The following is a 130600-nucleotide window of genomic DNA, read 5'->3' as shown; positions in this document are numbered from 1 at the left end:
AACTTAGCTGTTGCAATTGTCTGGATGAAATAAAGTGGTCATTACTTAATTGGGAAGTGCTCTCAGATATTACTCAAGCAAAAACTCCTGGAGAGAAGACAATAATTATCCTTTCATTCTCTTTCTACACAAAGGGTGTGTTACATTGGATTAGCCAAATCCAGAAAACAAAGGTGTTTTGTACTTTTTAAAAGGCCATTTTTAAACTAATCCAAAATTTCTTGGACCTCACTGACAAATGCTGAATCATGTAGTTTTGTTTTATTATTGTAGTTTTTTGTAAATCCTTCTATAAAGATGTCTTCAAACAAACAGAATTCCTTTGTTCCTGGAATGATCAGGGGTTATAGAGCAATTAACTTTGCTGTCTCTGTGCGTCATTCTGTGTTATACATAATAAAGCCCCTTTCCAGTTTCAAGTAATGAATAAAATGAATGGAAGTGTCTGCTGGTTAATGGGCTCGTTTAGAGTGCTGCTGTAAATATGATAAACACTGGGATTGTCCCTAGGGCAGATCTCAAGTGAGGTGGACCCTTTTGAATAGTCAGACAAAGCTGTCGCTAATAGGTGGTGGTTTCTGGATAGGAGCAACGGCGGTTGGCCGAGCTGGGCCATGTGAGCGCTAATTGGTCCAAGAAGAGTAGAGGAGCATGCAGCCAACAAATACCATTCTCACAGAACCTCCTCAACATCCCCGCATCCCTGCAGCAGCATTGTGCGTTGGCTGGGGTGGGGGTGGGTTTTACGCGGCTGTACCCTGAGACTCTGCAGGAGTAAACAACGCCTCTTGCCTGCCAACGGGTCCTCCATGCAGTCAGGATACGTGAGGACACTGCTCTCCCCCTTGGGGAGGGCCAGCGGGACCCTGTGACACGCCTGGCACACTAGCTGGAGCACCACGCGTTGGCCCAAACACAAGACAAGACCTTCTTTTCCAACCCCCTTTGGGCTTAGATCACAATCAATTTATTCCTGAGGGAGGGGAGGAGAGAGAAGGGGAGGGGAGAGGAAAAAAGCAAGAAAACTTTTGGCTGACAAACAGCAGGGATGCTCTTTTTTTCTTTTTTTTTGATCTGGGTTTGAGGTGCATGTTGTCCCTGAGGGGATTGTGGGAATACCAGCTCAGAAAGAGGGAGAAGCACATTCTGTTCTCCGAAGGGCAGCAGGCTTCTCAAAAATAGCATTAACCGAGATTGTCACGCATTTGATTCCTTTGACCGTGCCCGGGGTAAAAGAACCTTTTTCAGCGCTTGGAAAATCCACTTAATTGTTTTTTCCAGCTGGGTGGGGAACAACCCTCATTCACTTTTGTGAGGAGGAGAAGCAGGGAGTGATGAAGAACATCTCCTTATTCATATTTGTCCATACCCCCCGCCATACGGTTAAGTCTCCACTGACTGTCACAGTAGGTGGCTACTATTTCAGTCCAGCCCTCCCTATTTGTGGGAACCTTGCCACTAAGAAAACAAAGATCTGATTTTGTCTTGGAGCCCAAATTGTGTGAATGAAAAGAAGTCAAAGCTGACAAGATGTGAGCAGCTGCCTACAGATGAGCGATGGAAAGATAGAAGAGGTATAAAGAAGCTTATTTGTTCCTGGAACGGTGGAGCCAGACGTGCTATAATCCAGCCTCCCTCGCATACCCGCTCACCTTCTCACTGGCTTCTCATCCATTATTTCACAGGAAGAGCCAGGCCCAGACCCCAGCAACATTAATGTCATCAAATTTTTAACCAATTAGCCTTACATCTCATAGAATGAATCAGTTGTTGATGTGACCTAGTTTCCATTTGCTCCCTATCTTGTAAGGGCTCTCAAAGTACTTTGGATTTCTTTTTTTTTTGCAGAAGGGTAGTGTCTGGGCTCTGTGAGGAAATAGGGGAATAAAAGGACAGGCCTTGCCTTCATTACACCACCTTCCCTTGCACACACAGCTGTGACAAAGCACCACATTCATTGTACCAAAAAAAACAGGACTACAATTTTCTCTTGAAACAGTATGAAAGTGAAAAAAATTGTATACACATAATATGAAACCAGTAACTAATTCATTAGGAACCTAGTAGGAATAAGTAGATGAGACCTGCAGTTTTTTGTTAGACACAATTTCAGCAGAGCCTTCCTTAGAGGATTACAGAGTAGGATTCATCTTAATGCAAGTGGCGCCCGAGCCGGCTTATTATAGATACAGTGGAACGCTGCCAAAGGTATTTTCAACCACTTGCACACGGAGGAACTGTGGAACAAAAATCTCAAGACCAGCTGCCAAAAGTACAGCTGCTTTTTTGAACTGCCTCCACGCTGCATCCTTGGAGATACAGGGGTCTCCCCAGGAGGCCTGGTGCAGCGAGATCCACAGTGACGGGCAGAAACTCCTGGCTAGCTGTTTCTACGAGAGCATTAGTCAAGGGCTAAGCTGAAAGATTCCTTCAATCCCACCCTGAATGGATTTCGAGGAAAGAGAGGCATGGCTGAAGTACATGGAGAAGAAAACGCGGGGAAGCCTTCTTCAAAGGCCAAGAATGGGTAAATAAAGTTGTAATGAGGCATTAAATTGTTGGAGCCCTCATGCGCTATCCATGACTCCTTGATTTAAACTAATCACAGCCTTTACTCTGGGGAGCAGTATTTTGATTGGTTCTTGACTTGACACCTAACAACAATCTCCAACCATTGTGATATTCATGAGGACTCACTTTTCCAATAATAAAATTAACAGCAAAAAACCTGCTAGAAAGGATGCTGAACTTACTGTTTAATTTTGCAAGGTACTTCTTCGTAAACCAAGAACTACGGTAGAAGGGCAGCAACAGATACTGATAGGGTAAGTCGATTCTGAATAAGAAATATTCTAATGGAACTGATAGGGTAACTCGGTTTTGAATAAGAAAATTTCAAATGCACATGACACCAGGCTACACGTTGTCAGATAATGGTGTCAACAAAGCATTATGGAAAATGGAGTTTAATCTCGTAAATCCTTGAGTGTCCTGTAAATAGGGATTTGATGACTACAACATGCCATGCCAAGCTCAGAAATCTAATTGCAATTTTTTTCACATAAATCGCAAGGGCGCATATTCACTTTGAGCCTCACGTGGATTGTTCAAGGGGATTTTCTTTCTCCTTTGCCGGAAGGCAAAGCTACTGAGAGTAGGATGTCCACTGAGTGGTAAAAAACTGTAAAACTAAATCAATACATTTCCAGGCTCAGTAACTCTCTTCCCTCCCTCTCTTTGTCTCACAGACTATTCTTTCCAACGGGCTTTCCCCTAATATGAACTAACCATTACATCTTTCTGCAGTGGACAGTGGTCTTGTTTTGCAATGGCCTTGTGTAGATCTATTCTCAGGAACTTGCATCCTGTCATTGTTAAACTAATATCTTTAAAAGCTTAGGCTAATAACACACAGCTCCAAATGGTGCTGGAGGGGATATTGTCCTGCACTGAGCCCTAAGAAACAGAACACCCCCTGAAATGTGGGAGCAACTCCAGGCACAAGTGGGTGGGTTTCATGCTTGTTGAAGAGGCCCAACTGTTCAGGATGCACAGAGCCAGCCTTGCAGCAGCCACATCTGGCATTTGAGTTGTAGCCTATTACGCTCTGATGTATCACTTGCAAAAGGAGGTGTGAGAAATTTGCTTAGTTTTGCATCTTAAATCTTTAATCTAAAAAATCTAATGTAGATGTTTTGCTTCTTTAGAAATGCGTGACGGTACGTGCTGTTGCTTCATTATTTAATGATTATAATGCTCTGGGTATCTGTGCATGCCCTGCAGAGGTCCCGGGGTTCACTGAGGACAGAGAGCAGCAGGCTGAAGAGATGCCCAGAATGTGCCTCTCCCTAACAGGGAGGGAAAGACTGTCACTACTCAGTAGTGCGACCCAACAATGAGCCAAAAGAAAGGCCTTTGGCAGCCGGAATTTAACTGTTCAGTGCCCCTGCATCACCATCTTTTCAGACTGATGAGACCTCAGGGGCTGAGGCAGTTTTGTCAGTATCAGTGGGCTAATTACCCAAGCCACCTTGGACCCCTCAATGATTTGGAAAAGCCCCAACAGTGAAGGGGGAAGCATCCAACTTGGAGGCTGCAGCTGGATCCTCCACAGGGTAATACGTACATTGAGCCCCAACCCCCCCAGCTCCAGAAGGACTCCAGACCCTCTGGATGACAGCGTGGTACTCAAAACAGCAGTCCCCCAGAGGGGCGGCCTCGGCCCTCCACGGTCTCATCCTATTGTCGGTGAAGCCAGAAGAACGAATACCTCTGCTTCACAACACAGGCACTCTATTTGTTCACCCGGCCCGTTCCCTGGGGCGCACCGAGGTCACACTCTCTGTCAGTACACAGGCGGCCTTGTTTCGTCTGGTTTACCAAAAAGGTCAGCTGCCCGAGGACGGCTGACAGAGGAACAGCAAAGGAGAAAGAGAAACACATTTACAAAAAAAATCCCTGGATGCACTTTATCACTCTGCCAGGGCTGCTGTACTACGTGGCGTGAAAATATGGCAGATGCTCTCAGGTGCCTGCAGGAGGCGTTGTTGTTCCACTGGGATTGCGGCGGTGAGTGTGTGTGTGTGTGTCTGTGTGTGTGCGTGTGGCAGTGGGGGGTGCACAAAGGATGGCGAGCGAGACGAGGTGAGGAGAAAAGAGTGCAGGCGAGGTGAGTGGCTGGGTGGCTGCAAAGCTCCCAGCATCCTGGGCTCAGTAATCTAATCAGCTGTTGCCACATACAGAGAGGCTCGGCTCCAGACGTCTGTGTTACGGCCGCTGGCAGGCAGGGGGACTGCGCTTCATTAGCTGAAGTATGTCGTGCTGCTCCCGCTGCCTGCCCTGCGCAGCGCCACGTCTGATCTCCCCGCAGAAGAGAGACTTGCGACTGTCTTTGCATTCTTAATGCAACGCCAAGGTGTGAATTCTTATCCCAGTGTTGTCATGAGCGATACACACAAATGCCATTCAATGTCAATGCGCTTGGCTAGTGCGAGGCATGGCAAAGTATCCTCCTACGCAGGTGAGGCTACAACACCATCTCCCGGTTTCTCCTGTCTGCACGTAATAACAGACCCCCTGCCTGTAGCCAAGCTGTGTAATATACTGTGTCCTGGTCACTAAGCTAATTTGCGTCTGTGAATTTGAATGCAAGTCAATTTTAGAAGTGCCCTAACAGTAGCCACATACGTCATTAGTGTGTCACCCGTACTAATTGATGAACTTCACGCCAGAGATGAGGAGCACCTGGCATTCGAATGAAAAAAAATCCCCCTCAGAGGAAAGTAGCTTTCTTCAAGTTCTTTCACCACAAGCTCAGGCTGATGTTCACATATGGCACAGAATTTGTAGACACGAGAGTAATCACTTTAGAATGCCTTGGGGTTCTAGGTGAACATCTAAACATACATTTAGAGGTGAAACAAACAGCAGAAAGTACCCCCACCCCTTCAGATGGGCAGTTGATGTTGGCAGTTATGTATGTGGGTACTGACAGTGCTTTTACCCAAATGTCACTGTAATGCACCATAAAAGAGCAGAACAGAGTACAGCGCTGTTTCTAAGGAGATATTTATCTGGTTATCTGGTCTGATTTTTAAGTTTTTGCTTAAACTGCACTATTTTTTTATTTTTCCATTAAAACCATTCCTATTAGTAAATGTAATGCAGAATGAGCTGAAATGACATCACACACAATTTCCATGATCTATGTCAGTAAAATATTTGAGAACAGCACATAAAATCATATTTTGAGTTGTTCTGTTCCCCTGCTTGCTGTGACTGGAGTGATGGAGTTTCTGGAGGTGCTCAGCAGTGGATGACATTTCCATGAACAATTCAAATCAAAAAACTAAAAAATCTGAATCTATGAACCTTGGGAAACTGTGCAAGATACACTTTTTTTCCCAACTTATGCATCAAGCCCATCATGAATACAGAATATGTAATACTGAAAATGATTAATCACATGTCTTTTCAAATTAGATTTAATCAAATACTATTATTATTGTGGTTTTTGAGGTTATTATTAATATTATTAATAGTAGCAGTAGTGACACTAATAATAGTGGTAGTATTGGTGGTTATGGTAGTAGCAGGTGTACTACTAGTAGTAGCAGCAGTAATGATAGTAGTAGTAGTAGCAGTGATAGTGGTATCAGTAGTAGTAACAGCACTGTTTTAATTATTTTTCACAAATGAAAGTATGTAGTAAGTATTAATCACCTAGGCAACAATATAACCTATGGCAATAAGGCTATAAACAGAATCTCTCCTGTTGTTCTTGTGCTCTTCTACTGTTTGTTTTAACTAATTTATTCACATTCAGGGACTTGAAATTGCATATTTGCTTTGTGAACAAATCAAAGGGTTTCTTTTTTATCGGAGAAAACTAAAACAATGATGATAATTCTTTTATAACACCATGCTTCAATAAGGATTCGTACTATTGTTAATGGTCTTATTTCCAGGCTCTCATCTCCCATTGTAAACCACTACTTAGTGTATTCATACTGTACATGACAATAATAATACTGAGTAAATTATTTCTCATTGCCATACACATACACTGTAAGAATCCAGTATCACATTAATCAACACCAACAGCACCACATTTCCAAAACCTTGGGCATTGAACTCCATCACTCTCAACAGGGAACAGTTTCTTTGATGCTCCTAGAAAATGATTGTTTATTAATTCACTGCTGTCTGTGAAGCTTGGCCACCCAAGCCTGGCTGCACTGCTAATTCTCATTAAAGAGCTACGTAATGGGAATTGATGTATTTAGCACACTGAACTGACTTTGCTTGGCTGACACTGTGGTTGACAGCCTCTAACTCACAGCTGCCTGTGCAAGCCACATACTGAAACATGCATTCATTTAATGGTTACTGAGAAATGCTAACCATGAATGCAGGGCATCCAGACACTCCCGCATGGCATTTAGCTAAACAGACAGATATATAAAATGTTGTCCTCTAGGAAATCAAGGATTATCCGCTCAGATCAGAGTGGAGGCATACATAGTATGTATATGTATGTATGTATATATACATTCCATAATGAGTCACAATGCACAAGACAACAGGGTCATTGGAAACATAAGCTGATTTTCTCTGTGCATTATACTGTATCATACAATGTTTTAAGGTCTGTTTTCCACTTGTTGGCCATTTAGTGAATCGCACTCTATGACTTGAACATTCTCCTTGTGGTCCTGAAGTCATTAAAGGGCAGCAAATATATTATCAAAGGCTGGGTCCTGCGTCATCATCTACATTACTTAACGGTGCAATGTCAGCTTTTCAGGTGTCAGAGAATCTTCCAGATGCCTGCGCCTATGCCACTGAGATGGCATGGCTGTGGAATGCCATTCCTGGAGTTCTTTGATGATAGCATGGCTTTTTTTTTCAGGAGTGGTCCCAACCCCCATCCATACTTTGCAGTTTGGCCCAGTGGTTTGGGTGGGGGGGGGTGTGGGGGGTAGAGGAAGGTTGAGGACACTCAGATAGATGGCAGCCACACTTGTTTTTCACATGCCACAGTCAAGGGCACTGTGTCAACCGGAAGCTGATGACAGACCCCTTATACACCATTCTCACTGCTACGAATATTTCACTGGGAGTGACATAGAGAGTGTCGGTGCTTTCCAGGATTTCCCCTGTCAGAGACTGGTGTTTCAACATGTGATAGTGCAAAAACTAATAAGTGCTCCTAAGAACTAACATAACGTGCAGATTTGCAGGTGCGGTCCTTAGGGGTATGAGTGGCACTGAACTCATGCCTTTCCCATTGTTTGGGGATCTCAAAGCGTTTTAAAATGGGGCAACTCATCTCTTTCATTACCAATGTGTAGCACCCACTTGGGTGATGCATGGCAGCTATTTTGGGCCAGAATGTTCACCACACAAAACTAAAGTGTAGGGAAAACATACAAGCCAATTGAATCAGGCAATAATTATATGGACATATTGACATACTGAATCAGGATTGTAATTTAACAACTTCCTATAGCACAATGTCCTTGTCACTGTACTGTTTCACTGGTTCTGTGTTTTGCCCAGAGGGTATCGTGCTCCCTACCAACCTATGAACACCACTTACAACAGCAAGCTAGTTTTTTCCAGAAAGTTACCAAGGTCATCCTTGCAGATGGATACAGACTAAAGGCTCATGTTTTGAAATCTATTTGACTAGTAGCTTATGTCTGAAAACTGGCAGTCCTAATGGTTCTCTCAGGTGGTGCTCTCCCATTACCCTAAATGGTACAATGTAATAAATACAAGTTTATTCATCCCAAAGGGAGGTCAGTGTCAACAAGTTTTAGAAATTTTTGTCATGCAAAAGTAGTGAAATAACTGTGCTGTAATGCATTACAGAACATTTCTTTAACATAGTCACACTTTGGATATTTTTTGCTTATGTTCTATATAGAATTCACAGAATGTAGACTTCGGTAAGAGGATGTGAGAATGGGGGCCACATTGGACTGTGATGCTTTGGGACCTCTTGGTCTAGACTGTCAGATATTAATATTAAGATATTCCTTATTGTTGATGTAATTGTATACCTGCATAAATGTTTAAATGTATTGATGTTTTTAAATGTTTTGATTTGAAATATATGTGTTGCTCTTCACCACACCAATAGGGGGAATCAACACCAAAGAACAATTTTTAATTAAGCAATAAAACAAGGCACTTGAAATTCTTCGCTGATGCTGTAACAAACTTCGTGGCAATCTCATACAACACTCTTGTACAAAACAAATTCTGAATCTCTTTCTCTGGACTGCAGCTGACCACCCTGAAGGATGTCTAGGGTATGGTTGTGGGGTGTGGGGGTAGCCTCTGTTTCTGTTCAAACCACAGTCTCTGCCTGGCCATAAGCCACAGTACTGGAATATACAGCCATATCGCTCAGCCTAAAAAGTGAGCCAGGAACAGTCACATTTCACAGGTAAAAAACTGACAACAAAACCCTTCTCTTGTTTGAATGTTTAAGGTGGCAAATTATGGCAAAGGGTTTGAACTACACTACTGTGCATGGTGGGGACTGCGGGTGGAAATAAGAGGGAGAAATTACTGTCCATTTCATCAGACATTTTACCAAATAAATGCATATGAAAGCTATTAACAGCTCGGCAGTCGACAGTCACTAGCTATTGCAACTTTATCAGTCTGATGACAGAGCAAGTTAAAAACTGAAAAAGGAAAGGGAGAGGTCTCTTGTCCCATAGGTGCTGGAACTACATAGCAGCTTTCAAGGGTTTTTGTTTCCCTGGGGTATAAAAGGAGGAGTATGAAGGATGAAGTATAAAATGACTTTGCTGCATAAGTACTGCATCACCTTATTTGGAAAAGAGGTGGTTCAATATGTTGAACAACAAATCTGTTGTCAATCAGAAAAGGAATAAATGAAGCTCTCCTTATAAAGACGCCTTCATGCCACTGATGCATTGGAGGCTGTTTAGGGTGTAACCCAACATGGCTAATGATGATATTAAAAACAACCAGTGATAGACCATCATCTGCAAATCCATGCATCTCACAGCACCTTGGTAAAATCGAGTCATTCTCAATGCTCCATCTTTTTTACCTTCATGATTGCTTTCATACTGCCAGTTTCACTGCATTATAAACAGATATGTATTGAACTTGAACAAGCTTTTCGACCTGAAGCTTGTATAACACTGAATTACATCCCTGCTCCTCTCCATCCGTATAATGGTGTGCTTGGCTGTATACTTGGATCAAGTTCACTGACAACAATAACAAAATATGACCTCACAGAATTAGTTTTCCTATTTGGAGGGGTTGCCATGGTGACAGAGATGCAGACACTGGAGTCTGATGTAGAGAGAAGAAACTGAGACACAGGTCTATCTGATTTCAGCCCAATTAAAAGGCTAGGTGGTACAACATTCAAAGTAACACATGATAAAAACAAAACCTTCTGTTGATGATTGGCTGTGACTACTCAGTATAAGTGTACTCAGTGATAGCATTAGTACAGATGATAAAACAATCAAGCAATGACAGTTTGCAGAATGGCTGTATTAACCATTTGACCCATTGCTTGGGATTGATGCATTCACTATAAAAAAGTATGTGTTGGACATTAGGCTGTCAGTTAGCTGGACCGGATCACTGGCCCAGGGTCACAGCAGAGTATTACCACAAAAAGCACAGTCTTGTTTCAAAATAATTTTTACAGTTATTTCAGTATTGGTGTTGTAGTGATTGTAATGTCTGAGCTTCACCATTCAGCTCTCTGTGCGCCAAATGAGGGGACAGGACTGCAGCTCCTTAGCCGCGTTTGTTTTTGTTTTTGTTTTTGTTTTCCCCGTCCATGTGCTTTTGTTTTTCCCTGTGTTCCAGCCCTGCCCTGCTCTCCGCCCTGTCTCCGCCCACCTGGTCACCTGACTGGCTCCACCCGCCTACCTGCACACCTGAACCCCATCTTGTCATCAGCCTTGCTCTATATATTCCCCGTTGTCTCGTTGCTAGTTTGTCTCAGTTCATCTGTGTCGCTACAAGCTGTTTTTCCTATTCTGCCTGCTGTTTTACTGTTTTCTTGACCACGTTTTTGGATCCGGTTTTTTGGTATTGTTAGCTGTGCTTTCCTGGTTTTCTGACTTCGCCTGTTTTGACTACGTTTTTTGGATCCCCGTGTTGGCTTAAATAAACCGCTTTGTGCACCCTATTCCGCTGTCTGCGCCTGAGTCCCTGCCTGAGCCCCGACAGAGAGAGACAGAGGAATTCTCCCTCCATTTTCTAAGTGCGCTCAAGGAAAGGGTCATAAAACTAAAATTCTCCCTTTACATGTCTCACTTTCTGAGGTATGAAATCTGGAGTTTGTAAACGATATACTATCCTTTCACAGCTGCTGTTACTAGGTTGTTGTCTAGCAAGCAAATTGCTTGCTAATCTGTGTTCAATATAAAAGTAATGTCTTTGTTTTCTGTTTCAAAGCTAACTTCAAAGAAATCTTCAAATGTGGCAGGCTTTACTTGGTACAGTAAATCTAGGGATAGACACATTTGATTGTAAAAAACCACATGGTGTGTACCATGCATAGTTTGTAGTCAACCATTGTTTGTCTGTGCTTCCTGTTTCAACAAGTTGGTGAGTATTTCAACTCTGAGCCAATCAGAGTGTGGCATCCCCATTTAAGCATGGAAATGAGCAACAATGAGAAAAAGGCAGAGGGTTCACTTTCCTGTTCACTCTAGAGGAAAAATAAGACATTCTTTAAATTCAATTATGACTGTATGAGGACAAATTGATCAGCACTGTAAAATAAAGCAAAGAAACTATACAGCAACAAACTCATGAAATCCAATCTCTAATGGAACACTTTAATAATGCCAGCTATATGGCACAGTCTCTCACATTAGCTAGTTTAATTATGTTAATTAGACAATAAATGGACAGAATATGTTGCTGACAGAAAAGGAAGCTACTGTTGGCTGTTCACTAGCTAGAAGAGGAGATGTTAGCTACAACTGCAGACACTGCAGCATTCCTGGTCTGAAGAGTTTGTAATTTTATTTATGATGGCAGTGGGAGAGATACTGATACATTAACATAACAAGCAGCGCTCTGACGAGACTTCTCTGACTACTGTCAATAGTGGATTTCCAAACTTACTCCAAATAAATCATCTATGAATGGACAGATAACTTTAGCTAGAAAGCCCAGTCTCAACCAATGCATCCCCCCTGCTTAACAGCCCAGTGCAAAAACCTATTTCTGGTTTCTTTCATCATCAGTAAACATCATAGGGTACAGTTTTCTTACTAGCTTGTTCATATATAGCTAGCATTTAATCAATTGGTGGTTAAAAATTTATTCTATGTGCACAGACATAAAACGTTTTTTTTTTTTTTTACATAATCGTAAGGTCACCTTTAACAGCAGCCTTTGTTGCAAAGAAACATTGTATGGGTAGGTGGCGGGATATTATTGGCAGGGAACAATCAGTGAGAGGACTTGATTGCTAGCAAGCTAATATTTTTTTTTCATTTATAAAATACTGAACACTTTTGTCACCAGCTGATGGTCAGTCTCTAGCTCCAACCATTCTGACAATCTTGTTCTCACACAACAAGTCATCGCCATCTGTCTACTAACTATCTACCAGATGATTGTGAAGACTCTGCCACAAAGGCCACTCAAACCCCCAAAGCTTCTGCTTTTACTGCTAGGACACTATACCCAGCTAGTCACCCCACAGAAAAGCAAATTACTGAAATGTTAGAGGAGATGATTACTAGCAACCTGTTGAACAGTAGAAAACACAGGGATTACGAACTACTTGATGTGGTTGCACCTTGTTACAAAGTGCCTTCACCTTTGTGCTCAGATATTTTTGTACCACAGTTTTATGAAAATGTGAAAGCAAAAGTGAGAAGTTTGTCATGACTATCAAAGGAGATGTTGTGTTGTGCACACCTGATATTCTCATATCATTTATGCCAAGTACATGCCATTCACAGGACACTGGATAACGGATAAAGTCAAGCTGATTTGGGGTCACATCAGCTCTGCTTAACACAGAGGTCATCAGTATTACTTACTGAAGGTAATATTCTAGAGGACCTTCAGGGGATTTTGGGAAATTGGAAAAATAAGGTTGGAGGCAAGTTCTGAGGGGAGCACTGTTAGAAACAGTGTAGATATTGTGAGGGTAATATTTGTTGAGGGTTATGTACTTATTAAGTTCATAGCTTACATGGTTACTCAAGCCAGTGCGATAAATTTAGCAATGTGATGACAGTGGGCTAAAAGGTGACAGCACTTGTATATTGCTCAGAAAAAGTGAAAATAAGCACCAGGAACCAGAGCAGCTTGGTCTCCCATGCAATATTTCAGTGAATAAGATACCTGCAAGGTATTCTGGAGCAGAAAATGGCATTATCAGTCATGTAAAAGGGAAATTGATCTTGAGAGGTCATCCACATTATACCCTCTGGGGACATGTAGCTGCTGCTATCAGTACACCCACACTTTAAGGAAAAGTTCCATATGAAATGTGAGGGCTTAGCATCGCTGTCCTCAGTGATCCCTTGTGTACAGCCTCTGCACTCAGGACTGGGGCAAAGTAAAAAGGAGGGAGGCGTCGCAGTACCAGCTTTGCCTGGAGCTCGGAAGCATATGTGTACATTGTAGATGTTCTTGAAAAGGGGCACTGACTGTACTGAGTGTCACTAATCCCTACGTGCCACTTCCAGTTTGAACTGAAGTAAATTCAGAATATTTCTTTTCAAATTAGAAATTCGAAATCATAACATCTTTTTGCTACTAGTTAGCCTGGTCATGCAACTACAATTCTTGCTCAGGTTGTTTGGAATTTATTATGAAAATTTCCAGAAAGCTTACCCCAGACCTCTAACCCTTTGTATACATGTTTCAGTCATTTTTTACCTATCCTTTGGGTCCCATTGTCATGGTCTTCAAACAACCACAGTGTTTTTTAGCTTTGCTAAAATCCAATCACTGAGATATGAAAGTGCAAAATTGTATTGCTGATAAACAATGAGGTGTGACAGGTATGACTATCAACTGGCCAATCTAGTTATATCCCAACTTTGCCTTTAAGATTTAAGACCTCAGCCAACCTACTCACTCCTTTCCCCAAAGGAATTAAGCCTGTCTGTTCCATTGCTCTGAGTTCCAAGTCAGTGAAGTGCCGTTCCTCTCTGAGCTATGTAGAAGCCCAAGAGCTCTGTTCCTTTTCTCCTGGCATACAATGAACACTCTGCTCTAATAGGTCTAGACACTCCTTATTATAATTCTGAGCCAATCACAGTCAAGCTTGTGTGGTGTGCAAAGGGACAATCCACACACCCCTCAGAATAAGGTTTTTCACAGTCTTTCAATGTTTTGTCCAAAACGATACTGGATAGCAATACCATGACACCTCTAAGTAATGTCCTGGCAAATAAAATAGTTAAAGTGGCATAGTTATTACATCCACATGTAATAACAATGCCATATGACTGCCACAACCACATCAACATAAACAACAATAATAACTAGTACATTCCAATAATCATAAGGAAATAAAAAAGTGAGTTGAGTTTTAGATTTTGATTGATTTAGATTTGCTAAATCTAAGTATCATTACTAAAATCCAGCAAATAACCATTTAAATACAGTAGGCAGCTCCATGGGTCTACTTATTGCAGTGTTGGTTTGGCACCAATGAATAGATACATCACAGTCTCTTTAATCCCTATTTAACTAATCATGAGTATGCATACTGTGGTAAATGGAAAGTGCAGAGAAACTGGTTGCTTATTTTTTCTTGGTTACTAGTTTTTTTTTCCAAATGAAATATAAAAGGTAGATAACTCCTCTGCTCAGTGTTGTGTTTTTACTGAATAATACAGCTAACATCTTACCTGCACTTTTTCATTCACAGATTTTGCCCTGACCAACTGCAATAATTGCATCTTTCATGATGACCACGAAAATCAAGCCAACTGTATTTTACATAAACTTTAATTCACTCTTTCTGTAAAGGTCTTGTCTGGGTGTAGTGAGTTGATGAAGTCTAGCTGTCTTATTAGATTTGAATTGTTGCTGTTCCTTACTGAGCATATTAGTCTGTGTGATTCTTGGATCAGTAAGGGGAGAACTGTCGAATGTCTGAGCCAGGTATTAACAGAACTGTGCCCCGTAGGAGTCACTGTCATCCAGCCAGCCATATTGGTCCACTCCCCTTCTCCCACCCACATGCTCACTCCTGAGAATTACACACAGCTCAGAAACCTGGCCTCCTTCCACCACCTTTAAAGTCACAATATGGTTTCCAGAATAGATCCCTGTTATGCAATTTTGCCGGACCCCTTCCACTGAAAGTGCAACTCTTTCAGTTGCAGTTTCAGTGGACTGATCAATGATTAAGGAGGGGAAACTGGAGCTGATATTTAGTAATGAATCTGACCTTTAGCTAAATAATGCTGCTCTCTCCTGGGAAGTAAAGAGTCGAAAATATAAAGACTGTCATTGCTGCATTTGTGGTTCTGTGAAAGGACCAAGGTGACACCTCCATCATGGCAGTTACACAGCACTGAGAACAAACAGTGCAGCTGAGCAACAGGCAACAAAGTGACTTGCAGTGTCAGAAGCATCTGAACAGTTCAACACTCACAAAATGATACATTTCATACCCACCCCAGAGAGTGCAGTCACACCTTGACAAATGATGTAGCACTGTTGGACTTTAATGAAAAAGGGTGCTATGAGGAAAATATTCTGAAATCATGAACAAACTTTTCTGTGATGACATTGGATACCAACAACAATTTTTGTACTCCACTGTACTGCAAATCATTGCAGCTTTCTTGTCAACACTAATGTCCAGACATAATTTTATAACCTCACTCTACCAGTAAATACATGATGACTTACAAACAATGTGGTGTCATTTTTTTGTTTTAAATCCAAATGAATTCATCCCATTCTAAGAACAAGCTTTCTTAGAAACTGCTGTTCATACAGAAAGGGGTGTCCCAAGCCTGGCTTCAAAGAACACACCAAGCTTTGGAAATATCCCCTTTCCTCCCAGTTTAATTTCTCGGGAGGCCGACCTGTCTGTTTTTCCCCCTCTCAGAACACACGGGAGGGGTGGAATCCAGCTGGTGGGATGAGTGAGAGAAGAATGAAACCAATGCCCTCCCTCTTCACCGAGTGTAACCCAGCAGCCTGGAGACAGTACTCACTTTACAAAGATCCAAGTCATGAATACAGAAATGCTGCCCTTTTACCAGTTAAAATTCAAAATGCTTGTTCATGGACCTCATAAACAATTTTGTCCACCTCCTTATCGAACACAAACTTGGGTGTACAATGACGGCTTCTGACAACTCTGAGATCGTTTCAATTAAATACAAATGAGCAAAGAGCAGCAAACCCAAATTTGTACATTCCTGTGCCATTAAGCATCCTCATGTTACCTTGCCTGAATGTACAAGCCTGTTTAAGTATTCAGGATATGTGATAAAAAAAATTGCATGGAAAAGTGGTATCAGAAAATGAAAAATTCACCCCCCCAATGAACAGAATCACAAAATTAAAATGGCTGAATGCTATTGTTGATAAGATATTGGTTACCAAAAATCATGCACAACATTAAGAAGTTTAAGCTGGGGAATTCCTTGTCTTCTGTTTGATACGTGACAACCGACCTGCATATGAAGCACTGCTCGGGATGTGAATGGCCTATGTAAGGCTGCGCTCATAATTGCGAACCAAGCTAACAGGTCAATAGGAATTGAAAAGAGAGGGTCCTTTACATTCAGAGCCGATGTCACGGTTGAAAATAGAAGCCTCCAGAGCTGCCAGCACTTCCCTTTGTCAGACCGAAAGTGAGGGCAATCAGTGCAAGCTTGATGATGTTATTAATATGCCAGCTGCTATCAAAGCAGGGTGAGTGGGGGTATGCACGTGGAGTCAGCAAACCGAGAAGTCTGGGAAAAAACGTGTGACAAATTCTCTGAAAAAGGATGGCATGAATAGAGGCCATGGAGTCCTGATTGGCAAAAGCTAAGAAAAATAATTACTTTAACCAAAGGCAGAGATGCTGGTGATGAGTGAGGAGGGTTTTCTTTCCTGAAGTTCAAAGCCTCATTTCCGAGTGTCAACATGACCTAAATCGAACCCCTCTAAATTGTTCCCTCAATTACTGAATGGAATGACAAATCATTGACAGGCTCAAATGGGCTTTTCCCCCTCTTCAAACTCTCAGGAATGGCCCAAGTGCCTTGTCCTGGAGCGGTCATTTACATTGCTGTTAATGAGACTGCAGTCAGTGTATACTAGGAAAATCAGTACTGTGAATTCCATTGAAATAAACTAATGAGTGTGCGAATGGCTTTGCCAAACAGTGAAAATGGCCCCCGAAGAGTCAGTGGCAAAACAAGGATGCGCCTCTTGAAATGTCACTGCATTTTGAACACTATTTGCAGTGGGCTTAATTACTGTCAGATCTGATAAATGTTGCTGTGAAAAAGGGTACTCAGCAGTAAAAAACAAACCTTATTGGTTTATAAGTTCTTTTTAAAAGATAGCCCAGCATTAACTGGTGCCTTTAAGGCTGATGCCATGAGTCGTATCATCTCCTTGGATGTAAAAAGGTCGGGACCAGATCAGGACCAGCAAATACTAATTTGCACTGAAATAAACAATGTAGCTTTGTGATCTCTGGTAATAGTTCTTAGCCAACCATGATGATGAGACATTGTAATTAAACTAGCATAATGCTAGTGAAATTTAAGTTTCAAATTTACAGATCAATCAGGCAGATTGATGCAACTGAATGTCAACTGTTATTAGAAGTAATATTAACTGAAACTGTATACTCTTAACTCTGCCATTGCCGGTTCCAAGCCCAGACGAGAAAGGAGGAGGGTTGCGCGAGGGGCTAGCGTCCCCTCCCCGTAAAAACCTATTGCTAAGAACATTTCGGCCCTGGGAGAGAATTCCAGCAGGAGAACTTATGACATCTGGTAGCGAAAGCCATATTCACATGGAAGTGGCCAGGCCGACGACCATCATCTCCACCAGGTCCACCATCACCATCGGAACATGGAACGTCAGAACCATGTAAGAGGCTGGAAAGACAGTGCAAGTGGCTGCTGAGATGGAGAGATACAACCTCGCCATTCTAGGAATCAGCGAGTCAAGATGGACTGGTTCCAGTCAGAGGAGGCTCGTGATGGGAGAGTTGCTGCTGTTCTCAGGTCATGAGGAAGACGATGTGCTCTATATGCACGCAGTGGCCCTGATGTTGTCCAAGACAGCCCAGAGAGCACTCATCAGATGGGAGGCACATGGCCCACGGATCCTCACAGCCTGTTTCCGAGCAAAGAAGAGGAGGCTCGATATGGACGTCATACAGTGCTACACCCCAACTAACGACAGGAACAAGAAGGACAAAGAGGAGTTCTACAGCAGATTGCTGCCCTGGACGGAACATTGCCGTCGTTACGGGAGACTTCAATGCCAAGATCGGCAGTGACAACAGGGGCTACGAGGAGGTCATGGGGAAGCAGAGCCTGGGCGAGATGAACGACAATGGGGAAAGATTCGCTGACCTCTGCACCACAAGCAACCTGATTATCAGTGGGAGTTTCTTCCATCACAGAAGGGTACACAAGGCTACCCTGTTGACCACGTGTGCATCGGGAAGAGGTTCAGGAGATCGCTTCAAGATATGCGCGTCAAGCGAGGAGCCGATGCTGCTTCATACCATCATCTCCTGGTTGCCCGGTTGAAGCTCAAGCTGAGGAGGAATTGGACAGGGCAAACCTGTCAATGCCAGCGATATAACACCACGCTCCTGAAAGAGACAACCAAGCGGGGAGCGTTTAAGGTCATGCTCTCCAACAAGTTCCAGATCCTGCAAGAGTTAGAGGAAGGGACAATCAACAAGGAGTGGCAGGGATTGAAGGAGGCTATAACATCAACATGCCAGAAGGTACTGGGCCCCAAGAAGTACAGCCATAAGGAGTGGATCTCAGTGGAGACTTTAAAGAAGATAGAGGAGAGGAAGAGGAAGAAGGTGGCAGTTAACAACAGCCGCACACAAGCTGGAAAAGTCAAGGCCCAGGAGGAGTATGTGGAAGCAAACAGGAGCGTCAAGAGAAACATCAGGGCAGACAAGAGGAACTACATACAAGAGGAAATTATACACCACCGCTCTGGGCTCAATTATCCGCTCACATGGTTTCTCATACCATTGCTATGCTGACGATACCCAACTATACTTATCGTTCCCGCCAGATGACTCCACAGTCTCGACTCGGATCACTGCTTGCCCCGCTGATATCTCCTCTTGGATGAATGAACGCCACCTTCAGCTAAACCTCTCTAAGACTGAACTCTTGGTCATCCCAGCTAACCAGTCTGTCCATCATGATCTTAAAATCAATATTGACTCTTCATCTCTCACCCCAAATAGGGTGGTGAGGAACTTGGGTGTCATGATTGATGACCAGCTATCCTTCAGCGACCATATTGCTGCGATCTCTCGCTCATGCCGCTTTGTGCTCTACAACATACGAAAAATCAGGCCTTACCTAACTCAGTATGCCACCCAACTCTTTGGTACAGGCCATGGTTATTTCTCGCCTCGACTACTGCAACACTCTCCTCTCTGGCCTACCAGCATGTGTCGTGAAACCCTTACAGATGATCCAGAACGCGGCGGCGCATCTGGTTTTTAACGAACCCAAAAAGGGTCACGTCACACCGCTATTTATCGAGCTCCATTAGCTACCAGCAGCCGGCCCGTATATAGTTCAAGTCACTAATGCTCTCTTATAGAGTGTTTGCCGGCTCCGCTCTCATCTACTTGAACTCCATCTTAATGGCTTATACTCCCAATCGATCACTGTGTTCCTCGCATGAACATCGCCTGGCATTGCCTTCCCTATGCACAAGGCAAGCCCAGTCCAGGCAGTTCTCGCAGGCAGTTCCCCATTGGTGTAACGAGCTATCAAAGGTTATAAGAGCAGGGGCATCCCTCTCTATCTTCAAGAATCTCTTGAAGACTCACCTCTTCCGAACTCACCTTCTCGCCTAACATACTAACATTTCTAACCCTCACCTTATTCTGTTGCACTTTATCTTATAGCACTTATCGGTTCACCTTTCTGTCTGCATTGTCTTGATTTATCCCTTACAGCTCCCTTAGCACTTTGCACCTACTACAAGGCCTCCTTTCATACTGTAGCTTGAATGTATTCCTCGTATTGTGAGTCACTTTGGATAAAAGTGTCTGCTAAATGAGTAAATGTAAATGTAAAATGTAAATGTACATGGAGACACTGGCAGCAGAAGCAGAGGTAGCAGCCCACCATGGAAACATGTGGGACCTGTACACCACCACCAAGAAGCTCTCTGGAAAGTACAGCAAGCCAGAGAGACCAGTGAAGGACAAGGAAGGGAAAACAATACCTGACGAGGAGAGACAGAAGAACAGATGGGTGGAGCACTTCGAAGAGTTGCTGAACAGAACAGCCCCACAGGACCCACTGGACATCCAGCTAGCCGACAGTGACCTGCTAATTGACTACAGCGTGACTACAAAGGAGGAGATCTGCGAGGCCATCAAGCAGCTGAAGAATGACAAGGCTGCAGAACCTGATAGCATCCCGGCAGAAGCGCTAAAGGCTGACGACGAGACCAGTGCTGAGATGCTCTACCCCCTCTTCAGCAAGATATGGGAAGAGGAGCATGTCCCTTCAGAGTGTAAAGAGGGCTACCGCATCAAGCTCCCGAAGAAAGGCGATCTCAGCTCCTGTTCCAACTACAGAGGGCTAACACTTCTGTCCATCCTGGGTAAGGTCTTCAACCGAGTCCTCCTGAACAGGATGAAAGACGCTGTTGACCCCCATCTCCAAGACCAGCAGGCTGGTTTCCGGAAGGATAGATTCTGCATTGACCAGATTGCAACGCTGCGCATCATCCTGAAGCAGTCGCTGGAGTGGAACTCACCCTTCAACTTCATTGACTACAAGAAGGCATTCAACAGCATGGACAGACTCTCTGGAGTTTGCTGAGAAACTATGGGGTTCCTGAAAAGATCACCAAAATCATCAGGAACACTTACGAAGGGATGACCTGCAGAGTGGTCCATGGCTGACAACCCACTGATGCCTTCACCACCGAAATGCAGACAGGAGTGAGGCAAGGATACTTGCTGTCACCTTTCCTGTTCCTGCTGGCCATTGACTGGATTATGGAGATGTCCACAGTCCAGAAGTGAAACGGCATCCAGTGGACCCTCTGGACACAACCGGATGACCTCGACTTCGCTGATGACCTGGCTGTTCTCTCCCACTCCCAGAAACAGATGCAGGAAAAGACTTGCACCGTCGCGGAAAACTCAGCACGCCTGGGCCTCAACATCCATAGAGGTAGTAAGGTCCTAAAGGTCAACACAGCCAATGCAACTCCCATCATGCTGGAAGGTGAAGCACTAGAAGAGGTGAAGTGCTTTACCTACCTTGACAGCATCGTTGACAAGCAGGGTGGGACAGACATCGATGTAAGAGTCTGGATAGGCAAAGCGAGGTCAGCTTTCCATCAACTGAAGAATGTCTGTGGCACCATGAACCTGATCACCAACATCAAGATAAGGATCTTTAACACCATTATGAAGCTTGTGCTACTCTATGGAGCTGAGACCTGGAGAACCACCGTGACAATCATGAGGAGAATCCAGAAATTCATTAACACCTGCCTCAGAAGGATCCTTTGGATCCGCTGGCCTGGCGCTGGGGATGGATTGGCCACACCCTCCGCAAATCCACATCCAGCACAGCAAGGCAAGCTCTCACCTGGAACCCACAGGGGAAAAGGAAAAAAGGCTGGCCAAGGAACACCTGGTACCGTGAACTGAAGGCAGACACCAAGAAAATGGGACTCACCTGGGAGCAGCTGGATCGACGGACCCAGGATTGAGATGCCTGGAGAACTCTCGCAGGCGGCCTATGCCCCGCTAGGGGCCAGTGAAAAAAGTGAAAGTATACTCTTAATTTCAACATTTGAAATAATTCTTTTTGTAATTAAAAGGATTGAAAGGAATATATATATTAAAGTAACACACCACGTTTCTGTTGAAAACACCTGTGCTGCAGCACAACTCACTTTATGCATAAATACCTGGGTAATTATTGATGCTTAGTGAAAAGGATAGTACACTACAGTTGGAGAAAATGTTTGCTGGGCCAGCATCTTTCACCTATGTAGTGGCGAATCGTTAAAAAACTTTATTTGTAATTAAGCCACTTCTGCAGGGAATACGGATCAACTGTAATTTACACATGTCAAATTCTTCCTTATGCAGCATTCAATATACAGCAGATTACTCACATCATGACACTGAAGATTTGCTTGCAATTGGCAACTTTACTTGAAAAAGAAAAAGACTTACAGATTCCATTTACACAAACAAAACGTGAGTATCACAGATAACTGCATATCTTATGACAGAATGAAGCATAAGAGGAGATTTACGGTACATGGTAAAAACACTGTGTTGCTCTGCCTTTTCGCTATCTCTGCATCTCACTAATTACTATTCTCCTTCTCTACCCTTTTTTTAGGGACTACGGAGACTGCCAGGGACCGAAACACATTAACTCAACATAAGTACATTCACTAAATAGGAAATTAAAACAATCTTTCATTTAACTGCAAGCATACAACACATAACATGACACAACAATTCCTAAACATAAAGAAATGGCGCTTATATTCCGGCCCCTAATTATTCATGCAGGAGCACAACAACTATAACTAAATTACTATTAAAGCGTCCATTTAATGGAACCAAAATATTTCAAAGTAAAACATTCTTAGTTCAATTCAAGTTTCATCAAGTTTCAGATGAAAGATTCTTACAACTTAAAAGTACTCACATGCGATTCTGTTTTGTTTACTCATCCATTTCAAGGAGTAAACACAGTTTGTCTATGGGTCTCTATGGGTGCTTGTCTTTATCTTGCCTGTTACTCATCGAACAAGCCCCTTTAAATCTGGCATTGTCCTTTCAACCTTTCCCATCAACCAGGAGTTTCTGGGTGTGCTGTCATCAATGATCAGAACAATGTCTCCTATCTTGAGATTCCACTTAATTCTTGACCATTTTTGCCTTTCTTGTAAGAGTGGCAAGTACTCTCTTGCCCATCCTTTCCAAAAGACATCTGAAATATACTGAACTTGTTTCCACCTTCTTTTAGAAAATTTTGAAAAACATCTGGGGGAAGTATTGGCTGTTTCTTAAGCAGAAGCAAATGATTTGGAGTCAAAGCCTCAAGGTCATTTGGATCATCAGATCATTCATTATGGCCTCCACCTTGCATAATAAAGTTTGGAGACATTCATCATCCAGTGGTTGGAGCATCAGCACGGAGGTAAGTATTTTTTCTCCCTGTTTGTATCTGCCTTTCCCAGGTGCCGCCGCGATGCGATCCAGCTGACTGATTCCATTCTTGCATTGGTTCATGCATTTCTCATTCTTCTTTCTCAGTGCATTTATACACAAATCTGTGTTTAGTGATTGAGCTACTTCTATGTGAACTGCTCTCACAGTGAGGCATGTAAACAACACACCATACCTTTTCACAAGACAACGTCCATGCTTAGCTTCAAAAAGCCCAAAGTAATAAACACCTACGTTAGTGAACAGGGGTTTGTCTGGCAGTAAGTGATCTTGTGAAGTGAAGCAGCTGCCGAGGGGACGCCGACCTCCTCCTCCTGGGCTGGGAACAGGGGGGGCTGGTAACCTAGACAGCACTGGAAAGGGGACAGTCCTGACGATGATGAGGGCAGGGAGTTAATAGCATATTCTACCCAGGGCAGTTGCTGGCTCCATGCTGACGGCTCCTGGGAGGTGAGACACCGCAGTACGGTCTCCAGTTGCTGGTTCACCCACTCGGACTGGCCGTTGGACTGGGGGTGGAACCCAGACGACAAACTGACCGTGGCGCCCAGCAGCCTGCAAAAAGCCCTCCAGAAGTGAGAGGTGAACTGGGGGCCCTGGTCGGACACCACGTCTGTGGGCAGCTCATGTAGCCGGAACACATGGTGTATAAGCAGTTGGGCTGTTTCTCTGGCAGAGGGGAGTTTGGGGAGTGGGACGAAGTGGACTTGGAAAACCGATCTACGATGGTGAGGATGGTGGTGTTACCGTCAGATGAGGGCAGACCGGTGACGAAATCCAGAGCGATGTGGGACCAGGGTCGTCGGGGAACCGGCAGGGGTTGCAGCAGGCCAGCGGGTGGCTGGTTAGATGTCTTGTTCCGGGCGCAGACCGAGCAGGCAGAAACGAAGCTGCGGATGTCCTCTTTAATGGTGGGCCACCAGAACCGCCGACTGATGAATGCCGCCGTATGTCGGGCACCGGGATGGCAGGCGAGTCTGGATGAGTGCCCCCATTGCAGGACCTGAGAGCGGACAGAACGAGGAACAAAGAGGCGATTAGGGGGGCAGGAACTAGGGCCCGGTTCGGTCCGGAGAGCGGCGTAGACGATGTTCTCGATGTCCCATTGTGCCGCTGCAACCACGCATCGGGCAGGTAATATGGTGCTGGGTTCCGGGGTCTCGTCTGCTGGCGTGAACTGGCGAGACAGGGTGTTGGGTTTCCCATTCTTGGTTCCCGGTCGGTAGGACAGAGTAAAGTCGAACCGGGAAAAAAGCAGAGACCAGCGGGCCTATCGGGGGTTCAGACGCTTAGCCGACCTGATAAACTCCAAGTTTTTATGATTGGTCCACACCAGGAACGGCGTCTTTGCCCCCTCCAGCCAATGCCTCCACTCCTCCAGCGCCAGTTTAACTGCTAGTAGCTCCCAATCGCCGATATCGTAATTGCGCTCCGTGGGCGAGAGGCGATGGGAGAAGTAAGCGCAGGGGTGGAGTTTGCTGTCGGTGGCCGAGCGCTGTGACAGGACGGCCCCCACTCCCACGTCCGAGGCGTCCACCTCCACGATGAACTGCCGGGCAGGATCGGGCTGGGTCAGAATGGGTGCTGAAGTGAAGCGGCCCTTCAGGTTGCAGAACGCCTCCTCCGCTCCCGGGGACCAGGTAAATGCCCTATTGACAGATGTCAAAGCAGTGAGGGGAGCCGCTATCGTACTGTAATTCCAAATGAAGCGGCGGTAAAAATTAAGCAAAGCCGAGGAAGCGCTGCAGCTCTCGACGGGAAGTGGGGCGAGGCCACTCCTCTACAGCTCGCACCTTCTGCTGGTCCATTTGGATGTTACCCGCTGTGATCACGAAACCCAGGAAAGAGACAGTGTCACGATGAAATTCGCATTTCTCTGCTTTGACATACAGGTGATTCTCCAGCAGGCGCTGGAGAACCCAACGGACATGCTGAACGGGTTCGGGCAAGGAACGGGAGAAGACGAGTATGTCGTCCAGGTAAACGAACACATACTGGTTCAGCATGTCCTGGAGGACATCGTTTACCAGTGAATGGAATACAGCTGGGGCATTAGTTAACCCGAACGGCATGACCAAATATTCATAGTGCCCGGAAGGAGTGTTGAAGGCAGTCTTCCACTCATCTCCCTCACGGATACGGATCAGGTGGTAGGCGTTGCGGAGGTCGAGCTTAGTAAAGATAGTGGCCCCTTGCAGCGACTCGAAAGCAGTGGACAGGAGCGGTAGGGGGTAGCGATTCTTGACGGTGATGGCGTTGAGACCACGGTAATCAATGCAGGGACGGAGGGAGCTGTCCTTCTTCCCTAAGAAGAAAAATCCAGCCCCGGCAGGCGAGGAGGACGGGCAGATGATCCCGGCAGCTAAAGACTCCCGGATGTAGCGATCCATGGCTTCCCTCTCTGGCGGGGACAGGGAGTACAGGCCCCCCCTTGGGGGTGAGGAGCCGGGCAGGAGGTCGATCGCACAGTCGTAGGGGCGATGCGGAGGAAGCGAGGTGGCGCGGGACTTACTGAAAACCGGCTGCAAGTCCAGGTACTCCGGCGGCACTGCCGACAGATCCGGGAATTCCTCGGGCGAGGGGGCGTCCAGCGACACAGGAGCCAGAGCATCGCAAAGACAGTGGGAGTGGCAGAATGGGCTCCAGCCCAGAATCTTGTTGCCCTGCCAGTCAACATGGGGGTTGTGCCGGGCTAGCCAGGGATGGCCCAGGACCACGGAAGCTTGTGGGGTGTCTAATATGTGTAAAACAATCTCCTCGCGATGGTTGCCGGAAATGAGGAAGCTCACAGGAGGGGTGGCGTGAGTAATGTGGACCAGCGGGGCCCCGGTGATGGCGTGGGCTTCTAGCGGCGAGGGGCTGACCCCCGATGAGCAGAGTGGCCAAAAAAAGAGGGTGGACTTCAGGGGACTGGCTTAAGGGGGTCACGCTCACCTGTACTCCCCTTGCTACGGGTGAGCGCTGGCCCTTTACCAGGCAGGTCGCCACGAAATGCCCTGACTGCCCGCAGTACAGGCAGGCCCCGGCGCTGATCCTCCTCTGTCACTCGGCAGGGGACAGGCGAGTCAGGCGAGTGCGGTCGACCTGCATCGGCTCCGGGGAAGCAGGCGGCGGAATAGCCGGGCTATGCACAACTGGCGTGGGCAGTTGTTCTCGAGAGGGGCTCGGCAGTTCACTGGCTCCTCTCTCCCGGCGCCGCTGCAACAGGCGCTGGTCAACCCGGATAGCCAGGTTCACCAGGGCATCAAAGCTGGCCGGCAGTTCCCGGGTGGCCAGCTCATCCTTGATGGACTCTGTAAGGCCGTGGAGAAAAGCGTCGTATTGAGCCTCCGTATTCCAGCCGCTGGAGGCAGCGAGAGTGCGGAAGTCAATAGCAAAGTCCGACACTGACCGACGCCCCTGGCGAATCAAGAGCATCTCCCTCGCAGCCTCGCGACCATGTCTGGATCGATCGAAGACCCTCTTCATCTCCTCCGCAAAGGCCGCGAAGGAACGGCAGACAGGGACGCTGGCGTCCCAGACCGCAGTGCCCCACTCCCTGGCACGTCCCGTCAGCAGGGTAATGACATAGCTGATCTTCGCCCGGTCCGCGGAAACGTGGAAGGCTGCAGTTCAAAAACCAGGGAGCACTGGGAGAGGAACGACCGACAGGTTCCCGGATTCCCCGTGTATGACTCGGGAGGTGGCAGACGGGGCTCCCGGTTCGGGGGTACAGGTGGAGCAGATGGGGGAGCTGCCGCGGGCGGCGAGGGGCGGTTATCCTGGCTCAGCTGCAACTGCTGCAGCTGAGACGTGATGCTGGCAAGGCTGGCTGCGAATCCCTCCAGGGACTGGCCGATGGTTTCCAGCTGGGTTTGGTGCCCCCCCAACAACGCGCCCTGCAGCTCCAGTGCAGCCTGCAGCTGGGGTAGGTCCGCTGAGTCCATGATGGCTAGTTCGTACTGTCAAGGCTCAGGCAGGGACTCAGGCGCGGACCACGGGAGCTTCGGGTTCCAAGCGTCTTTAATGGAATCGTCAGGCAGATCGCTAATCAGAAACGGGCAGGGTCGAAAACCGGAAGGCAGTCCGTGGACAGAACGAGGATCGGGAAACCGGAGCAGGCAAGGTCGGGAACCGGACAGGCAGGCAGGCAGTCAGGCGAACGAGGCAAGAACGAGGTCAGGGTACGAGCAGGGTCGAAAAACGAGAAACACGCAGACAGAAGCAAAAAGCAAACGGTGGGGACAAAACAGGAGAAAAACACTGTGACGAACTAGCAACAGGACAGAAAAGCAGGGAAGATATAGGGCAGGGCTGACGAGGGGATGGGAAGCAGGTGTGCAGGCAATCAGGTGGGCGGAGACCGGGCAGGGAGCGGGGCAGGACTAAAACACAAGGAAAACAAAAGCACATGGGCAAGGAAAACAAAAACACAACAGCTAAGGAGGCGGAGCACTGACAGTTTCTTCCCGAATGACCAGTTTCTTTATGGACATGTCTAAGAATCAAATCAGTGACATGACAACCTGCAGGAATGATAGCTGGATGCTTTGCTTCTTCAGGTAAAGCTGATTGATGTAATATGCCGCCAACTCTCAACACTCCATCTTGAATAACTGGGTCCAATTTGAAGATGTGACTGCTCCCCTTGAGCCTGTCACCTTTCTGCAATGTTGTGATCTCCTCCTTGAAGGTTTGGTTTTGACAAAAGTGAATCTCAGTTTCAGCTTCTGTAACCTCCCTAACGGCAAGAGGTTTTCCCTTCAGTGTTTCTTTGAAGCCTTGCATTTGTTTTGTGACAAGTGCAGCTCTCTTGTCAGGGCTCACTGGAGACTGATGAGGCTGCGACAAGAAATATTTCCGTTTCATGCTTAGCTCTCAAAGCAGGTATTTAAACCTTAACACCCACACAATGGCCTTTTTTAAACCGTGCCATTCTGAATAATCATGAATGAGCTTTCTCATTGAATCTTTGTAGTTGCTGTATCAATGAAATTTGCACAAACAGTTTATTTGACCTCAGCATCATTGTCCCTGATCTTTCTGGACAGACTAGGTAAGTCAGGCCAGTGTGATTCAGATTTTGTCAAGAACGCAGGACCCTCAATCCAACTTTGACACTTCATGAAGGCATCTACCTTCATTCCTCTGGATGCACAGTCTGCTGGGTTCAGACTGGAGTTGACATACTGAGTCGGCTTTGTGTACCCTCTGATAACAGATACTCTGTTTACTACGAATGCTTTGAAGCGAGTACTCGTTATCAATGTATCTCAGTACCATGGTACTATCTGTCCAAAACACTGATTCTTGTAGCTGCATTTGCATCTCCCTTTGCATCAGTTTGTCCATTTTGTCTGCAACAACAGCTGCTGTCAATTCCAACCTTGGAATGGTGATTTGCTTAAGTGGTGTGACTCTGGATTTTCCGATGATGAATGAACAATGTACCTGACTCTTTTCATTGATTGCACGAAGGTAAATGACTACTCCATAGCCACTTTCGCTAGCGTCAGAAAAGTGGTAGTTGTGATGACACAATGGATCCAAAGTTTGAAGGCTTAACACATCTGCTAACAGCAAATTCTTCAAGCTCCTCAAGATCTGACATCCATGTAAGCCACCTGCGAGCGATGTCTTCGGGAATGTTTTCATCCCAGGTAAGTTTTCCTTCTACACAACTGCTGAAGAATGACCTTTACGGGAAGAATAACTGGAGACAAGAAGCCCAGCAGATCGTAAATGGAACTCACTACTGACAGAATTCCGCGTCTGGTAAGTGGCATGTCTTTCACATTGATTCTGAATTTAAATGAATCTGAGTCAATGCACCAGTTGACTCCAAGAGCTCTCTCGGCTGGTAACGTCACGGTTGAGATCTAAGATTTTGATTTTCTTTGCTCTCTCATTTTCAGGTAGGGAAGCTAAAACTGCATGGCTGTTGCTTATCCTTTTTGTTAGCCGGAATCCTCCTCTAGCACACAATGCTGTGAGTTCTTTGGTTGTTGCAACTGCCTGGCTCTCGTCAGACACTGCCGCAAGACAATCATCTACATAAACATTGTTAAGAACTATATTCACCACATCAGGTGATGTTGCATCTGAGTTATCCTCAACTGTCTTTCTAAGTGCAAAATTTGCACAGCTGAGAGATGATGTTGCCCAGATGAACTACTATTTTGTACACCTGTATGGTCTCAGTAAGATCACCTAGCGGCCACCAAAGGAAGCACAACAGCTCAGTATGTCTCTTGGGTACTTTCACTTGGTGGTACATTGCCTCGATGTCTGCCATTAGAGCGATGTTATCCTTTCTAAATCTTTGATTCCATGAACTGAATGTCTTCTCGTGACAGTTCTGGTCTTTCTGCTCCGGTAAATCATGGTTGTACTATTGCAGTAGCATGTTTTCAACACTTGTGATTGAAATGTGATTAGCTAAAACTCTTTTCTCATTTCTGTTTGAACCAGTGCCATTCAATCTTCTGAGAGGACCGTTAATGGCCCAATCAAGAGTTGTTTTAACTGCATAGGGTCCATCTTCTTTACTGTGGATTACCTCCCATGGTTCCATGGCCTTGTGAACATTGTTGCCAATCAGCAGATCCAAATCTGCTTCAATGCGTGGGAGCTGAACTTTATGTAAATATGACCACTTTTCAAGATCCTGCTGAACAGGGACATTTTCTGTTGACACAGGAATGTCTTTGTGAGTGAGCACTTCTGGTAGATCAATGTAGCTGTTCTCGGTTATACCACATATTTCTAAACCGGACAGCACTACACACAGGTTTCTCTTGCCCCATAGTATGCAATAAAATCTGAGTCTTCTTGCCTAAAACACCAAGTTGCTTCATCAACCTCTCAAAGCAAAATGTGGCTAAACATGAACGCATAGGTTTCTATACTTTTGTTGCCCTTTTTTGATTTTATTCACACAGGCACAATGGACAAAATGCATTCGCTGTCTCTGGCCCCAATGACACCACAGGTTTCACTCTTCAGGGACACAGGTTCCCCTAAGGTTGAATTTTCATCAGTGTTGCCTTGACTTTTCTCAACAGGCTTGGTACTCTCTTCTTTTGTGAAGTGAAGCATACTAGGATGTCTCTTAGAACAGAACTGACAAGTGGCTCGTTTTTTACAATCCTTGCTTAAATGTCCATGTGTCAGGCATCCAAAACAAAGCCCTTTTCCTTCGAGAAATTCAACTCTCTCCTTATATGGCTGCTTTCTTATTTTGCTACAGGCATCTAATGCATGGTTGTTATCGCAATACAAACATGGTTTCTGAAAGGCACTGTTTGTTAGCTGAGATTTGGTCTCATTGGTAGATTCTAAAGAATGGTCATTTGCAGGTGGTGCTACAATAGTAGCAAAATTACTTCCCTTTGGTCTAATTCCCAATGAGGCTTTCATGCTTGTTCTAAGTTTAACTTTATCATCAGGTGTCTCTCTGATATACCCAAAGAGAGGATCTGAAGCGATTCTGGCTTATCTGACAATGAACTTTACAAGGTCTGAAAATTTAGCTCTCCTTCCACTTCTAGAATATCATATGCTGTATCCATCCACTTCTCTTTCAATTTGTAAGGTAACTTGGAGATTAGCACCTTCATGTTAGTAGAGTTATCCATTTCATCAAGATATTCAATGTCTTGCAAACATTTACGCAAACAAAACGTGAGTATCGCAGATATATACCGTATCTTATATAAGATATAAACTGTACATCTTAGTGGCTGTATTCGAAGCCGCCTACTGCATTCTGTGTACTGTGTACTACACTGTGTACTGCATGATATTTTTCAGTGTAGTACCCAGTATGCAACCATTAATGATTACATTTGTGGTATGTTATATTGTCGCGTGAAATCATTGCTAGTTTAGAAATGTCCAGATTTCCTTGTGGTATTTTCCAGTTAGACGCCACTAGCATTCTCAGGAGTGAAGAGTATTGATGAGCTCACGAAAAGTATTCTTGATGTACAAAAGGGCCACATGTCTGTGTCTTTGTTTGTGCACCACCCCCACCTCTCACAGGCACTTGTTTACAACTCAGTTGAAACCTGCCCAAACTGGTCCTGCTGCTCCCCTTATCAGCAGGACCCCCACAGGTAACCCGAGGCACAGGTGCACCCCCAAGGACGGCCCCCAGATCACCATTTGCCCTCTGACCTGTCCGTATCCTTTGACCACCAATAAGAAGCTCAATAGGGCCAAGGACACGGGACAATATAAAGGTGGTGGTGACCTCCCCATCCTCAGTACCACACCAATACCCGCAGAGTGAAGAACTGGGGAGACCAAGGGTGCTTTCACACTAGAGCTTTTGGTGTGGACCCGAGTCCGCTTGAGCCATTAGTTCGGTTCGTTTTGTTGATGTGAAAGCTGTTTTCCGAACTCGGGTGCGCACACAGGACCGTACCCGAGTCCTCCAGAAAACGGGGGTCTGGGGTACAGTTCACTTGAACCCCAGTGCGGTTTGCATTTGGTGTGAAAGCTATCCGATCTAAAACCAGGAATTAAACGCCATTTTGCCTCCCTTTTGCGTTGTTGTATAGCGACATTGGTAAATAAAAGCTGCATGTTCCTTACGTGTTGATGATGTAAACGGACCGGGGTTCACAACCAAAAAATGTGATGTGAAAGGAGACCAGTGGGGTCAGGGGGAGGGGGGAATAATGGCACTCGAGTTCGGACCAACAAAATGGACCAAGTGTGAAAACAGCCCAAGCCCTTGGGGACCAAGCATTGTGTTGTTGTGTGCGTCTGTGTCTGAGGAAGTACTACGCCTAAGGGTGTACTCACACTAGGCCATCTGTACCGTGCCCGAGCACGTTTGACCCCCAAAGTCCATTTCGTTTAACTTAGTGTGATTGCTGAACTGTACCCGGGCCCGCTTGAAGAGGTGGGCTCGGGCATGGTTCAGCTGGACTCGGGCACTATGCGCATCAGTGTGATCGCTAACTGTGCCCGAGCACGGAACTCGAACAAGACGTCAATGATGCGACTGTCCCATTTAACTAATATATCCGTTACAGCAACCGTTAGCTGGATATCTGTTAGTTACACGCCCAGTCATAATAATTCCTTTAAACCATCATTTGCTTACTCAGCTGACTTCCTTAAATATAACAGGCTGGCTACCTCCAAAATTCGATTGGTTAGTTCTGTAGATCTGTACCTAAAAATAACGCTGTGGATCCCCACATTAGCTTGATTACTAGCAAGCGAAATAAAACTAACCATACTTTACGTGGCGATGTAAGCATTGCTGTTGTCAGGGGCTTAGTCAGAGTATCACAAAGGAAGCAGCCAACCGTTTTAAGTAGCTAGCTAACGTTAGCTCCCCAGCCAGTTAGCATCGATTACAATGCAGCGATTTTCAGTTAATCGTGCTGCAAGTATAAGAAGATTTTTACAAAGGCAGCTGACGTTGAGGGAGGAATTTGGAGCTGCTTTATCCACAGACTACAATTCACGTTCATCAGTAAGGTGAGAACCAAACCCGTTATTAACCCAAATATTCTCGAATGAATTGAAAAGTGTACTATCCAAGCAGTAACAGAAGATGCTTGTTGTTGTAATGATGACAGTAAGGCACACACAAGTAGTAGCCCTAACTGGTTAACATTATTGTGATTAGGCTACTGTAATCTGACACAATATTGGTCTGTCCCTTAGCATAATGACTGAAATGTCAGCTGCCTCCGTAAAAATCTTACGTGCAGCACGATTAAATGAAAATCGCTGCATTGCATAATCGATAAATCTATAAGGCATGTGAGAGGGCCGTGTCTCACTCCAAATAAACCACAAAGTAAGTACAATCATGAACGCAACTGTGCTGAGCGAGACCGCTTTTCTTTAACACAAAAGGTTGCATCGTGATGACGTAAACATAATCGGGCCCGGAACGTTAAGCGCAGTGTGAGCACAGGCCAGTGGGGGAGTGGGAAGGGGGGACAATTGTGCTCGGGCACAGTACAAGGCAATCGGGCCTAGTGTTCAACTGGTTGTAATACAATTGTTTGTAGAGAGAGAAGGGTGATATGCATTCTTGTCCAATGTATATTATGTGCGCATGTTAGTAAGATCGTATTTATCTGTTATGCGTATATGTTTTTATTGCAAAACCATCAGCCCTATCTTTCTGCATTGAGTTTGCCGTTGATAATGGCCATCGATAACAGAATGTTTGATTTAATTTCATTATTAATTTCATTTATATTTAGACAGACAAAGGTTAAGAACCCAGCAAACATGCCTCTTTGGGGCCCATGAGGGCAGAAACTTAGGGCCCATTGCAGCATGCCATCCCACTCTGACACCATTTGTAGCAAAGGACGAGAGCAGTCGCCCCACCCGGCCTTGAACCCGGGATCTACAGGGTACCAAACAGGCGACTTTGACCGCGACGCCAAAGAGCCAAGCTCATTGGTATGGCAGTCAGAGCGCATACTCTAATGGGCAGAGATGAAAATATTACAGGTCTTGCAGCAGGTTAGAAAGTGAGAGACAGAAAGACACACAGACAGCCCTTCGCTACAAATGGTGTCTGAAGTGGGATGGCTTGCCGCGAGGCCATCGGAGGCGTGCCCTGTGTGTGAGCCGTATGAGGGACCCCCAGGTTCAGTTGACCCCGGTGTGTGAGGGACCCCAGAGATGGGTGAAGCACTGGTGAGTGGGGCACCCTGGGATGGGAGAAGTACGGCAGGAGAATGCGTGAGGGACGCCATGGTGCGTGAAGCACATGGGCGCGCTTCCCGAAGGGGAGGGCAGTGTGACAGAGTTCCGTCACTACGGTTGAGTATGCGCTCTGACTACCATACCAATGAGCCTGGCTCTTTGGCGTCGCGGTCAAAGTCGCATGTTTGGTACCCTATAGACCCGGGTTCAAGGCCGGGCGGGGCAACTGCTCTTGCCCTTCGCTACAATATTATATGAAAAAATTACATATTGAAAATTGGAAACAATTGGAATTTAAAACAAAACGATATACTGAACAAATTGCTTTTAGAAAACAGAACAACAAACATAGAAACACATTCGAACACAATAAACATAAAATCTAAAAAAACAAACATTAAATTGGTTCTGCTATTTATCTATTTGCTCCTTCTGCTCCTTCCTCCATCTCTGTCTCTGGCATTGCATAGCCATGTTTTGATGGCAGCTTCCACCTCGGGATGGACCAGTCATGCCTTGGACAACTTGATTACATTTTACTGTCACTGTTGCAGACCTCTGATTATATGCAACATTTGGCATGTGGGTGGTAAATAAAAAGTTTGAGTACCCCCTGCCCTAGAGCATTTGTAATCTTAAAACGTATTAACTATCCTGTACTGTCAACACAAGGGGTTGGCAAAACTGCTGTGGGCCCCGCTGGCTTACTGTGAGCAAGACCACAGGTGGGCATGCCCACAGTAAGCCTACACAGGGGCCTCAAAGGGAAAATCTACTGTGGGCCCCACATGGGCTAACCCACAGGGGGCCCATGTGGGCTTACTGTGGGCAAGACCACAGTTGGGCTTGCCCACATAAACCCCACATAGGGGCCCCAAAGGGCAAAACTGCTGTGGGCCCTGCGAGGGCTAACCCACATGGGGCCCATGTGGGATTAGTGTGGGTTTGCTCTGCACACGTTGCCCCACAGTAAACCCACACCTACCCACAGTGGGCCCGCACGGGCATGTTTGCTGGAAAGCGTGTGCTCAATTGTAAAAAATAATAAAAAATAAAAATAAATAAATAAGAAAATATACAGCAATCCTTCTTCACTTGGCCTGACTTAGTTTAAAAGCCATTTCTGTTCTACAGGTTTCCAGAGGTGGGCTTATTGAGAAGTATCGCGTGACCTTAATTTAGGTACATTACAGGCGCCAAACCAAATGTAAAACTGTATAAGCAGATGTTCTTGGTTCAGTCTCTGTTGAATCAGAAATGCTGTGCGTTTGTCTTGCCACTATATCTTGCTTAAAGTTCGACATTTTTTCCCTTTACAAAAGGGAAAGTAGGCTCCTCTGTTATTTAATTGAAAAATATTTTGTAAAACTGCATGTTGATCATGAAGACAATAGACTGCCTAATACAACTTGTTACTATGTATTTATTTTCTTCTTTTTTATATGAAATGTTACTTTAGATAGTTTTTTATTAGGCTGCCTGTCTAATCGCATTTCGTAAATAATATTAACGTGGTTAATTAATTTTTTCGTTGGTTTTTAGTGCGAGTTATAAGGAAAGCCATCGCGCTTTATTTTTTGCTCCGAATACCCCCTTTGTCAGGGTTCGAATTACGGGTGGAATTGTGGAACACCCCCCCCCCCCCAAACTGCGGTGGCGGAGGATGAGCTGGAAACAAGGGAAAGCCTGACTACTACCTTTAAATCTGTCATTACTTTCAACCTGTTCCCCTTTATCCTCCTTGATTAACAATAAAACAAATAATTCACAGAATAATCGACACCAATGGCGTAATTAGAAGAAATGCTTATGCTCGCGAAACACCGCAGATTGCCTGAAATTTGTGTACTATTGAGAAAGCTACAGCATGAGATTGTTTAATTAACAAGGATGGCAATTTGAATAATTAAGTGGCAAGTAAGCCCAAAGCTTCTCTTAAATGCTTCACATTATAGCTTTCTTGTGTTACAAAATTCAGATTACAAAACGGAGCTAAATGTAGTGAAATCGATTTAAATGATTGAGAATAAACTTTTAGATTAGGCTGAGTGCAATGAACAATAACGTTTAGAACACAGACCTCACAAAAGCTGTGATGTGTCATGAGCATTTAACGTAGTTTAAATCGATAAACGCCATCCTTGTTAATAGGTGAAGCAAACTGGTCTGATGCATACTGGCGATATTTTTCCAAATCAGCACGTCATCCGGGTATCTTTGTTATACTGGACATTTAGTTTCGTTCGCACACTGTATACTACGTACTACATTTGGTCAAAATCAGTATACTCAAGTATAGTATGCCGTTTCGAATACAGCCACTGTGTTGCGCCGTCTTTTCGCTATCTCGGCATCTCACGAACATGCTCCTTCTCTACCCCTTTTTTAGTGACTACGGAGGCTGCGAGGGACCGAAACACATTAACTCAAGGTAAGTAGGCTACATTCGCTAAATAGGAAACTAAAACAGACTTTCATTCAGCTGCAAGCATACACCACATAACATGACACAATTCCTAAACATAAAGAAATGGCGCTTACACCTATCACAACCAGTTCTTGTGTAAAGGGATGAGAAATGAACTGAAAATGAGAAATCTTATCTGGTTCTTAAATTTGAAAACTTGGTGTTACTGTGAGGTTTAACATCTTAACTTCATGTAATTCAGTCAAGAGAACTCTGGAAGCAACTCAGTGAGTCAGTGGTTTCCCTCCAATTTTAGGAGATGGATTTTAAAAACAGCAAGCCATTAAACTCGTCCTCACCAAACACATCATTTCCGCATGATGCTCATCCTAGAAGTATTCAAGTCACATCACCTCCCTCCCTTCAGCAGGTGGCACCTTGGTGTACAGTGCAGTGTGACGTACAATTCACTGTTACGTCTGCAAAGGCAGATAAACGACCTTGAGGCATAGTGACTCTTTACTTAACTCAGAGATCCCTGATTACATCCATAATTCAGCATTCTCTTTTCTCTGCATAACGGGTTGCCAGACAACCAAGAGAGGTAGGTATATGAGCCAGGACAACTGAGCACAACTGAGTAGGGTCACACACACAAAGTTTCTGACATTCAGTCATCTGTGGTCCAGGAATGGACAGGGAACCATCCACAATAGAGCAACACAATCAGCTCATTATGGGACCAAATGGGGCCAATGACACCAACAGAGGGAATAAACAATCTCAGATACAGAGCATAAAACCCACTTAGCCAGTAATGGATAATGAACTACATCACATTTTACACCAGGAAGGCATGAGCAGAGGGATGTGACATCACAGCAAAATATTTTGCATAAGCACCTCATCCATGTCATGTGGTGAGAAACAATTCCCCCTGTCAAGTTGCCTGGTGATCCATTACAGAATGAAAGTGAAGTCTAGCTAGCTTGCAAGCTATTTTCTTTCACCAGATACGCTCAGCATTGAACTTCAATTTCAGAAATAATGTACATGATATTTTTAGAAGTAAATGTAAGGGGTGTAGTGGTATGTTAGTTAACCGGCTAGGTTTTTAGTAATTAGATCAAGCTACATTGCAAGGGACTGCATATGGATAACATAACTCAGGAGATCATGTATCATGTCATTTAATGTCAGTATTTTAACAACTCTTCTGCTGTCCTGTGCCTCATGTTGCATTTGTTTCATGAACAGGGCATCCAACTGCCTTCATAGGGCAGGTTTTATGTCTGTATATCACAGACGGTAGGTACAAAAAGATGAAACCTGCTGCCCCCCCCCCCCCCCCCCCTTCTGGTTGCTACAGAGTTAGACTAGTCACAAAAGGCACAGGCTAGTATCAGTCATGATCTTCAGTGCAGCATAATGCTAACAGAAAAAGCATATTGGTTTTCATATCATCATCCCAGTCTGTGAAAACAAGGATGAGGGATGACCATCTCATCTTCCCTAGTTACACATTTTGATACGTTTTCTCACCAACATATAAATTTAATCATAATTGTGTGTGACACTGTTAGGGAAAAGCTTTTCCGTTACCTAGCATCTGAGGCCAGCGAAGTGGAAGCAATAACCCTTGTGCATGCTAAGTGTTTTGGTAAGGGCTTGGAATATTATGGACATGATGCATGATTTTAAGGTATTCAGAATTTATATTTATACATATATAATTTATTTTATAATAATTTTACATTTATACTCACTACTTAGCTACAATGTCCTACAAGCAAATAAGAATATGTTGCAGACATAGCTCACAGTTGTCTTGCTCTTTAAGTTGCCCATGCATGGATACCCATATTCCCACTGGTGAGAACAATGGCATATGTCCCATTTGATTCATAATACAGATGAACCCAGCTGAAAATCTCAGCTTTCCCTCTTAATGTCACTCTTCCCTCTTAAAACCACTTTCAAAGCCAGACACTAATAATTTAGGCCTAACTTGACCCTTAATGTCACTGGGAAACCCTTTTGTCACATTCAGAGAAGCCAGATATAGATGTTTTCTCCTTTAAAGTCTAGCTTTAAAATAACTGAATTAACCAATAATTGCTTGTTCTACATTGTGTATAACCAAATTTGTAAAGGAATAGCATCAGCCAAACTAAAGTGTTGAAATTTCATGACCAATCATCTTTAAGCAGTTGACAATGCACACCTTTTTAGAATAAAGTGAAACTTAATCTAATGTTCAGCTTTGACTTTGAAGATTGTCCAGACATATCAGTTACTTCTTTGCTTAGACTACTACCATTCACTGGCTAGGTTTCAGTGCTTCAGGAGTCAAGGCGTTAAGAGTGTTAAACACACATTTGCTTACCAAGCTGTTTGTTTCAGCTATCTTTAAAAAATGTGCATGAAATTCATTTAGCCAGCTAAAAACATGAGAAAGTGTCTTGCTACCTTCTTGTTATTTGTTGCTTGTGTCTTTTTTAATAAACAGCATATCTAGCATTTCCAAAATAGTACCTCTGTGCTTCTAAAGGTTTCTATGGTTTAATTTTTCTTAGCCACCTTTGCAGTGAACATATACTAGTCTATTTTATTAGTGTTTTTTGAGAAATGATGGTGGAATTTTGAAAAAGTCTGCATAACCCGAATAAGCAATTAACATGCTCTTAAAATACAAAGCATGATTATTGAAAACATTGAACTTAAGCTATATATTGCCAGATTGTAGAACAGCATGGCTATAACACATGTTCAACATGCAATTTAATATGTTTTCATTAACTATATAATGCCTTAGTAAGCATGTTTAAAATACTGTTCTTTGTCCTCCTGCCTGGTAGCAGCATTGGATAATATTGGAGTTGTGTTAAAAATCATACCATGATTAATAAGACATATCTGTCAGCAGTGCAGAGGTTACACTGTATATTGATATGAGGTTTCAATCAGTCAGTCATCAGTGTTTATAATATCACATGTGGACCTTTACGTAAACCTTGCTAAGAGAAGGTTTGACTCACGACATCAGGTTATTCTCTCAATTGTGGCAAATCTATTTGTTTAAATCCCCCAAGCAGGTTCATAACAGAACAATTCTAATCTTTTGATACTGAACTTTAGAGTGCAGGTTACCATGCGAGCTAACAGAGACCCCCTGGGCTGCAGTCAGGGCTGCTGCCTCTTTGATCTCCTGAATCTTACAGATTATGTCCTGCTGGTTTCTTTGACTATTAACTCACAGGATAAGAAAGGCTGCCCTCAACATACAGCTTTTTCCAAAACACTGGAAGAAGCTTTCTTATACTGTTGATGGACTGAGACTACAGTGAGCTTGTGTCACCAGAAATTGTGATGACACCAGCAAGAATATTTGTTATCATGCTTACTGTAGACATTTTGGCCAAATATAAACTAATCTGTGGAGAATTCATTTTTCAGGAATTTGGTTTTTGAAATAATGCTTGCAACATTGAAACTATAAGAAACACTAACTGCATTTACAGGATATTCAGAATCATGCCTGATGGTGATTTATGATTTACTCTTTTCTCTATTTGCACAGGGTGGTGTGTGGTATAGTGGTTAATAAGCAGGACTTGTAACTGAAAGGTTGCAAGTTTGATTCCCCATGGGGGCACTGCTGCTGTATCCTTGGGCAGGGTACTTAACCCACAATTTCCCCAGTAAATATCCAGCTGTATGAATGGATAACATTGTAAAAACCTGTAAACCTGTAGTCTGCTAAATGTCAATAATGTAATGTACTCTGTCATTACATGATTTGGACATTGATTTATTATGTAAAATGTGCCTTCAGCTTTTTTATTTATCATGTAAAATGTGCCTCAGTGACAAGAAATATACAACTACCATTTTGAATTGTTTACACAACGCTTGTAATAGAGACCTTGGCAAAGTTCATTTCATATTTCACTTTAAAATATCAACAAGTAAAATGATTCCTCAGTCATTTAGTGTTTCAAATGGCAACTAATCAGTCTGATCAATCTCAGTCTCATATTATTAAGTATTAGTAACTATTAGTTACTGTTACTATTATCTATTACTATCATTACTCTTATTATCTGTTACTATTACTTATCATACAACCATGTCTAGAGTTGGGTTCAAAAGTTGGGAACCAAGCTTTAGAAAAAGCTAAAGGGGACAGCTGCAGGTAATGCTCTTTGGTCTGGCTGGTATTTCTGCCTCACTGTCACACAGCATCTCTGAAAGACTTTCAGGTCCTTCAGTGTCCCTAAAAAAACTTAAAATGTAGCAAGACATAAAAGTCTAATTTCTGTGCTTTGCAGCAGAAACAATCCTCTGTTTATGCTGTGAAATTCTAGAACATACAGTGATGAATTTTGTTGAAAACAAAGAAAGAAAAACAGAAACTTTTGGGGACACTCAATACTCAATACATTTGCACATTCACCCTGATATTCACAATTTGTCCTTGGACAGCATTCCAGAAAACATATCACGCTGAATACTTGAAAGTTGATAATGCTGGGTTTGATAAAATGGAAGCTACATAGTGGCAGCTAGATACTATAACATACTAACAGCAGAGTCATCAGATGAAAACTCTGGTTTATAGGTAGCTAGCCAACTGTGTTGTTGTTTTCTTTTGCTTTGCTTTGCTGTATCACATAAAGCAAACATACAGCAGAAAATAAATAGCAAATTATAGTGCGCTAGCTTTTTATTTGTTGTAAAGATTTCAGTTATGAATAACGTGATAGTTACTATGAGTGACAAGTTGTCCAGGTAGAGGACATCTACTTTGCTCCAGTGTGCGAAATCCCCCCCTACCCATATCTGCCTGCCAACATTTAGCTTCCAAAATACGTCAGACAAACATACAAAACTTATGGATCTGTGTATGATAATTATTCATAATAAAGTTTGCCATGCAAATTACGGGAGTTTCCTGGGAGAAACACCTGCACACATCTTTTGACCACAACTTTTGAATCATTACCAGATCAAATGGATTACTCGACAACACTTTGTCGCACAGAGAAGCATCTAGTATCATAGGAAAGGGTAAGTTCTGCTGTTTATTTTGATATGCGGTACATTGTGAAGCGATAGGGACTTTGTGACTTATTTAACCGAGAAGCAGGAGTATGAAAATGGGTGAAGAAATTAGTAAAGATAATACTTTGCAGAAGTTTTATCTGTCTTCATAACGTGATTACTTTGGTATGTACTAATATGTGACTAGCGTCATTACAAAGCTCTGGTTCCGCTCTTGTGAGATGTGTTCCATATTTATGCAATGCAAGTTCATGAGTAATTCAAACAAGAGTAATGGGTGTGGAGATGGACACAGAGCTGTATGCAGATTGTAACTATGATTAAATTTGATGTAAATTCAAAATTATTTTTCCGCCAACACTTCGTAGCATAGACAAGCAACTAGCATCGTTAGCAATGAATACATCCCTAGAAGAAGGGATGTGAATTTGGTCTCAGGCTGTGTCTGTCGGGCTTTAAGGGTTAAAAGACATTTTTAGTGACAATTGCAAGTGACAAATAATTTTTTTAAGATTTTTCCAGAGACCCCCTCAAAATTTTACTGTTGAGGCTTTCAGGGGGTCTCAAGTGTCAATCAAGGGGTCTTGGACCCCCCGAGACCCCCCATATTTCGCACCCTGCTTTGCTCATATAGTGTTTTTGTCATATAGCTAACTATGCTATAATAAGGAACTTTTTTCTTTTAGCGTTTTTCTGGTAGCTTTGTCAGACTACACTTTCAGCATTCATATAGGTAGTTATACATGTAGTTACTCAACATTTGTAGTTCATTATTGAGATAAGTGATGATTCAATAATAGGCTTTGCCAGACCCAGTTACATTAGTTAAGAAGGTATTGTGGTTTCACTGAGTTACAAAGTAAAGAAAAACATAAGCTTCATGGTGTAATTCATCATTAATATTGGCTTAATAGCTACATGTGTATAATGATTATAGTAAGAGGTAGCTAATACAAAGCTAATGTTTGTATTAAGGTGGTCACGTGCTAGAATGATGGAAATGTGACTGATACTCAGATCTGGTATGGCATATTTATTGCAATAAATCTGTTTTTCTGTGTTGCAGTACTTATGTTGTGTGCAATTTAGTGATTTATTTTGTGTCTGATTCTGTCTCTACACCAAATTGCCCAAAATGTGTTTAACAGTATAGCTTACATGCTGAATCAAATCACTCATACATTTAAGTGCATGTCTCACACACTCAATATGTGTTACATGTAACGTAAATATATACCAATCTACTTAATGTTTATGTGATATTTTCATTAAAATGATAGAAGTTCACTTTTGGGGAGCTGCAGGAGGCCAATTTAATCAAGTTTACAATAACTTACTGGTGTAGCGTACTTGAAACAACAACCCTAGATCACCTGAGAACTCTGCTCTGTGTGCTGAGAGTATCCCATGCTGTTTTTACTACTGACTCATTTGAAGCCTCAGATTATTGGAGTGGGATTCACAAACCTTGCATTGATGAGATTAACTAAGACCCTTTTTTCTTTTCTTCTAATTACCATTTATTCTCCAGAATAAAATCTGTCATTTTGTAAAACAAAAGATGGTTAGTTCCATTTAATTCAATAGTTCACTAGTTAAATTTTCTGACAAATGCTGACTACTAATTTAAAGTGTGTTGAGAGATTATACATTTTGAAATGTATAATCTTTCAATAATAAGCAGGAATAAATAAGTAAATGATGCAATACATTGAGTTTTTGTGAATGGATGGGTGTGACCCCAGCTATATATTTTAACATAATATTTTCCCCACAGCTTCCAGTTATTGACAAATACACAAAAATGTGATTTTTGCCATAACATTTTTGAGAAAGCATTCTATTTTGAATGCTTGTATATCTTTTTTTAAATAGTAAAGTATGCATCATTTACTATCTAAGATGCAAATGTTGAAAAGTTGTTTTTTAATAGCAAATACAAGTCCAACAGAAAGAAATGACAGATGTCAGTGTACCACAGGTATTCCTGGAAACCTGAGGAAATGTCTGAAGCATTTCTGCAAACACACCTACTCCTCAATTTGTGTAAGTCCTCCTTTAATTATTCTTCACCTCCTGTGCAACCACTTATTTCTGTAATGCAACAAAACGGAACATTCCTTGATCATTATCAGAGAGGCAATTTTATTTGATGTGTTTTGGCCTTCAAATAAAAAGGAGGGGAAATTATGTCAGACAGCATTCAGAATCAATTTGTGAACAAAACAAGCAATGAATTCTTAAATGCTTTTGTAGAAAAATGCAAAACTCTGAAATGTAGCTCAGATGGGTTCCCTTGCTTTCAAAATCTGATTCATTGGGACTGTCCCTTTTCCTTTGCGCGAGACTTGGCTTGGATGTCCTGACTCATCTGTCCCATTGGGAGGTAAGATTAAAAACACACCCATTCAGAGTAGATCTTGGGGAACACCTCTTAAGATCATGTGTGCAGGCATCATGTAATAAATTGGGTATTGTTACATTATGGAAATAGACGTCACCTCTAGCCATCAGAAATGGAGGAAAGTAGGATGGGACTACATATTGAAAGCATCCAACAACCTAAATTGTCAACTCATCAATTTGAAGTTTGTGCCACTGGTCATATCAGAATATGAGTTCTCTATTATATGGCATGTAAACAGGAGGTGTGTTTAATGCCTTGGTTGGAATGGTGTGGAAAACGTCTTCGTTAATTACATTGAACAAAGATATCTTCCCCCATTTTATACCTCAACTGAAGTGTCCATGCCATCATGGAAACACTGTGTGCCATATACTTACAGTGGAAGACAGAGTGGGAGCCCCACTGACTGAGCAGAATTCCTGCAGCACAGGCTAGAATCCCCCTGCTGCTTGGCTGTTTATTGTGCCTCTGTTTCAAGTTCATGTATACTGTTGTATGGTGTTTTTCCAATGAAAACAGTTATTATATAAAAGTTAGTCTGCACATGTAACAGCTACCTGCAAAAATTCTCAAATGTTACTGTTACCTACACCTCAAAGAATAGACTGTGGTTTCTCTTTGTCTGCAGACAAACAACTCTTAACCAGCAAATCCGTTTTCCTTTTCATTGTATGAAAAATGCAATAGTGAAAAATATCATCTGATAAGGAGTAGGAAACATCGCACAAAAATGTCTTGTTACTGTTGCCTGATGGAGAAACTGATGATTATACTGACGTTCGCTATTCATGGAGCGGAGTGCCGAAACCATGACTACGTGGTTTGTGTAATGTGAGAATGTACCAGTCAAAATTTGCGTCAGTACCACACGACCAATAAAACGACCAAACCGTCTTGACAGCAGCACTTAGAAACAGCATTCATGTCGGACCTTCAACTCTTAAAACACTGAACAACGAAATATAATGTCTTGTTGATTCACAGATAGCAAGTCCAGGTGTGGGTTTGTATGACGCTGTTGTCAGTGTCCTTAACAGTTTCCCAGTTGCTCGCGTGAGATTTAAGCAGATCTCAGGGGACACAAGTGGAAAAGAAGACTTCGAGGTCACAATTCATGAGAATATTGACTGTATTTGATTCCTCCAAAATATAGATGGCGGTACAATCACAAAAATATAAGGTTTGGTATAAATTAATTTCATAATAATGTCATATTTTTACTTTTATCGCTATATTCAATGTGAAAATACGTAATATGCAAAGAAACATACCAAATAATCCACTGTATTCCCCTTCCCCGACTTTTACTCAGAAAACGTACATATATTTCGATTTGATAAATGAAAGATTTAAGGTATTATGTAGTATTTAATCTAATATTTGGCAATGAACGTCCTGCTGAAAGCTAAATTAAATCAAAACAAAGCAAAGCAAAATTCGGAAACACGAAAAAAAAAAACCAGACCAAAAAAAAAAAAAAAAAACATTCTTCCATTTCCGGTAAAACGTAATAGTAATTTTATGTCTGTTACATCTACCATGTGACGTGTAGACCGAGTTAATTATCAAATGGGCTTTACACAATGCAATGTCCATATCATAAAATAATCCCAATAATTTAAAATTCTTACAATTTATTGTGCATCTTTTTATGGTCAGTGAGTCACAATGTCAAATAATGCCAGTTGAAATGACCCCCCCCCCCCCCCCTCCCCCCGAAACTAATGTCCGCAAAAACTGTGTTAATTCCGTACACAATTTTAAACTGGCAAAATTTCAGGTCGAAAAGTGGCCACCTGAAAACGATGTGTACATGCATACAAGTATTTAACATAACATGATTAGCAGCTTTACTTAAAACGGCTAATTTAAATTCACCGCAGGGGATTTGTGTAGATTATGCCTGTTTTTGATGTTGGACTGACCGTTACTTCGGACTATCACAATTTAATATGTGCCGAAAGAGAAGAATGTAGCACACTCCAATTGGAGTGTAACATATACTCTTTTCAATTTAACCGCAGTGTGCTTTGTACTTTGAAATCGAAGTTAATTGCAGTATTTTATTAGTACGTTTTACTTGTTAATACCAGTAGTTCGGGATGTTGTAGAAATTTGTAGAAACATTGAAAACACCGTAATATTTGCTTTAATGCATTGTCGAAAGTCAAGCATATTGCGGTTAGTTTGATTAGGGTCCTTAATCTGGGTATTGAAATCAAGCCAAAAGGGGTAATTTATTTTCAGACTTAAACGAGCGGCTCAGGGGAAGCCTATTTAAGAATTCCATGTAGAAGCTTAATCACTTCTGATAAATAAGGCTAATACCATCGGGACTCAGTAATATTTCGAATTGTTCAGGTGTGTTAAGAGTAGCTAATATTATTTCATATTCAAATGTATGACGCTCTTGTTTAAAACCTAAAGGTGGGACACAGAGTATTGTTATTTTAAAAATAAATGGTGTGTAAATTAGATTCAAAAATTCTTTTTATCAGCGCACATGTCTTTCTAAATTTTAGATTTCCACCAAGTGCGTAACCAATTTAAATTTTAAATGACATTGATCTCCTTGTATATCTTCTGCAATGACTAAAATGTTCGTTTTAACGGTGTATACAGAGGATATTGATCTTCCTCACAAGGAATTCCATTCTAAATGAGCGCTTACATCTTTCGTCACATTTCAGAGAACCTATTTAAAGAGATTGTGAGCGAATCAACACATTCATTGAAGAAGGCAGTATGCAGACATTTTTAAACTTTGTAGTCTCGTGGATCAGGATGTTGCGCAAGAAGTGGCTAATCCATTCTTAGACGTGATGAGCGCAGGCTACAGTGCTGAAGGCACTCAAACAACATCTGCACAGCTGACGCACAGCCAGATGGTGAACAACTGAGCAACGAAAGTCTCTTAACCAATGGGACAGTAGACGGTTCTGAAGGACATCTAGTTTAAAATGACTCAATCACAACGGCGTGCAACATTTTAGATCACTAGGAAGCGTGATGGAATATCTTTACTTCCTCGACCTGTAAAGGTCCATGTTAACATGTCCTACGTGAGAAATCAGTACCCGGCACGAGGGGAAAACATGTCACATTGACACAAAATCCATGAAAACTACCAGGACTCATCAGAAAAATGAAATCGAACCATGCCATATCCATAGATCCAGTGATTGTAAATACAGCAGTAGCCTATTTATTCTGATATGCTGATCATTCAGCAACCCCAAGGCAAAAGCCCAATGCAACCCAGAAGGTCGGATTCTAATATCTCCTGGATTTATATTTACAGTAATAGTAAGACCAATGGAAGAGGTTCTGAAGTAGCGCTGAAATGGATAGCATACGATTTAGTTATGGCAATCATTGTATCTTATTTCAAACCAGCACTTGATATTGTTACGGACGAACTGATTACATGTACAACGTGGATTTAGTCACAAACAGATTTTACCATAAATCTCTTTGCGAAGGTGGAGTTTTGGTGATTTGGTACCTGTGCACCGTCAAGGCGTACAACCCAACTTAATACAGAGTTACAGAAAAAAAATCACACTATAACAGGTAGAGCAGGTGCGTAAAAGCGCGCTCCTTAGAAAGAAGGACATGATCTGGAAACAGCAAAGTCTCATACAAAAGAATGAAATCAATTGGTAAGTATAATCTTTTATTACAAAATTATTTTTAATAAAAAGTATGCATAATTTACAAAACAAAACCTTTTCTAAGTTGATCCTTGAGGAAATTGCTCATCGCCGAGTGCTCTAGTATCAAATTACATCAGTATCGGTTTTCTGGTTGTGAACCTTTTAAAAACCGAACTTCACAACGAAACTAGAGTAAACGGTAATGGCCATACGGATATTAAACACTCTCTCTCACTTTCATACATGCAGTCACACTTTCGGAAACTTGACAGAACAATAACTACAACAACGGCATAGTTCTTCAACACTTATTTACAAATGTACAGTTGATAACTAACGGGTATCACGAGTTAGTTATGGTGACTAAGGCGAAAACAGACAAACACGAACAGAACAAGCTATCCTGCGATCATCGTGCGTTTAACATCACGAACACAATAAACTACATATTACAAAAATGTTTAACAGTTCTATGAATAATAATACTTAAAGCCACAACCGACAAGGAGTTGCAGCATGTTAACATTGTTATAGCAGCTTTTGAACATTTGTTTCTTTTTTCTGTGGAATTTTTGTAAATACCAGGTGAGTTTTGTATCATTATTAAACATGAATCACCACAGTTCTGGAATTCTCAACACTGTTCCTGTATTGATCAAGCCAATTCCTCAGCTCAGAGATTCGGTATCCCTCCGGTCCTCTACCTCCCTGATAGACAACCTTTCCATCCTGGAGTATATAAAGTCTATCGAAATATGCTCCATAAGCGGCGTTCGACGAATTCTCCATGCTATCAGCAACTACAAGGCATCCAGGGACCTCCAGGTTCATCAGCTGTGCCGCTTTCAGTCGATCCTCGAGACATCGGTGCTTAGGGATTTGGTAAGGTGCGTCGGAGCTCACCCAACCGTCTGACGGATGCGCTTCCTCAATATATACCAGAAGAGAGTCTGCTATATCAGCGTACTGACTGACAAGCCGCTGGAACGCCTTCAGGCGTGTCATAAACGGCGGTCAGGTACAACTACCAAAGTTTAGGATGAGCGGTCTCTTCCCTTTTGCGTGGTCAAGAATCCGGCTTTTCCTCCGATCCCTGAGCTCCACAACTTCAGTGTTCGGCGCTGCATATCCAAGATGTGCCGATTTAAAGAAGTCCAATTTATGACCGTGCCAGACCGCTTTCAGCGACTCCCAGCTGAACATTCTGTTCGAATCTGAGACGCACAGTGGGGGATCGTCGGGACTCCCTTCTTGCTCTCTCATCTTAAGTAACACCTTCTTCCGTATGCACAAAAAATCAAGCAGCCACAGCATGAGCGCTGCCATGAGAAAGCGAGGCAGCAGGATGAGGCAGACAACTGCATTTTTCAGCGCCTTGACAGTTTGCACGCCGACAGATTGTTGCATCTCTGTCACTGTCTTTTGGTCCGACTAGGCTGAAACTTAATTCGGTCACTCCTTCTAAACTGCTATGCTCCACCGTGCTTAAGTTCCCTTTTTATAGGACTAGCCAAGGATTTGAATGAAAAAATACCCCGCCTCCAAAGCCGGGCCGCCTCCTCCCATGGTGGGGATTACCTTCTATCAACTCCTGTTTGTGTGATATGACAGAGAGGGGGAGAGTGCGAGAGGGAGAAATCGAGCGAGGGCGAAGGGAAAACTCCAAACTTTTCACGTCTGTAATGTACAGCTGGATTGGGGGTGGGGTGGGGGGGGGTTTGTGTTGCAACATCGTTTCTTTCATTAACAAAACGGATATGCAGACTGCGCTTTGCTTCCATTGCTACGTGCGCTCCTAAACCAACGCATGATATCGACACTGAAAACTCATAAAATTACCTGCTACCAGTAATAATGCTAATAATTAAATTACAGTTAACAAATAACACGTTTTCAAGGTAAACTGGTATTTTGTCGAGTGTTGTCATATACGCAAAGGAGATGCATATTGCCGAATAGATACTAAAAAAGGTTATAGTTCCAACATCCTACTATACTGAATGAATCTAAATGTTCTGAACGAGTGAAAACTAATTACGCAGGTAAGTTTTTACACAGATTGCGTACTCCAGCGTGCTATTTTTGCACGATGCCGACATGATGTAGCATCGACATAAACGACAGGCATTTTCACAGATTCCGTGGTTCTAACTATAAGAAGTTCCATGTAGTCGTCCCTTTTCTTAAAGCAAACACTGTTTGCTTAAATTGCATTACGACTGTCATAGGTACTGTGCTATAAGGCTACTTGCACAATATACATATACAAATACATTCTGCTTTTTATCGTACTCGTAACCGTTATCATTTAAATCGCTTTGGATACGAATAGCTGTCTAATGCATAGTCTACATGATAATCAAAAACCTATAAAATTACATTTAAATCGTCAGAGGGCCGGTTGTCATATATTGTCTTTTATGCAAGACCTTTTTTTTTTAGATTTGATACAATATAATCGTGCAGTATGTTGGGTTTCCCAAGTCACGCATAACATGAATTACCACATTGCGCTCATTGCACTAAAATAATTCCCACTAGAAGGCGCTCGAGCCTGCAAGGACTGTGTTATTCTGCGTTGGCTTGCAGCGTCTGTTCAAAGGTGCATCACGTCCTGCATATGCCTGTACTAGCAGGTCCCGCGCTGAAATTGTCATTGCTCATTCCATGCATTTACACAAGTCAGTGGCAATTCATGGTATGTCAGAGTAGTTTCAGGGGGGTATATGATTTCAGTGTCCTCAAAGTTTGCAAATTATTCTGTCAATTAATATGAGCTATATGACTACGACTCATGACTCAGTACTTTCTTTATAAATCGAACTACATTTCTGGTACTGACATGTCTCGTAAAGCCTTCATATAGCTATTTTTCACATGTTGCAAAGTGTGAATTAAGCGTCATTAAACTCCTACAACAATTACCACGTTATCACGAATTCACATACTTCACAGGAATGTGCATGCCCACATGCAAGTGGATGACATATCAAGGTTTAACTAATAAATGACCTGCATTAACATATACAATGCGGAATATTTCAAGTGAAGTAAACGTACGAACCCGCTCATCATTTATTTACTGAGCTTAGTCATTCTTTAATGTTTGCCGCAAAATCATGAAACCGACCTTTTATAAGCATTTATTAAAACCATTGCGTCTTTTTTGACTATTGCTTGTTTCATGGCGTTTTAAGAAATTTGATTGTATATGGCAATACGCACATGCAAGAACTTGCAACATTTAAAAAGAGGAAAAAAATCGTTAATGTAGATTTATTTAACCACAGCCGGAACTTTAGAACCAGAAGTAATTCTTGGGCAGCTACAACCATTCACCAATCAAAATATCCAGTGGGAAATACAGAACGCCAATTCCATCACTTACTGACACAAACCGAATTACAAAATAATATTTTCACGCTGTAGCCTGTTCGAATTTATTCCTCATACAACGGAGTTTGTAACAAGTACTTATGGTAGGATGTGTCCATCCAGATCTGCCGCTATGGGCTTAAATTGTATCCTGTAGAAACAAATACACTGTGTTTACACATTTATACTTCGCTAGGTCAAGATCGTTCATTTTAATCCAATATGTACGGTGTATTAAAATATGAACAAGAAATACATTATAAATAAATCTTCAGTCATTGCGGATGAGGGATTTTAGCATAAAAATAAGTTGCTCAATGGTCCCTGTAATCAGAAGATTTTACTGATATGTCCGATGTCGTCTGGAAAACGACAAAAATGCCTTTACGCTTATACGTTGAAAAGGCATATATTTCGATTAGAAATAGATTCAGAATGACTTGGTTTTTTGGAAAGTGAAAATATGCATAAATAGAATCAGACACATCTAGGTACGTTAATGAAACCTCCTAAATGAACTACCTTATACTTTAAATGACCTCCCCCTTGATATATCATCACATACCAATGTGGAATGGAAATGGCGTTTCACGGCCTGGACGTTAATATGAATAGTCCTAGGATTTACATCTAGGATATACTGCAATGGCATTCTATTTGAATATTATGAACGGTTTATTGTGTGATACCCCAAACGCAGGTGATATAATATTTCGGTTATGAATATTTTTGTTTAAAGTGGAGGAAATGTTTCAAGCTATGGCTTATCTGGACGACTGACCAGCCCACGTTCAGACAACAACCAGTTGATCCATTGGCCCATATATCTAAAGTCACTAGCACACTTCATCACCCACAAAACACAATAATATTTACATTAGGTTACTTACTAATAATACAACTTCGCTAAAATAAATGAGCTGTGCTGTTAGCAAAATGGCATCACCAAGAGTCTGGAAACATTTATTGCACAATTAGGTGACATTCTTCTGCAGATAGTCAAGTAAAATAAATAGGCTAGTTCCTATATGGTTCTGGCTGTCTAAACCTCTGGGCTGAAATGTTCAGGAGTCTAATCCTTGTGCTACTGAGACTCTGCTACTTACCGTAACCTTCACGCGGCACCCACTACTCGGCAGTTTTATATTTCACTAACGTGCAACTTACAGTTTGGTTCAAACCTTATACTAAGTATTTGTACATACAACTGAGTACAGTGTTTCATGAAAATACGGACACATAAAACACAAGACGGGCCATGGAAAGTTGCCATTTCATAAAAATACTGTACTACGATACGTATTAACTTTGAAATATATGTTTAAGAATGGGTAGATGTCATGTTTTAAATTACAATTCCAAGGCAATTCCGCCGTTTCTCTTGGAAGAAGCACACACACATTGGACAATTCTGTCTTATTAGTTGCACTCAAACACCCACTGTTTACTTTAGTGCAAAGAAATATTGTGACTGGTACCAATTTACTTTGCATCTCTCTCTACTATAACATTAATTAAAACTACAATTACAAATATACTGTTTGTATAGTTGGGCATATTTGTGTGTAATCTATCTATCTGCAAACAAATGTGTCAATACATGGTTGTATTCCAAATCTTTTGTCTGTGGTTTATATTAGTTGCATTTACGAAGGCATAAAATAAAACCAGCAAGTTTATTTACACCCTTGAATTTGAATCTGGTTTATATCAGTTAATAAATCAAGCTTTTATTTCAGCCTACATCCAATTCACAAAGTCGTAGTAAGACATTAGCTGTGAAGTTTGCTCACACATGTGAGTTTCGGCTACGTTACCTATATTGCACTACATACCTATGAGCGTAAATGTAAAGTGTGGAGATGTTCTACTATTTTCATAAATATTTTCCCGTTGATGTTAGATACTGTTACCCCCTAGACAAGCCAAGTCTTTGTTTGGACTCATGAGGCGATGTCACAAGTAGTCTAGTGAAAACCACTGGCCAAGTTTGACATCAAACGAAGTACTGACCTATATTTATAAACAGAAAACGTTTTCTGAAACAGATACTGTTAATCTGGACTTGTAACAATTATACAACCAACAGAAAGTAAGCGTGTTAAAGCCTAAACCCTTAAACTATTGCAATCGTACAAGACGGTTCGATTCAGCAAGGCCTCCGGTTCATTGAACAGTACTGTTGCAAGTTTTTAGGACACACTCTTTACCTGTTATGCACCATTCCTTTAAATCGGGTTAGGACACCGTTCTTCTTAAACTTGCTTAGTCATTCGAAACAATTTTGCCAGCGTCGCTATAGGTTTGGAGACAATATTTTTCATAAACAGCAATAGGATTTTTCCCACTGTGTCATGCAAATTGCTCCCCTGCCGATCTTCTATAACCTTCGACCTGTAACTGGCGATCTATTTTAGCGCGAGAGGGGGACTTTGCATCATATGAATTAGATGAGGCACTCTAATTTCTCTCGAATCACCTGTCTGCCAAACTGGAGGAGCGCAAGCAAGGTAACAAAACTGACTTAAATTTGGGGTTAATAGATCAAACATCTGAAAATGTAGGTAACCGTATAGTTAACATATAAATGGATATTCTTAGACGTCGTAGTAATTGCTCCTTTTATTGGCTAGCGCTGCAGATATGTTGGTCTCAGTGACACAGCCTGCTTGGAACTTTATTTTGTTTTAAACGACAAGGCAGCAATGCTTATTTAATTACTTTCCCTTAACCTCATCGATGGCCGGGTGGTTACACAGCTAGTCTAGCAAATATAAACTGTCTACCTATCTTAGCTTTCTATCTAGTTGTCAACCTAGAGAGGAGAGGTTGCGTTACATTTATTTATTTCTCCAGGTCAATATGAAATGATATGATAAGCCATAAGCAACATTTTACCTTGCACACGAAGATAGATGTGGCCAAATATTATATTTACTAGCTGGATGTGTATTGTATTATTAGCTTCCTAGGTAGTGACAGTAGAAGGAAAACGAAACTGAAGCCTTAAGATGGACGTTTTATTTAACCTCATTTAGTTTATTTTAAATTCATGAAATATTCTGTTTTGGCGGCAGTGTTAACCTTTATGCTGTATTGGCAGCATTAACCTTTATAGTGTATCCACAAAAATATATAGTTTTATCACCTGAGAGCTCAAAAAGTAAGATCAAACAGATCTGCATTCAGAAAAGGCTGTAGGGCGGTAATGCATCAAGAGTACTGTCTTCTTCAGGCACACAATGTCAATATTCACTGAGGACTTCATTTTTCAAGAAAAGTTACGTATTAGAAACAAAGTTTGTGAAAAGTCTGTTGACTAAATGGCAGAACAGGGGTATCACTTAAACCTGGAATATTGCCATTTGGAAGAAAAAGAATGTGGTCACAATCAATCGACTACTTGATGCTAATTTGTCTGTACAAAGTAAGTGTGATTAAACTGAGGAAGGCTAACAATGGTGATTTCATTATGATTGAGAAATGAGGTAAATGCCTTTAGTGAGTAATCTGAGCAAGAATAAGTATAACACATTTCAAATCTTTGAATGAAGATGTGATGGGAAACTCAATTTATTGAAGAAAGCATGATGAATTCAGATGGTGAGACTGCTGCCCTAATGGTACTATTGCTAAAAATGAAAAAGGCCTCAGTACTTAGTCAACAGTAATAGGTGCAGTGTCAAAAATAGAGTACTAGAAAGCTTATAGCTCTTGCTCCTTACATACTGTGCAGCAAGAGATGTTTAGCATGACCTTGCACTCCACAGAGATTTATGAGAAGAATAACACTACTCCAACTCATTCTTTCATAGGTTTTGTAATAATTAAATTAGTAGGTTATTTCATTTTATTTATGACAATATGTGAACTGAGTGGGTACATCTGCACTCCTGTAACTTGTCTATTGCAGCTAAATTAGTGGGGGTTTCAGTCAAAATACTACAAGATTTTATGATTTGCAATTATCTGCAATGATTTGAAGAATCTACATGCATTTATGACAGTTTTAATCATAGTGAAATAGACTTACGTGTTGTAATAGAGTCATATTTGTCAGGAGATAGACACTGCTTAATCAGTGAAAACGGTAAACATTACGCAGAGATTACTTCCATTTTTAGTACATAATGAACTGTGATGAGGGCCTCTATTCAATGTAACCACAGTGTACTTCCTCCTAAAAGGGGGGTGCTCTGAAAATCTATAATTTGACATGCAGTACTCTATGCACAAAAATACCTTCATGACAAATAATGTGATTATCGTGATTATCCCAGATACAAACACATTTCCCTACTAATGATCACATAACTGGAAATAAGACAGCTCTGAGCTGTGGCCATAAGTCAGTGGGAGAGACCAGGAAGTTATTGGCAAAAACATGCTGGCTTAATTCATAGGTCTCTGATTGCTGAAAGACACAAAACAGTTAGTAGATATGCTTTGTCAAAGTATATAAACTGATGCTTTGTGAATGCTGAACATTATGTTGCTCCAAAAATATGTCTGTCAATGATTTCCTGATTTGTCCCATTGACATACTGCAACAGATTTACAGATTGGTCTGCATCTCTATACAAACATATTGAATTATAGTGAATTGACCTGAATAGCTAGTGGAGTTTTTCTCAAACGGTTTTGAAATGGCTTGCCCTATATTCACAGACAAGTAATACCTTTTAAAGCTAAGAGGGGAAGGCTGATTCCATTGTCTGAAATGAGTTGCCAGAAGGGTTGCCAGTGGGGACTATTTCACTTTCATTTTTCACTTCTACCTTCATGCCATCATGCAGTGAGGTGCTGAAGTGAAGAATGTGCCAATACAAATCCTCAGATACACTTGTCTGCAGCCAATGTCTATTTCACATGCACATCTCAATGGGGAAGAAATAATCATTCTCTTGCTCAGCACTGGTGTCAGCAATTTGGTGGTGTTTGTATTTGTAGTTCATTAACTACATTTTGAAATTTGAAATGCAGTATACCAAAAAAAATATATTTGGGTACTTGACAAATGAAGGTGAAACAGTTTTTTTTACAAAGTACTCATTTTCATAAGGATTATATGAAATTCTAATGTTCAAAGTCCGACTTTTCCTTAACTGCAAGTGTTCGCCAGATATTTTTTATTTTTCCACCATTTTACAAGCTTTTCTCACAGCCCCAGACATAAATGGTCCTGCGGTGTGACATCATATTACAGTAAAATTAAAAAAACAAATAATAATAATTTTAAGTATAGATCAGTTGTATTCAAAGTTTAAGGATCCCTTTCTGCAAACCATCATTAATATTCTGTATATGTATATTATTCATAGGTGTTTTTCAATTCCATTCTTTATTTGTAGCCTCTTTTATCGCTCACACTAGTGGAACTATCTTATAAAACATTCTGATGAAAATGCTCTGTTTTCTTTTTATAGTTAAATTATGCAGTGTTTTTAAAAACACACAAGGATTGGATTAACTGAACCTTCATAAAAGCCATTTAATTTTATTTGAAGTAATGTCACACCACATGACATGACATCACACCACAGGACATGTCTTTAATGAAATTCATTTGCATAAATTATCTGATTCTGGGACAAAATATTAAAATCTCATTATAATCTTGGTTCTCAGTAAATGAATTTGAACAACAAACCTTCATGTTTGTGAACAAGACATATTGATTAAAAGTTAACATTTTGGAGACATCACTTTTATCACATCAGATCCATGGCCATAAACAAGACACACTGTAATTCATGACATTCAGAAGCCTCCAGTCCAAGACCTGCAGGTTCAGGAACAGCTTTTTCCCCACAGCTATCTCCTTATTGAATTCTGCTCCCCGCTGACTTCCCTACACTATTGTGCACATCTCATTGCCCCTCACATCCTTATCCCCCTGGCCGGGACTGATTGTAATACATTTACCACCTGCACTACTAGAAGGTTATCTGCACTTCCAGTAATGCTGTAACTTGACACAGTTGCTTACTGTATCTTATACTGCACTATTCTTTGACCCATTCAGAGCTCCTGCACATACCATCAGTCTGTTATTTGTAATCTGTAATCCAGAACCATTTTATATATTATATATTAACTGTAAATATCATAGCATATATTATATACACTGTATATATCACTGTATAGATATATCTGTAAATTTGTCCATAACTACTGACATAATGTACATATCACATTGGATATATCCATCTGTACAAAAAATGTCATCTTATACTATACATACATATAACTGTAATATATCCTCTGCACTTACTGCTTACTGCACTTCTGGTTAGATGCTAACTGCATTTCGTTGCCTTGTACTTGTTACATGTGTAATGACAATAAAGTTGAATCTAATCTAATCTAACAATGTTTTCAACAGATCTAGGATTGTCATGAACAAGACATTTTAAACAACATTTTAAGGACGTTTTTAAAACAACTGATCTTTAATCAGCTTGGACACATGTTTGGACATGTAACAATGGTTTTAAAACTACGAGCTGAACATGAGCCAATCCAGGTTTGTCAATTTACCCTCATCTCCCTTCAAATCACCTACTGGTCCCACCTCCAGCATCTCTGTCCAGTGCAGGAACCAAGCTTGCCTCTTGATCTGGAGCCTTAAGCTTCTTGTTTTCTCTTTCCAGCCTCTTTATTTTAGCTCTTAACTTGGTTTGGTGAGTTTCCTGTGATCAGTATTGCTTTGTAGATGGACTACGAGAGGGTTAGTAACTGGCAAACTTTGAGCTGGAGGACTAGTAGCTGACAGAATAGCAGCTTGAGGACTTAGAATTGGAGAATGAGTAGATGGGGAACCATGAGCAGGAGGACCACGAGCTGGACTAAAGGCACCATCATATTCGTGAGGCATATCTAGGCCTTCAGGTGATGGGGGAGTTACATATAAAATGGCTGCCAGATTCTTGCTGCTTCTTGCCTTTGTCTTTCTCCATTGCTCACGAAGTTTCTCTCTCTTTTTTCTTGGCAGACAATTTATATTTCATGGTTGAATTTCCCCTTTTGCCTTCTTTTCATGATATCTGTTGATAAATCAAAGGAGACAGTTCTTACATGTATTCTAAATAAAATTTATTATTATTTTAAGAATTAAAGAAGGCCTCACTAACTGCCTCTCCCTATAACAGCTTATTTACTTTCATCTTCTTTCCCTAAGAATCTCCTCACGCCTGACTTCATTCTGGTTTAACTTTTCCTGATACCTCCTTGTCCTTTCTTTGCTCATTCCTAAAAACTGACAAAAACACTTTCAAAACAATTCTCAGTGACTGTTGACATTTCATACACAACAAACAATGATGAAACAGGTGGGCAAACGCCTTATGCAGCCTACATTTTAAAAACTACAGGCATGTAACTAGTAACACAACTGACTTATGTATGTCACCCAGCAGGACAGTACTGTCACACAACAGGACATTTACACAATTGTGGCCATTTTGAATCCTTGCCATACATAACTGGCCTTGAGTGTTTTTGCTAACTGACTAAATATACTGTTTCTAACCTTATTAAGTAATTTTAAAAAATAAATATTTTAATTTTCTCAAAGTAGAGCCGTCACACCACAGGACTAACAAAAATGGACATGTTAATCGTTTGACAGAAAGTATGAAATTTGTTAAATTAATAAGAGATTAACACTCACCTTCCAACCTTCACATCACAGTCAAATATCTGGGGGATTTCCTGGTTCTTGCTTGACAAAAGGACCCCTATAGTTGTCAATGAAACTCCTGTTTAAAAAACCTGATCTTCCATGTCACGCCGCAGGACAGCATTTTCATTACAAAATTTTATTTACTGTGATTATTATTGTAAGAGTCTTGTGCATTTTAAAACCTTATATCTGTCAGTACTTCAGCCCCCTAGCTGATGTTTTTGTGCTCTCCCTGTCTGTCTGTGTGGTCCATGTGCTTTTGTTTACTGTTCCCATGTGTTCCAGCCCTGCCCCGCTCTCCGCCCTGTCCCTGCCCACCTGATTTCCTGATCTCCTCCACCTGCCTGCCTGCTCACCTGCATCCCACCGCCTCATCAGCCCAGCCCTATATCTACCCTGCTTGTCTCTGTCTTGTTGCCAGTTTGTTGCACTGTTTTTTTTTTTTTTGCCTGTCTCATTTCTGCCTGTATATTCTGTTTTGGAGTTTCCTGTGCTGACCTTGCCTGTTCCTCAACTTCGTGTCTGCCTGCCGTTTTACCCTGATTGCCTGATCCGCCTGCCTGCCTGGTCCCGACCCTCGCCTGCCTTGTTTACGACCCTGGCCCCTCATCTGCCCTGCTTCGGACTGCTTCCTTGGTTTTGACCCTGCCAGTTCTGACATTTCGTACCTGCCATGCAACTTCAGTAAAACCACTTAGAACCTGAGTACGTCTGGTCTGTATTTGAGTCCGTGCCTGTGCCCTGACAGTATGAACTGGCCAAGATGGACTCAGCAGACCTCCCCCAGCTGAAAGCAGCATTGGAACTACAAGGCATGCTGCTGGGGAGTCATCAGAACCAGCTGGAGGCTGTTAGCAGGTCCCTGGAGAACTTTGCTGCTAGCATGGCTGGCATCACTGCTCAGCTTCAGCAGCTCCAGCAAAGCCATGAGAGCTACCCATCACCACCTGCCGCAGTCTCTCCTCCTGCCCCATCAGTGCCTCCGAGTTGGGAGCCGCGTCTGCCACCTCCTGAGCCATATGCGGGTGACCCGAGTACCTGCAGATCATTCCTTTCCCAGTGCTCCCTGGTCTTCAGGCTCCAACCCTCCACGTTCCCCACGGACCGGGTGAGGATAGCATATGTTATCGCTCTGCTGATGGGCCGTGCCAGGGAGTGGGGCACCACAGTCTGGGACACTGGTTCTCTGTTCTGCCACTCCTATGGAGCCATCGCCGAGGAGATGAAGAGGGTCTTCGACCGCTCCAGGCACGGTCATGAGGCTGCACGGGAGATGCTGTTGACCCACCAGGGCACCAACTGGTGTCAAACTTTGCCATCGATTTCCACACCCTGGCCGCTACCAGGGGGTGGAACGTGGAGGTGCAGTATGACGCTTTCCTCAACGGTCTCTCGGAACCCATCAAGGATGAGCTTGCCACCCGTGAGCTACCTGCCACCTGACGCCTTGGTGGACCTGGCCATCCGCGTGGACCAGCACCTGATGCAACATCGAAGGGAGAGAGGTTCACATAGCCCTTCCCGGAAACAGCCCCCCCCCCCCCCCCCCCCCGAACTCCTGTTCTGGCTACTCGGAACTCTGCATCTCCGCCACCTGTCAGAGGACAATCAGTACCTGGTCCTGCATGTACTGAGGGCAGCCTGGCCACTTTGTGGCAACCTGCCTGGCAAAGGCCAGTGGATTACAGGTGAGCGTCACCCCCCTATACCAGTTCCCGGAAGTCCACCCTCTGTTCTCAGCCACTTGGTCATTGAGGGTCAGCCCCACACGGTCTTGGTCCTGATAGAGTCAGGAGCCGATGGGAGCTTCATTGACGCCGACCTGGTGGCCCAGCTGCACCTGTCCCGTATCCCACTGCGCTCTCCACTGGAGGCCCACACCATCACCGGGGCCCTGCTCGTCCGCATCACCCACGCCACTCCCCCGGTGAGTCTCCATATCTCTGGCAACCACTGCGAGGAAATAGTCTTACACCTTATCAACACCCCTCAGGCTTCTGTGGTCCTGGGTCATCCCTGGCTTACTCGGCACAACCCACACATCAATTGATGCTGGGCTGGAGCCTGTTCTGTCATTCCTACTGTCTCTGTGACACCTTGGTCCTTGCGTCTCCAGTCGCCCCTGCTCCAGAGGACTTTCTGGACCTGTTGGCGGTTCCGCCTGAGTACCTGGACCTCAAGCCGGTGTTCAGCAAGTCCCGTGCCGCCTCGCTGCCCCACGCATTGTCCTTACAACTGCTCCATTGAACTCCTGCCCGGCTCGTCACCACCTAGGGGATGCCTATTCTCCCTGTCTCCACCGGAGACCGAGGCCATGAATCGATACATTCGGGAGTCCCTGGCAGCAGGCATCATCATCCGTCCGTTCGGTCTGACAAACTCCCCGGCTGTGTTCCAGTCTCTTTTGAATGACGTCCTCCGGGACATGCTCAGTTGGTTTGTGTTCATTTATCTGGACGACATCCTCATCTTTTCTCGCTCCCTGCCTGAACACGTCTAGCATGTCCATCGCGTTCTCCAGCACCTACTGGAGAACCAGCTGTACATCAAGGCTGAGAAGTCCCAAGTTCCATCAGAGCACCATCGCTTTCCTGGGTTTTTGTCATCACCGCTGAGAGTATCCAGATGGACAGGCAGAAGGTCCAGGCGGTAGAGGAGTGGCCTCGACCCACCTCCCGCTGGGAGCTACAACGCTTCCTGGGATTTGCCGACTTCTACCACTGCTTTGTCCGCAACTACGGCACTGTGGCTGCTCCTCTCACCTCTCTGACTTCTGTTAATAGGGTTTTCTCCTGGTCCCAGGCAGCCGAAGAGGCGTTCCATGACCTGAAGACCCGCTTCACCTCAGTGCCTGTCCTGAAACCAACCTGATCCTGCCTGGCAGTTCATCATGGAGGTAGATGCTTCGGTTGTGGGAGTAGGGGCCGTCCTGTCACAACACTCGCCAACAGACAAAGCCCCTGCGCTTATTTCTCCCTTATTTCGGGAATTACTGGCTGTCAAACTGGTGCTGGAGGAGTGGAGGCGCTGGCTGGAAGGGGCGAACATCCCATTCCATCCCATTGGTGTGGACCGACCACAAGAACCTGGAATATATCAAATTAGCCACATGTCTGAACCCCAGACAGGCCCGCTGGTCCCTGTTCTTCTCCAGGTTCAATTTCACCCTCTCCTACCACCCAGGAACCAAGAATGGTAAGCCAGATTCCCTCTGTCACCAAATAGCGCCCACAGAGGACCCCCAGGAGCCCAGCACCATCCTGCCCGCTCAATGTGTGGTCGCGGTGGCGCATTGGGACGTCAAGACCATCACTCTGGGCCGAACCAGGCCCAAGCTCCTGCCCCCCTAACCATCTTTGTTCCCCAGTCTGCTTGCTGCTCCACTCCTCGGCCCGGGTTAAGCGACGAGAGTCGGGTTAAGCGCTGACTGTCACTGCTCCAAGGCCCCCCGCTATTGCCAGGGTGTTTTTTTTTTTTTGCCTGTCTTGTTCCTGCCTGTATTTTTGGTTTTGGAGTTTCCTTTGCTGACCTTGCCTGTTCCTCAACTTCGTGTCTGCCTGCTGTTTTGCCCTGATTGCCTGATCCGCCTGCCTGCCTGGTCCCGACCCTCGCCTGCCTTGTTTACGACCCCGGCCCCTCATCTGCCCCGCTTCGGACTGCTTCCTTGGTTTTGACCCTGCCCGTTCTGACATTCCGTACCTGCCCTGCGACTTCAGTAAAACCACTTAGAACCTGAGTATGTCTGGTCTGCATTTGAGTCTGCGCCTGTGCCCTGACAATATTGGTAAAGTAAATATGTATAAAACAATGACAAAAGCCTTCATAAACAGTTCCAGGTGTTACTGATTTATTTTATAAATGTTTATATTTCATACTTTGTTTATATTACCGTCACACCACAGGACTTTCTGCATGTTTACCTTAAAATAAAAACAAAACAAAACACATCTTTCATCTAAAAGTAAAACAGTTATTTAAAACATTCTATTTTGCATTACTGACATAAGTTTTGTGGAGGAAAAACACATCTTAATAAATATTTTTATTTGATTGCGGTAAAATCAGGCGTCATGTCACCCACCCATTTACAAAAAATAAATAGAATTTTCTTCATCAATGGTAAAAATGAATTCTGTTTTGTAAAAACTCATATCTTCCATGGTTGCTTATGAGCTGATTGTTGTCATTGAGAGAAATGCCAGATACTCCAATCAGAGTTGGCTCTGACATAAAGTACTGCTTGAATTGCAGTATATAAAATAGCCGTTGGTTGTTTGCAAGTGGTTTTTCTGAGGACTGCTTCCTTTCCTGTACAAGTGTAGGAAAAAAAAATCCCCATTGATTGTTTTTTCAGCACCAGCTTTGAATAACACATTAAAGCAATGGCAATGTGTTCTTTGTATTAGTTCATTACTTATTTTTGTTATTTCAGCAACCTTTAAAATTGTGATTGTGTGTAAGTAATGCAAAAAAGTAACACTGGTTTAACTTTTGTGGTAGATTCAGTCTGGTCCAAATCATCACATGAATCTTAATACTGTTTGTCCTAAAACCTTTTTGGGCAGAAATAAATATCCTTCTGGAGTATAATTTAAAATTGACCTTCAATGTTCTTTTTCATATGCCTGATTCCTAGTAGCAGTATGTTTGCATAATTTGAAACTATGCCATTTTTAAGAGTTCAGTGCAAAAATTTAATTCCACAAGTCTGATGCCCTTATTAAGAAAGTGTATTCAATGTAGTTATTTAAGTTTAGTACCGTTTGGAAACCTATTATATTCTTCTGTGTAATTGATGCCACGGAATGGTCAAGTGGTTAATGTTTTCCTTGAAAGACCGATTGGTTTTTGTCTTGGCAGAGTAAGGTTTATGATGAAATCAGTATGACATGAGAAGGATGCCAAGTGGTGGCCCCCCTCGCCTAAATAAACACACCTCAAAAGGTCTGCTCACTCCTGCTCAACAATGACACTCTTTGAAAGAGTATTGTGACTCTCCAACTCAAATCACAGTAGCATGACTCTGAGAGTGTTTGTTTTGCAGGCATGTGACTCTGCAGAACCCTTTCCTACCCTCTGATTCTGGGTATTGTGGAAGCCTCTGAGTTTCATGTCGTGTGTTCATTTTTTGATGCTTACTGCGTCCCCCCATTCTCTTTCCTACCTCATTTTTCCCCTCTGTGAATTTTATTTCCCTCACATTTGGAATGTAGATATGTATAAAACACCCATTACATTACATTATATTATTGTCATTTAGTAGACCCTCTTATTCAGAGCGACTTACATTGGTTACAGTTTTATCCATGTACACGGCTGGATATTCACTGAGGCAATCGTAGGTTAAGTACCATGCCTAAGGGTACAACAGCAGTGCCCAAGCAGGGAATTAAACCAACGACCTTACAGTTATGAGCTCTGGTTTTTACTTCTACACCAGACTGCTGCCCATTGGACATTCAAATGCTAATTCCTATGCTTCTCCATATGCAGAGCTCCAAACAGTACTCACCGTTTGCTAAAATGGGGGCCACATGCAGCAATGGGACACTGTTAGGTTGACACATGACACCTGGCCTGTACTTCAGCTGCTGGGTCCTTTCCATTGCCAGGCATGCAAGCATATCATTCTAAGTGATGGGTTTTGTTTCTTGCTGTGACCTTTTACTGCAATGTGGCTGTTGCATGAAATTATCATCATTGGCAGTGGGAAGCATCCTTAGATCCATTATGAAAAGTTTCTGAGGTACCAGAACATCCTTGGTTCATTGCATGTAAAGCTACATATATCATATTTCCCATTCTGGGTTACCTAATGCAGAAAAGTGGGACACACAAATTAATTTTAAGTGCTCAGTAAATTAGAACACAGACATGCTTGTAGCAAGGTATTTTGGCAGAGTTCTGTTTTTATGCTTCTTTCCCCATTAGGCAATCCCCTTTATCATCTCACTGTAGCAACCTCTGCACTTTCACAGGAGCTGAATGAATGCAGTCTTCTTATATGCTCACAAACAGCCAACAGCAATTTTTCACACTAGTTCAGCTGTGCACTATAGGGAATGAAATACCAATTGAAGCATAGGCGTTACTCCGCTGACATCATCCGAGTAGCTCAAAGGTGTCTGACGAGTTGCAGCGTGCCTGCGAGTGGGGAGATGAAGCCCTGCCTGAAAACCTCAGAGCCAATGTGTTCCACCTCTGTGGGTTCCCATTCATCACCTGGCTGATTGCATGGCTGGGATCGAACCAGGACCATAGGGTCTTGCCCATTTGAGAGTCCCATATTTTTCCAGTTTCCTCCTTTTTCATTCAACTGTTTTTGTAATTACCAGTTGTAGTATAGGCGCTACTCTACTGACATTGTGTGTGCACAGGGTGCTGAGAGCAGTGTGATGAGGGATCCCCTTCCAACCTACCCAAACCCCTGTCCTCAATGTTACAAAGCCAGATTTCCAGCTGTGGGCTCCCAGTCATTGTCATTACACAACGTGGTTGGTTTGGAAGCCAGGCCATAGCACTCTGCCTTTACTCAAGAGGAGCACCTTGCCACTTGAGCCACTCAAGCGCCTTGCTGGCCAAGACACTTGGAGCCCATATGTGTAAAGTTTTTGACCACTACACTAACCTACCTCCCTACCTAACCCTAACACTATCCTGTAGACTGTATATTTATCAGCTTGTGCAGGTGCTGTGGGCTGGTAGAAAACTCAGAGTAAACAGACTACAGCTACAGATAGCAAAAAGCTGCCTCTCAGTCTAACATTAAGCTACTGTAGCTGCTTGGTCAAATAACACTTTGCATTATTTATATTGAATATATATTTTTCTTTCCTGATGTTATAAGGGAGAGAATTACACAACTGCAGTAATAAGACAGTTTTGAATATTGGCTTGGTACCAGCAGCTAGTTTGTTTGCTAATTTTAAGTAACCCTAGAACTGTGTGTTGTACAGTATGATCGATTTACATCTGTACCATAAGCCAGGAAAAAGGAATGTCTCATAAACTGGGAGCTTTTTTGGTTGTTATACCAATTAAAAAATAATGTCCAGGCTGGAGATTAGGACTCAGGGTCTTAAGAGATGGGCCACAAAGGGGAGTGAACTGATAGGGGGGGCAGGCATGCTTGCTTTGGATGGTGAACAGCAGAGTGATGTGTCAGCAAAAGCTTCAAAAGTAGTTTCAGCATATTTTCTAGGGCATCCCCAATTTTACTTTTGATTGTGTTTCTTTCTGATAGACAGTCAGGCAAGGACATTTGTCAGTATACACAAAAGCAGCCAGTAGTGGTTCTGTAGCTATACAGTGTGAGAGGCATCTTTCCAAAGGTCTGCATGTGCTGACAGTAATTTTTGTGGACTGAAGCATCATGGCAGACTGTAGCTTAGTGTCCCTTCTAATTATAAGGTTGCTAACTGTGACTCAGTGATAGTCAATCAATGGGTGCCACTCCATGAACCAACACTAAATTAGTAGGAACATTCTTTCCCACTCAACAGGCTTCAACTTTATGCTGACCTTGTGCTGTAAGAATCCCAGAAATAGCAATTTCCACATACTATGAAGGTCTTCCTACAAATAGCCACTAAGAGTTATGGGTGTGTGCATTCCTGTACTTCTCTTAAAGACTGCAACAGCAGTAAATTGAACAAATAGAGAAAAACAGTAGATATATGCCTGAACAGGTACAAAGTCAATAAGCTTAACAAACAGAAAAAGTAAAAAAATGATTAATGCCAAACAGTAGATATGTCTCAACATGTACCACTGTAACATACTACATTTTTAATTATAGTGGTGAAATTGCAAAATTGTCAAAATTGTGGATGCTTCATATACCATACTTTGCCAACAGAATATCTTGAGAACTCATGTGGTTTATTTAATGCCGTTAAAATGGGAAGAATCCTCGCAAGGGAACCCAATAGTAACAGCTTGACTTGACCACAACAATAGTGACTGTCCAAATGCCTGGCAGGTATCAGCGCAGACAAGCAGGGGTGAAAGAAAACCCCAGTCCCAGGAACAGGCGCTACACCCACCAGCAAGCAAGTAAACATATTGGATAAGCTCTCATTTATCCCCAAATATGAAACCAATTCCATAGACATTGAGACTGAACTTTTTGGCTTTTTTAGAATGATTAAATTGAGGCATACGTTTGGTAACTCTGAAGACAACTCTCAAAGATCTAGTACACCCGAGTTTAAGCACAGAAGTACTTTTATGTCTCATGCATCTAACCCTTCTATTCAGATCTTTTGTGGAATTGTTGAGCAAGACTTTCTTAGTCTGTATAGGACCAAATTCCTGCACTCCCCACATTACCTTAGTAAAGATGAAAAGCAAGTGATACAGGAACTTTCTAAGAACTGAGATTCTTTCCAAGCCTGCTGACAAGGGGGCTATGTTCACTATCCAGAACATATCAGACTATAAAATAGAGGCATATTGCCAGTTAAACCACAAACAATTTCACAGGTTGCTTAAGACTGATCTTATCTGACTGATCTGACTGATCTGATTGCTAAACCTGAATTTGATTAACTCCATTGTAAATCCTGTTATTCGTCTCTTATAAACCCAAAGATGACTCTACAGATGTCATTAACAAAGTATCTGAAGAGTGATTTACCTAAAGCTAGATCCTTCAAAGAAATTTACCCAAGAGCCAGCTCTGTAGGCTTAGATGCTTCTGCCACTCAACTGATTTTGTTGACAAAGCCAGGGTTATGAAATATTTTCCATGGACGTTACACCTACAGTCTACATGAAGCTTATCATATTGCTCTTGCCAAAACATAATCTGACCTTCTATGAAAAATGTTAACAAAAGGAAAATTTCTCTGTCAAGCGTATATGATGAAGACTATTGGGATGAAACACTGGCACCTGCTCACCTCTGATCCTGCTCTGAGGCAGCAGTTTAAAGATTCCCCCTTTTGGTCTATAGACAAGGTCCTAACCTCCACAATAACTTGGTGCAAGAGAGTATTAAACTAAAGACCCTCCTTGCCCTGCTTAGAGATGGTAATTATCCATGTGGCAGTTGTGCCCAGTGCAATAATACACATAATACTTTTGATTTCAGGCAGCCTAGGTCAGGCAAAAGATTTTTTGTGAAAGATATTATCATATGCAGTAGTGTGAACATTTTCCATGCCCATGTGACAAGATTTATGTTGGTAAAACTACCAGAAGCCTTAAACAAAGAAAAAAGAAAAAAGTATCATTGGGCACAAAAGCTCTATAAGACATCATGATGCTAACTGTCCTGTTGCCTGTAACTTCAAGCACTGTTTTCATAGTGTCTCCTCTGTGTTTTCATGGCATTGAGCAGGTTGAGATGCCAAAGGGACCTTTTTTACATACTATTCCCTACAACCTATAGGACTTAATGATGAGTTTGTTATGTGGGTAACATGTTTATAGGTATGGGTTATGTACTGGGAATGTGAATTCTGTGATTTATGAAGTGATGACATCACTGGTGATCACTGATGTCCATAGGTGTTATGTATTGCACTGATTTCTCTTTTATTCATGTGGTCATGTACTTGGCTGAGCACTTATTCGTGTTCTGATGATGGTCCTTAGGCTTTATTATTTGTAATAAAATTGAAAACTTGCACTAATTGTAAGTGTGCAGAAGTCATTACATTATTGACATTTAGCAGATGCTCTTATCCAGAGCAGCTTACAATTTTATCCATTTACACAGCTGGATGTTTACTGAGGCAATTGTGGGATAAGTACCTTGACCAGCATACAACAGCAGTGCCCCAGCAGGGAATCAAACAAGCTACCTTTTGGTTATGAGCCCTGCTCCTTTATCACTATGCCATACTCCTGCTCATCTAAGTCTGACTTTCACCTGCATGTGCCGCCATATGGAGTGTTTGTTTTTTTTTTCTTTTTTTGTATACATTCACCAATTCTGTTAAAAGTTATGGGAAGGCTAGTTGTGACAGTTGAAAGGCAAAGACATGCCTTTGCCATAACTGTAGAGACCAGACCCACTGTGCCCTTGGCTTGAATTACATAATGCCCCATAGTCTCATTCTATTGACTGATACAGGTAGCACCCCAAAGATCCATGTCTGATGTCTCATTCTGATGGAGTGAAAGCTGGTGACATACATGTAAGCAGGAAAATGTTCTTTGTGTAAAGGTGACCCACAGTGTTCACAGCTTCACATGAGCTATGTTTTGGAGATAAATATTATTTTCCTTGAAAAAATAAAAAATTATGTAATTCAAAAATGAAGAATAAAGTGGAATGTATACATCACTACTTTGATTAAAATGAGGTTGTTGAATATCTTGTACAATGTATGCCTAAAATGTATAGAGTAATAATGTCCTTGCAAAATAGAATTGAATTTGAATACAGATATTGAAAGTCATGTTTAACCTTTTGAAGCTGAATTTGATAAGTTTCAGATTCAGTTAATGCGGTCAAATGAAAGTATTGTCGTTAAAATGATTCAACTACATCATAAAGCCACACTGAAATTTTGTAGAGAAATGGCAGTTTTAGAGACAGTTGATTTTATGTGAAAAATGACAGTTAAGGGTTAAGGGATGCTGAAGGTGGGGGGAAAGTATATGTGTGTCACTCACTTGCATTGTGGAATCAGGAGTCTGCTCTCCTTGCTGCCACTGGGCACCTCCTCCAACAGTGACATTGTTGTCAGCTGTAACAGTAGGAAGATTCATCTGTAATTATTTTATGGACTTTGCTTCTTAAGGAAGTTTCTACCCTGGACATGGAACACTGGATTAAAACTGGATATCATCTGTACATCTTAATAGTTGAATATATAACTTGCCTTTCAACTTGAGCGTAATGTGTGTAAACTTGAATTGCAGGTATTGAAACTCAGATTTAACATTCTGGAAGTGAATCTGACCACTTTTAGATTCAGTTCATGCATTCAATCATTGAAGTTATGAACTACAAATTCTGTTATTTTTGGCCCTGATATTGCTCCATGAGAATGTCATACACAGGATAAGCATGAGATAAGTGAGGAATAACTAAGGACAAGCTGTGCTCTTGTATTGAAACAGCATGCTGTGATACTGCTCCAGGGCACAGCTGAGGGCCTGTTAACCCCTCCTAAGTACTTTATTTTCAACAGCACAGCTTGAGATGGGTTATTCTGCTTATACCATAGCTTATACCCAGTCTGAAACAATAGCTACTGTATTTGTGTTTACTTGTTAATAAACTGCACATTACCATTGTCTGAAATTTGCCATGGAGTGAGCTTGCTAGTTAGCTAGCTAATGCTTGCAGGGCAACCTATTACCTCTTATCATTCTGTTAGATTACATTGCATTATTGTCATTTAGCAGATCCTCTTATCCAGAATCACTTATATAGGTTACAAATTTTAAACATTATCCATTTATAAAGCTGGATATTTATCAAGGCAATTCTGCCCAAAGGTACCTTGCCAAAAGGTATAGCAGCAGTGCTCCAGCAAGGAATTGAACCAGCAACCTTACGGTTACAAGCCCTGCTCCTTACAGCTATGCAACACTGCAGATTTTAAAAATATTACCTTATATATTTTTATCTGAAGATAAGGATATACATGCAATGAATGTAAACATATAGATATGTTCAAATTTTCTGAATTCTTTTTTAGTGTGTTTACAAAGATGCGTTTGCATGATTGGCATTTAATGAAGTGATTCACATGACTGCATTTGTAGGCTAGAAGTAGCCTCTGTTTTGGTTGAAGAAATAATATTGAAATGGTATCACACACATAGTATTGGACTTTAATGAGCTTTGGATGTACCAGTCTTTGTCTTGTTAGTCAGACTTAGAATGAGTATTATGGGTTTTCAGATTTCACTATGGGCACAGATTCCACTGTATAAATGTATTTAAACAGGAGATGTAGTACTGGAGCACTGGTAATTGTTTATCACTAAGTAAGAAGACAAACCATTTTTGTCCCATGCATTTATTTGCAAAATTTTAGAGTTACTTTTCAGTAATGTCTTTTCAATAAACTGAATGTGGTCTTACTGCTGTTGAAGATTAGTATAAATATTGTTTTTGTGAAGTTTTCATTTAAACAGCAGTGTCAATAGCATGTTTATTAAGTACCTCAGTAGTACCAATAGCTATGTTCATACCTGAGACATAGATAACTATCACTGAGGAAACTTTGAACATTAGCTATCTATCACTTAGGAATTTTACAAAATACCACACCCACCCCAACACACACACTCACATACAGACACACACATACACACCACCTAGCTCCTCTCAGGACCCATGGAAAACCGTGAATGCAAGTATATTCCACCTTGAAAAACATTAAAGGTATGTCATACTCATTTGATGAATTTAATTTTTCTGACTGCCGCAGGCTTGTTCTGTTCTTTTCTGAGTCATATTTATATACACCAATATTTTGCTCTTAGATTCACATAATCATAATGAAGGACAATCAATGAGCGGCATTTTTATCAAATGTTTGCATCGTATTTGAGAGTCCCAAAAGAGACTGTGCAGAGCATAAATGTCTGCATTTGACCATAATGTAGCATTGGGGTTTCAGGAGCCTGTGTAGCTGTGTGCATTATGATTCCTTTTTTAGTGGAATGAAAAACTTTGTCCTCAGCTTTTTTAAGCAATATTCATGAAAAAGGACCTGCTGGAATTATCCATGAAAATAACTCCATTTTCAAAGATAACAAAAACAGTTATCACTGCTTTAAACAGAGCGTGAATCACAGTCATATGATTGTCATACATTTATTGCTATGCCATTGTTATGCCATTATTGTTATTGATATCATTATTCTGGTTTGGTCAAATGCATTGTGATTCTAATAGTAGGAATAAAACAGGCCATATATTTCAATGGAAAACCACAAGTTATTCAACATGTAACAATTTCAGCTCGTTTTTAATATTGTGGGAAAAAACAATTCTCATGAAGTGAAGGTCAGATTTATGTGCCTTGAAGTATATAAGACCTTTGGGGTGTGATAGATGGAAAAGATAAAACAAGAGCAGAAACAGTGAGTTGTAATATTAAATTATAAGACGCGAAAGGCAAGCGTGCTGAATAACGTAAGCTAGTGATATAGCTGGCACACAGCAAGTAGTCAGCACAGGTAATTTAAAAAAAAAGTAAGATAATTTACTTAGATGTAAATAACAATGTCAAAAGTACTTTAAAACTTCACCTGTACTTATACTTGTGCTAAGAGCTTACTGCTTGCCATTTGCTGAAAGCTACATCCCTGTTGAGCGTTGTAGTTTCTGAACATGACAGGTGATAGCTCTTATGCTAGCTCTGGCCTCTCACCTCTATTTGGTTCTGAGAATAGAGCACACAGACCATAACAGGAATCACATTCAACAATAGCTTTGAGTGGACTGAAACACAGGCAGGGATTATGAATATTTCAGGTAAACAAAAATATTTGTGTATATCTGAATTTTTAAATCAAATTCAAGTATGTTCTTCCTGACTTATTATTTTGATCACGCCAATTAAAAATCACCTTTTGTATAGAAATTTGGGTTTGAAACATGGGGGGGGGGGTGTCTGATGGGGAAAAATGACTGCTTGCTCTACCTCCCACCCCTCCAACGCACACACACACATACATGCACACATCTTTGCTCCATACCCCATTCTTAAGGGGGGGGGTTGCACAATCACTAGAGACACAATGGAAATGCTCTTTATTGGTGATTTCCTCCGTGATGTAACTTTAAACTGTTTGAGGTGTAACAAACAAATAAGGTTTGCATTAATAATTTACCTTTTGATACAGTTCATTTCTGATTTTTGCTTTTGGAGTGGCAGATTATAAGAACACTGGAGTCGTATTATTTCAGACAGGCAAGCAGAAATTTCAGTCTGTGAGCATGGTTGACGATTGCTTGGCTTAATGATGTTAGCAAAGCCATTAAAAGTCCTGCTTACATATTGAAACTGGTATCCGCTCAGGCTTGTGTGTGTGCCACACGTGTGTACTGTACATGTGCTGTATGTGTGCTATGTCAGCACTCCAAGAAAATGATATGGCTGGTAGGTCATATCCTGCGTCACTTAACCAGCGTCTCCAGGAGAGCAAACAGCAGCAGTACATGCTGTGATGGACTGACTGTGACATAATCCAGGCGCTGAAAGGAATGACAATGATACTGAAACCGCACAACAGGTGTGATCAGTGTGTTCCGTCTGATGTCCTCAGAGCACTGAACCAGTCTGTTCTCCCATGTGGATTTTCTCATAGTGGGAGTAATAATAATAATAATAATAATAATAATAATAATAATAAAAATTGACTATGATTCTTTTTTAATTGTATTACACTTTATTTTCTTGTTGGAAAGTGCTTGAGCACTGTGTATGTCAAGTGCTTAAATGATGTGTAAAATTATTAATTATGAATAATAATAATAAGAAGAAGAAGAATTAGGGATTCAGATATGCACATTTGGTGAGTAAATATAACACATAATGCTCTACAATAGTAACAGTTTGTGACAATGTTTATGCTGTATGCTTACATTCCATTATTAAAATTGTATATGACCACCATACCAGACTCTAATTGACACTGCACATTGCAGAGCAGAGAATTTCTCATGCAATTTCTGCGCAATGTCTTAGGTGTCTAAGAAGTCACAATGGTGTAAATTTTATGACATTTTACTGTGTTTGTAATTTGATTATCTAATGGTAGCCATGTTTTAATGCATTTTCTCATTGATGCAGTTCTTTTTTTGGAACACCACCTCTGCACTCATGCAAGACTGCTGAGGCAAGACAAATGCCGTCTTTTGATACACTTGTTTGAAGCCAGTGGATATTTTTTCCACTGCAAATTACACAGTGAAGTGAGTGCTAATTGGAGGATAGGGCTAGATCATCAGAGGAGCCCATAGGCACCTGAAGAATCACAGAATGTCTGAGAGCAGTAAGACACTGAGAGCAGTCCCTGCTGGTATGTCTACCCCTTTGCCCGGTGGAATAAAGCCAATTGGTTCTGCAGCTGTGGGCTCCCAGTCATCATCAGCTGATGACACGGCTGGGAAACTTATCATTGAAAGTTTTCCTTCAGGAATCAGTTAGAAGAGATTCTTAGGTTGCATCTAAATAGCAAGAGTTAGAATTAGATGTGCTTATTTTAATTTCATATTGAAATAATTTATTGAGCCGTGGCATCCATGTTTGTTAATGTTTTTTTCTTAAATTCAAACTGGTAGATGTGTTATGAGAAGAGGTATGTAAGTTTTTGAGACAAATTAATTATGGTCATCAAGGCAAAGATTACCAATAATGGTTCAGCAGATATGACCTACTGCCATCTTCACACTGCCATGATTAGGGCTGCAGCAGTATAGAAATTTCCTTACCACGGTATTCAAAGAATGCCACCTTGCAGTTTGCAGTAATACCGCAACCAAACCCCCCTGTGTTTAATTATTCATTCATTTCACGTTACTTGTCCCTTAATATGCGGTATAGTGGTACTATCGCTACCACTATCGCTACTATTGCTACCACTATAAGCCTAAAAGCATTGAAAAAAGAACCAACAAAGACAGGACAAACTGTTTATTGGCTTTGTTGTTTCTTGTTTTTGTAAAGCCTACAGTTATTTTTGTGTTATTGTAAATAGGCTAATTCAGGCTTGAATTTTATAAAAAAAAAAAACAAAAAACAAAAACTAGGCCACCCCCTGTTTTAACTAATGAACTGTTACACCAAATAGCTAACCATTGCAGGCTTGTTTGTGGCCCCATTCACAATAAACAGCAAGGGATTTAACCCTTTCGCGTGTCCGGTGCACTGGTGTGATTAGCTGTTTAATGCCTATGCTAAAACTGGTGTGATTAGAACACTAGATTGGGAAAATTCTAGCTAATTTTAGCTTTGAAGAAACACAGATTTAACGTTTAAAAAATGTAGCGAATGCTAACTGAAAACTATGAGAAGCTTATTAACGCTAATGAAAACATAACAAATGTGCGTGTAAAGAGATTTTAAAAAAAAATGTGTGTACTGTGGACGTGATCCTTTTCAAAACTGATAGAAAAAAGTGAGTTTTCGAAAATATCTGGATACGTGTAGACAAGACCACAGACCAAGCTAAAAGCTACAACGCGGTATGGTGGTGATGCGGTTATTGTTGCAGCCCTAGCCATGGTTAGAATCAAATCCATTCAGTGGTTACCACAGTTTTATCAAAATTACATAGGAAGATGAAGAAGCATCCAACACAATGCTAACAATAGCAATAGACCTTCTCACATCTTTGGTGCTTTTCCCTCTTGTAATAATACATTCTGTTTGCAATATGCCAGAAAGATACATACAGAAGTTTTTTCTACATGAAAATGAAATAGTCTGACCCTCTACAGAGCCTTGCTGAAGCATAGTTTGAAGGTCTGCACAAAAAAACAATAAATAAATTTGCATTTGTTTCTGTCTGTGTTTCAGGGAATCCTGGGAGGCTGACCTGAGGCTGAGATTTATGTAAGGTGCATATTAAATAAATCAGTCAATAACGTATACAGTCATAAAAATCATTAATAAAACATGCTCCTAGACAACAGCCGGTGCTGTGTTGTCATTCTCAGGGCGATGCAGCCTGCATTATTGTGCACATATTGGCAAACGCCAGCAGGGCTGTGGACAGACCTTCTGGAGGACAGGAGCTCATATTTAAAAAGGGGCATTGCTTAAGAATGGTAGGTTCTGACAGCTTCTCAAGACCCCCTAATTCCCCAGTCCCACAGCCTTGGACTCTCACTCCTTATATACATGCATAAACGCCAGTGCATTTAATGGCATTAGTTGCCTGTATGTGTTGTCATGTTGCTGAAAACATATGTATTCATTTAAGCAGAGATGTAAAGATGGCTGTTAAAAGATGAAGTCTCTATCAGAGGAGCATGTACTGTACAAGAAGTGTAACAAGGGAGACCTCCCCATGGGGGGGCATCTGTTTATTTGGTGGCGGACACTCTGACTCCCAGGAGATGGAAGCGATCCCTTTAATGCAGGGATTAGCGGTGCCATTACCCATCCCTGTTTCCATGGCAGCACGGCATGGTTTGCAATTTAACACTTTCTTCAAAATCTCTCTAATAATGCAACATCAACCAAGAGCTGTTAACTCTCACTCAGTTAATTATAAAACTGACAAGACTAAAGACATTAAAGACATTAAACTGTTTAATACTCTGAAGTAGTTTTGTGATCTTGCACGCCTCGCATTAAATCCTGCCAGTCGATGAATTTTTTTTTTTTTTTTCTGGGAAAAACGACAAAAGGAGAAAAACTGTGATTTGTTTGCCTCGGAGAAGGAAATGAACACAGGGTGTGATCTGGGACAGCACTGAATGTGATGTAACTGTTTTTATGCTGTTATCCAATATGTTTTCTCTTGTTGCCAATATTTGGTGTTTTGACAGCAAAACACATAAAGCTTGTGGTTTTCTCTAAAATCCAGACTTTGTTGAATGAATTGAAGTGTAATGTAAGGGTTTCTGACCAGCTCTCACAGATCATGACTACAGCTGTCCCTGATAATTTAATGAGGTAAAGACTATCACAATTCATCCAGACCTACTTCATATTTTAATCACCCTGTTAGGGGTTGCAGGCCAGATAATTTAATTGTGTAACCTCTGGCCTTGAGTTGAGGCTGCTGGTGCAAACCCAGCATGCTGACAGTTTGACACCCCAGAATTGGGCTTGTCTGGATGAAACCCCTACCCACTTAAGATCCTTCATTGACCCCCTAAACCCCTGTCTCATTCTTTCATCCTATTATACCAAGCTCCTCTTAAAGCCACAGTATTTGCCAGGATGTGCCATCCCCTTACATCTGAATGATGCCTTTAATATAAACAGAAGACCAAATGGCAAGGCCATCCTAACATCTCAAGTATAAAAAAAAAAAAAGAGATTACAGGTTTTGAAGGACAGTTATGACAAAGGTCCTGGCGGCTATGCTATCAGCATGCTGTTTGCTCTGTCAGTGATGTGTATGGCGACTTTGGGAAAGAGAGAGTTGTTAGCATATTCTGCTTGCATCACGGGCCCTGTGACCCAGTCTGTTGGGTTACAGATGTGAGAACAGAGAACTTTAAAAACAGACCATTGACTATATACCACTGCCTTTTATTCCGGGTGGCCTTGAGCCTTAGTGAGGAGACTTAGTGTCACATTAATTACAGTAATTGGCACATATTCTCCATACAGTAGTTTATATGGACTTAAATGGTAATATGTATCTTAAATGGTAATATGTGCCAGAAAAATCCATTTGTCATTTCCTAATATTTCTATTTGCATTGCAGTGATTTAATCTCTTTCATTTGCTTCCAGATTACTCCCAGAAGGAGAAATTTCACTCATTTTAATGCAATCTCAGAGAGGCACACACACATAACCATTATTCTTGTACAGGTGGCTGGTAACATCATGAATATTGAAAATGAAGTAAATACCCACACATTGTTTTAGTTTACTGATGAATACCAGATGACGGTTGAAATGTTGTCACCTCTGCTCACATCTTAAAAAAATAAATTGCACTTGGGAGTGCAGGAATTAGCTTTTCTTTTCTTTATTCATTTTAAAACCATATTATGGAAATGGACACCTGTCAAGTTCAACACAGCACTGTCAACTTCATTACATTACATTATTGGCATTTAGCAGACGCTCTTATCCAGAGTGACTTACAATGTTATCCTTTTATATAGCTGGATATTTTACTGAGGCAATTCAGGGTTATGTACTTTGCCCAAGGGTACAGCAGCAGTACCCCAGTGGAGAATCGAACCAGCAACCTTTCAGTCATGAGTCCTGCTCCTTAACCACTGTGCTACACTGCCACCCCATACTTTCCATACTACAGGAAAACAATTTGTATGAACTCTGGTAAATCTGAAATGAGAGTTCAGGTTGCTCTCTAACTGAGATTGCATCACTCTCTTATAGATATGAGGGATGTTTTTTAGCACAGTATCTTTGTGTAGTTATGAATTTTTGAGAAATGACACAATCCAGGCTGCATGTCACTTTGCACCTTTGTGAATGAATGGGTTATGGGAGTCTCAAACTCTGGCCTAAATTTGATTACCGAAAAAGGACTATCCATGATTTGTAAACACTGGGGCATATTAAGAGCAACTTAGGCCTCACAGTATTACTTAAAATACAGATAATATAGTATAGGTTATTACACCATTTAGTCATTCAGAGTAAATGCAAAATATTATGCAAATGCAAATTATAATTTGAGCATCCTCTGTTACACACCTCCAATGATGGTTTGGAAAAAATGTATTAAATGTAGTATGAAATCTAGATGGACCTTTGCAGGTTCTAAGCTATTCACTAAAGGATCTATATCTTTCTTTGAGCTGTTTAACAATAAAACAATATAAATATTAAGAGAACAACATGCAAGTCTTGCATCTTGGCAGTGTAGCATTCTTATTATTCTTATTATTCTTATTATTGGTTCAGTGGAGATTGGATTATATTATATTTTTACATGTAGTATTAATGATAAATACTTATGAATCATTATTTTAACAGATGCTATGGTGTAGGTAAATTAACAATTAAAGGCTTGTCTCCAAAGACCATTAAATCTAAGCTGTTTCAAAATTTCAGACAGACAAGATGCTAAATTTCAGAACAAGGAAGATAACTGGTATCCAAAAGTATCCTTTTGGTTTTTAAACATGTGCATCAGATTAAGTGGTATGTTTAGATTATTAGCATACAATATTACTATGTAAACCCATAACATTTCTTTAAAAAGCAGTTACCTTTTTTGTTTAATTTAGTTATGGTGGAGTTCTGAAATATCTTGGCAGGAGAAAATTTAACATTGGTATACTTTTTTTCAAAGTGAAGCTTGTTTTGTAACACAACACTGCATTTGTTTAACCCAAAGCCTTATTAAAATGATTTCAGTGTCTGCTGTGAACAGTATAGACTGTCAGTCTTTGCTTTTTCCCTTAATTGTATAACCTTTAAGAATGTTTGTTTGCCTACTTGCTGTATAAATACTTGTGTTACTCATGTAGAAAATAAAAGCTGTATCACACGGTCAGAGATCTAAACTGATCATTTCAAAATAATGTCACTCTTAAGTCATCAAGAAGTAGTACAAATTTAATTTTAAGTGAATTTTTGTTACTGAAATCACATAGGTGGGTAAAAGATAATCAGTTGAAAGCAACAATGAAGATTGTAAATAAAGTTGTAAATAAAGCTACTGTACTCATAGCTAACTTCAAACTGGATACGTAATTACTTGGAATTTAGTCTATATTTACTTGACCTTCTCCTAGCTATCTGATTTATGATGGCGACTCTCCTTTTCTACTCTTAATCTGGTCAAATTCAGCTTAGTCCTGCTGGAAGCAGGTCGCAAGAAGGTAGCAAGCTGTCTGTCCTGCTAAAATGCCACTGAATTTGTTTGTGGCTGAGAATTGCAGCTGACTACAAGTTGTAGCTGGACAGCAACTTATAAAAATAAGGTATTATTTTATTTTGGGGATAAACATAAAGCTTTTTAAGTGGGGTCTGTCTCTATCTGGAACAGCAGCTAGACTGGACTAGAACACTAGAACACTAGAACTGAACTACAGAAAGTTTGCTATTGCTGCACCTTCAGAACACTTTCAAATTTGAAAATTGTTTTCACATGTTTTCAATTGTTTCATGAAGCCATGCAGATTGCATGTTTAATGAATTTGTTCACTGTCAATGATGCTGAAAAGCAAGCTTACAGCACATATGTGTGCTTGCATTATCACAACTCACGTCTGTCATCTGTTGCTGGAAAAGAAAGTGATTTATGTTCCTTGTAATGTTGAAGGCCAATGGGGTCATACTTTATCTGGTAAGATGTCTGCTTGGGAAATAAACTGCATTTTTCATGGCGTCCAGCTCCATTTGCATCAGTTACATAGCTTGCTTCACATGTCCAGATAATTAAGTTCTGCTATTCCCTTGCTTATTTCTAGCTAGCAGTGAAGTTTTTATAAACTTGTGATGGTGTAGCGAAGGGCGAGAGCAGTCACCCCACCCGGCCTCAAACCCAGGTCTACGGGGTACCAACCATGCCACTTTGACCGTGACGCCAAAGAGCCAGGCTCGTTGGTATGGCAGTCAGAGTGCATACTCAACTGTAGTGATGGCACTCCGTCACACTGCCCTCCCCTTTGGGAAGCGCACCCATGTGCTTCACGCACCATGGCGTCCCTCACGCATTCTCCTGCCGTACTTCTCCCATCCCAGGGTGCCCCACTCACCAGTGCTTCACCCATCTCTGGGGTCCCTCACACCGTGCTTCACCCATTTCTGGGGTCCCTCACACACTGAGGTTAACCAAACCTGGGAGTCCCTCATACAGCTCACTCACTGGGCACGTCTCCAATGGCCTCGCGGCAAGCCATCCCACTTCTGACACCATTCGTAGCAAAGGGCGAGAGCAGTCACCCCACCCAGCCTCGAACTCGGGTCTACGGGGTACCAGCCGTGCCACTTTGACCGCGATGCCAAAGAGCCTCAAAACATTGCTGAAAAAGTTGACTAATATTACTTTATTGTATGATACATTGATATTAAGAGAGTGCCCAGTCAACCTAGACCCAACAGGAGGCTCACAGTTTCCCCAAATGGACTCATCTTCTGCTTATAGTATATGGTAAGGTAGGCACATAATTTTAGAAAATAGCTTTTCTGTTTCATTCACTTTGCATGCTGCGCAGGAACACTAACAGCACTGACTAGTGACCAAAAATCATGCAATGCTTAAGGCAGTGTGACCTAACTAATAACATGTTTTGTGGACTGAAGGAATTTGCCTGTTACTGATACAGGGATACCTATAATGTTATGTGTCATGTTATATCATGTTGTGGAAATATATGGCTTTCCTGCATGTTTTTGTTGCAAATGATCTAAGACAGGTGAACTGTCTGACCATGTGGCTCAACTAAGTTTTAGTTTGGATATGTAAAAATGTGATTCTATCTGTAGATGGATTTTGAATATGTAGATGTACTAGACAACAGTTTAAAACCCAAAACAGAGTAATGTTACCATCTTAAACTTTGAATGGAACACCCTTTAAGATTTGGAATATAATTGTATACGCTTAATAACATTGTTGAATTCTCATTATGTTCTCTTCTTTTATGTTACCCTGTCACTTACTGTAGTTGGTGGTGAAACTCCATAAGAAAATTGTCAACTCATTTGTTTCCTCATTCAGCTTTTCCTCCTGCACAACAAGATGGCTTAGACTAATGGGGTAATTTACACAATTTGCATATTTAGGCACGATAAGGTAGCAACACCTGTCTCTGGACATATCTGCAACCAACACGTTTTGATGGGGAAGGTATAGTCTGAAAGCAGCTTGAAAAGATGCTGGGACACATTTTGAACACATTCCCCAAATTGGCGGATTGTGTAAGATCCAGTGTGCTGTGTCTGTGCATTCAGGCCACAGGAGGAACTGGTCTGGTTTATTTTTGTGACCCAAAACCCAAAATTATCCAGAACTAATTTGCTGGATACTTCCATAGAACCCTCTTCCAAAATCTCAGAGAGAGTCCAGCTATTCTACGGTTGAAGACCTTTTTTCCTCTGTATAGCTGCATGAATGCTAAGCTGATTTATCTATGGCATAGTGCATCCTCTGGTTTAGTATGTGTACAAATATAATGAAGATGCTTATGAGACTGAGACAAGCATATATATGGCTGAATTTGCTGGGCCCCATTGTAAGAGAGAAAGGCAGAAATGAGATAATATACTATGTGAACACTCTGAAAGGGCACTGAATGGTTCTGAATGACTTACAATGCCAGTAGTGGAGTCAGTGCTAACCTGAAGTCTAGTCATTTGCAACAGAGAAGCAAATACCTATGCTTTAAATTAAAAAGGATTTGTTATAATATTCTAAAATGGGAAGCTGGCACATTGATAGTTCTGTTCAAAATAACAAAATAGACATGGACTGGGACATTATTGTGCAGACCAAATCACTTATGATCTATTGAATTATGTGCATAGTAATTATGGATAATTTGAGAAGCAGATGGCATTCTCAAATATGTCTTATATTTATTTTAAACTCCCATGCCTTCTAAGAAATATCTGCACAAAAACATTATTCCTTTTTCTCAGCAGTATATTTCATTCAATTTGTCAATTGGACCAAGTCATCGCATTGATAAAATGCTCTCTCCTTATTCCAAATTTCCTTCTGCCAAAATGGACATGTGGTTGCAATACTTTTTTCTCTTTTTTCACAACCAATGTTCAAAAGCGTCCTCACCCTGCATGGAGGGAAGTATATTTCCTTTATCATTACTGTTTAGTTGTATGATGCCCCAACCCAGGCTAAAAGTAGTTAAATTATATTTTTATAATTACACAAGAAAATATTTGCGAATTACATTCAGGTTTGGTGCCTACAACAGCACTGTTCCACCTGGGTATTGGATATTGCTACACCACTCTGCTGCCCCAATTTCTAGAGTTGACTTTGCCCAGTGTGCAGCACAGAATGTTCCCTCTCTGTGAGGAGCCTTGAAAAAGTGATTCTCTCCTGTAGCTGTCCTCTAGCGTTTCCTCCTGACATCACTGTGGCAGGGCTTTTTTCCACATCTCTTTTAACACGTAGTCCTCCTTCATTCCTGTCAGGACCAGGACATGAGTTCAGCTCTCTCTCTTTCTGCCTCTTTGTCTTTTCAAATATTAATTGACATATCAAGCTAAAACAAATTGTTTATACTTGAAGACCCCCCCCCCCAACCACCACCATTTCAGATGATCAATGGTGACGTGATCTGTTGCTTCTTCACGGTCTGAGCAGCTGAGAAGCGCACAGCTGCAGTTGACACCATTCCCCCACCATTGCATCTTGCATTTTCTTTGCGAGGCTTTGCCCGATTTTTTGGAGGTTTTGAAGCGCAGTTCTACCACTGGCTGTGTCAGTCGCTCCAGAGTGCATATAAGGACTCCGTCTCTGTCACACGACATTATCCTCCCCTTCTGCAAGGATCCCCTCATTAGCTCTACCTAACTTCCTTTTTTCCCTCGCTATCACCCTCCCTCCACCCTGCTTCTACCTTTTCAGTCATGACTGCTTTCCCACATCTGCTGACAAAGGTTTATTGAAAAAAAAATCTGCTTACCTTTCTTTTGCCGGAGGTTTTTTGTGTGTTGCTGAAATACGCTGTTGGCTTCTAACCCAGTTACCTTCTATAAACTGTGCTGGATTCTTGGCAGCTGCACATGGTTCATCCGAGGACAGCGTAGAACTGGAAAAACAGCCAGTGCCTCCCGCATACTTATAAGATTGGCAGAGATCCAGCAGGCACTACCGATAGTATATCAGCAAGTCAGCCATCAGAGTACCATTTTACAATAACCATCGATGCTGTTTCCCCTTTATGTAGATTCATCCCCCTGATATATTTCTCAAACAGTATTTTATGTAATCCTTTGATTCTCTCCCAGCCTGTCCCCTCCCCCCCTTCCCTGGATCAGACTGCTGCACAGCTCCTGCTCAACTTGAATGAACTTGCCAGTGGGCTTCTTGTATCTCAGCAACCACCAAGTCACACACAGAATCACCGTCTTATCTTCCTTACAGTCTCTTTCTTGTTGATTCATCTATAATAGAGGTTTTCAATGCAGTAAATGTTTTTACTCAGAGAAACAGTTTATTTAAATAAAGCCCCTCAGATCTCAACAAATCTCACAATGTTTTTAAAAGCACTGAGAGCTTTCTCCCCTCTTCCTCAAATGCAGGACTGATGGCCATCTCAGAAGTATAATATTGAGGTACAGTCCATCCACACGAATGTCACCCACCACTGAAATAGACTGTTGAGGGGGGCATTCACTCTTTAACCTTATCTTTGATCTTGGAATTGAAGCAAGTATGACTCATACGTTCTGCAACTGCTGATATGAGAGAGAAATGAATTGTAATCAAAGTGAAAAATACTTCCTAAATTCTTCCTCAGATTTGTTGCTCAGAGTTAAGGCATTGTAGCTATTAGATTGAATGGCTTCCTGGTCTGCAGACTCTAAGTTTGTGGCTTTTTTCTAAAGACCTCTGATATTGTAAGCTGACTGGGGCTGTTTTTGATTGAGATGAGCATGGGGCTTTCAGAGTAATTTCAGGCTAAAACCCCTCCTCTGTGCCAGTGCCATAAAATGCAAGGCACGTGAAGTAAGTGTGATTCTCTGATTGTATCCTCGACCTCTCTGTAATCGAGGTATTTCATTTTATGGCTCAAAAACCCCAGTGACTAAAATAATTTCACAATTCCGAGTGGCACATTGGGCTGAGTTATGACTCCGCTAATGAAAGACAGATTGGTGAGGCTTGTCATGTGACAAATACAGTGCTGATGTGTGTCCAGATCCAGTGGCGGATGTCAGTGATTTATGAGGAAGAACATATGAGTTATGTTTATGAGTAATAATGAAAAGAGAATGTATTGGCAGATATTTTACTTTCCTTTGTCCTCTAGGTCTTTTTTGTTGTCTTCTCTCACCATATCCTAAGTAGTTATTTCCCATTTGTTGTTTGCTTTTCAGATTGTTGCAATGGAATGGTTCACTGTAGTCCAAACAAACATGGCTGGCAGTTCTTCAGATCCAGATTAGAACAGCAAGTCCTCTCTGTGATGGGGACAGATGCAATGCCAGGCTGAATACAACACAACATAACTCCAGTTCTAAAAGTTTAACTGAACAATACCAGGACCCTGCCCTGTTCAAGTTGAGCATTGAGTTAACATTCCTTGACTTAAATCTTTTTAGGAAATGTATCTGGTTTGTTACATGGGCCAGCTGGAGTCTGGTCTCACTTCCATTAAATTAGCTATGAGCAGATAAAGAGATAATAAACCATTATTCCCTTTTTGAGTGTGAAATTATTTAGAAATTGGCATTTTAAAAAAACAACTTCTCATATATTCATATTTGTTTTGCATTAATGTCAGGTTCTACCATTGACATATACAGTATGATCAGTGGGTACAGGTCAGTCACTTCCTGATAAAATTGGTATACCAGTTTTATCATTGGTATACCATTGGTATACCAGCAGCTATTCTTGTAAGATCTCACTTTATCCTTACCATACACTGCATGCATGTGAATATTGAGTGTTACAAGTTTTTCAAGGTGTGTGTGTGTGTGTGTGTGTGTGTGTGTGTGTGTGTGTGTGTGAGGGGGGGATGCATTATGAGTAAGATAATTGTTTTGAGTGAGGTAGCATTTTTGAGTTTATTAACATATTTAACAATGCTAATCTCAAGCACAAATTCTTAAAAGTTCAAGTTGTCCCTCTAAACCTGCCTTGTGGTTTATATAAATATTTGTTATTATATTGGTGGCCCTTGTCAGGAGAGATCTGGCATTTTCAAGTCCTTGACATTCTGTAGTTCTGAATGGCTCATCTGGCATAACCAACAGTGCAAGAATTCAGACCTTGGCAAGTTAGATCCTAATAAAGTGTGCGACATGTGCAGTGCATTGTTCAACTGCTTTCAAACCATTCCATTTGGGCCTTTCCACATTACTTTCAATAAAGGGAACATTTATGGTGATTGGTCATTCTCCAGTATTTGTAGGACACACTGTTCCTGAATTCCTGTGTGAAGTCAAGCTTCTCAATTAAACAGTGTTGCATTTTGACAGGCCTTACATAACACTGGAATCCGTGTTATTATTATTCATATTTCTGGTAAATGCTAAGACGGGGTTATATGATACCAGAGTTCATTTCAGGTCTTTGTTTGTGGCATGTAATTGAAATATGTACTTTGAAGATGATGGCAGCTTTGTCTTCTGTGTATCCTCCACTCTCCTCCTCCCATTCTTCAAATAACCTGCTTACATCTTTCACACCCCCTGCCCACCATTACCCCCCCCCCCCCCCCCCCCCCCACACAAACACACAGTGTTGTTAGTTCATTATTGTGGTGTTGCTCTTGGCACGACATTGTAGTTGCTTATTCCATCAAAAAACCTCAAAGATTTTTGGAGGCATCTGACTCATGAATTCCATTTGACATTAGGGAGCCTCTTACAAAACACCTCTGGGCCTTTGTAAAAAATAATTATTTTTCTACCCTTAAAGAACTTCACTTCTGTCTGTGTTCCCTTGGACCCCAGTGTGTTTAGAATTTCTGGAAGTTGGTTTGCTTGCACTGCATGAATCCTGGCGAGATTACAAATATACGTTGGAATACCATAAAATCGAGCATGTTTTTTGCAGCCAGGGATTGCTACACCCCTAGAGAAGTAAAAGGTCCAAGTTGTACTGACCATTCATTAGAGCAGCATTCATGGAATCAAATGCACTCCTACAAGTATGGCCTATCCTGGGATGGAGGAAGCTCTTGTTATGTGTAGAAATTAGGATTTGAAGCAATCAGCCTTGATTGTAATAGCATGCCTGCCTTCCGAAAGCTGTGTCAGATTCGGTTTGCAGAGATTTTACAGATTCAATGGCCAGTGGGTCCTTTTTCTCTTTGAGGTCACGTCCACACTCCTTGGTTAGAAAATTGCACCCAGAAGTGTGCCTGGTAAAGATATTAATGCTAATATCAATTCAGTGTCTGCTAACCTCAGGGATATTGTGTAGTAATATTCAGAACTGGAGGGAGAAAATACCCTGTGCAAAAGGTTCTTCTTAAGTATGTAATAAAGGGAGTCTCCTCTTGCCTATTTTTAATTTCATCCAACAATTTCATCTGGGTTCTGGTGCAACAGATGAAGATGGCTTCCAATGTAGTCCAAAAGTGAATACTTGGTAATCTTTAATTCTGCTTGCGGGAGCTGCAGACCTGTGAGCCAAGAGATCACAATTCTCACACCTGAGCTCTTATTTGGCCAGTTAAAACCAATGAGTTGTTTAGATGAAAAATCCTTATTGTATTCCTTATAATACGCATGCCATTGCTTTTCAAACACTGGAGATGTAAAGATGCTGGGTTTTAGCCATCCTCGCACAGGCTGAAGTTTGTACTAGCAATGAAAAAATGGTATTTAAATATTTTGTCATTAGTCTGATGTTTTCATACATAGCTGTTCGATCCATGTACTGTATCCTGAAACCATGTTCACCTGTTTTTAAGGTTGTTGTGTATGTTAGCTTTATTACCTTGTTTTTCTCGCCTAGACAGGCGCGACACAACATGTGTTCTTGGTTAAAAGAAACCAAAACCAAAAAAAAGGTCAAACTTTGTGGTGGAACAGCTTGTTCCCACGACCTCTAATGACCTCACCAGGCTCACAATCCACATTTCTCACTCAGTCAAGTTAAAAAAAAAAACAGGTGAAAGATTTTCTAACATAATACAGTCAATATGTAAACGTTGAAAATATCTGAACATTAACATCCACATCTGATATTTAGCTAAATAAATCAGGTTAATGTGTAGCAGCACTAAGTGTATGAGTTTCACTCTTTACATCCTGATTGTTAATATCAGTATAAGCCCTCCATCTCAGCTTGCAGCGTTCACTGGTCCAACATCCTTTTTAGTCAATGTAAGTTTCAATAAAACAAGTATTTGAGAATCTGCTCACTTATCTAACTGATTCACAGTTATAAATATCCCTGCCATACTGTTCTCATTGTGGAGCCTTTCATAAAAAGAAATAAAAAGCTTATTGCTCTCTGGGTCTGATGGGACAAGCTGTAAAAGATGGTTTCCTGAATGAAGAACTGGCCGGTCCTTCCATTTACATCCATTGGCCATTGTAAGGTGGCAGAGGCAGCCATGCTGAAAAGATGTGACTACTACCACTGTTTTGGAGTCCACAGATGTGACCTCTCACGAATCAGGAGAAGGTGTTTTCTGTAAGATTGAATTTATGGACAGAAAGCTCTGGGGAGGTACCTCTCTCACCCTGCAGCAACCTGTTATTTTTGAAATAATTCAAAGTTAGCAGTGGACAGAAACAAGCTTGCATAGTGACTTGGACTGAGAAGTTGTCTTGTTGGGCTTGACTGGTCTACATTGTTCAGTGTGTTTGGCTTGGGCTTTAAACTATCTGTTAAAGGGGATGTTATATCAAAATCCATAATTTAACATGTTTTATAATACCGAATGTATGAAATGTTACTCAAATGACTGAGAATGATGCAGTTAGCTCCACCGTCGAACCATAGCTGCCCATATGACCATTTATGAATGAAACATGACAGTGGTGTACACTGTCATGCCATTGCAACAAACTCATACACTGATTCATGCAGTGATTAACTTCAGCTGGAACATATACTTTATTAGAATGCAAACACTGGTCATTCTACAACAAATTGTTATTTAATGACGGTGATCTTGTATTACTTGTTTGGGTACAAGGGTGCATAGTATTATATTTGATTGACTAGCGTTGTGCTGTTACTAATATTAGCCATACTTTTATTTGCAGATAATTTGACAACATCAAAGGGCTAAATGCTGGTCTATATGAAGGCACAGTGAGGTGTTTTTCAGTTCCTCTCTCAGCCTTTCCATTACTGAATATGCCTTGGGCTAAAGGAATGAAGAATTTTTTGTTTTTTAACTTTAATGACATGACCGACAGTATGTGGGGATTCTTAGCTGTTTATTTTATATTATGGATGATGGTGTTAGCAAGCAAAAGATTTAGCTGAACTGGTTCATTTCAGTAAAACTAAAAACCTGAAAAAATGGAATTTGATATTTGATAACATTTTATGTGTGCAGACAACATAGAAATGGCCCGAGCCTGTTGCTAATTGAAGTAGCTTGACTGTAGCTTGACTATTTTCCATCATATTTGCAAAACAGCTAGTTTGCTACCACTCAGTTAAACACAAATTTAAACACAAAACAGCTAATTACAGCTACACTCAGGTGTCACTGAAAGTGCTGTTTCACATTAGATAAATATGGTGAGCCACATTGTTTCCCATTCTGCATTTCTACCCTGCAAAAAATGTTTTTGTTAAATATTTGAACACACAAAAATATGACTGGAAACAGTCCATCAGTAGATAAGATGTGAATTCTTGTCTGTGTACCATTGCCCTTGCATCCAATAAGCACATTATAACTTTATAATTCCTAGTAAATGAGTCCTCAGACAACAGCAGAAACTTGTGACTTCAACAGAGTCTACTACATTTTTGCTGTACAATGAGAACTGACAGCCAAAATCATGTAGTGTGTCATACATACACACTAGCCGTGTGTACAGTGATGCAATGAGGTAGCAGACTGTTGTTATAAAGGAAAGCAGAAATAATGTACAGTTTATCAGGCCGGACTGCGTGTTTATAATCCTTGTGTGAATGAAAGGTTTTACACAATGTTTAAGGAAACTACAAAATTAAGGTCTTGTTTTGATCCAGTGAATGTGGCTTCAGGTCAAAGGCCACATATCACTCTTTACAAACTCACTGCCCAAAGTACCAACAGAATCAAAATGTACCTTTTCAGAGTTATGACACAAAGAAATGCTGCTGAGCTGGGGTACAAGGCTTACGCAAACCTATAACTAAAACAAATTAGCCATGAAAAAATGCCAAACAAAAACTTCAAAACAGTTTCAGTACTTCTTCATACTTGAATTAAAAGGACTTTAAAATGAACTTGTAATGGCATGCTGAAATGCGCGGGGTGAATCTTTCTATAGGAATGCGCTGCTTTGTGTAGGGGAGGAGAAAGACTCCGCTGCAGCAGCTGCAAATGAGGTGCCTCAATCAGACATTTGAAATGATTCCAGCCTGTTTCTGCCGGCTGCCATGCCAATAGAGGGGACTCCAGGTCAAGATACACATGTTATGGTCAGAGAGTGACACAAATACCGAGAAAGGAACTGGAGGGAACAAGGGCAATAATATTTTCAAGGGAGCAGACTACTTCAGTTTTCGGCACAAGGACTTAACCTCTCAGATTTGTGCCTTCATTAAAAAAACAAGTGGAGCTGTTCATTATGTAGACTGGAGAGAAACTAACTTTAAAATAGCTATGGGAACAGCATGCTTTTTTGTCTCCGCTAACAAGGGCATAGTTCATTCCTGATCTTCAGTTGAACAAATAGCCCTTTTTTGGGTTACCTTGTTCTCAAGTATGAACACCCACGCTTTCTTTTTTAAAGAACAAACCTGACTGAAAAATCAGACACAGCCTAAAGAGGAGGAATTTATGAAGCATACACAGGCAGACAGATGCATGCACATTCATAGATGCACACAGACATGCACAACACACACACACACACACACACACACACACACACACACATTGTGCAACAGAAAGAACTGACGGCAGTGAAAACAGTGATGACACTGAGTAACACAGAACATTACAACTTAGATTACATGCCCTGATCTGCCCCTTCGGATGGAAAAGTAGGGCATTACTCAAATGAAATAGTCTGTTCTTCTGCCAGCGATCTAAAGTATGCACAAAACTCATGAAAACTATGATATGAAGGATGGCCATCTGTGTGAAAATGACATTGAAAGATCTACTTTACCTCAAACAGTTATGCTTAACCTAGACAATGGTACTGTTATACTGTACTGTAATACTGTTGTATTTCTGTTGTATTATTTATATTTCTGTCAGTATAGGGGGATTATGGCTGACTTTATCATGAGCAATCATGTTCACGGGTTAGGGAGGATGTGGCGACTATATAGTGCACTGGTACAGTGTTTACAAACATGTGTTACTTTTTTAAACTTTGTATGTTAAGTGTTTGCAAGAGATCAAATTGCACTTTCACTTAACGTGCATCATTTGATGACTGTTTTTAATAGGCTAAATTTGTGAATCTAATATTGATTGTTTGCAAAATTTAACAGTTTATATGTAATACAGTGGATTATTTGTGTAGATTAAGTCTTGACATAATGTATAAGGTCACTATCAATGCTATCAAGTGACCCTGTGTGCACAGATTCAATTGTAGCTGTTGAGTCTGATATGTTTATCAGCTGATATACTCTTGCCCTTCAGCAATATTATCTTACATATTCCTACACCCCCCCCCCCCCCAACATACACACACCACCACAAAATGTTTTGATTTGTTGCCTATCCTTGCATGGACTGTAGGTGTAGCCACACATCTGAGAAAAGCAGACAACAGCTGATCAGCATGACTCATTTTGTGGTCTAGTTGACAGGCACAATAGAATGAAGCAGTGGAGAAGCTGAATCCCCTGGAGCTAATTAAACCAGTGGGCAAACTAATTGGGTCCTCTGGGTTTTGGTGCAATCTTGGCCCTTATGCACCGAGAGATCGCCCCTTGCTGCCCCCTCACTTTCTCCTCCTGCAAGACAGAATGCTGTTTAGCAAAACTAAGTGAGGTCATGGGATTTTCAGGGCACTGTGCCTCACCTGATTTGAACTGCGTGGTTGCAGAGGGAGAGACTGCATTTGTAATTGCTATGCATTTGCTCTGCTGTCCCAGTTCTGTTCAACTGTAGGAATGAAAATCTTTGCAATTCTCCCAGACCGTATTCATTTCCTGCAGATGTCAGCACGTGCCCTAAAATGTCAGGCGATACACATAAGTGCATCATTGTCGTTCCCGAGTGGCTCTGTCAGCTGAAGTGCTCATCCCGCTGGCTTGGGTTCAAAACCTTCTGCATCATCGGTTGACAATGCCAGAGTTTACAACAAATTGCTTCCTTGGTGGGTAAGGGTGGGCGTGTTGGCCAAGTTGCCTCATCCTCTGCATTACCTAGTGCCTAGTAACAGCTCAAGAAGTGAGGGGGCAGAGGGGGGTGAGGGGCAGTGGGTTACAAGTGGAGATTCCAAAGTGGCTGTTAAAAGGGGGTTGATTAAAGAGGATATAAAGAAAAAAAGATCAAAAGAAATGCAATCCTCTGACCACAACAGATATTTGTCAGCAAAGCATCACACTTTCAATCTGTTTGACATTCTCTCACTAAATCTCACAAATCAGACTGATAAATACACATCACTGAGGAGACTGCAATTTCCTTCCTGTTCCCAAACAGAAAAAAGTGTTAGATAATGTGGCATTCAAATGGTATCCAGGTCATGGTATCATGAATATTGGCACAATATATTGTGGCCTCAAGTGCTTTATATAAAATAGATTTACATAGACATTTAGAACTGTGTTCAAAGATGAGACATGAGAAATTTGAAAATTGTGTCTTTAGTGCCCAGAGTGCATAGTTTCTGCGCAGTTTGAATTCATAGTTCATGCCTAGGGTCACTAGGTTTTTCCTACCACCATTTTTATGCTCCATCCACATGATGCAAACAAACCAATTTACCAATGACTCAATTGCTTTTTATTTCAGCAACTCGATTGCTGTTAGATTTGTGATAACTGGCATTGTGTTGTTTCATGGCAATATATCACTGTTTAGCTGGTTGGCACAACATGCCCAGTGGTACCCGGCCCCATTCTTCAACCACAAAAATAAAAATCAATATCTATTCAGACCACTTTCAAAAGCTATTGAAAGACTAGGGTCTCAGAAAATCTCAGTTCCTACCTAGTATGTTACTGCAATGACTTGCTAAAATGCCACACACACACAGCAATATACTCAGAAAACATACTGTGTCTATTAGTTACTTATTGTTAACTGGTAAATATGATGATTACAGATATTCCTACCTCTGTCACCAAAACAAAATCAGCCGTTTCTCTGCATTAAGGAAAAAGATTAATTTCATTTTCAGGACTATATGGACTGTCTCCTGAAACTTATGAAATAAATCTGAAACTCTGTCTTACCTCAGACAATACATGACAACACAAGGAGCTAGCTATTCTCAATAACAACTGCTAACTAGGATTCAACCTGCATTTAATTTCATCACCAAGATATAAGGGTAAGTAATTGTGTGGTACTGAAGGTACTGTTGAGCAGTCAGCTACTTAATGCACCCATAGTTGTTGCTTGATGAATGGTTTTCTCTTCCATGATATGTTGTGTGTTCAGGCACTTGCAGCACAAGATTGTGAGTAGACTACAAGTTAATTTAGCTGTAAACAAGCATAAACCAGGTGACAAAATGATGAAGGTCAGCAATAGTGCACAATGTCTGCTGACGACCAAACATTGTCAGGTATTAGGTTTTAAACCTAACAATAAAGAACAACATTGTAGTTTACTAGTAGTCGTTGCATCATCTTAGATATTGGATGTTTGAAATGAATTGTAATCAGCTGCATTACATTTGAAAGATGTGTTAAAGCAGACATTACATAAATTATACCACTGGGAGCCAGCATTTATGGAAAATAAATTGGAAAATAGGCAAATTTCATATGTTGTTAATAGCTTATTCAGTCAAAGTAAATCAGTCAAAGACTGGAGCCATTGTCAAACAGTTGCTGCTTGTCAGACTCACTGATGAAGACAAACAAGTTCTATAACAATCAGGAACTAGTACTTATTATTCATCAACGGAAACACTTTCTTCTTTATATTCATTCTGTTTTGTGTGGTGTCACGCTTTCCATTGTTCTGATTTCATACTATGTGATCTGATACCATGTAAACAAATAGTCCTTTCATTTAAGGATAGGTGTTATCCAGCATTTAGTTTCCCACTAAGGTTACTGAATTAAGATCATCTTTCAGAATGCAAAGTCTTTTCTAACAATGCTATTGGTGTATGAAGCCAGTAAACTGAATTGGCATCAACAGGCGCAGTAATTCAAGCAGTTCATCTGCAGGGTTGCCCTGGTTGGCTTGAACATTTTAAGGAGGTGTTAACACACCCAGATTAATATTGATTTTGACAAGTGTCCAAGATATGACTGACATAAAGGAGGGAAACAGAGGGTTTGTAGCTGATCATATCTGAACTGTCATTCACTTTTTGATGTTTTGCGTTTCGTGTAGTAAACTGTGACTGTTCAGTTGTTGTTTCTTTCCGCCACTTGCTAATGTGCACATGGGTGCCAATTGTGGTTTTGAAAGCTGTTGCTTTCAAAGTGTTGTTGTACAGCTTTCCTTTTCACACTCCAGCAAGTATGGAAATTGAGCATGATTCGTTGGAAGAACCCTTTCAAGGAGAGTGGGCCTAAGCGAGCCCCTGGAAGTCTGTTAGAGTTTCTTGACCATTTTTCCTGGAACTTGCTGTACCACAAGATTTACTGGCATCAGTATCACTGTGTCTTTGAAGCCTGGATTAAAGCCTGTTCAGGATTATTTGAATTCCTCCTGAGAAGATGCATCTAAAGGAATCCTAGTAAACATCTCTCCTGGTTATATGGTGTCCTCTCCTGGTCTTGAGGACTTTTTTTCATTCCATTATTGTAAAATCTGTCTTTAAGTGGAGCAGCTATATCTTATACATCATTCTGTGATGATATAATTGTAATAATAGAATGCATTCTAACACACACACACACACACATTGATTGATACATGTTTCTCACAAAGACATGACAAAGCCAGAAACTTTAACAAGGATTTAATAATCAGAATTTATCATCCCATTATCATCACAATGAATTAAATTAACTTCCTTTTTAATAAAAATTAAATCTACAAGTCACAAAAATGAACAGCATTGATTATAAGATAGCAACCTGGATACTTGCAAGCTGAAACATTGCAGTCTTTCCATCCTTATTATCAATAAACACAGCAAGCAAAAGGACATGGAGAGAGACTGCAGGTGTGATGAACTGATCATTTATTTAACCGCTCTGATGTCAAACAAGACTGTTCACTGCAGGGCAAAAGATATTACAAGAAGTTCAGAAGTGCCATGTCCCCCACGATGCTTAACCTCAACAAGTTGCATCAAGACACTTAGACGCAGGTGTCACATTAATTTATGTAATCTTGCAAGTATGAAGCAAAATGAAAATTAATAAATTATGTTGTGGAACAGTCAGATTTATAGTCGCCATTACTTTGTGTACGCTTTATGTATTATTCTTTGTGTGTTATCAACAAGCCTACAATAGAAATGTCTATGTATGACCAAGTGATGCACTACAGCCACTTTAGGATGTTTAATATTTGTTGTTGATGTGTTTAAATGTTATGTTTTTGTTATATATATCTGTTATCTATGTGAAACTTTTGATGCCATGGGATGCAAGACAAATTTCAGAACAATCTGACAATAAAGTGAAATCTTAATCTTAACCTTATGGTGATTATTTAGACCAGGAATATGACATGGAATGCGCTTCTTCATTAACTTCTATTTGTTTTTTTTGCCCTTCTGGTTAAGATACATTTTAAAGCTAGCAGTAAGTCAATTTCTGAACAATTCAAATATTTTTTTCCATTTGCTACCTGTACATATATTAACATATCTTGTTTTATTGTCATTTGAAGTGTAAGCCCTGTTTCTATGACAAAAGCCCTGCATTGTGGGAAACATTTAAAGACTTTTGGATATAGGAATGCTCTTACAGCCAGAGAACACACCACCAAGTGACCTGCAATCAGCATGACACAGTAAACATTACTGAAATATGGCAATGGGGTCTTTTGACTGTAGAATCTTGCTAAATTCAAACTTTCCAAAAAAGGATATTGGTTTGCATTTTTGGAATGAAGTCCTTCCACTCTTAACAAATTGCAGCGAAGTGACAGATTAAAGTGCCTGCCTTACACAGGGTTGGGAGGGTTACTTTAAAAATGTATTCCGATACAATTACTAATTATGAAAAAATGTAGTCAGTAACCTAATCCAAGTATCACAATATTAAAGTAACGTAACTTGATTACTTTCCGTTACTTTTGGATTGCCTCAATACCAAATATGACTATAATGTTAATTTGGTAGCTGGCTAACTAGCTAGCTAGCTAGCTAGCTAACAGTACTAAAGTTGTCAGAACAGGTTGTTTGCAGTGTCTGTGGTAAAATTAACTATTTGTTCAGAAGAGCCGTGATGAGGCTGTATTAGTTTGATAGCTAGCTAGATAGCTATTAGTAATATGATAGTTGAGCAAAGTGTGTGAAATCCAATTTAGCTGGCAAGCTATCGAACTTTCTTTGTTGTTTTTTTTAATTTTTTTATTGTTACTAGCTATGTGTTTGTTTGCAGGTGACATTTGTAGTGGAATTTTATAGTAGCTAGCTAGTTACGTTTATTGTGTAGCTAGCTAACTAGCTAGATCAATTTGTCTTTGTAAGGTGGTATTTGTACTTTTTTGTTGAAAGTGCAAGTAGCTAGCTAGCTAGCTAGCTAATTTGGCTTTCATGCGCTTTACTAGCTATCAAACCAATACAGCTTCATCATGTCTCTTCTGAACAAATAGTTAATTTTAACATTTGTACTGCAAGCCAGGATATTGACTTCTGATCTTAAGTAGCCTACCGTTTGCTAGCTAGCAACTTAACGTTAGTTAAGCTTCTTCCGGTCTGGGGCTTGTGTTTTTACCCACACACCATCCGTCACCAGCATCACCACCTACAGTCCCAAAATATTTTTCAGTAGTAGTAGTATTGACAGGTTAGCTAGCTAACTAACGTTAACTTAAGCTAACTGGATTTCTGTGTAGCTAACGTTAGCAGTTGGTCTACCTGTAAATGTTTCTTTAAATTAGATGTCGAGTCCTTGGATGATAACAGCATTTTCACAGCTGGAAGGCATAACTTGCACTGTACTGTGATATTGTTCCCCTTTTCTGCTTTAAAGACAAAATAATGGAAAAATGTCCACTCAGTGAGAGCATTTTTTTTAAACTAGAGGCCATGATAATGAATTTGCAAAGTAAGATTGGCTATGGTTTCACTCAAGACCAGAGTGGTATTGTGAGACTCGTGATGTATTGTAATGTGTGTGCATGTGCATGGTAGTATATCGTTCTTTATTTTCAAATGTATTTTAAAATTGTAATCCTGCTAATAATCCTCATTTTTACTAAATCTATCGGCAATCTGATTACGTCTTTTTTTTCTGTAACTGTAATGGAATACAATTACGTAATGCCGTTCCATATATTCCGTTACTTCCCAAGCCTGGCTTTACATAAAAGATCTTTTTTTTTTAGTTTGAAGGGAAGGCTTTTGCTCCTTACCAGGAGCTCGGTACACTGCTGTGTTTTATAGTCTTGCAGTCATAGGCTTCTGGCAGCCTCTGCAAGATGAGGAGACTGAAATTAAAGATGTTAACCTGCTGTTTCTGTTACAGCCTGTAGGAACACAAAGTAACAAAACAAAATTGCTCCAGTGGGTGGGAAGCTGAAAGGAAAAAAAGAGAAAAGATGGCAATGTGAATGAAGTCTGAAGGCAAGGAAATGTTTGAGCATTTCCCACAAAGTGTCTGGGCACAACAGGAGCCACGCCCACACCTATCTTCTCTCATTTATGCTTGCATTAAAGTTCATACCCCTGTTAACGGGTGGTAACTCAGATCCATCCGCAAGTGAGTTAACTCAGTAGCCATTTTGATTTAAATCCACATGGCTGTAGAAGTGCTTTTGTGATTATCCCAGCCATCCAGGCACATGCAGTTAGTTCTGTTCATTGTTGCTGAGGAAAACACGCCCACATCTGGTTGTTCCTGGTGTACTGTTATAAACCTTAATTAAGATGTTTATAGGCTGTTGCTCTCCAGAAACACCAGAAATGCAGCTCTGGACATTCCTCTGTGCTGGGTTTCAACCATCTAAACAATTTACCAACTGTTGCAGCCATAATAACCTTGAACAGCATGCCAGAAGGAAGGGCAGCCTCTGGAAAATTCTGGATGTGGGTGTTTTATGTGTCAGTATAAAATGGTGATTTCAAATACCTACACTAGCAGCTTCATTTCACATAGTTCAACCTTGCAGCTCCACTTCTGAGAAAAAAGAAAAAAGGTGCACAAAGACAATTTGTTTTTACTTGTGAGCAAGATATTTTTTTCAGCATTGGATGAAAGACAAAGACCTGTTTCAACATGTGTAGTACATTAGGATATATTTAGCAAGTTTACATTTGGTTTCTTGGTAATAATTCATACAATGTTTCAGGCAATGTTTTTTTCATGTCATCAGTGCACATAGCTGATTTCAGGTGTGAATGGAGTTGAGCTGCTGTAAAAGAGAGAAAGGTTTTCACAGATTCCTCAGGTTTCTCCATTTTAGTCATGCTGAAGGCTTAAATATTTTTAGCACCCTTCTCTGTTACACGTTTAAAGTTATGCAGTTCATATGTGCATGCAGAAAAGCCTGGTCTAAAGCCTGCACAATTGTATTTCTAGAACCTGAGCCCTCAGTATCAAATGAAGTGAAGAAAGTAGCCCATACCCAGAGGCAGGAGACAATTTTTATTGTAGATGTATTTATTTGATATATTTTCAATGCATCATACTTCTGTGTGGGTGTCAAGTATTGCTTGGAAAATGTCACATCTAAATAAAACTGCACAAGGTAGAGACACTGAGATGCTAGAATAAGTTCTCAGTGTAACACAGCTGAGCATTTAAATAGCTGAAAACAATGATATAATGTTATTGAATGCTTAGTCGTGTTCCTCAGAAGATTTCGTGTTAAGATCACAGATTATGGGGTAAAAGCTGAGTTCTAACTGAGATGAGAATTTTCAGTTGTGACCTCATTCAATATTGATGTCACCTGGTTGGCCTGGTCTTTCTCATATTCTTCTTTGAGAACTGATAACTTTCCTCTTGAGTGCTGCAGTAGAGTTATGCTAACTTAATAAAACTTTGTGTGTGTGTGTGTGTGTGTATGTGAAGGAGGAATACCGTACATATGGTCAAATTAGAGGCAAAATCACAGAACCATGAAAATGTGGTTACAGGCAGGGTGCAAAATATGGGGGGAGTCTCGGGGGGTCCGAGACCCCTTCGTTGACACTTGAGACGCCCTGAAAGCCTCAACAGCAAAATTTTAGGGGGTCTCTGGAAAAATCTTTAAAAAATTATGTGTCACTTGCAATTGTCATTAAAAATGTCTTTTAACCCTTAAAGCCCGACAGACGCAGCCTGCGTCCAAATTCACATCCCTTCTTCTTGGGTGAATTTGTCAGGGCTCCGCCCCCCTAGCTGTGGTGTTTTTTTTTTTTCCCTGTCCATGTGCTTTTTGTTTTTCCTTGTGTTCCAGCCCCGCCCCGCTCCCTGCCTGGTCCCCGCCCTCCTGATTGCCCCATTACCTTCACCTGCCTGCCTGCCCACCTGCATCCCATCTCCTCATCAGCCCAGCCCTATTTCTACCCTGCTTGTTCCTGTCTTGTTTGCCAGTTCGTCTCAGTGTTTTCGTACCTGTTTCGTTCCCGCAGTTTTTTGGATTTCCGAATTCTCCGTGCCTGACTCTGCCTGCCCTTCGTCTTCGTTTTCTGCCTGCCGTTTTGTCCCTTTGCCTGATCGTTTGCCTGCCCGGTTCCTGATCCTGCCTGCTTCTTTTATCGACCCTGTTTTTTGTCCACGGACTGCCTTCCGGTTTTCGACCCTGCCTGCTTTTGTTTCGCAACTTTCCTGCAGTCATTAATAAACCTGCCTGCAACCTGAAGCTCTCTTGGTCTGCGACTGAGTCCCTGCCTGAGCCCTTACAGAATTGCTCACAAAGTAGGCTATTCATCACTAATGATGCTAGTTGCTTGTCTATGAGACGAAGTGTTGGCGAGAAAAATAATTTTGAATTTACATCAAATTTAATCATAGTTACAGTCTGCATACAGCTCTGCGTCCATCTCCACACAAATTACTCTTGTTTGAATTACTCATTACCTCGTCATTGCATAGATATGGAATACATGTCACAAGAAAGAGTGGAACCGGAGCTTTGTAATGATGCTAGTCACATATTTGTACATACTGAAGTATTCACGTTATGAAGACAGATCAAACTTCTGCAAAGTAATATCTTTACTAATTTCTTCACCCATTTTCACACTCCTGCTTCTCAGTTGAATAAGTCACAAAGTCCCTCTCACTTCACAATGTACCTATCAAAATAGACAGCAGAACTTACTCTTTCCGATGATACTAATTGTTTCTCTATGCGACAAAGCGTTGTCGAGTACACACACAATCCACACACTACATTGAATTATTTGTTTACTTATTTACTATCCACTCCCCCCCCCCCCCCGGCCACCTCCTTCATTTTAAAACCTAAATGAAGGCGGGTATGGGTGGAGGGGGACCCCCCGATTGCCACAGAGTATTTCACACACTGGTTACAGGGTATCCAAAGCCATGTTTCAGACCATCATATGATTGTGCTGGTTCTAAACTTGATGTTTGTTGTCCATCTTATGCAGCTGGGAGCCAGGTGTGTATCTTAAAGTTTGTTGCAGTTTTCCTTTACTTCTCATATATTGTATGTTAGACATACATCTGATGTGTGTCTGTCTGGCTTTCTTTCTTTTTCTCCATTGTTCCTTACATTTCTACTATATCTTTCATCTACTTTGCTTGTAACATTACATACGAAGTGGCACCAGGATACAGGAATATCAATACTGCACTTGCATGTAGGTTAAATCATGCAATTACATAATTAAAGCAGTTATAAGACCCAGAGAACTCTGTGAAATGAAATGTGCAAAGATCACAATGTGCAGATGTTTTATTCATTTCAACACTGTCAGAGGGGGGCAAAATTATTGATTCATATTGATTAGTGTTCACTAACACTCCATCCAGACAGTACAAAGATCCATGGAGTTGTGCAGCACCTGCTTTGAAGTCATACCCATGGACAAGCAGTAAGTGAATGGGATGTTTAGATCTGTCAGCTCTTGCTGATGTGGCACAGCAGTTCATGATACAAGACATCCACATTTCTTCTCTCTCAGTCTGTTTTAATGCAATGACAAGGCTTGGCATATCATTCCTAGTCCATGGTAGGCTATCATTATTACAAATCAAGCACATCGCTTTTTGGCATAGCATGTGCCCATCAAAAATGTCCATGACATTAGCTAACTTCTCCTTAATGCTGAATCATTAGGTCATGTTTTTAAATGTTTTTGTAAATAATAGTTCTGCCAAGCAGTTGAGATAAAGTGTTGTACTTTGGACTGAATAAGCACATTTGCATTACAGTTACAGTTAAACAATAGTTGTTTCAACCACTGAACTACAGCTACTGTGCTACAGTTAAATTTCTATCATTGGTTTCCAAAAAAATATATCAAAGGGACACATTTTCAAACCAAGAAGTACAACAGTGTAAGCCTTAAATGTCTGAACCCGTTCTATGGTAGTCAGCAAAAATTCAGTTTGATACAATAAGAGCTTTTTGTCCTCAGGAAGAAAGTTTTGAATTTTTAGTTCTGTTACCTTAGGTGACCTGCACAAAACAATTGCTATTCATACAATTCCTTTTAGTTGACTGCAAAAAAAGAGAGCTAATCAGACTTCACAGAAATAACCCAGATGATAGAAACCTCTAAAACAGAAGTCTGAGAAACTCATTGGATTAGTGGTCTCTCCCACATACAAACTAGGATATTGCGTCTTAGGAAATCTAATTTCATGAAAAAAATGAAGGTTAAAAATCTGGTGTACAAATTGTTGCAATTAGCTTGAAAATTAACATTGTAATTAAGGTCACTGAATCTCTCTGTGAAAGGAATGCTTTAACAGTGGGCTGAAGGGTTTGACTCACAGTATCAGCTTCAGAGGCAGGCCTGCTTGCTGCCAATGTGAATGAGTCAGACCATCATTAAACAGGTCAGACTTTTCTTGTAGAACATGCCTATGCCTATGCCTATATATATATATATATATAGAGAGAGAGAGTATACCTTCAATCCAAATGTTTTTTAATGTAAATTTTGTTCATATGTTGCAGTTTGGCTCAGTTATCACAATCAGTAACTGATTTCGATTAGGATGACATGGAATTATTAATTTGTTTGTGTGCTGGAATATTAATAATTTGTGCAGAAATGAATAAAGCTGTTTATGCTGTATGTGCAATTATTTGCTTTTAGTTTTCTAAATATGAGAGAATACAGATCCCTCTCACTCTAATTACTGATTTCTGACCACCAATCCAGTGTCCTGCTTTGGGCCATGAATTTAGCATAATGTTTTATAATTTTGATTTTCCATCAAGTAAACAATATCACTCAAAACAAATGCATTTGACCAATTTTGGTCTTTTAGTTAGCATGAATTTTGGCTTATGGTGCATGGAAATTACAGTACAGTACAGTTCTATTTTTGCAACATCTGCACTGGAGAAACCAGCCTTTTGCCTGTATCAGTCACTAAAGGCAATGAATTGGCTTGCTATTCCCTGTTTTACTGTGTAAATCTGGCAGCCTAGTCCATTTGTAGATGTTTTTGATTTCATGACCATTATAAACTATATGGACAAGTATTTGGATGCCTGACCATTACATTGTAATGACATTGTATTCAAATACATATATTTTAATATGGAGTCAGTCCCCCTTTTGCAGCTATAACAGCTTCCACTCTTCTTGGAAGGCTTTCCACAAGATTTTGGAGTGTTTCTGTGGGAATTTGTGCCCATTCATTCTGTAGAGCATTTATGTGGTCAGGCACTGATGTTGGACAAGAAGGCCTAGCTCGCAATCTCCATTCCAGTTCATCCCAAAGGTGCTTGATGGGGTTGAGGTCAGGGCCAGTCAAGTTCTTCCACACCGAACTGATCAAACCATGTCTTTATAGTCCTTGCTTTGTGCACTGGGGCACAGTCATGTTGGAATAGAAAAGGGCCTTCCCCAAAGTGTTACCACAAAGTTGGAAGCATAGCATTGTCCAAAATGTCTTGGTATGCTGAAGCATTAACATTGGCCTTCACTGGAGATAAGGGGCCTAGCCCAAACCCTGAAAAACAGGTGTGGCCAAATACTTTTGTCCATATAGTGTAATGTTGATCATGCATCACTACCATACTTCCCGTCTATTATTACTATAATTTTTTGTTGTCATTGTGCTCTACACTTGTATTTGTTTTGATGTCTGCATGGAAAATGGTCTTAGTTCTGGTTATGAAGCTGAAATTTTTGAAAAGTGAAAGTGTATCTTCTTGTGAGCAGTGGCTTTTGCTAGGCCTTTTAAGTACACATCTTATCCATATTCCTCCCAACCTTGTTCTTAACCGCTCCCTATTTGTCCTCAAGTCTTTGAGTTTAAATGTTGTGCCGGGAAAGTGAGGCTTCATGAGTCCCAAAAATCTTATCAGTGCGTCACTGATCTGAATGAATTATAGTGTTTTGCAATGGAGAACAAAGTCCTTTGATTGGTTCTTGTGAGTCTATGACTGACAGCACATTTTGGTCATGATCATACCTGTCCTCCTGTAGGTAATGTTTGACATTTAATCAAGAGTATAGACCAAAAACATAGTACTGCTGCAGAGGAATGTGATGGTTGGGAAGCCAATTTGTTTATATCACTGAACTACATTTCCTCATGAGAAAGGAATTACTCTTACTCAGATTAATCCTAACACCCTGGATAAAAGCATTCATGTTTTGACATGAATAAAACTGAAGACTTGAATGATTTACTGTATAGTAGTGAAATGTTTGTTTTTTGTGTCTTCAGATTGCAGTGGTACCTTCACTCCAGGGAACATATGATTCTGTTCCTCTCTTTTCTGCTGAAAACCACAAAATTTAAATAATGCCAAGAATATGTTGTTTAATTCTGTAATGGCAGAGAACTAGAGTTTCAGTGCTACCTGTGCTGCACACCTCCTGGTGTCAATGTAAATTACAGAGCTATGGACCAGAAAAGCTTTCATGGTATTGTCTGCTCTATACAACCCTCTCGCCCACATGTCAAGCTCTTTCTTGTTGTAACAGCCACTGTGGCCACTGTGCTAACTCCCTAATTCCAGTTATGCTTATGGAAAGTGAGGTATGACTTTCAGAGCACTGGGAAACTTTAGTAACTCCAATGGTAAGGAGGACTGAGTCCTTTTCTACATGGAACCCAGTGTTTTCTTTAATGATTTCTCCCATTAATGCAGCTCGATTTTGGAATCACCAACTGCAGGAGTGCTTTGGTGTAGCAAATACATAGCTTATACACTTGCAAGCCAACTGCTGTTATTTCCCACACTGCAAGTCACCCAGTGCACAACAGTGAGCTAGGCACCAATTAGGGCATGAGCTTCCCTGACGTCATTCAAGCAACCTGCAGGCACCAGATGATGACAGGATGGCTGAGAGCACCTTAACTGCTGAGCTAATGGGGAGACTCAAACCCAATTGTTTTATTTTGAAATGCTGGCAAGTGAGCAACCTGTCAGGGATGGAATGGAGTGAACCCAGTAGGTTCCTCTGTGCCTCTTAACAGTGCATTTCTGCAAAGAATCCAGCAACCAAAGCCAATCCAGTACAGACCAGCAGCCAGTACAGATCAGCAGCCACTGGAAGACATGGGTTCGGTTGAATTCTACTTCTCATCTCAAAGCAACAGTCAGAGCCTTTCAGAGACAGAGAAGTGCTTGCATGGAAGAGTCCCCTGCTTTGAGCATTTCCAGTGGATAGACAACTTAATAATACCATCATTTAAAGGTCCTATAATTGTAGTTTTACATGTCACAGACCTGGTCTACAACAGGAATAGTTCAGGCAGTGCTCCCACTAAGTACCCCCTAAATAGTATTATGTACTTAAGTATGCTTGCATAAACTTCAATGTGTTAATTTCATAAGCATACTCATTGGTGGACTCTTGGGTCTCAGCATCTGTGAAATGTAACGTGCACTGTAAATGACACAAGGTTTGAAAGCTGTATTGATGTAACTTTTTTAAGTTAAAAAAGTGGGTTTTTTTACAAGAAAATTCAGTACAACAACAATAAAAAAATAGGTCAAAGTGACAGTGAAACACATTCATTTCTGTGCAGAGCTTGTTTTTCTGCTCTCTGTGGAGAATTGGGGAGTCTTCTCAAAACCTACATTTTATTGAAAGAACTAAGCTTGTAATGGCTGCAAGCTGTTTCCCTTTCATCACCGAAGTTGATGAGCATCGTGAATGAGGCTAGAAAATTGAGTCTCACAGTATGTTCTGCAACTTCATTACAAACTTTTATCCATGTGCGGCATTTCAGAAAATGCTCTAATTTAAGTTCACAATCATGGAGGCAGACATTGTTCAGGCTCTGTCGGGAACCACTGAGATGAAATTGAAGGCAGTCATCTCTCCCAGATTCTCCACAGACTCCTGGTTCCTTGGCAGTCTCAAAAGATGTACTGCCTCTTGAAATAGGATGTATTGAGCAAGCAATTTATTCGCTCTTACACAGCCTCTAAGACTCCAAGCAAACAGAAAAGAACTAAGCCCAGTGGAGTTCTGTGTGATATGAAAAAATACAGCAGTCTGCATTATATAATTTATTCTTTTTTTCAAGCATTTCTCAGTTTAAAACAATTTTGAACTGATGCGCTTCCTTAAAAATGCCAGTGCCACTTGGAGCTTCAGTCAACAGCACTTTGTGTTATGGGAACTGGAGCTTTTTGCTTTTTTTGAGGTGAAGGACAATGCATTGTGTGGGATCTGATGCCTAAACAGCTTACCTGGCTTTGATTTTAAATGAGATCTGAATGAATTCTGACTATGGGGATTATTTCTTGTCCAGTCTCTACTTGTGTTTTGTGATGCTCCAGCAAGCCAGGGAGTGTCAGTGAGAGATTGGAAATAGTCTGTTCAGGTGGCCTCCAGTGTTTTATTTACCCAATTAATCTGGTGTGTGGGTCTCCCACCCAGATGTGATGTAAGGAGATCACAACTGTCTTTTTGTGGTGGCCAGAAGAAGCTCCATGGTTTAGGTCTAGCCGCTGCTAGTTGAAAGAGGGAATGAGCCATGATTTATTTAGATCACCCTTGACATCCCCGTGTCCCAGTGTGACCCTGAGATGTTTTCAGATAGTGAGACAGTCTCACTGTAATTATTCCCACTGTTTTGGTCAGAGAGAAAATGTGTGGCTAGGCCATACATCACAATGTTAGAAATATTACAAGTCTGCTTTATGAAAGCCTGTGTGCAAGAAAATTGTGTATGCGTACGTGTGTGTATGCATGTATGTACATTTTCTTATGGCTGTTCCTAACATCTGATAGGGAAAAGGAAACTGATCCATATAGCAGCTACCAAGACTTAGCCCTATGGCTAGGAATAAAAAGACAATTCCTCCTTTAACTCTGTTGTGAATAAAAATAGAAGGCAATCAAAAAAAAAAAAAACGTAACTGGTTTGAAAATAAGCACTTGATTCCCAGTGTAGTGCTTCCAAAGTAGGTGAGTGGTAACAGCAGTGGTTTTAGTCGGGCACGCTGCCCAAAGATGCCATGGGAGTTTCCTCCAGCAACTCTGCCAAGTGAAACTGTCCAATTGTGCCAAGTTATCTGAATGAATGTATAGAGCGGTGCTTGTGTGGATCTGGGTCGGCAGTGTTTTATTAGCTCAGACAGAGCATGCACCATCCGTGTGCAAATAATGTGGAGCAGGTATAGAACATCCAGCCTCAGCATTTGCTGATGTTGACTTTAAATGACTGACCTCATGCGGTTGTGACACTCTGCTGGGGTAGTTTTCGGAAGTCACAGATGCCTCCTCCCCTGGGGAAAAGTACATTTTGTCACCAGCGCTGGTAATCACAAAAACATGTGCTGTGTCAATGGGTGAAACAAAGTCCAGATGGTTTTCCCGGCTGGAATGGTACGTGAGGACACCTCCAAGCGTGTGGCAATCCAGCAGCACCCAGCGGACACATGTGGACTCGCTACCGCGGCGGGGTGTGACAGACGCCCTGTAGAGCTCAGGCCCCATGCCTCCTCTCAATCATTAACGCCGCGTGCCGTCGGGACCACATTTGCACCACTCTCTCACCGCCATGTGACCCAGCCCTGGGACAAGACAGCAAGAACGCCTTATCTGGTCTTAATCTTGAAGGGCTGGGCTTTTTGTGCAAGGAGAGGGACGGTTGAACTGCTGTGTAAAACCTGTGTCAGGCATGAGTTACAACCCCATCCTTAGGTCTTTTGAAATGCAGCTCGCTCTCATGCCCATTAAGTCAAGTACTTTTTTGTGATCAGGTGAAATCCAGGAATTCCTTTAAGAGCCTTTAAGGGGTATTATGGCTCTGGTTTCATGTACAACTTTTTTCTGATCATTTATTGTGGAGTGAGGTGTGTGAGGTACACTGGCAGCGTTTTCCTCATTTCACCCTCTTGTTGATGAAATTGTAGCCTATTGTGTACGTGTGGCACATACCACCTGAGAACCATCACAAAAGTACTTACTTTAAATAGCCATCTCGAGAATGTGCAGTTCTGATTTTCAACAATAGATGGCACCAACCAGATCAAGCTGCTCTGTCTGGTCACTGAATTTGCATGGGTGCACTCTTTTTGTCTGCCATTTTTTTTCCCTTGACAGGGAAGATTTCCTGTTTGGGAGGAATTAAACTGGCATTATTATAATGGTGAGCCATCTACATCAATATGTAACAAAGAATTGCTGTAGGAAAAATAAACATTACAAAAACTCATCCAAAAACAAAAAATAAGACAAAACTTATGTAAGGAAGTTGGTGATGAAAATCACTGTCTATTTGGGTCAGTAATCCATGTGGCTTAGATAAAAGCACAAAATTAAACTGAACAATCAGAAGAGTATTGTCGGAACTTTTATTAATGGGATTTTGCTGATGTAGCACACCCATATATGTTTCCTTTGCTGCTGCAGTTCAGCAGTTACTTAAGATACATGAATTACTTTCAGGCTTGTGGAGAATTTTTTTGATGTTCATCAGGTCTTCCTTTAAACCACAGGTCACGTTTTGGTGGAAACAAAAGCCTGTGCATCGACAGTACCTTAAAACAGCGATTTAACTTAAAAAAAAAAAAAATCCTTTCAGAAATGAACCAACACAGAAGTGTTTCAGTTACATCTGTGTTGGTCCATGTCCATATTAAATTAAATAAAAACATCCATACTAAACTATTGTATAGGGAGTGCAGGCTTCTGTTTTTCTTGAAAAAATTGTCATGAGACTCATGTAATGAGTGATTTTTTGACTAGTGCACCTGAAATTAACCTCACAGGCAGAGGTGGTCTTAGCAGTTTGTTGGTGAATTGGTCACAGTCTGGTGGGACATGCTGTCTTTGTGATGAACAGACACATGCAGGTCACTGTGGGGTAGAATTCTTCCTGTGTGGAGACAGCCCTGGAAACCTTAGAGCTGAAGCAGAGGAATGCCACTGTGATTATATAATAAAGCCTTTGGCCAGAATGAAAGCTAAGAGTGATTTCCCTTGTGAGGGCAATGTGTGCATGTATTTACATGTTTTATTAGATTAGGTGACATTAATTTGTAAAGTACAGTAAGACAGTGAAACAGTGCAGATCATAACATTAAAGATGACACGAACAACCAAACAGTAAAGACAGTTCTACAACATTAGCAAATGCATGCATTTGCATTAAAAACAAAGCCCTTTCATTTTGTTGTTCAGAATATCTGTGGCAACTGGGATGAAACCTGTAGTGAAGCTCATATCATAGCAACATAAATCATATTACGTACAACCCAAAGGCAGGTAATATTCCAAACAGTGGTATATGGGGTGCTTCACACCATAGACGGGTGCATGTCCGTCTGTGTGCCTGTGAGTGCCAGGCCATGCAGGGAGCAAGGAGCAGGAGCAGATGGCAGGGCGAAATGGTGAGAGGCAGGGAATGGGCTGTGATTAGCCTTTCAGCAAACATCCACTCAGAAACCCCCAGCCATGAAGCAATCTGAACTGTGGAAGGGATATGACAGATCTATATTGGTCTATAGCTATATGTTTTTTTATCTCAGATTTCATCCTCTCAACCCTGACCTTTAGCTTCAGTAAAGCACTGTTCACATTGGGTGGGGGAATACTGACCTCAACCTGGATTAATGCTAGCATTTTTAACCAATGCGAACTACCTCCAACTGGCTTATTAACAAAAAGGAGGGAGGACAAATATCAAGGAAAAGCAGTGGACATTGCACTGAAATGTTATATTCCCTGTAAATAGTACGAAATGACTACCTAAATTTTACCCTTTGGTAAGCACTTTTTTTCATACTGCTTGTTTAAAGTGAAGCACATAAAGAGGGAAATTTGGGAAGCAAGTTTAGTTGAGATAAATAAAGTACATATTATAGCTGAAGTATTTAAAGTTGAAGTCAGTTTAAGGTTTATACTGAGGATTACATCTGACATGAGTAAGATGCAAAAAAGCATTAGTCTGTTTATATATATCTTAAGTGGGTTGTATATTGGCTTTTTTACTAACAATGCAAATTATTGATGAATTTGTTTATACTGTATATTAATCCAGCACTGAGTTCAGCATTTTCACAATCCTACAGCTGCTGGTTTTCTTACGTTTATGGACACATTTTTCCCTCCAGCTGGGAAGTTTGAATTTGCTGGTTTGGATAACTTTGTATTGATGCTGCTGCACAACATGAAAGGTCAGATTTGTGAAGGGATTTCATGTGCTTTGCAGGTAGTCGAGGCCCACAAAAACATATGCTGGGTATACTAACCAGCTGTAATGAGTGAGATTTGCAATTATCAACTGTTATTTGGGTATAGCATAACTGTGTGCCTTTGTCCCTGATTCATATGCAATTCTACATTTGCATATACATAAATAGGATGAAGATGCTAAAACTGGGAAGGGATTTTGCAAATTTGGATCATTAAATATTCCACTGAATAAAAGCAAGCCCCATGTTTGTATGGAAATTTTATGACTTGTGAACAACAAGCATTAATGCTTGCTTGTTAGGCAGAATGTGTGGTTGTATAAACTGAGCTCAAACTTTTCTGATAAATGGATAAAACTTCTCCTATTGTAGTTCATTGATGCAGATGATGTATAGGTGTACTACAGCAAGTTAGACAGACCAATAACTGTGCAATCTGTGTTCTTGGAACACAAATCAGAACACAGCGTCCCAAAATGTTCTATCACATCTTTAAAGCTGCCTTGCAGCTATTATGTACGGTATCTCCCTAAAAAGCTTTTTTGACCATGGAAGAAATAAAACCTGTGCCATTTGGTACATTTACTTAGTTGATGGGTTGAGTTTTGTTTTTTTGTCAATATAAATCACTAGAAATTTTGCCCATATAAATCAGTATAAGTGAAGTTATGAATCATCAGATTCTCAATGACAGATAACTCTTTGAAATTAATGGCAAATATATTTTACTTGCATTAGTAGCATAGCTTCAGAAATGCATGTTGGGTTTCATGTTACCTGTTTGGCAATATAGGTATGTCATCTTGTTCTGTTCGCACCTGCTAGGCTACTCAAGACACAATAATTAGAGTCCTGACACCCAACCTTAGTCTGATGGGGTCATATGCTATAGGTCAGGTTTTGGTTGAGTTGGGCAGTGTGACGGAGTGCCATCACTACGGTTGAGTATGCGCTCTGACTGCCTTACCAACGAGCCTGGCTCTTTGGCGTCGCGGTCAAAGTTGCATGTTTGGTACCCCGTAGACCTGGGTTCAAGGCTGGGCGGGGCAACTGCTCTCGTCCTTCGCTACAGGCAGATATTTTATGTGTCATGTCATGACACATTTATGTGAAATCTAGTACAGGTAGGCCTAATTTTGTAGACTCCTAAAGTTATATTGTGGCAATTCTGCAATGCGTTTCATTTTTGTGAGAAAAAACGACACTTAAAATCAAGCATTATCAGTGCAGCTTGCAAAATAGATGCCTAAGCAACTGAATTACGGCTCTTATTGTGAGAGCTAATTTTGGGCTATTTTTGTTTTTCGTTATTCAACAATTTTAGCGTGAATGTTGTGTTTGCATTCTGGAGCTGAGACCTTGTTTTCTCTCGCAGTTAAATGGTTTATGCACGTCATACTACTTAGCCAGCAAGCTAGCTAGCTAGCAAATTTGAGTGGTAGCATGATTTGTTTAGTGTAGAAACCTTACATATGCTGGGATTGGTTATTCCTGAACCTCAATGAGAAGGCTGGCACATTTTTCCCAGCTGGCTTATGAGTTTCTCACTTCATACACATAAATATGTGACATTTGTCAATAATTTTCAGGCAGGGCCATGTATGTACATTTTAAATGATTTTAGGTTAGGGTAGTAAAGCCTGCTTGTTGGGCTCAGGTTCCAGCTGGGCTGTCTTTTTCTCTGACTGTTTTTTTCTACTGGGATTTTTTGTCTATATGTCATTTCCAGTCATTTTTTCATCACCATTATCATGTCATTTTATATAAACTAGTTGTTCATTGAATTTACAGAAAATGTGCTATATCGTGATATGTATCGTTATCGGGATATGAAATGACCTACTGTATATCAGGATATGAGATTTTGGTCATATTGCACAGCCCTAGTGGCAGTACATAGTAGTCCCTGCCTATTCAAATGAAGTTAGAGGTGGATTTTATTGTTTCAGTGTGGCTTTTTCTGTGGGACACTTCAAAAGGGGAATAATTGCCACAGTTATGGGTTATGCCTCAAATGTAACTTGGCGGATGTAATACCTGCCGTCCCAATTCCTCCACAGAGCTGCATGTTGAAAAATGATTTACCAGCATTGCAAAATACTCCATCTGAAGGGAACTGTTTATGGAACAGCAAGACCCATGCCAGCAGTTTAACAACTCATTTCACAACACTGTCCTTGCCAGCACTGATCATTTGTAAACAGTGCCATTAAAAAAATAATAGGTTTGCACAAACAAAGTTAAAATTGCATCAAAAACATGTTTTCAGTTGCTTTTGTCGGCCTTTTGCAGCTTTCCTCTTCCTGCTGCTCCTGTCAGCCCTGGCCCTAAAAACCTAAAAACCGCCCAATATTTCAATGACCGGTCACACTGACTGGCAATGCTCTTTCCCCTGGTTTGCGTGGTCAAATGTCATACTACCGACACAGTCTAGGGAATGGTGGAGAAAGTGTTTTGTCCCTCAACATTTAGTCTCAACCATGAATAAAGCAGTATCCATTAAACAGTGTGAGAACATCATGCCTATGTCCCATGAGGGTCATCAGGGTCATAGTGAGTGTTTAATTCACCTCACACAGCTTTCTTTGTTTATAATTTGGTGATAATTATGGATAAGATGGATGGACAGAAAACAAACTCCAGCAAAAACATTTTCGTTTCTCTGATCAAAAAGTTCAGAAAAGATGAAATGAAATGGCTCCTACCAGTGGTGTCATTAGGTCCCATCATGCGGGGCTATAGCTCCAAATATTTTAAGCCTAGCCCTGAATATTTTCGCCCTGAAAAAGAAGCGGAACAACAGAGCAGTATAATAGAGCGGAACTTGACTTTCAGCGTCCAAAGGTGTGATAATATTTATTTATTATAAAGGTAGATATAACCTCCCCACCCTACTGATGCCGATCTCCCTTCAAAAAAAAAAAAAAAAAAAAAAAGACAAGCCCTAGGCAAACTTGACTTAGCCCCTGATCTTTTCAATAGCTAGAAACACCCCTGGCTCCTACTGGAATTACAGAGTGTAATTATCCTATGGGAATTAGGCTATGTGTCCACTGGAATTTGAAGCTCTTAACTGAAACACTCAATGAATGATGGTGTGATGGGGGTATATTTCACAAGTTTTCTGGAATTGATGATGATGATGATGATGATGATGATGAATAACTTGAAACTGGTAGGGGAAGAGTCAGGAAAACTACTGGACTTTAAAACACACAAGAAAGTCAGTTGGAACATAGGTTAAACTCACAATCTTACCATGTAACAAGCATAGTTTTGCCTGTGCAAAACTCCAAGCAAACAAATGAATTTGATGCATTGGACCTGCAGAGGCATTGATGTAAAATATATTTACATCCCTAAAGGTAATGTAGAATATAAATATAAAATATAATAAATATTATCTAAATATTTTAGTATAGCAGAGAAAGTGTAATGATGGCTAATCAATTGAAAACAATGTATGGGCTGGGGTAGTTTACACAGTCCTGTCCACCTGAAGGGATTTGACTATTGTAGCACAGACTTAAAGAAGTCAGACTGCCTTCCACTATCCAACTAGTTGTAATCTGGCCAGATACAGCTTATTTATAAGCTTTAATCACAATGTAAGAACTAATTTGGATATTCCTAAAGACATTTAATTTGTATGCAGCTCTCTGTGGTAATTTGTTTCAAGGTCTTAATAGCAGGTTGGAGTAGGACAGTTCTATAATAACAAAACTGTATGATTAAATTTAGTTTTATTTATTAATTTGTTAAAGTTTTTATTTGTTTATTTGGCAAATGCATTTATTTATGGCTTACATAAAAAGAACAATAACAGAGAATAATAACATTTAACACAAGCTTTCATAAAACAATGCTTTACTGGAAACACCATTGCAAACTCAATGCCATGAACTGAATCTGGTTTTCATAGATGAAATGGAGATAAAAATTAAATCCTATTCAGCTCCCCCTCAAAAAATTAAAATATTGATTGGAGGCTTGATCTCAAGTTTCAGAGGAGGGGTGTTATGGAGAAATGATTTAAGGGCTCAAATGAACCATGTTCTTCCATAGTCTGAGGTGTTGTGTTGTAGTATTCCCATACATTTACCCGTTTCATTGAAAAAGCAGAGAAAGATAAATCAAGCAGACTGTCTTGAGCAGCGTTGTAACACATCATGTCAGATGGAGTAGACCATCTAGATTGAGCAGACAGTCTTTGGTGGTGCTGTAACACATCAGATGGGATGTAGACTGTCTTGACTTGAATGTTAGCTCATATTAAACCTCTCAGTGCAGTGTTAATGAACCAGAAGATTTGGCATGATGAGATCGACCTAAACTATTGTAGACCATCTTCACATTTGAAATTTCTCATCACAGGACAAGATGATGCGACATGTTAGAACACTGTCAAAGATGGTCTACTCAAGCTTAATCTAATGTTTCAATGAGACTAATGGGACCAAAAGTTTGAAGCAAGATGCAACACTTGAAGCAAGATGATCTATGGAAGCTCATTTGTTACAGCACAGCCAATGATGGCCTACTGGAGTTTAACTGATTGTTAAGTCACTGCCCAGCATTTTAGTCAGCCTCTACTGAAGTTATTACACTCCTTGCCTTGAATTAATTGAATTAATGCAAATTCATTTAATAAGTGTTGACAGCTTTGATAGTTGCAAGCTATTTAATTGTGCTCTGTCAGAGACAGTTATGCTGTGTAATTTCTCTCGTCATCCCCAGAGGTAGTGCATCAGTCTGACTTCCTTTAATTGGAATGAATCTCCAGTGACCAGTCTAAGTGAATATTTTTATATACACACAATCATGTAATTACTGCCATTACTGTGATTACGACTGCTTAAGCCATTTACATTTATCTGCAAAAAGAAACATTTCCCAAATACTCCTGTTTACATGTAAATAATTGATAATGTGATTAAATGGTGGAAATAAGAGGGTCAGAGGCATTTGCCCCAGAGTAACCCTGCAAAGTAGCTTACTACTATTCCCTGTAGTATCTTGTCCCACCACTTTCATTCACGCAAAGCAGCAATAACTGTAAGAACCATGCTACACCATTATTACATGTTCAGCTTTGGTGCAGGCTTATTGATTTAGCAAAACGTACTGGCTTTTGCCATTCACCTCCTTCCTAGTAGACATAGCGTACTGGCTGGCTAGCATCAGCATCATCAACAATGTGATTAATAAAAAAAAGCAGTTTCTTTTCTTCTCTGAACAGCAAACCCATGGCGTGATCAGTGGTTGTGTCATGATAAAGAGGGTAAGCTGGAGATTCACTCCTCTTGAAACCCTGTCACATACTGAAAGCTCACTTTCTTTCACACATCCATAAACAAGCTCTTGTCGTGAACTTAATGAATAGGCTCTTCAACTACAAATGAAAAAGTAGCTATGTGCAATATGATTTCTATGCTGCAGGCTCACAGCTTCAGTGTTTCCCTTTTCATCCCACATCAATTAGACTAAAATGATAGAGTGACGTGATCATTAGTTTAATTTATGACTGATTCATTTTTTATGCTTAATGCAGTAAACACAAACCTCATGAATTTACAATGTGGGTGTGTTGGATTAGTAAACAAATAAAGATGATATAACAGATGATATAACAGTTATGCTCATGAAGATTTGTAAACTGAAAACACTCATACTCCTTACATGGTTGAAGAGCGCAGGAGAGAGAGCCATTCATATTTGTTGGATGTGTTGTTTCATAAGTGTAGAGTATCAGTATTGTACCTTCATTGGGTTGCTTTCCCTGACTTCCACATACCCTGTGGATATAGATGACCCTGTGGTGTGGAAGGGTTGGGCGATTTTCCACAGTAAATCTACTTTGAAAGAATTGAATAAAATGGCATTCACCTTGAGCGCAAACCAATTTCTACAACTGGGGTTTCCAGCTGTTTCACCACTGTGGGAGCCCACAGTGGTGAAACACTGGCTTCATTTAGCCAGGGATAGGGGTGGGTAGGTTGTTCAGAATGCCCTCATCTCATCGCTTTCAGAAACGTTCAAAAAAGAATGTTTCCCCCTCATCAGTCCAGTTTTTTTAGTCAGCAATTACATGTTACTCTCGGTATGTTAAGCATGGCACAACAAGGAGATCATGGCTGACCTACCCATACCTTGTTCAGGCAGAATGAAACCAATTTTTATGAATATCATCAATGTGCATCATTGTAAAGTCAGTCTTTTTTATGGAAAATGATTAATGATTAATAGCCCATGTATATGAACACAACTCCCATTTGGATTGTTGCAAGCAACAAAATATCAGATTAAATTTCTATTTAATGATGGGGATTCCATTGTGTCATAAAAGCCAGTTATGTTATTTGCACATAATAAAGTTAACCATAATAAAGCACACTCAATAAAGTACATAAATACTGGTTAAAGCAGTTGTCTCTCAATGTAGTAATTTCACCCCAAACATCTCCCAAGCAAGAGTATGCATAACCTGTTGATTTTTATTCAGTTAAGACTTGGTTTACTGGGTCAACACTTATCTTATTGTTTGTTGTAGCTTGGCAAGGCCCTTATTAGTCTAATTTAGTGAGTTAACCTAATTTAATCTTAGCTATGACTTCTCAAATGACAGTTAGCTAAAGTGTGAACAATTTTTTAGCACCATGTAAACAAATGAATCAATGGCTCAAATGAGACCTTTTCTGACAGGTCTAGCTATAACCATCATCATTAGTCATCTTCTCTACTTGCTTGTATTAAGTATTGTATAGTATTGCTTGTGAGATCTTGGAAGGTAGGACAGTCTGATGGCCATGACCTGAAATGGGGTCACAGAACCTCCTGGATTTACAGGACAAGCAGAGCATTGCAGGTCGACTGTTACGGAAGGGCTTCTTGGCAACATTGTGGCGGCAGATGGCATTTCATGAGGTAACTTGAGGACAGCAAATCACAAACGAAGTGTGGTGAGGTGGGGAGTGTGTATATGAGGAAGGAAATTGCTCGAGGTGCCTCTAGCACACCTGAAAGAAAAGCTTTCATGTGGATTACAAGAACAAAACTAAACACCAATCCACAGATGTCACAGATCCATTTCCGTAATTTATAAATAATTAAAACAATCTTGTGCCTAAACATTTGGCCCATGCACTCTTGGTTTCATTCATGATACAATTGATGGCATCACCATAAATGTTTGCAGGCTTTTTGCAAATATGATATACAAATTATGACTTTTCATTAATCCCTTTGAATCTATTCTTTTACAATTATGCAACTGTTGTGTTTCACACCCTGTATTGTACAAATACTTTATTTTAAGTGTCTGTCAGCCCTTGTCTGATTTGTTATTGATGTAGCACGGACTCAGTCACGGCATGTCCCTTTACCCCTATTCATTTTCATTTGGGGCCCGATTTTCAACATGTGGATGTGATGACAGCATGACCACCTCATCACACCTCTGTGCCAAAAATTCTTCTGGGATATCCAATGATATCAAACCTCTGTCCATTATGCACCAGTACTGTATATTAGCATTGCACAGCAGGCTGTCTTTGCTCCATGTTATGATCATGAAAATCTTGTCCCTGGACTAAAATGGGCCTTGCTTAATGGGAGAGAAGTGATAATGAAAGCAACGGCAGAGATCTGCAAAAGGGCCAGTGCAGAAAGCTCCTTCATAAATCTTACCCTGATCATTGACAGCTACTATAAATATTAGCCTCCCGTTTGCACCATGTGCAGAGGCGCCTCTTGTTCTATTCATCATGTTGAGCTTTATGGGACTTCCTGCTGGGTCTTGGCTCGTGCCCTCGCTCCAGAGGAATGAGAACGTCACAGCAGTGCCACAAGAGTGCAGAGGGTCCCTTTCATCTGCTGGATATTAATACGAGAAATATGAACTGTCCCTGTGCTGCCCCTATAAATCAGCAAGCCCCTGGAGAGGAACAGGGTAGCGGGGTGGGGAGGTGGGGAGAGGGTGCTGGGGGGAGGAGTCTGGCTCAGGTGTTGTCTTCATCTCTAGGCAGAATTGTAGTGCTTGCTGATAGTTATGAGGACACAGTGTGCAGTCTGTGCGGAGGTTAATCGGGGTAGCCGGGGCCACACAGAATTAGCAGGGGGATGCTGTTCCCTTTTAAACCCGCAGTGTTAGCACTCCACTGACCCCAGGACCTCGGGCGAAACTGGTGTCAGTTAGGGTGAGGCGGAGCCACGAAAAAAAAAAAAAAAAAACAAGGAGGACACAGGACACGCCAGCTGTAAAATCTGGGTTAATTATCTAGGTTATAAACTTGATCCTTAAACAACCCGGCCATAAACCACAACCCATGCAAATTCAACTCCTCCAACACTTATAGAACATACTGTTTGCAATCACAGAGCACAGACATTGATAAGGTAGGAAAAAATGTTGAAAACAAATTTTCCCATTCCCATCAGTGTTAATTCAAGCCTAAATTACACACCATAAATATCAAATCACTTTTTAAATCAGATAGAGTCTGACTAAGCTAGTATGAGTGAAAAATTAACTTTTTGATTAACTATACATTTATTGATTGATAATGATTGCAACTGCACTTTTAAATAGCTCTAGCATAACACTTTAATTAAGAATGAAAGTATTAAAGAAGTGAACAATTATATAGACCAAAGATTTGATTTCTTTGAAAATGTTTTAGTCATTTCAGAATTCATGAGCCTCCTTGATGAAGAAGAGCTGGAAGTTCATCGCTGTCATTGATATACCTGTACAGCCCTAATGGGGTTGCAGAGAAATAGCTGCTATGTGGTTGTGTATCTTATCCAGAGTGACTTACATAGCGTACAACTACACATTACCCATTTGTACAGCTGGATATTTACTAAGGCAATTCAGGTTAAGTACCTCACCCAAGCCGTTTGGAAGCTGTTCAAATTTGTAAACCTCCTAGGGCAAAAAGGACACGGACTTTAACTTTCCATACAAACACTTCGGGTGATGGTCTAAATACACATAAAGGGATTGTAGCTGCATTGAATATTAAAATAAATGGCTAAATGCATGGTATGGCACATTAGAATTAGTGCTAGGCCTCTCTCTCCATGCAGACAGATCATATAACTGCCTTTTAGTTTATGGAATACAGTTAGCTGGATCGTGCTACATACAGTATGTTGATCACATTGTGTATGGAAAATATATGGTGGTATAATACACCCATTTCACATGATCTGCCACTTACAACAAAATAACTTATTGAAACCGCTTACACGCTTACACACCTAAATGTAAAATGGCTTTTACGCTCTAATCAACAATGCTGGGACTGTGGCAGTAAGTTTATTTTTTCCTCTGTTTAGAAGGAGGTTCCATTTCATCTCAAGAATTTCATCTCTTACTGTGCATTTATTATTCTCAAAAAACAAACTACATATCTGTTTTTCTGTCAAAACAAGTAGCTACAGTAGGTGCCTGAGCTTGGGACTATTTTCATGTTTCCATCATTTCCCTGCACAAGTCTGCACAACCAAGGCAATGCTTTACCCAAAACCAACCAATGACTGGGAAAAGCAGAACTGTGTATTTGGTACAACATACGCGCAAACTCTGCTTATCAATAACTTCTAAGGGGACTGTTTATAAAAGGTGGAAACGTAAACATTATGACATTATGTGTATTTATGCAAATGACTTCAAAGCACAACATGTTCACTTTAACCCTCTGACAAAATTGATGTTGGAGGCCACTGCCTCCATGAGTCATATTTACTGCTACTGTGTGGAGTAATGCTGATTCCTGTCATGCAAGTTTACATTTTGTATGTGTGGATTAGATTATGCAATGAGACTGTGATTTTGCACCTTTTGCACGGGAAATGTTTCCCAACTTTAAACACCATTCACAAGTTACTGCCAGTAGCACATGACAGAAATTTGTGAGCAGCAATCATGCTGTCTGCTTTCATTGCCTCTGCTGTGATCTGAGTAAATAAGAGGTAGTTGCTCATGTCCTCTTACTCTTCACTGCTGCAGCACCTGTGATTATATAAGTCATGAAGCTTTTGCTTTTTCACTTAAGTATTTTAGTCCCTCTAGTTTGCCATGCAGGTGCTGTCTCTTCCAGGTACAACTCAGCAACAGCAGCACCCCACAGCCAGCTGCTATCAAAACTGCCAGTCCCATTTCCTTTGATATGTAACACAAATTATGGTAAATCAGACTCATTACACTTCAATTTTAAACAGTAAAACATGAACATTGTTACATTTGCTAGAGATGGAGACGGTAAAAAGGGATCTGGAGTCTTGTGTTAAAGTAACACCTGTTGTGTTTGTTTGTTGCATGTTTGCAGTTGCCATTCCATGAATATCATCTCCCATCAGAAGGTTACACATCTCCACCCTCCAGTGGCCATTATGTAAAAATGTCTATGAGTGTGCTCTTATGGTGTGACATGTAACTGAAACATTGTAAAGTGGCTGCAGGAAGCAAAAGTGATTTTCCAGTTAAATAAAGCTTCTTTTCCTGTATCTTTCATGCCCTTAGCATTTAAATGCAGGGTACTTGACCTATCTGTTGGATCTATTGTTTTAATAAGCTATCTAACTTGTTGATCTGTCCTTGTTAAACCCCCTCAGGTTCCCAAACTGGCAGTGGCACTTAAAAACTGGGTGAAACCTATGAACAGGGGACATGATCACTGGAGCAATCTGGCTAGCCAACAACAGCATCCAGCTACCTAAGTACTGTAGCTAGGTTTGCAAAAAGACAATTCTGTGCAAGATTAGCTTCTTACAGGTAGCATTACACTAAAAGGTTCTGTCATGGCTGCATTGGAATGGAACTGGCATTGCAAGGTGTGCCTTCTTTGCTTGGCTACAGCATGTTGGTTCCAGGTAGTCTCTGCCATTTTCTCTTGCCTGCCTGACCAGCAAGCAGTGCCTTGAGTTCCCCTATTGCCCCAATGATATTCAGACATTCATTCAACAGGCCCCTGCCTTGCTTCTCCCTGTAGTTTACCTTAGTGTTAAGTATTACAAGACTGCAAAGTATGTGGAGCTGACCTGGCTATTTATAATCACACTTGTAACATTAAATACAAAAAGGTAAAACTGTAAAGAAAGCTAAATACTTGTAACCAAGACAACATTACTTAGCAACCAGTAATCCTTAGCACTGTCATCACCACAGCATGCAGACATAACACCCAGAATACTTCAAAGCAAGAATGCAGCACTCTGAGAACAATGAACCTTTTTGTTTGCAAGCTCTTGATCATTACTGAAAAACTAGCTGCTATGATGATGATGGTGCTTCTTCTACTTCTCATTCCTAGTAATAATAATAATAATAATAATAATATATAATGGGAAAAATAGTAATAATGAGTTGATTAATTGGATTAAAATTGCTGAGATAGTAGTTATAGTATTCTTGCTGTGGCTGAGTGAGAACCAGTCTTTGGGCGCATGGGATGATTAAAATATTCATGTATAATGCATAATATTGAATATATGGAACAAAATCACTGAGATACAAAGAAGTGGAAACTCAGCATGTTGAACTTGCAGAGGTGTGTGACTTTTTTCTTCGAACACAGTTACTTTATTGTGGCCAGTGATGAAGTGTCAAATGGCACATGTAGGTCAACTGGAGCAAAGTGTGCCCTGCAGTACAAAATGTAATACAGCTCTGTCAATCATTTAACTCATCTTGACTCTCATGGATACTTTTTGCTGTACAGCCTAACTAGCCTAATTTTCAGTGCTCAGCTGTTTTCCACTTTATACCAGTCCTCATGGATAATTTTTTTCTTTGAAAATTGAGTATGAAAAAGAAAGGTGGAAAGCTCCTCAAGCTTTCATAGCAGTTTTACTGGTATTTCTGTTGTGAAAATGGCATGTTTACAAGGTTTCCACATACATGTCAGTGATACAGATCTGTGTTTTGGCACTAAGACCATGATGATAGGTACTTGGAGCAGCCACAAACCCTCAAACAATCTACCACAAGCTAAGCTGTTCATAAATACTGTGTAGGTTATAGGGAAAGTTAATTCAAAACTGAGGGATTTAGTTTATGCACCATACATGTGAAGCATTAAATAATGGTTCCTGTGGAACACATCTGAAATGGTTTGGTAGAAGTTTGGCAGGAGTTTCAGTGCACCAGTGTGTCAGCTGCTCTGTCGCAGTTATCTCCATGGTGATGGATGGAAGACTTTGGTTTATTTTGAGAGCAGGTTATGGGCAGATGGTGAAAGAGGTACAGGACAGGGAGATGGGAAAATCCTGCATTCTTGCGATAATGTCAACAAGAGAGACCACTTACTGAATGAAATGTGCCACCAAAAAATTAAACTTAAAAACTTAAAAAAATGGATGTTGCTGTTCCTTCTGCCATTATAAATAGGTTATTTTAATATGATGGAACAGTGTGATTAGTGATATAGAATTCAAGGGGATTTATTATTTAGTTTCATAGTCCGAGATTTTAGAAATATAAACCAATGAGAAATAAGACACAAAAGTGTTCACTGAAAAAACTGGCTGTAGTGAAGACAGTCACAATTCTGTCTTCTACTGGCCTCAGGATAACATTTGTACCTGTCCACCTTCCTCTTCTTCTTAGGTTTGTGGTAGTCTATTTCTGCAAGGGAATTATTCTTTGTGATGTTTTGTTTATTGGTAGTACATGGTTGTGGGACCCCACTCAAAATATTCACTCTTTTTGTATTCTCAAGAGTATATAATTGAGTTTTTTTTTTTAATTGGGCAATATAATGAAAATTCACAATATTCATTCCCAGACCCTTTCACAAAGTGAATCAAGAATGCTCAAACAAAACTCTCGATGCCCAGAAAAAAAAACCCTTATTGGTCTGTCCACACGGGTAGCTTCACAGCAGATGCAATAGAACACATCTTGTGAATTCATATCTACAGTATAAGTTAATTCCAGAGGAGAGGAAAAACAGTGAAAAGCCCTTTTGGGGGTTTCCTACAGAATGACTCTGAGGTCTGGCTCATTATAGACATTAATATCGGTGCCAAAATTATTGATATTAAATGAAACCAATGCAAACAATCTTGGCCACACCACCTCACACAGATTCAACAAGCATAATGTTACAGCAAATCTACTGAAAGTGTTCTAACTTTACCCTTTGTACAAATTACAAAATATGTATTATACCATTACACACACACACACACACACACACACATATATATACAGTATATAATGTATTCTCTCTATCTAACTATACTATATATATATATATATATATATATATATATATATACACACAGATATAGTTGTAATATTTTCCTCAAAACACATTTGAATCAGTCCTCATTGTTTCAGCCATTGACTTGGGTTTATTATACTATATGAATCTCCTGACTTTCCTTGTGACTAAGTCAAATTAATGTCATAGCCCACTACCATACACATTAATGTTTATTGTGAACTAATCTACAGATTTGTAATTAATTCTAGGTTCAGATCCACTTTTTTTGTTTTTTTTTTTGCTCAACAATCTTAGGAGTCACTTTAATTCACAATGTATAACTGTTCCATAGGGACTCATCCCGCCTCTTAGAATTAAGAATGGCAAGTTGAGACATTAATGAACGCTAGTTGGATTAAACCATTGTAACATGCCGAGGCAGATTATGCCGAAGTGATTTAGGGACACCAAACAATCTCTCCTTGCAATGGACCTGTGTGCAAGGTATAAACCTGAGAGTAGGGGGAATTAAGTGTCAAGAGAAGGCAAATCTGTAGGGATGGTGTACTTAAAGCAGTCAATCCAGGTCCCTTGTTAATTTGTTTTTCTTGCTGGTTTTTAGACTGACTCATCTTGACCTGACTTTGTAAACAGAATGGTATTAGTTTAATCAGCCGTTTAAGTGCCCTGCAGCTCTGATTAAAAAGGAAACAACCACCTGATGCCTCTGGACGGCACGCAAGGGCCCAGCTCTCACCTCTCCCACACGTGAACACCATGGTGTAAAAAAATTTAACATTCATTTAATTAAATTCTTATAAAGACCTTATCCAGCCACTGAAAATGCACTCCAGACCAGAGGTTTCTCTGCTTTTATTAAATGGTATATTTTGCACTGTTATGATTTCTTTTTTTTTTTATTGAATGTAAAGCTCTCACACTGTATTGTATGGCTCTCTTTCCTGTCTCTTTTTTTCTCTATTTATGTCATCTTCTTTCCCTCTATACCAACCTTTTAAATGGACAGTGTGAAATTTTAAAAAATCCATATAAATGCATGTGAAGGAGTAGCCCTTCACCTCACCCCCAACAGGTTAAATGTTCAATGTTAATTGTTTAATTGGTTAAATTGAGGATCCTCACTGTCTACTTTCCATCTTGTACAATAAGCACTTTATTCAATCAATTACGACTGAAACAGGTTACATGTTTGTCTTTAATGATTGTTTAATTGTTTTGTTAATTGTTATGTCTTTGTCTTTGAGACCCAGTTAATTGGTCGCACCTGCTTAGACTGATTAAATACAGGTATGTGGCCAGAGGGAGGTCAGATTGCTGCAAGCCATTTTGGTGTGCTGGAGGTTGTAGACTGGTTTTTCTGTGTTTGTGAGTGGGTTTTTTTTTTTATTATAAATAAATTGTGTTTTTTTGTAAAGTTTTACTCCTTCTGCTAATTTATGTGCAGAGCATCGGCCAGCTCCGTTACAATGCACTAGAAAAATGCCTTTGTGATCCCTTTTGCACTTCCTTTTAACAAGTTTAAGTGATGAGGTTCCAGCCATCCAAGACAAGATTCTGTTTCTAAGCGACTGCAATTTATAAATGTTTTGGGAAGACTATACCTGATTACCTCACATATGCAGGAAGACAGTCTTGGTTATAAGGTGACCTCCCTTTCTGAATTAGTGAATTAAAAACAGTACATGTCCTTTATCAAACAAAAACAAAAGATGCCCAAATCAATAGGGACAAAATAGATTCACTCATTCAGGCAGCATGCCTGCAGCCAATGGTTATTTTTTTACATGTCCCAATGTGCACTACAAGAGAGTCAAATCTGATTGGAGGATTTTGGATATGATAATCTATGTAAATAGTTAAAAAAACTTTTAGTGATTAAATATATATGAAATGTTGAATTATGAATTTTTTATGTAAACATTTGAAACAATTGTTTGAATCCCTTTTGCTAAGGAAAGCACAAAGAACTGATGAGTAATTTTTGAGCCATTAAGGATAAATCTTTAGTTGAAAAAAGTGATCCCTCTGGTGTTCTTTCCAGTTGTCTCTCAGATTTCCTGTGAAGCATGTCCCCCCCCCCCCCCCCCCCCCCTTTTATTTAACATAAAACCTCCAATGACACGTAATACATTCTGCTGTAACTGTCCCTTCATGAAGGTAGTGTTTGCAAAACATTTTTATCGCTAATTGTACCATTGTCATTACTTTTCTGTGTGTTTGCAAACTAATTTGTTGAGCTGTTGGCATGATTTTAAGGAAATGTGAGAAAATAAACACCTCCTAGAAAAAAGCAACACATGCTTCAGTTATGGTAGTGCAACTAATTTGAGACACATACATGTACATGTCATTACAGTGACAAGTGCAGGAGTCAGGTCACACTGTTTCTACATGATATCAATAAGTCAACATGTGAATCAATTTTATAGATAATGTCTTAAATATTTCATAAAATTCTCTCATTAAAATCTTCTGGATTTCTCTAAACCGTCATCTGGAGATTGATTCTGAAGCCAGGAGACAGGCTAAACTGCAAGGACCCAAGTTTTAAATTGCAGGACATTTATGTTTACTTCAGCTGTCCTCTCTTTTTACATTAAATGATAAATGGACTGCATTTATATAGTGCTTTTCTACTCATTTGAGTACTCAAAGCACTTTACAGTTATATGCCTCACATCTACCTACCAGTGGCAGAGGCTGCTATACAGGCTTATCAACTGGCCACTGGGAGCTGTTGGGGGTTCAGTGTCTTGCTCAAGGACACTTCGACACTCTGCCAGGATGAGCCAGATTCAAACCCCAGTCGACTGCTCTACCTCCTGAGCCACTGTCGCCCCCCATACATTACATACCTTTAAATGTAGTACCTCAGTTATTTGATCAGTGAGTTATAGATGAAGCATGGCTGCCTTTTCCTTGCTTGTATACAGTCCATGTGTGTTAAATGAACAGTCTAACGTGAAGTGTTAAACCATTGCAATTAACTTTTCCTTTTGTGTAACTCATCATAAATTACCAAAGATGATATAGATTTCATTTATATTCAAAAATTCAAGCTATTCATGGCTTGTCAGTGCAGGGACCCTTAGAAACAACAGGCTAATATAGTAACGTTGCTGGTGAAAGCAAACATTTGCAGTTCATTTCAGATCAAGATTAATCAAAAAACTTTATAAAGCCCTTAAAAAATCTCAAAGTGTTCTTGATTTTTTTTCCCAGTCTTCCAAAAGCTGTTGCAGATCATTTAGCCCACATAGACACCTACGCTGCTGTGAAGTCTTTTTGTGCTAATCACCACCCTCTCACCAAGTTATATAAAGAGTGGGTTGAAGTTCACTTTACTTTTACAGTTAGAAAGAAGTTAAAGTCCCAACACTTTTTGCAAACAGTGGAATACATTTTCTCTGTATAATTGAATTCTGGTGTATTTTATATAATAAATTGTTTTAACACTTTCTATGAAAGGTCATACATAACTACATAAAGCCCTCATAATCCCTACATCACAGAACTCTGATACAGACACTTGCATGATAATTTGTAAACACTTCAGCCAACTGACATAGACGGCAAAAGTGTGCTGCATTACCATACATGCCAAATTAAGAATGTTTATGATCATATCACTTACAACATGGATGGTGACATCCCATGCAGTCTCAGTCTACAATGTTTGTTGGCATAAGAGTTTATAAGTGGTCCATCTATGCTCATAAATGTTCTCCGCAGGGCTTATAACAGTTCCTTGTAGTTTTAATATGGGACAGTTCATTGAAAGTGTTACCAATGAATTACTACTGCTATAATAATTACTAGCCATATGAAAAAGAGGACGTTATGGAATGGCAGTGGTGAGACCAAACATGAGGTCAGAGGTGGGTGTCACAGCAGTTTCCAGACATTACAAACAGCAGCTGGATCTAATGCAAAATCAGGCAGAGCCTGCTGCTCTTTGGATGGAGGAGGACAGATCCTAAAAGCTTCCTTTTATGTCTAACACCAACTTTAAAGGAGTGGAGTTTGACAGCTGTTTGACAAAAAACTTGAACCTGTGCCCCTGGGTGGCAGTCCAGATGCTTGCTCTGCACCGAGTTTAAAAGACCAATTACAATGCCTTCTGGCCAGAGACGCACACAGTGGTGCCCCTACAAGCATTGATTAAGTGTGATGCCTTGAACAGGTGGTAGATCTTGAATAGCGCAATCTGAAAACCCTGAGGCCAAGAAGACAATTACCCATGTCCTCAAAACACCTTGGCCTTAATTCATGAAGTGATCCGAGGACAGTTTGTAAAGTTTCAAAAACTCCCAGAATCTTTAAACAAAATAATGCTGTTTGGCTTTTTGGCTTTTCTGTGGGTTTGTGAGTTGCTTAAAAACTTGATGATAGCATCCTAAAAACAGCTTATTTGATCAAGCCACTTCTATTGCATCTCTGCATGTATCCATGGTGACATTATTTGATTGTTTTCAGAGCCAAACAATAATTAAAAAACTAATATAATGTCTTTAATTTTGCATGTCTCTTGTATATTTATTGTAATCAAAGATTTTTCTCTTGTCGTTGCTGTGAAAATTGAATTTAATTGAATTAATTGAAACTTTATTTCATCAAAGTATTTCTGAAAATCTACTCCAGTCTAATTAAGCATATTTGCTTTAATGTACTGTGAGTTTTAACACATTCCTGACATGCAAATATGAATTGGGATGCTTCTCTTTTGTCCTAAAAATCTGATATCTAATCAGACCTCTAAACTAAATACATGGTTGGCATTTTAACAATATCGAGAATATGTTCAGGGAACTGTTCTATTCCTGTGGCTGGGATCCAATCCCTGGCAATGTAACTGTAATGCACTTTTTAATATGCAATAGATCTGTGAACTCAGTGTATTTATCCTTGTCCTTTTGTAACTGAATCCAAAATCAAACAGGCTTAGAAGAAATGAACACTAATTTTAATAGCCATCACTTCCTCTTACAGAGTATACTGGTCTTGCCAACCTCACTGTTGAAGGTTCAGAGGCATATTTCTCCAAAAGGTTTAATGTGCAGCATTCTGGTGGCAGAAAAAGTTGAAGAAATTAGATGTTAAAAATATACGCTACACAAATGCCCACTGAAATGGTACAACCGATCAGAGTGACACTACCTCTCAATGCATGTAGAAGGGCCTTCATAGGCAGTATCTGCATACCCACAGATTCAACATTAGAACATTTGAATAATTATTAGAATTAGTGTTTTACAGACAACTGAATACGGCTGATTTGATGTGATTTGATTTGAATAATATTCAATAAATTTCAGGCATTTTATGCCTTAACATATGTGTTTTTTACTGAACAGCATATTTCCATTATATGGCTTCGTAGTTTTTATTGAATCCCGGCCTTAGTGTTTGTACTGGAAAACTGGAAGTAAAAGTGAATACCTTGATACATACACAACAGTTTTTGACCTAAACCAATAAATATAAAAAATGCAGTAGCAAGGTAAAACACAGAAGGAATGCTGTGAATAATACAAAAGATCCAGCTTGGTTATATCTTTCACAATGCTGGTAAATACAGGGGTGTGTCATGGAAAAGGAAAAGAGGAGGTATAATCGTGCTATACCTTTAATTACTGCATTGTTTTGTAGATACTATAAACTGATCCCTGTAACAGTTTTCCTAATGCTGTTCCAAAAAGTCTTTTCATTTTAAGACTCAGAAGCACTAGCTAGTTATTATACTTGTCTCTGTCACATGTAGGTGCTGTGCAGTCTGATTTATAGCCATCTGAAGCTGGGTCCCTTCTGGCTCCTGGAGGCCATTTTATTTCAAAATCACCACAGTGCAATGTTTGAAATGCACTTCAGGCTGTCCTCACCAGGAATGGAAACAAAGGGCCAAGTCTAGTAAAGAAAAAATGCAGAGGAACTCCCTTCTTCCCAAAAAAGAAAAAAAATGGTAAACTGCTAAACATCAAGTCTAGTTGTTATCTAGATGTTAACAGGCATATAAATGGTATTGGTCAGGCTGTTGTAAATATCAGTGGAATGTTGGTTAAAATCCAGCAGATGGTAAACAGCTCTGAGCACTTGCTGTTTGTGCAACAAAATTCTGTACCACTCTATATTGAGTTCAATGTTGGCTTGTTCAGTTAACATAACTTATTATATAATAGTAACTTTCTTTTAGCCCCACTGTCTCTTTAGCACAGTATATTTTATGATGTCCAAAATCAAAAAAATCAGAACTAATACTAACACTAACCAGAACTATCAGCCCTGCATGAATGACTATAACAAAGATCCCAGTTTCTCGGTCAGCAGTTACTATAGAGAAGGGCTTGCAAATCCAGAAATCAGAACACGTAACTGGCAATAAGTGAATATAATACATAAAGTGTGTTCCCACACATTATGTATTAACATTCCCATCTGAGTGTAAAAGTCAGAGATATTATTCATAACCTCGATCTTGCAGTCTCCCTTTAAAAATATAAATAAATTTCACTTTCAGTTCTCAGCTGAAAACAAACATGACCACATATCCTTTTCCTTTCTAATCAGGCCATGCTATTAACTTGTACATGCTGTTTGTGCCTCCTGTAACAACAGCAGACAAGCTAAAACCAGAATAAAGTGTTGTGACAAATTTAGTTGACTTGTGGTGCCAGATTTTTTACCTCAGTTTACATTCTGCCTGCTTACAGTTATTGGCATCCTGTGAAATGGAAAACAACACTGATAATATCTCACTTTCTTCAGTGTTTTAGTTTTCTTCTGAAAATTCACTTGATTTTTTTTTTTTTTACTGCGGCTGCCTTGTCCTCAGACAACCTTGCGTCCGGGGAGCTACTGCTGCAGTGTGATGTGTCTGGAAATACCTCCGAAGGTTCATCATCCCCCTGCAAGCGGCATTCCTGCTGGGAAAGTAGGAGCTCAGTGACAGGCACCATCTCGCTCTTTCGGTAAACATTTTATTCCGTCCAATTCAAAATGTGTTTGCTGTTCTTTGCATTTGATATATGATCGTTTCTCTGTGCTCTGTGTTTTATTTGCCTTGTCCGTTGTCAGTACAAGGAAGGGTATTAAAATTCTGTGCTCAAACGAGTGTCAAATCAAACCTTTGTATAGCTCATTATAACAATACGTCTGTCAACGAGTGCTACTGAAAGAACACAAGTACAGCCAAATTTAAGAGCTTTCTTTTATGACAAACACTGCCCTTTAATTCTGTTAAATGGAATTTAAAATAACAACATTAATAATGATATGAAAATTATACATGATGTTACAAAGGTTAAGAAAACATTTTTAAAAAGTGACAGTTAAACAGCATAATGAACAAACAACATTAGTGATCATAGAAATTTTGGCAAGTCATTCCACACATTTTGCTTTCAGTAAGAAATTTATCTAATTAAGTATTCCCATTTTCATTATGTACACTTTTATATTTGGTAACAATTATTATACATTTGATGGCAATTACCGATAAGTGTACAAAAATAGCACTTGCTTAGATTTGATCTTGAAATTAATTGTCAAAGTAAAGCAGGTAAACAGAATCCCTCAGACTGCAGCTATCACCAAGACTGTTCCAATTAAAGAGTATATGTAACAGAAAGACAAAATGAATTTTACTATACTGTCAAACCATGAAGCGAATTAACAGAGAAGACTATCTATTGCATATGCCATTCATTTTGTATTGTTGAGGTAGGGCAAGCAAATTGTACTCTTTTGAAAATTAAGTGCATTTTACAGCACATAAAACTACACAGTGAAAACTCACTTACTGGGTTCCAGTGGGAAATGTGGCCATGTTGACATGTACATTGTCATTTGTATGAACAGATCTTAAACATTTTTGATGTATTTTTTACCACAGATAAAATTTTACCCTCTAAGGTATTCATGTAATATCCATATTTCAGTTCGGCAAAAACCACACTCTGTTGGCATTGTTTGCTTTACCTTAGATTCTTCTTCACTGTTTTCCTTACAATTTTTTTTAGAATGCCGCCATTGTCCGTACTTGCCTTTAATGACCATTCAAAATCAGCAACCCCCTATCCAATCGTGTAACCCAGGCAGCCCCCACTGCCACCACCCCTCCCCACATCCCAAAACCACCCACCTGCATCCCTGCACAACCCCATGTTTCGCAGTCCAAGTCTCCCCACAGGAAAACTTGCTGTCACAAAGAATCGCATGCGTGGGATTTACCTAAAGACGACAATGCTCCTCAGATGAACCCTTGTGACGTGGCCGTCGAGCAGATGGTGACCTAATGTCCCTCTTCTTCCACAGCACCCCCGGGTCATCGGCAGAAAGGGCTGAGCGGTTCTGAGAGGGACTCGCTCAGTGCTGTCTGAGCCTGGCACTTCAAGTGCCTTTTCCAGCACACATTAAAGCACTCAGACAAGCCTGGGCAGCATCAGACACCTTTGCCATTATGTCTACTGCGACACTTAGCACTCTATAAAGAGAACCGCCTTTGGCACTCCACCTGCTTCACATGTGATGAAACTGTAGTAAATGCATGTACAAGGAAAAAGACAGTGTCTAAATGCACACTTCATAAGTTGTGTGTTGCATGGGGCTCTTCCATTTTTTGTCCAAGAGCAGATTGTTGGCAATGATGGTTGGG

At 40.7% G+C, this 130600-nt stretch overlaps 1 protein-coding gene and 1 long non-coding RNA gene across 2 annotated transcripts; one reads left to right on the top strand and one right to left on the bottom strand.

The window, feature by feature from the left end:
* Positions 1-47255: 47255 nt before the first annotated feature.
* On the bottom strand, positions 47256-48626 carry dio3a (iodothyronine deiodinase 3a). The gene has a single exon (XM_036542821.1). The coding sequence runs from the start codon at positions 48567-48569 to the stop codon at positions 47766-47768; it is 804 nt and encodes a 267-aa protein (XP_036398714.1). The 5' UTR covers positions 48570-48626; the 3' UTR covers positions 47256-47765.
* A 4364-nt stretch (positions 48627-52990) lies between these two features.
* On the top strand, positions 52991-130387 carry LOC118787305. Its single transcript, XR_005005368.1, has 3 exons — positions 52991-53047; positions 128780-128915; positions 130261-130387. It is a non-coding gene; the product is annotated as an uncharacterized LOC118787305 (long non-coding RNA).
* The last annotated feature ends 213 nt before the right edge of the window (positions 130388-130600 follow it).

This window comes from Megalops cyprinoides, chromosome 12 (genome assembly GCF_013368585.1).
Source record: "Megalops cyprinoides isolate fMegCyp1 chromosome 12, fMegCyp1.pri, whole genome shotgun sequence".
In the NCBI taxonomy this organism is placed as follows: domain Eukaryota; kingdom Metazoa; phylum Chordata; class Actinopteri; order Elopiformes; family Megalopidae; genus Megalops; species Megalops cyprinoides.
The sequence above is the reverse complement of the archived record's forward strand: the minus strand, read 5'-3'. Positions and strand labels throughout refer to the sequence as shown.